At 41.3% G+C, this 144,179-nt stretch overlaps 4 protein-coding genes across 6 annotated transcripts in view; 1 reads left to right on the top strand and 3 right to left on the bottom strand.

Moving 5' to 3' along the window:
- Positions 1-45,454, top strand: part of akt3a (AKT serine/threonine kinase 3a) — a 50,921-nt gene extending 5,467 nt beyond the window's left edge. For both annotated transcript variants that reach the window (XM_085427627.1, XM_085427626.1), the window contains exons 2-14: positions 3,209-3,645; positions 25,544-25,669; positions 28,976-29,087; positions 32,561-32,705; positions 33,407-33,538; positions 33,746-33,811; positions 34,584-34,652; positions 36,612-36,734; positions 37,358-37,486; positions 42,963-43,177; positions 43,789-43,876; positions 44,428-44,530; positions 45,134-45,454. In XM_085427627.1, the coding sequence (XP_085283753.1) occupies positions 3,600-3,645; positions 25,544-25,669; positions 28,976-29,087; positions 32,561-32,705; positions 33,407-33,538; positions 33,746-33,811; positions 34,584-34,652; positions 36,612-36,734; positions 37,358-37,486; positions 42,963-43,177; positions 43,789-43,876; positions 44,428-44,530; positions 45,134-45,219 (1,440 nt within the window). In that variant the 5' untranslated portion in view covers positions 3,209-3,599 and the 3' untranslated portion in view covers positions 45,220-45,454. The remainder of the gene's footprint in view (positions 1-3,208; positions 3,646-25,543; positions 25,670-28,975; positions 29,088-32,560; positions 32,706-33,406; positions 33,539-33,745; positions 33,812-34,583; positions 34,653-36,611; positions 36,735-37,357; positions 37,487-42,962; positions 43,178-43,788; positions 43,877-44,427; positions 44,531-45,133) is intronic.
- A 4,620-nt stretch (positions 45,455-50,074) lies between these two features.
- On the bottom strand, positions 50,075-101,600 carry sdccag8 (SHH signaling and ciliogenesis regulator sdccag8). Of its 2 annotated transcripts, none has more exons than XM_085427624.1 (18): positions 101,309-101,600; positions 100,180-100,341; positions 99,037-99,122; positions 98,485-98,583; positions 98,261-98,386; positions 97,727-97,819; positions 97,415-97,479; positions 96,510-96,710; positions 96,226-96,364; positions 95,748-95,900; positions 95,242-95,376; positions 94,217-94,333; positions 93,184-93,326; positions 72,341-72,468; positions 67,323-67,431; positions 65,812-65,943; positions 50,652-50,778; positions 50,075-50,360 (listed from the first exon to the last, which is right to left on the bottom strand). In XM_085427624.1, exons 1-18 carry the CDS (start codon positions 101,373-101,375, stop codon positions 50,322-50,324), a joined length of 2,121 nt encoding a protein of 706 aa, XP_085283750.1. In that variant the 5' UTR covers positions 101,376-101,600; the 3' UTR covers positions 50,075-50,321. The 2 variants fall into 2 exon arrangements, with proteins under 2 accessions (XP_085283750.1, XP_085283751.1); XM_085427625.1 differs by having other exon boundaries at positions 101,236-101,377.
- Positions 101,601-107,983: 6,383 nt separating this feature from the next.
- Positions 107,984-120,036, bottom strand: tnfaip3 (tumor necrosis factor, alpha-induced protein 3). Its single transcript, XM_085427816.1, has 9 exons — positions 119,736-120,036; positions 117,717-118,122; positions 113,553-113,743; positions 113,314-113,455; positions 112,728-112,898; positions 112,443-112,620; positions 111,261-112,258; positions 110,892-111,085; positions 107,984-110,769 (listed from the first exon to the last, which is right to left on the bottom strand). The coding sequence occupies exons 2-9, from the start codon at positions 118,021-118,023 to the stop codon at positions 110,494-110,496; spliced, it is 2,457 nt and encodes an 818-aa protein (XP_085283942.1). The 5' UTR covers positions 118,024-118,122; positions 119,736-120,036; the 3' UTR covers positions 107,984-110,493.
- Positions 120,037-130,954: 10,918 nt separating this feature from the next.
- On the bottom strand, positions 130,955-142,944 carry perp (p53 apoptosis effector related to pmp22). Its single transcript, XM_085427619.1, has 3 exons — positions 142,554-142,944; positions 136,105-136,242; positions 130,955-133,726 (listed from the first exon to the last, which is right to left on the bottom strand). The coding sequence occupies exons 1-3, from the start codon at positions 142,756-142,758 to the stop codon at positions 133,515-133,517; spliced, it is 555 nt and encodes a 184-aa protein (XP_085283745.1). The 5' UTR covers positions 142,759-142,944; the 3' UTR covers positions 130,955-133,514.
- Positions 142,945-144,179: the final 1,235 nt, after the last annotated feature.

The raw sequence follows: 144,179 nt of genomic DNA, 5'->3' as shown, positions 1-144,179 counted from the left end.
CTGGGGACAAAAAGCAATTTAAAGCTTTATTCTGGGGTGGAACTTACTGGTGATTATAGAGATGCAATTTATATGTCCCCGTAAATGAACTGACAATAAACTTAATTCAGATAATGCTTTATATCAATTGCCCAAATATGTGCTGAGAGGTGTTGTATAGTTACAACACCTTGTAAGTATAGTTCTTCTAGTTACATTGAGTTCAAAATCCCATACTGTGCTCTATGTACTCAATATCATGGTTCAACAAACTTAAGAGTGAATCTCAGTTGTTTTTATCCTTTTGGATGCACTTCTAAGCTTGTCTTAGTTAAGTCACTCTTTCAGAAATGCATTTCCATGGTAACACTACTTAAATTATGGATAGACAAATTAAAAATGGAAAAATTGTATATTTGCTTTAAATCCCAGTTTACTCGTCCATCAATATCACTACATTGCATTGTGGAGTATACATGCCAATGTAGTGTCTTGTGCTTGCAAACTATAATATTCCCTTCATATTGAGATTGCTCATATACTGAAAAAATATTTTAAATTTATATATTAAATTTTTTTACTAAGTAGTAAGTTTGTTTATTATTTTGAACGCACATTGTTTTCTATAGGTGTGGCAACTGATGCTCTTGGATACACTATCTCAAAATTATAGTGAGAACATCACTTCTGCAAAACAAAGTAAATAATAAAAACAGGGTTCTGCTGTTATGTAACACATATTCGTTGAATGCTGCCACTCGCTATGTGTCTGCCTCCACTGAGTCTTTTTCTCTTTTCTTAAAGTTTCTTTTCCTTATTTGTATTTTTTTTGTCTTTGTTGTTGCCTCTGAAATGAAAGGGCATGAAATAAATGTTGTCTGGCAGGTGCTTCCCCTGGCATGGTTGGTTCATCATTGCAGTACATGTCACCATAGCAACAGCCACCCTAGTGACAAGGGGTTGCCACTGTCTGGACATTCCTCTCCTCTCCTCACTTCAACTCTCCTCAACTCAACTCAGTCCAGGCTATGCTTCACAGATTAAGGTTGAAGCTAACCAAAGCTTTATTGAATAACAAGCTTAATCCAAAATTGTATAGTGTCTATAAAAAGAATGTTATCCCCTTGGATGTAATTACTAGGGCTGAAAGTCATTTATTTTTCTCTTCTAAAGTAGTGCCATTATGATAGTCTTTATGCCTCAGTTTCACAAATATCAACTGGATTTCAAGAACGAGGTCTCTTTCTGTTGAACAAAAGGACACAAAAGGAACCATCTGAATAAGTAATATTGTAAATTAAATGTTTGATTTTTGTCTTCTGTAACACAAGCACCTTATCTTATGGTGTGAATTTGATTGATTTTAATTTTTAGACATTTCAGAAATAGACATTTAAGAACTAGAAAAAAGTATGATGAATAAATTCCAAACATTAAAACTACAGCAAGAGATGTTCCCATAGGGTTAATATATTTGCCAACAAAATTAATAGGTTAGATGTGCTGGGGTAAAAAATTGACTATTTAACTAGTCTAAAAATAAGAGAGCACACACACTTTATGTGCATTTAAGTTGTTTGAAAACAAAAATGTATTTCTTTATAATCAGATAATCAAATCTTATTTCTAAGTTTGCTGAAATATGTGGCAATTCGACACTAAAGTGGCCGATGTTTACTGTGTTAGCGTAAGCACCCTACTTTCTTACAGGTTAGCATCCGTGCACCTTTGCAGAACACGGTTGAGTGGTCTTTGCCATTTTGCTCTGGCACAGCCTCTTACTGATTTAGATCAAAGTAGTGCAGAACCATGATGTGATATTTACAACTTCAGGGCAGGACAGTAGCCATCGTAGGTGGCTGCCTAAAATCTTAAAACCAACAGTTGGCTGGTGATGTACCTGTATAAAATGTGAATATGCTGACTAGAAACTCCAGTTTAATTGTATAGTTGATTAGTTGATTGATTAGTTGCTCACATACCTAATTACATTGTATTTGGATGGTAAAATATTAAACATCCTCAAATCCAAGGTCATTTTCAGGTATTATCAAAGGTGCAAAAATGTACATTATTGATTGTTTTCAATAATTAAACAAAATAACGGCATAAAACAGGTGCTATAATTTCTTAAATCCAAAGTGTTGAACAAAAAGTTATCATTTTGACATTTGAGACATATGACATGTTTGAAATGTGAAAGTAGATATCCTCCTGTTGATTAAATGAATCTCTGAGCTTTGATTACCAACAAACCTAAATGTGATGAACTAGTCTGCATTTGTTCATTTGCTCGCTGACTAGTCACGACTCTGCTGCTTCAAAATGTATTAAAAAAAAAGAAAGAAAAGAAAAATCCCTGTGTCACCTACTAGGGTGTGTGCGCATCTGTGGGTCTATTCCAGCATTCGCTCTGACGCTGCAGACCCCACAAGTGTCTGCAGCATTGCAGACAGTAGCTGATCTGAATACTGATTTCCAGCTAGATAGCATTGACTACTAGCCTAGCTCCCGTGGTGCTGATCTTCATTCAAGCTGAGCAGCGTAGTGTCGTTGCGGGGTTTTGTAATACAGTGTAGTAGGGTGCATCTGAGGTGAACGCAGCAGCTATGCAGAGAGACAAAGAGAGGGGAGGGAGAGCAGGAGTGAGACGACAGAGAGGTGCAGAGATTTGCAGAGAGAAAGGGAGCGTGAGAGCATCCCTAACTGCCGTTGTTGCTATTTATAACCAAGCCCTACTCCACAGTCCTGAGAAGCTCTCTCACCTCCCACATACGTTCAAATCAGCCCACACATACCCACACACACACACATTGAAAAAAATTATTTGATATACAGAAATACATTGAAGGCAGAGCGCTAGATTGGCTTATGTATGGTGCACAACCTGCTAACCAGGACAGACATATCTGTGAATGAATGAGTTCTTTAGCTCTGGGATTTTGGTTTGGCAGTCAGTGTCAGGTTTTTTTTTTTTTGGCTTCATTGACAGTTCTGTAATAATTCATCTTGTTTATCAGAGAGAGTGTTGCGTGGATAAAAAGAGGAACTGGGTGTATGATTGGGTGGAGAGAGAAGGAGAGGAAGCAGCCCTCCCAATAACTAGTTGTTTGTCTTGTCAGAAAAGGACTTATGAGAGGAAGAGGGGACCAGCAAGAGAGGAAGAAAAATAAACCCATCTCTACTTTTTTCTGTATTATTATTTTTCTCTCCTTTCACTTCCTTACAGGCTGAGTCACTGCTGGTGAGGAGGAAGGTCTGGAGAGGGAACGAGAGAGGAGGAGGTGGAGGAGGAGGGGGAGAAGAAGAAGAAGGAGAAGAAGTAGGGAGGGAGCTGAGGAGATAAGCCACAACAGGAAGCAAGTCGACACACACGTACAATATACATACACACCGCGTGTTTGTGTGTGTGTGTCTAAGAGAGAGGCTGCGCGAACGAGAGGGTGAACGGGAAAGGAAGGGAGGGAGAGTGACGCGGAGGCTGGGAGAGCCGGCCCCCCTCCTCTCCTCTCCTCCTCCTCTCCCTCTCTTTCTCTCCTCCTCTCCTCTCCTCCCCTCCTCCCTCTCTCTCTCTCAGTGGAGCAGGCGTGCAGCGGCATCAGACTCGGCGTGAAGGAACCATGAGCGATGTCACCATCGTTAGAGAGGGATGGCTCCAGAAACGGGGTAAGTACATCCAGTACCTCTCTTCTTCTTCTACACCCCTCCCCTGTGCTTCTGCCTCCTCTCTTCTTCTTTTCCTCTGCCTCTTTTCTAGACTGAGGGCCTGGCTGTGCCTTTCCACATGTGCTGGTGGGAGGATGTGAGTGTTGCGATTGTGTGTGTGTCTGTGTATGAGTGATAACATGGATGTCTGATTATGTAGTATGAGACTGTACATGAGTGTGTGTGTCTTTGTATATTATAAGCTTGCCTGGCTGTGTTTGCTAAGCCACTATATGCCCCTCTCAAGTTGTGACTGAAAGGACTGTGCATGGGTATGTGCTTAAATTTGTATGCACAAGTGTATATATGTGTGCACTTAACAACATCTACTGGGCTAGTGTGTAGTGTTCTTTTTCTGTTTTGTTTTTTTTGTTGTTGTTTTTTATGCCAGTGTCTCTGCTTGTCTGAAATCCAGTTAGTTCTGTCTCTCTGCGGTGTTATTGAAAACAGAAGTTTTAAGTTCATAGCGTGGTGTCATTGGGAGTCATATGATGTGGGGTTGAGGGGATAGTTGGGGTGGAGTCAGGGTGTGTGTGTGTGTGTGGTGGGGGGGTTCACTGACAGCACATCCTGTTTATAGCAAAATGAATGAGAAATGGGAAAATTTTGCAATAGCTGAAGAACATGTGGCAAAAAATAGTACTTCCCTGTCCTCAAACATTCACAGCTTATGCTCACTCAGTGGTAGTCACAACACAAAAGAAGGCATTTGTAGCAAGGCCAGACTGGGCAGAATTGGCCAAGAAAGTGCTATAGAGTAGCTCTGTGATGAATGCATCACTGACTGGTAGACACTTCAGGACTTTTTTTTTTGTTTTTCTCCTAAACCACAATTTCATGGGGTCGTGTGTCTGCCTGAGGGATACGACTAAGTGTATGTGAATGTCTTTTAGAAGGAGTGCTTCAGGGGTAGAACAAGGGGATTTCCAGTCTTTTAGGCCAATGAGCAGCATCCTCTTGACTGTGATGCTGTTTTAGGAATGTGTAACAGAAACTTTTGAACAGGAAGTGACATGGGTACATAACAGACAGCAGGTTTCTGGGTATTGTAGGCTCAGCCTACAGCACAGCAGGAGTATATGCTGCTCCTACTACATGGACTGGATTATCGCTCTCTCACTGTGTCAGACACTCAAAAACAATCTGTATTACGGTAGTAAAAAAGAGGGGCAAATCGTTGTCAATATACGCCAACATGCCAGTATGATTCTCAGACAGTCGTCTGTGCATATTAAGAGGAACACATCGCCCCCAGTCACGACGCAGCAATACTAGTGCTTGCAGTGAGAGGGAGAGAGAGATAGAGGTTAGGGAGGAAAGAAGGGGTGTTTGTTTGTGTCAGGAATATGAATGTTTGTCTGCATCATATGCTAAATCTTTCTCTGTGTTTGTGTGTGGAGTGAAGCAAGGTCAGGGTGCTGACTCACTGTCCAGGTCGTGATACAGCAGACACTGCAGTCTTAGTCATTAAACAGCTTTATGCTGAAATAAAATGGCAAGATAGGCCAATGCAGAAAGTTAAACTTCCACATACACAAAACTTTGTGCTAATATGATTGCATTCAGTTGTGCTCTCACTGTCTGGAAGAGCCTGTACTTTCTAACTCTTCTAACGTCTTTTTGTTTTGAACTGAGTGACAGTGACAATAGACACAGAGACTAAAACACTGAACCTCTGGAGTTTTAGAATCTCTCTGTATAAAGGAATGAGGCTCTTAAGTGCCTTTGAAAACCTCTAGTTAAAAAAATTGTAAAAACAGTTTTCCTGTTTTTGTTCTAGTCAGTATGAGAGCAATACCTAAATAACTGCTGGGTTTGTGTATAGTTTCTGCTTAGATGAGTACTGATGTGTTTGTCTTCCTGTTACTAATTCAGTCTTGTTTGTGTATTCCATAATTCAGGTTGTATTTTTGGTAATCTTGTAATTGATCATTTTAGTTTAATTTTATTCTCTCAGTTCAGGTCTACAGCAGCTGTTAAGTATGTAGTTCCAATATGGTAAAATCTTGCTATCAAAAACAACTTGATGTTAATTAGTTGGAAAAACTCTGCTTGCGTACAGAAATTTTCTTTTAATAATAAGCAGGTTGGTTGAATATTTTGGTTGTTGTTTTATTTGGTCTGATTGCTGATAGCTCAGGCTTGGTTCAGATATAAAAGAGCTTTATAAAGACTGTTGTTTGTACGTTTGCTGATGATATAACTGTTCTAAAGTTGTAGATATGTATGTCCATTGGATAAATAAAACGGACAGTTTTGTCTTCTTTTAATTTAACCAGATTAGCTAAAAGACAACTATGATAAGAAATGTCTGATTTTTATTTATTGTTTTATGCTACTCTTTCCTCTGCTTATAAATTAGAAATGATTGATTAGGAGAAAGCATTTACCCTTCAAAATATCAGTGACGGTCATGACTTCTTGCTCATGGACTTCAAAGGGACTATGTGTACCTGTGAGTTTATTTGACAAGTTGGTGTCTGTATACACTTATTTCTGTAGCTTATATCTGTATATGTATGCCCAACTGCACCAACCTCAGTCAACCTTTTTAACCTGTACTGTAACTATATCAGAGCTTCAGGATGCATCCTTACTTTCCGTATTGCCTTTCTACTTCAAACAATGAGACCAATTTGAAATACAAAGTGTTTCATAAACACTGAGTAAAAGATCCATAAGACATGAAAGAAATGCACAAGAGATCGCATAAAATAAAGCGTAATGAAATGTAAATGTAATAAAAGCATAAAGTTACGCAAAGTTAAGATGAATTATCTTTGTAATCTTGCAACCCAGAGATAAGCATCAAGAGCTTTACCTCTACAAAAACAGAGTGCACCATGTCCTTAGATGACCGAGCCTTTGAATGCTTACTCGCTCACTACCACAATGATGATTTCCTTCCTCCTTTCATTGAATCAGAGTGGGGAGTGCATTTGGCTGCATTATGTCTTTATCAATGGAAGTAAAAAAAAACAGTGGATTAATCCCGTAAGCTGCCACACAATGCGTCATAAAAGGAACAGATGGAGAAGTAAACCAAAATCATTATGGAATTAAAACAACTATAAATTTTAAAAATATTTAAATAAATTATTAATTTCTGAAAATAGGTGCAAGTGTAACCTTGGAAGGACACTGTATTGTGTTGATTATCTGTGGGTAACAATCAATATTTAAATGCCTAACAGAGCTGTTTTAGTTTAGCTTTAATATCTAAATCTTGAAGTATACCTGTCTTCTTTTCTGCCAAAGCTGGGACTTTACTTTCTGACAACCTATATGAGGCCACAGAGGTCACACAGTAGTTGTGGATAATGTTACCTCCATCAGCATCAACCCACACAGCAGTCAGCACAACAGATGGCTAGGAGGGAGGAGAAACACTGGAGGAGGGAGGACAGGGTGAAAAGCATTGTCTTTTCTTTGACACTTTGTCCCATGTGAAGTGCTCTTCCGTAAAGCTAATAATCTCAAAACTATATCAAAGTAGAGTTAGGCTTCTTGCAGACTTGTTTGATCATTATTTATCTCCCAAGAGATAGAGGAGCGATACAGGTTTTTTTTTTCAAACAACTTAGATTTATTTTTACATGAAACTTAAAGAATATAGATGCATTTAGAAAAAAATGTTTAAAGAAAATGCTATGAAAACTTACTGTTGAAGTCAGAAGGGAAACACAATATACTGCAAATATATGCTGCAATTTTTGCAAACAATATGTTTCCTTCTTTAAATTTCACTCAGCTTCATTTAAAAGTATAAATCTTGTATTTCTGCTAGGAATTAAAAATATAAAAAGGGCATCAGGCTAGTTCAGTTCAAATACCTCTTTGCATATCACTTCTATTCCCATAAGCTGTAAGAAACTAGAAATTATACTACAAATACACATCCATGTTTTCTCGAATGCAGTCATCTTAATAATATATGAATCATCACCACAGGAAGGAACACTTCTCTTTGTTCTTCCTCTCTGAGTTCAATAATTTTGTAGTGGAAATTATTGATTTCTTTGACTGCATAATGGAGGGAAAAATCAAGAGGTCAAACGAGGCTACAGGCTCGGACATATGGTCTCGATTGTGTATTGGTTATGATATTATATTATAAAAGGAATTGAATTACATTGCAGCAATTAAATTACATTGCAGCATCCTACACATTCACAAAAATGTTTGTTCTTCATAACTTCATTTGTATCTTTAGCTCTGCTCATGCTGCTCACGTTGCCTGTATCTTTCCATCGTTTGTTTGGAAATGACATAATACGGAACCCAGGAAGTAGCTGCATTAGATATTCAATGTGTCTCTTTATGAAAATCCATTTATCTGTCCCCAGTGAAGTGGCTTTCCTCAAAGCTACTGATCTCTAAACTATGTCAAAGTGGAGTGTGTCTTGTTACAGACGTGCTATGAAGTGGTCAGGATCAATAATTCTTTGTTGATAGAATCAAGGGGATGTTGTACATACTCGTCCTTGTGCAGTTTCACATTAGGCTTTTCACGCAACCTGTCTGCATCTCACCACTCTCTTATGAGACACTGAGCTGCAATAAGGAACAGCACACCTGTCCTTTCTGCACTCTTTCCTCTTGTACAGTCTCTTAAAATTAATCCCTCTGGGAACTGTACGTGCTATACTGTATACATTGGGCTGCTGTGGGGTTCATTGGGTGCAGTGCAGTGAGGCAGCCATCTTGGCTCAGTGAGTTCAGTGAGTTCAGTGATGCTGGAGGGAGGCTGGCTGGATCAGGTGGCAGTGCCAGATCTCTGATATCAATCACCAGCCGCTGCTGCCTCTGCTACTGTCTGCTGTGTCGCCTTTCTCTCTTCTCTTCTCTTCTCTTCTCTTCTCTTCTCTTCTCTCTCATTTCCATGTACCATTATTCATCCTCAACTTATTCTACAGGCCAATAGTAGACACACAGACAGTGAAGGCTTTGTTATGAATGGCATCCTCTTGCACATCCGGAGGAAGTGTACGCTCCAGTGTGGCTTTACAAACTGTCTCCATTGTCCTGAGAATGACTCACTCTACACTGCAGAGAATGGCAGACAGCCAGGCAGTCAGACAGACTGACAGCACAGTGCAGACAGACTAGTCTGCAGAGCCTACAGACGAACAGCAGAGAGACAGTTTGTGACAGGTAGAGCCAATATGGAACAGAGGAAGCCAACTTGTGAACTAAAAAGACCTGCAGCTAGCACGTGTGGACACAAAATGTAGATGGATAACATACACAGATAACTTTGTGTTTAGCTGGAATATATGTTTTTTGGTTTTTGGATTATGTCTGTGTTAGCGTTACACTGCCTCAGCATAACCACGGATAAATTTTGCGAGTTGTGAGCTCAATGGCCTGAAGCAATATAACTGTCAGCTCAGTAAGATCGGCTGAAGCATCCCTATAAAAGCCATGCACAAGGACACTCCTGGAGTAATGGATGGGTGTGTGAATGAATTAATGTAGAGTTAGGCAGTCTTGGATAAATGAATGAGTGAATCAATGAATGGAGTGCTGATCACTGCAGATGAACAGCTTGGACAGAGGAAGTGAGCGGGGAGTAAAGGAGGAGAGGTTGAATAATGGGATTAGTTTGCAGCTCAGGATCATCAATATGCTGACCTCAAACATTTGATCACACTGTGGGTGGATGCACATATATTCACACATGTACACTTCACAAGGTTATTGTTAGTTATTATTTATCACTACTCTGAAAATCATTGTCAGAATCCAAATTTTGCTTAATGCACCCTGCTTACATGCTATACATTATCACTCCTTTCACTTGATTAGTAATAAGTGTGATCAGAAGCACCCTCAGCTAAACATATTGTCTGTCATCTGCTGCTAATAATTAAACAAATTATACAGTTTGTTATCAATGTTAGAATTTAATACATATATAAATTAATAATTCATTTATATAAAAGGTGCTACTGTGTATATATAAGAATGTGACTCAAGCTTGTTAGACATTTTCATGGTCACGCAACACAAATCCAACAACTAACAGATGTTATATGATGGATTTCTTTAACAACATGGTTTATGCCACTTGCACCAGTAAGGCTATTGTTGAATATTGTTGCCAATGCTTGCTTCGTTTTTCAAATTTAGCCCAGACAATGTTTTTTTAAGGGAAAAAACCTTTATGTATCCTAGATTTCCTACACGCCTCAGGTTCCTCCACAAGTATTTTCCCTTGTTCCAAAGGGAGCCTGGAGATGTGTCTTTAGTTTAATAAGATCTGTTGACAGCAGCTGCACTGTCCTCACTTGACAAAGCAATTTGAGTTTAAGTGGAAACCAGAATCTATGTTTAAATGTGCTAACACAGATTAGACTAATAGGGTAGTGTGTGGTTTAACATCTTGAGGTTATTGAGAGCTGGTGGGAGCAGGCTTTGGGTTGATTAGAGAAGGCAGGTTACAGTGGGGGTTGGTTTGGCTGATTTGGGCCAACAGATTAGTTCCTAGTCGCTAGCAGCTAATGTAAGTGTTACAGTAGCTGACAGAAGTATTACCCCAGAGTGAGACTGTTTTGGCTTTTTATGTGGCCATTTTTTTTTTCTTTTCCAGTTTTGACAAAATTTTAATCCATAGCTTGATATGATATTAAAACTTCTGAAAAATAATAGTCTACTGTATTTAATAAAACCCTGTAATGAGACCTTGTACAGCTCCATTTCAAACTAGTTTTTCTCTCCAGTATCGAGTACTACAGATAATCAGATATACTGTCTGTTTGTGCCTTTTTAAATAATAGAACAGCACAGTCTGATCGTATGTCTTAGAACTGCTTTTCACACTGACAACAGGACGACACTAGCCAGGCTGTTGCTTACCACAGCTGACAAAATGATTACTGCTCCAGTAACAGTGTGTGTATTATTTAGTATGTCCATGCTGAAAATTTCCCTAGAAACTGTTTTTGGTGCCCAGTTTTTTCTCTGTGATGATTTTATTCTTGTATGATTTTTTTTTTCACATGCTGAAGTTTCAAATAAGATAAGGATGAATTAAGAAATGCTTTATCCCCTGTTTGGGGAAAAATGGATGTTGCAGTTGATTTGGGTGCAGCAAGAATAAATCAGGTGTATAACACAACAAAGGTGTTTTTAGCAGAACCAAAATGGTCGACAGTGGTGTACATCTGTTTGCTCAAAGCAACTGGACAGCATCCTTGATGCATTTCTCTTCAATTTGTAGCACAGAGCTCTTTGTTGCCTCATTTTTAAGTCCGAGCATGAGCTCCACAGAGCATCGTCTGTTACAGAAGCCAGGAAAGAGGTTTTTGTGGTTATTGGAGCCCCTTTTTAAAATTTTTATTCAGCATTTCTGAATCTGACTGATGGCTATTGGGTTGGTGACTTAATAGTTGAGCTGCATGTTGATGTTACAGTGATCATGGTTAAAGGGTCAGTCAGTCTATTTATAACTTCCCACCTGTAATCTGTCCCTGACGGGATTAACAGAGCCACTAGCTTCAGCCTGCTGTGCCACACAGACACGCTGAAAATGTCACACATGAATAAATACATGCATTAATAAAGGTATAAAGGTGTACAGTGCATGCAGACCAGAGAAAATGCATAAAATGTGACCATGTTTTTTTTTTTACTGCACGTGTACATGTTTGTTTGCATGCATTTTTCTTATTGGTATACACATGTTTCACAGAATCTTGGTTATTTGGCCTGACTAAAAACAGAAGAAGACGACACCAAACAGTGACAACATTTTTTCATCCTCCCTCAGACTCCTCCATCTATGGTTGCCAATCTCCAGTCATTAATTAGCTGTCCATGATAAAATTCCCCATTCCCAATCTGACACTAGTGTAGAGCAGTGGACAGCAGTGGTAATCATGTCAGCAAGGCTTGGCTCAATGTTCTGAGGGGGCTAAATGGCCCCCATATGGTCCACTGGCTGGGACCCGCTCTTCACCATGCTCTCATTAAACTACTGCTTAATATACCAAGGTAAAGAAACACACACACACACACACACACACACACACACACACACACACACACACACACACACACACACACAGACTAATGCATACTCTCAGCTGTAAGAAACAAATCAAGGCATTTGACAAGGGATTGGACACAAAGGGACAGGAGGACAAGGAGGTGGTGTTTGTTTCTGTGTTTGTGTGTACATGTGGTGTGTGTGTCTGTGTTTTGAGAGAGTGACGCTGTACAATTGTTGACTTGCCATCTGTCATCAAGCAAAGAATTCTGTCTGTGTGTGTGTGTGTGTGTGTGTGTGTGTGTGTGTGTGTGTGTGTGTGTGTTTGCATAGACAGGAAAGATGAGACAGAAAGGAAAGAAAGAAACAGTGAGTGAGGTGCAGATGTCTCACAGCATAGCGGCTGGAACATGAGGTTCAACAGCAGACTGCTGTATGAGAGGAGGTGGAGGGGGAGAACTGAGAAGAAAAGATGACGAACATCTGCCATATTCAGATATTGCTCCGTGGTTTGAGTGTTTCCACAAAATATTTTGAGCTGGAATAGGCCTGGGACATTGCCTGCTTATTAAGTAGTTTGCAGGACTAGACTGGCAAGTTCACAAATATTCTTAAGTATTTAACCAAAAATGCGATTTTATCTCCCTTCACCAACGTTTTGTTTCACTGGGCGTATGTCTTTGTTGGTGAAATACTCTGTGGAGAAACAGATGAGCCATTTGACACGGAGAGCAAACAGTTGAACAAGTTGGTGCAACTATAAACCTCAAGAAATATTTTAAAGTCAGATAAATCGTACTGCTTGTTAGCTGGTGTTCTTTGTCTGTATATTGGAGTTTTTCTATACTTAAGTCATCTATCATTTCCTCTTTACTGTTAGGAGAGTGACATATATAATGATTTGTTGCCTTCACTTTTTGATTGATCACTTGTTTGGAAGCTTTTTCTTTTGCAATTACAGTAGTTAGCTGTTACTGACTGGGAACTTTTCCCCATTGTAGTGAATGAATTTTAACATAACTGCGTGTGAAAACTTTGGTTTGATTTTAGTCTGGCATATGTATCTTTTAATCTTGTTTGTAATTTTCAGGAAGTGCAAGTAGCAGATTTAATACTTAATATGAATGTTTTGAGTTAAATGAAAATTAAAGGATTAATTTTCATTAGTAATTGGCTAAAACTGATTACAGTATAGATGACACACATATAGCCATCTTTGTTTCTTTTTAACTGTGTGAGAGGCCTAAGTGCCTGATGCTGGCCAGCTGAGGTGGACAAGTTGTCAAAAACAGCCTCTTAGACAGAAAGGCGTTACAAAATGACAAGCACCAGCTCCCAGGGACAGAGAGAAAAGTGTTTGCTGTAGTTAAAGTGATATACTGTCTGCCACCTCAAGGTGTTACAGACAGGCAAGCGGTCACTAATTGCAATCACACTGTGATTCGTTTCCCCAAAGTCTGTAATACTTCCTGAATTTACACTGCCAAATTTTAAATAAGCAATCCATCCATCCAGGCATCCATTCATTGATCAACCAGGTTGAGTCATGGGGGCAGCAGTCTAAGGAGAGATGCCCAGACCTCCCGAGGATGGGAATGCAGAGGTGAAGTAATTTCTTCAGCATCCTTGGCCTGCCTAGGGGTCTACATCTGGTTGGAGATGCCCAAACCATGTCCAACCAAAACTAGACGCCTAGTTTATTCTTGCCATTGTCATGAGCAGAACTTAGGGTGAGCCCCTACCAATGGAAGCTCATTCTGGTATCTGAGGTCTTGTGCTTTTTGTCTCTAACAGAATTATAGACAGCTTTACTTTGCTTTCACCCTTACCTGTGAAAGCACAAGTCTCTTGTTGTGGGCACAACTGGGGCGCCACTGTTTCCACAAGACCCTGAAAATATTTTTTTAAGGCTTACGCTCAAGTCTTTTATTGAACTGAGTTGTGGTGTCTTTATGAGACATCGGGAAGTTTTAGTTGCAGGTGAACCAAAACAAATATGATTTTCGTTCAGACGACGAGGAGTGAGTAATTGTGAGGGGAATTGAATAAGTGTTACATTTTAAAAGCTTTATGAACTGCAGTCTGTCACATCCCTCTATATCCATTATCCTTGAATTCAGATGTAAACAACTATATTACTTATGTACTTCATCACATAAAAAACTAAATAAAGTCTCTTTTCTCTGGTTATTTGTTGGCATCGCAATTTCTGAGTTGCAAGAACAAAATTTAGTGAGAAAATAATAAAAAGTGTGTGAATGAGCTGTGCTAAATATGCCCACAGTGAATTCACCGTAATAGACAGATGGGCACACACTAAGGCAGGTGGAGAGACAGACAGGTAAACAGGCAGGACGGAGAGGAGAGCAGAGAGCAGCAGTTAGTGAGGTGGAGAGCACTTACTGTCGGCCCTTCAGTGCAGCACATGAATGGACCCTTTGAATGAGGCGCGGCTGGGCTGGTGTGTGTTGGGGGCAGTACTGGTGCAGGGGAGGCGGTGCTCTTGACAATACTTGGGGTATAGTACTTGATTGTTTACTCTTGCCTGTGGGGCTGAGCTATTGTGCTCTAGTGTGTATGCGTGCATGAGTGTGTATTTGTGGTTGCAGAGTAGTGTGTATGTGTGGTGGTGTGTATAAAGTTTACAGGCATTCAAGGAGACAAACGGCACAGTGCTTCTCTGTTGATCTAGAAGAGTATAGGGGCTTCACAAATGATCAGAGAGGGGGTCTTATGTTGGCCACACAAACACTCACATGCACACATAATGCCAGCTGCCGCCCTTAGCCCCAGCCCAGTATTTCTGAATTAATAATACAGGGCCAGCCACTCTGGAATAATGGTGATTTACACACACACACATCCATGCACAAAGCTTTGCACCTGTTCACCACTGCTTAACTGGACAGGGTTGGGCTTCACCACCACACGCACACGCACACACACGCACATCCACACCCCCCTTGAGTCTGTTGTGGGCAATAGTTAGACAGCTGTGTCTATCTCCTGACCCTCCCCTTCTATTTCTGATGGCAAGCTATTCTCACTGAATGATTGGTCCAGTTGTGTTACTTTGTTCCCCTGATTGGATAGTTTTATATCCAATGAGGCAAAGAAACAGGATAATAATTTGAATATGAATGTCAGATTTAAATGGGGACCCTCAAAGCTATGCACTTCTAAGTGTTAATGCACAGTATGAATATAGCAAATACTGAATGGGGGGAATGCAACCCGTTGTAAAATTGTGAGCCCATACTGGTATTGTTTTTTTGTTTACTATTATTGTATTTTTATTTTTAGTATTCATATTTACATTTTTTCATATTTTATGTTCAGCACTTTGGTCAGTGCTAGCTGTTTTTAAAATGCTCTGTAAGTAAAGTTGACTTGGCTTGTTCCTCCTTTTGCTCCAGACTAACAAGTAAAATCTTTGTAACTTAGCTTTTTAAAACCTTAAACCGCTTCATCATTTTCAACATTTAACCAGATAAACAGAGAAATGTCAAGAAGGGACATTAGTGTATTGCAGCAGAACCAGACTAGTCATCAGGAAACCACTGATAACTTTGGTGTTGTTATGATGATTTTCATTTGTAAACAGGGCCTCTCAGGCATGAACTAACTGAAAGTAATAGTTGAGGGAAGTAAATTGCCTTTTTTGAAACAATTTAAAAATATATTTAGACCTGCTAAAGATTTAAATTATATTTATATTAAAAGCAAATGAGAAATATCTATACAGCATTTAATTACTGCATTAAATGTAATTAATCCAGGGTGCTAACACACAATGCCTCAAGGAGAGAAAAAGAGGAGCAATATACCAACAATCAGTACAATATGATTAGCCTGCTTATTGGCTGTGTGTGTGCCTTTCCTAATCTCATTGGATCCACCTCTTTCTGAACACAGGCAGCATGTCATTCCTAATGTTATCGGGTGTTTGAATGCAAAGGATTTTTTTTCTGGTTAGCTCAGATTGTATTTTTACCTTCTTGATGTGCGAGAAGACATACAAACACATCAGTCTTCGTGTTTTCAGTGACATGCTGCCTGGGTAGTTGTGCGTGTGGGGGTGGATGGTTATATATAAAAATGTATTTTGGCGGGGCAGACCATCTGACTGAGCTGTTTTGAATATTGTTGACAGAATTTACAGATTTAAACCTGGATTGTCCGGTTAATGATTCTATCAGCATCAATATTTGCATATCTTGCATATCTAAATCTTACTTATACATTGACAAACAAACTACGAATTTTAAAAAATGTAACAATTTTAGGGAAAGTCTGCAAAAAATAGTATATTTTTCTGATAAATAAAAAATGGTCATCTTATGTATTGATTTCCTGCTTTTGGCTGATGTTGGCCTATTGCAGATATATTAGTATTAACTTGTTTGTTTTTGTTTTGTACCTTCAAACTATGACAGTTTTCTGACTTACAGCCCCTCAAAGTAAATTGGTGTATTTGGATAGAAATACACCAACACTGCGACAGACTGGCGACCTGTCCAGGGTGTACCCCGCCTCTCGCCCTATGACAGCTGGGATAGGCTCCAGCGCCCCCCGCGACCCTGAAAAGGATAAGCGGAAGCGAATGGATGGATGGATGATAGAAATTTCAAACTTAACTTACCTTTGAGTCACGTAAAGTTTTAAGGACGGAAAAATGCATTTAAATTACTTTAAAAAATTTTTAGCATGAGTTTTTTCTGTTATCAACTTTAAATATCATTATCACAAGTTGCAGTAATTGGCATACATCAATTTAATGCCTCGAGAATATCTTGAGAGCAGGGGTTAAAGTGGGCTTGGACTGCCTGGATCAGTATTTTGGCACCTTCAGTTAATAAGCAATTAAATCTGATGGGTAGGTTAATGTAAATTGCTGTCAAATGAGTTAATTTTTTTATGTACTCCAGTCCCTAAAGGTCAGCATCAGTCAGGTTCAAGTAGAGATGTATTTTATTTGTAGCTGAAACTGTAAAAAGAAGCCTCTGTAATGTGTAAGGAGAAGAATTTGTACTGAACCAGGCTTCATTTACTGGACAGGAGGTCATTCTGGGCCCAGGTGTGTCTCATGCCCCTAATAATACCTCGTCACAGGACTGATTTCTGAAAACAGAAGAGCATAGAACATAAAGCTGGACAGATGGGGAATCGCAAAACACTTTGGATGTCACCATTAAGTCAAAACTCCTCACACATTCTAAAGTTCATAAGCTTCTGTGGGCATTTTTGTGTGCGTTACATATCTGTTCTCTGTCTTTTACAAAGCAAAGATTTGCTGTAGGGGTGGGTGACAGACCCTACACAATGCGGTCACATAATAAAACTAAAATTCAAAAATATTTTCTGCTTGGGATGTTTTAGCCTGGGTGCCTCTTAAAGCACTCCTTTTTTGTCATACGAGTTGGCACCATATACTTGGCCGCACAATATTTAACCACATCAGTAATTTCCATCCACTGTTTGCTGTTCCCGTTTTCCTGTTATATGGAGTCTAACTAGCATGTGCTCTAGCCATTGAATATTTGTTTACTTTTGGGCCATACATCACCTGCTGCTTATCTCCTTGCGTGCCTTCCTAGTAGGGCTGCCACGATTAGTCGACTAGTCACGATTACGTCGACTATCAAAATCGTTGACGACTGATTTAATAGTCGGCGCGTCGTTTGAAGCTTTGTAAGATCCAAAAGACGCAGAAATAAGTAGCAGGATTTAAGAGTGTAATAACGGACTGAAACAGAAGATGGCAGCACTGCATGTACAAGGATGCCAGCTGCCGTTAAACCCCGAAGAAGAAGAAGCTGTGTCCCAGAATTCATAGCGCGGCCCAGCTCAGTTTCCAACAATGGCGGCAGCTAGTTAGTTTTAATATTACTCTTATTATTCTTTCTGGGTCACAAAATAAACGTTTAACATATTTTCAGGCGAGAATGTAGCTGTGTAAACCTCAAATATCTGCTCAGTTTATCAAGACACCACATATTTTCAAAAGCGCTCCGACGTTTTCGGAGACGTCTGTTACCCACTAGCTCGATAGCTAGCCGGGGGCTAGGCTAACTAGAGCTGTGAGAGCACCGGACTCCCGGCAAATAGTTTTCAAACCCACCGCCGTCTTTCGCTCCTCAGGTTAAACGTGATATATAAGTCACTTAGATAACTTAAAAATGTTATTGTTTTGCCTTTTTTTTTTTTTTTTAGTATTTTATTTGTTCCTGAGTAAATCAGTTTGGCTGAGATTAAAGTTATAGTTTTTACACAGCTGATTATCAGAAGTGTGAGATGCTGTTATAGTTTAGATAGCAAGGAGTTTATTAAACTTCACCGAAACAATCTGCAAATTTCATTAAAATTTAATAAACTATCATCCTGTCTTTATTTTTAGTTAGCACAGACCTTAAACACTTAAAGCTGTAAGCTAATGATAGTTATATAAGAGCAGATGCTGCTGGTGCAATAAGCTGTACGTTTTACGTCCAATGGATGATGATCTGATTAGTCGACTAATCGCCAAAATAATCGGTGACTAGTCGACTATCAAAATAATCGTTTGTGGCAGCCCTACTTCCTAGCCTGGTTGAATTGTATGATGTGTGCATTTTGTTTTGGTTGTGGTAAAACAAGTTTGTTGTTTCCACCTTTACCACTATCGTTGGAGGGCGACATGCGGCTCTGGCTGTCGGACATGTCTGGACTGGTCTCATTGTTTCGTGCATTAGGGAATGTAAATGTTGTTGCTATAGCAATGATATCATGATATGACACTTTTTTTCTTATGACGTTAAAATGTATATCATATTGAAGCTGACTGAACTGGAGAAATGGTCAAACTGACATCAATTGACATACAAACACGGAACTGCCATCTTATATATATACTGTTCACACACACACACACACACACACACTAGCACACACACACTAGCACACACATTCACAACTGTGCTCTTAGGGGGATTAGAATGAGCGGCATCTTGGCTGAACCATGTTTGTCAGTCACTTTCCAGCACAGCAGCAGTGGCCACCATGCTTCAGGGAGCCACCACCATCTACTGGACTGTAGTGGTACTGCAGGAGAGGATATCATAAAAAGAGAAGAATTGTATTTTTTTAAGCAGAAGAAATAAATCGAGGGAAAAAAAAAAAGGTTCAATTCTGTAGTAATGTTTCCCCAAAAGAGATGTTGTATTCCTTGTATTGCAATTGAATGTGTATGCTGCCAGTGTGTATGTGTGTGTGCATGAGTCCATGAGTGTACCTCCTTCTGTACCAGCTGAGGGAGCAGAGGGGCACCAGTGCATGCTGCATGCATGTGTGAGTGTGTGTCTAAGTGCACCCAGCACAGCTTACCAGGAGGCTCTGGCTGTGTGCAGCTGGCTGGGTAAAATCTCCTTGGCCCCCAAGGGATGGACATACTCCCATGGGTTTACACTCAATCTGGTCACCCTGTGGTTGCCCTGCCCTGTCCCAGCTTTCTGTCACTGTCATAGCTTCAACCACACACACACTGAGCCTTGTCTCACTCTCACTCAGTATCTTGCTCAGTGTTTTCCCCTCACTCTTCACCATGACATCCTCTTCATCATTACACTGTTGTGGCTCCGTGTAGTAACGCCCCACAGACAGCGCTATAAGCTTCTACAATTACTCTAGCACTAAATGCTTAAACACAGCACAAGCAGGAAAAATGCCATCTCAGTTTTACAGGGAGCACGTAGCATAAGTTTTATGCTCTCACTGTATTTAAAGCAGTCATGCACACGCTGGTAATGAGACTAATGCACACTAAGTAGATTGGCTTTGAAGAGTCTGGACTCGCCTTAAGAAGTCTGAGCAGACTGGAGTTAGAATTGCTGGGGTTGAGGTCACGCATAGAGATATTTCCTAATAAATGCTCACATGGCTGATGGAGTAGACTCTCCAGATAATGCTAAAATTTTGCACTCTTTTGAACCAGTGAGACTGACAGTAAATGTCTTGTGCAGCTGCATATACTGGACAAACTCTCAGAAAGATATAGTCATATTGAAGCATCTTTCAGCACAGTTCTCCCAGTTCGCCGTATTCTCCGTGCTCTCTGTGCAGTCACTACACTGTTACCTTTCCTAACATCAGAAACCAGTTAGGTGTACCTCTTCGTCCTCCACACGATCTGTTAATGCCTTTTGTACCTGCTTTAGATTTGCAAATTAAAACTCCTTCACACAATGTCTTGTGATGTATATTGACTTTTGTCAATAAAGAGGTCAGCTAAAAGCCCACCTACCAGTTTGACTGTGTTCTGCTTTTGTTTCACAATGGTTCGTTAAACCCCTAAAAAACAGTAATTCCTGCCCACCTACTATAGCTCAACTGCATAATATTTTGGTTTTTCAATGCTTTTTAAACATGATAATTTTTTGCTTTAATGCACGTCCTTTCACATCCATGTTTAGTAAATGAAGTCTGATTAATAAAATGACCAAAAATAGCCAAGACAGTTGGAAAGCAGTTACCATATTTGCTTTTGTTTTTTTTGTTACAACCAATGTTATTAAACACTAAATCAAAATTTTTTTTAAAAAAAAATGTGGAAAAAAACGATTTACTAAAAGAAATAATAGATAAAACTAAAATAAAATAAAAATGCAGAGAAAATTCTTTAGTTTTAATTTTTAGCCTTTGCTGTTATGGTCACATTTTGTCAGCAGATTGTCCTGGTGCAGATGTTGAGTAACTGGAATGTCACAATAATAAATAAAAAGACTAATAAAAGCTCAACTAAATCTGCTCTGGAAACTAACAAACTAACTAGGATTGAAAGCAAACATTCAAGGCATAAAATACATGAAAAAACGAATTTAAAGAAATACAAAACAGCAGTAAATCTGATTGCAAGAAAACCCTGTTATATGGAAGTGAGTGTGTGGTGTTATGTGGCCAGACGTTTTTCTTTCTGCTGGTGAGCTGCTGTGTATGTGCTGGAACGTGGCAGAAATTTCCCTCCACCCTCATCCCCGCCTCTCCCTACCTCTATACACCACCACCCACCACCTCTCCAGCTCCCAGAGTGCCAGTCACACAGCCCCGTCTCTGCACCATCTGCATATCAGCTCTAGCCTCGGCCAAAGCATTAAATTAAATCCCTGTTTGGGTTGATTAACAAATGGCTGGTGAGCTCACATAGTTATGGACTTATTTATTTAATTGTCATCAAAGCTTTTCCTGATTTTCGTCTGTCGTGTTCTCAGCTAAAATGTGGTTAAATCAGGAGAGCAGAGGTATACCGATGTCCTTAAGGAGTCAGTGCGAAACAAAGAGATGGGGAGAAACTAAAGAAGTTTGTGCAAGTTTGTGTGTCTCATTCCTGTTTTGCTGGCTGAATTTCAGCCTCGTCATTTGTACCTGTCTCCCCATTTATTCTCTCTGCATTTCCCTCACTGATTCTCTCCTCTTTTTTCCTCCGCCCCGAAATGAATAGTTAATCAGTCCGCTAATTGAGTGACAGTTAGCGAGCGCATTGTTGTAATTGTCCAATCAGAAAGCTTGGAACGGACACAGTCACAGCTGATTCATCTCTGCTTCTTTCTGCTAAATCCACAAGCTGCAATTGGAGGAGGTGCCAACGAGATTTATTTCTCCTATAAGTCGGAAAAATTACTTTAAAAAAGTCTAGCTTGATTTTTATGTCATGTTGACCTTTGTGAGTCAGCGTTACACTTTTATTTAATATTTTCCTAATAGTTACAGAAAACGGAATAGAGAGGAATGTATGAATATGCAACCTCTCATTTCTAATTATATGGAAAAGAGCACTTTACATCTCCTGCTGAAGTCTATATTTTGTCGTCTTTTTGAAGCAATTTGAATACACTTCAGAATGGTGTATCCTATTCTCCTAAACATCTTCTGTTCCTTCGATCCTTCAGATCTCCCACGTTCTCCTGTTTTACTGATACCCTGTCGTTCTAACAAGAAACAAGAGACTCCTGTTGTTTTAAGCACTGTGTACTGTAGTATTTACTAATTGGCCTTAAGGGAAAAGTAAAGTTGTGCAGAAAACTAAATGAAACTGAAGTGAGGAGTCCGAGAGAGATGGTGTGGGAAGGAGACCGGCTGTTCTGTTTTCTCCAGCAGTCCAAGCTAGAGACATGTGGCTCCCCAGACAAGCTGTCCAGAGTGGGAGAGCTCGCTGGACTCATTACAGGCAGGGCCAAGACGGGATAGCTTGACAGAACAGCATTGGATCATACAGAGAATTGGATCGGTCAGAGCAGAATTGTTTTAGTCTGTGTGTGCGTGTATGTGCATGCGCGTGTGCTTGTGTTTGTTTGGAACGGCGTGTGCGGACAACTGTCCATCTCCTCTCTCTCCGTCTGTGCCACCCCTGGCTGCCCCCTCCCCCGCCCCCCAGTGGACATGTACACACAGAAAAACACACTCACAGACTCACACACTCACGTACACGCTGTCTAGGCCTGGCCAGAAGGATCGCTTAAATGTTTTCAGTTGTACTGGACAGCTGAGGGATGAAGTGGCCAACCACAGGCTTCCATTGGTTGGACACCTCATCTAGAAACTGACTCATAGAAATGACTGGACTTGGACCGGCAGGCCAGCCGTCGCTGCCAGTTTATAATAGTTTTATCAGTTTAACTTTCTCTTTATCTTCATCCTTTTTGACAGTCAATCCATCTCTTTTTCAATCCAGTTTGAAGTTAAGCAGAGTTTCTTTTTTCCAGATGATCAGTTTCCATTTTCATTCCTTTCTGAGCTCACAGCTGGAACGGATAAACCTCCAAAACTGCTAATTTCTGTCAACTTTCCACCATAGATCTTATATTCATTCATTTTTAATGTCTGATGCATATCTATAAGAGCTGAACACAGTTGCACAATAATAATTTACATGTGCACTGCCAAACTCAGTTTGTGTGATGTGTAGGAATGTCATTTTGATTCTTGATACCCATATTAAGATGTCATGGTATGAAAACCAAAAATGATTACCCTGTTTACTTAATCGTAAACCTCTCCAATAAAATGTATTTTTAGATCACTGACACAATGGTTTATCTAAAATATGAGCATTATATTTTATTGATACAGAAATCTTGGGAGGCTTGCTGAGTAGTTTAGTAACATTACTACAAGGTTGCATTAGGTTAGCTTCAGCAATAAAACAACATTACATACTAAATGTGCACAGAGGGACTAAATATTTTCAGTAGTACTGTAGAGTTTAGTTTTTATTGCAAACATTTTATGCTGTGGACCACAGATGATTTTACACTGCCTGCAGTACTATCAGGATGGCCGGGCCAAAAAGGACACCTGCAAAATATTGTACATACATTATATGAAAAACACAATTTTCCTGACATTTTCTCTTCTGTATAGTAATTCTGGCATTGGTGCTCCTGTGCATTTCATTGAAAAATAGATATCCTAAACCCTCCTTCAGTTTTTACACTGTGCAAAGCTATCCAATTGGATTGGACCTTTGGGTGGGCTCGTTCTGGCTTCCATAAAGATGGATCATGACATCTTCAATCTCTAAAAACACTGAACATCTGTATTTAGTTTAATTTTTACTTCATCTTCATCTTTTCAAAGTCCATCCATCTCTTTCTTAATCCACTTTTAAGTTACTTAGTTTCACTTTAAGTTTTTTTCAATCATTAATCATTAACTTCTGTCTACTGATTAATATCTAATGATTAAATCATAAAATATCATAAAGATATCTAACCTCGCAATTAAACTTTCAATAAATAGAGCATTAATACACTTTCTCTGATGCAAATCTAAAGGAGCTTATCTTAGCTACAGAAGAGAATATCTCATCATAATGTTTTCCAGACACGGTCTCCACAAGCACTGAACATTATAACCTTCAGTATTTATCACAGGGCTTTTATTGCCTTAGATAATTTTTTCTGGACTTTATAAAGCACACGTTGTTTAGAAAGTCTAGTGATTTTCCACTTACATTTATTCACAAAGTAGCAATGAAAGAAACATTCATTCCTGCTTCAGGGAACCAAAACCCACAGTATAACAAAATGCTGAATTGATTAACTGTGAACCTTATTAAATATTTATTATCTTTTTTTATGCCCGATTATCTATTATTGTTTGGTCAGAATAATGAGAGATTCTGGTTTTTTTTTTGCTTGTTTATAATCTACCCCCCTCTCCCCCCATATTTTTTGGAATGCTTTCTTTAATATTTTTTCTTTCATCTTCCTTATGCCTCTCTCCACCCCTCCCATTCAGCCCCTCTTGCAGCACTCTGTTTATCAGTAGCAAGTGATCCAAAGAATATGCTTTGTTTCTGAAAGAACAGGAGAAGGAAATAGGAAAGGAGGAGAGAGTGGGTGGATTTGTGAAAAAGAGAAAAATAGAGACTAGGAGAGAAGAGGAGAGGAGAGGTGTGATTTGGTAGCCCTGATGACGCACTGGCACCCACAAACATTTTATGTGTCTGTCTGTCTGTGTGTGGTGGTTCAGATCAGTTGCAATCACTCCCCTCTGCGCCACACACACGCACACACACACAAATACACACATGCACCTCTACCACCATCAGCGCCCAGAGGTACCGGCAGGGCCCGCAGTCGCATGGTTCCTTCAGTGGAGCAGGTGTTTTTCTGCGATGTGTTAACGAGCACGGCCTGCTGTCATTTCCGCTTTAAATGGATGTCGCAAATAGAACACACACACATATATAAGCTCTCCGTGTTCTCTTCTCCCAGCGAATTAGCTGAAACAAGGTGATCAAAACTGTTACTGAGCTTTGTATGTCAGCTGTGAGCATTTCTGCACATATTATGTGGAAAAGGTGTGTTAAAAGTGTGCGAAGTATGCACGTGTCAAACATTGGCTAGTTTATTTAAAGGGGCTGAGGTTTCAGCTGCTTAAAATGACAAACTGAGACGTTTACACAGCTTCCATCTCACCCTGTATGTGCACTCATTCTACTCGTCCAACTTTGTGTGAATCTGCACACGTGTGCACTTTAATCCATGTGTGTATCCATGCTGTTTTCCAGTAAGTGTTATCCGCCTCTGTGGTGTGGAAGTGCTTGACACTCATGTAATCCTGCAGCGGGTCATCTGATAAAGCTGTGGTGCCACCTTTGCGTCAGTCTGTGCCAGCCAGTTGGGTAAAACTCTGCCACCAGCTGCTCAGCAGATGTTTATATTTGTCTCTGCAGTCTAGGAAGGGTTATTCTCGATACGCAATCTTATCTGATGTAATCTTGTCTCATCTGATCTGTCTCTTCTTTCTTGTCTTCTAGTGACCAGTGGTTTTTGTAGATTTGTGTGCGTTGTGTGTCCGCGTGTGAGTATTTGGTAGAGGGGTCGTCACCTCAACACCTGCCCATGTATCAGCCAGATGATGTTTCTGGCATGGATCGTTTGAGTTCTGCGCTGGTAAACATGTTTTTGTCATTTTTTACATGATAATCCGATCTGAATCTGGCAAGCGCTGTGGGAGCCATAGAGATGCTGTGTGTAAGTGTGTGTTTGTGCAACACTGCAGAGTGTATATGTGTGTGTGTGTGTGTGTGTGTGTGTGTGTGTGTGTGTGTGACATCTTTTGGACAGATGAGAGTTGAGCAGACAGGCTCCTAACTGTCCAGGGAATAAAATCTGTATTTAAAATCCTTAGCATTATTATTGTTGCAGTTAATGCGACTGTCCATATATCATGATGATTATAGTAATCATCACAACCCCTGAATGAACTATTCCATCAGCATCACTCTTTCCTCTGAATCTGATCTGAATTTACCTGTGTGTGCACCAAGTATTTATTGAAGATATTTAACTCCTACATTTTCTTTCTTTTTGTGTTCATCTTTCTTTTCAGGTGAATACATAAAGAACTGGCGACCGCGGTACTTCCTGCTGAAGACAGACGGCTCTTTCATCGGCTACAAAGAGAAACCTCAGGATGCCGACCTGCCCTACCCCTTAAATAACTTCTCAGTAGCAAGTATGTTACCTACAACATATGCCATTATAGACTCTTGACACTGTGCTCTAAAATTTTGTGTACATGAATTTTTACACTGTATACAGACAGGAACATTAAAGGCAAGTGAGAAAATGATGATCCACAGATTTCTGTCAGAGGGATGCAGCTGCAGATTACATCTTTTTGTTTGACTCAACATTCAGTTGACCGATCATGTCAGCACCTTAAAGATATTGAAATGTTAAACTGTAAGCAGGGTATATGGGAAGACTAGTAGCCAGGAACCTGCATCTTTCCTCTACGTACATTACCAAAGTACCCTGCATACTTCTCTGGAGGCTCATAATTAAGTAATGATATGGTAACACCTCCTGTAATTTATCTGTGAAGGGAACATTTCAGTTCAATGAAGAATCTCTGCAGGTGGTACTGAGTCACAGTCTTGCTTTAGGACAACTCAGCACTTGATGAACTTTTAATAACCATCAGTATTGCCTCCAACTGCTTATAGGACAGAACTGAGTTTCTATTAACTAAAGAGGCACCTTTCTGTTTTTAAAAATATCAAATTTTCTCAAGTTAAGGTTACTTTATACTACACATAGATTAAAGACATTAAGTCTGGGAAATGAGAATAAAAGTGGACTTAGCTGGGCTTAGTGGAAATGCAGTAAAATACTTTTTCATGTAACGTTGATTAAAGATATCAGTCAGCTCATAGTAAAGTTTGAAAGTGCCTTATAGCAGATAAAATGAAAGACTGAAATGGAAGAAAACAAAATCATTACCATCTGTCCAAGTGAACATCAGTCTACAAGTGAGGGAGGCGAGTTGAGAAGACAGTTATATCTCTGTCAGTATTAAAGAATGCGTGTAATAAAAGTCCTCGAGAAGTAAGTTGTGCAACTAGGCAGGGATCTTGAACTGCCTGAGGGCACATGTGGAGGCAGTAAACCTGATTTTTTTGGGGGGGTACCACAAGGACTACCATTCAAGCTGAAATGAGATAAAGGAGCAGATAACCTTGTTTAATTTTGCAAAATGAACCAGATCATTTTGTTGTTTTATAAAAAATATAGTGTAACACACAGCAGCTGTCTGTTAATGAATAAATGAGTATGTATTATCTAGTTGTTTACTCTAGTTCATGTTTATACATAATCTGATTGTTACTATGATGGTGTTTGCCCTCTTGGCACAAGGCCTGATGCAGATGCCACCAAAATTATTAGCATCTATTTCCAATTAACACTGTATTGCTGCACAATATCTCAGATTTCAAAATAACATAAATGAGGCGAATATGTTTATTCTTTTAAATCAAATGGCACCTGCAGGGCATGTGAAATATCTGCAGAGAGGCAGAGAATATGTGTGAGACGAGAGCCAAAACAGAAAATATGATGTATGATAGAATACAAGCTGATACATCAGAGAAAATGATAAAAAATGGTACATCGAACAATGGAGGTGGAGAAAGAAAGATAGGAGTCCAGAAGGGAGGACAAGTACGGGGAATGAGCGATGGTAGCTGATCAGAGGTGGCAGAGGAGAGAGGAAGAACAGGGAAGGGCAGAGATGGAAGGATGATTAGGGTGGAGGAAGAGAAGGACGGAGGGACTGGGAGAGAGGAGGATCATCAGCACCAAACAGACAGGGAGGAGGAGACGAAGACAGGACTGGAGAAGGAGGAAAAAGGGGAGAGGAAAGAGTTTGTGAGGAGGACAAGCCAGGCCATACATCCGGCCCTGGCTGCTTGGCACAGCACTGGCATTGCCACATCTGTTGCCCAAAGCTGGGAGGCCAGGTGGTGTGTGTGTGTGTGACTGTGTGCGTGTATGTGTTTGTTTGTTTTTGCGTGGTTGTGCGTGTGTGTTTGCGTGCGTGAACAACAGAAGTGGTCAGATGGAACAGAGATGGTACAGGCCTGTTCCCTGCAGAGGGACTCATACATACAAGCCTTTCGCGCGCGCGCGCACACACTAACACTGCTACACAGTTTTCACAATTGCCTGCTGTGGCAAACAACCCAATTTCATTCAAACTTTACTTTTACGTGTGTGTATGTGTGTGTTTGTCTGTGTGTGGGTGTGAGTGTTTTTTGGCATCAACCATAGCATAACATTGTTTTCAGGCAACACTGCAGGCTGTATTCACAAGTCAGGTTGTAGCTTCTTTGTGTGTGTAGTTTTGTGTGTGTTTACATCGAAGCACTGTGGTCTTGTCATTAACCTTCCTGTCTATATTTAGGCAGAGCCATGACATGCTGTGCTGTGCCACAGTTAAACAGATAGCATTATAAGGAGGGGAAGGGAGAGATGAGCGAGGGAGAGAAGGTGAGCGGAGAATGACAGGAGACAAAAAGAGGACAGAGGGGAGGAGAAAACAGGAGAGAGAGAGATGGAGGGTCACATATGTAGAGCAAGTGGGGGAGACGAGAGGACAAAAGGTGACTCATTAGGCTCTTTTACATCAGTTCTCGTCTCCAAAAACCAGAGAGACTGCAAAGGGGCAATGAAGATGCATTCTTTCCCACAGCAAGCTCACAGCCCCATCTGGCTATGTGTGTATACGTTTCTGCTTTTGTGTACTGTAGTATGCTTTGCGCAGTAATGGACTGCTGTATTGCCTATTTTCATAGAAATGCGTCTGTTCTGATAGTCACCAGATGCGTATGTGGTGCACCACATAATATCCCTTGGCACAGTCATTGGTTGCTGAAGTTGCCGTTTTTTTTAAATCAACAAATTAAAATACAAAGTGCATGTTTTCTTAATGATAATGTTAAGGGTAATTTGTTACATGGCTTCTTTTTCTAGCTAAATGAATTCTAGTGTCACTGTGGCAAGGACTAGGCCTTTTTAACAGCAGAGGGCTTTAAGGGAAAAATACAGATGTTGCTAATAACAACTGCCTAGGCACAAGTGTAGAAAAAAAATACCCTGGCAAATCCAATGGCCGACATGCTATATGTGCATATTTTTAACTTGTCATAAGTCATAAGTAACTTTGACCTGAAGTCACTACATCTTAATTTATTTCTGGTAGAGTTAGAAGTGCTCTGACCTCATCTGAGTTTGTTTCTGCTTATTTGTTTTTCTGGAGTGCAAAGTGATTGCAGTCATCGTACAGTGAAGAAATCACTTTCCTCTGGGTGCCCATTTTCTTTCTTTTCTTTTCTTTTCTTTCTTTCTTTCTTTCTTTCTTTCTTTCTTTCTTTCTTTCTTTCTTTCTTTCTTTCTTTCTTTCTTTCTTTCTTTCTTTCTTTCTTTCTTTCTTTCTTTCTTTCTTTCTTTCTTTCTTTCTTTCTTTCTTTATTTTTAGAATGTCAGCTGATGAAGACAGAGAGGCCGAAGTCAAACACCTTCATCATACGCTGCCTCCAGTGGACCACGGTCATCGAGAGGACGTTCCATGTGGACTCCCCAGATGAGAGGTCAGTTTTCCTTTAGGCAACAATTCCTAAAGTGTTCAACAATCAGGGTTTGATCAGTGAGTATCTATATCTCTCTGAGAAATGAGTGCAGCATGCTGAATGGACATTTTGTAATCTAGTTAAGACTTATTAGTCAGAATACCAAAAAATGTCTATTCTCTGTTAATTCCACCAGTTTTGAGAAAATCTCCAGCACTGGCTGAAAACCCCAAACCATGACAGAGCCTCCACCATGTTTTATTGATGACTCTCACTGTTGTACATCTGTCTTCTGTACATATTGACAACAACTTGAATCAAAAATGTGAATGCCACAGATTTTCAATCCAGTTCATTTCCCTTCCTTAAGAATTTCTTCTTGATAGCTACGCTTGCACTGAGACCATTTTTGATGACACTTCAGTTAACAGTAGATGGATCACATATCATGAATGTCCTGGTGCATCGCTCAGGTTCTGTGTCAGGTCTTTGCTGGAACGCATGACTTTAAGACCCTGTTCATCCACTATAGATATGTTTTTGGGCATGCTACTGCCACTTGTGTTCTCCACTCCTCCAGTTTCCTTATATTTTTAATGATACTGCGCACCATGCTGAGATATTCCAAGTTTTTGGCTAATAGCTTCTTCAATCACCTCATTAGTGCAAAAATATTATTTTTTGCTTACCAAACTGTGTTATGTTTGTCTTTTCCTTAGATTCAACTAAAGAAATGAGAATAAATTATACACTTGTAAAAAAAGTTATTTAAAATTGCTTCCTTGATAAGCTGACTGTTATATGTAGACACGACAGTGGTTCATCTCTTGAGTTAGTTGCCTTTTTATCCTTGTAGGATGCATAGGTTAGTGTTTCAACAAACAAAAAACATTAAACTGAAAATGATCAGGTGGAGATACTGGACTAAAAATGAATGAAAACCAGCCAAAAAACCACTTTGAAAGCCCTTCAGAAACCCAGAGAACTATTGCTCAAGAGCACTTAAAAAGAAATTTAAAATTGCAAGAGAGTTTGGATCATTGCATGCAAAATATAAAGAAATGACAGGCTGATTTTTGCACAGTAATGTATTCTTTGTATTACATTCCATTTGGAATTGATTTACACTCTCTTCCCAGAAGAGACAGTTTGTTGCTTTCAGGGTCAGCTGTTGTTGCGGTGTTTTTCATGCCACAAGTCGGTGCTTGAATTTTTCTTGAGTATCGTGCCTCTTTCTCAATAACCTGTGGCTACCACCAGTCAAATTGACATCCACGACTGCTTGACGAAGCATTTTTTTTTCCATTAAGGGAAGCAAAAATAGCCAAATGAGTACAAATCATGTTGAAGTAAAATAAATGGAAAGTACATGGGTAAACGAATTATCAATGGCAGGGATACAGGATGTATGAAGAGGTCTGTACTGTATTGCTTTTGGTGGTGTGAGAGAGAAAGGAGAGGGTGAGAGAGACAGAGTGGAAAGGAGACCTTTCAAGTTGCGTTGGCATAAATTCTCCAGCTGCTCAGTTCCTTTCTGAGGAGCTGAGGTGTTTATCTCCAGAAAATGAACAGCTTTGCCCAGAAGACCACAGATGCTTCTGTGCATCCTTTGAGTTTGTGTGTGTGTGTGTGTGTGTGTGTGTGTGTGTGTGTGTGTGTGTGTGTGTGTGTGTGTTCTTCTTTTTATTTATTCATTTTTTTGGGGGTCTATGTGTGTGGGCTGCAGCTGTCTGTCTAACTTGGTGTTATATGTTGCTTTTATAGTAGTTTAGTCTCTAGATAATCAAATAAGCATTTGAGAGATAACATTAAACTAATAACTTTATATTGATGGAGGAAGAGGAAGTAGATGACTGTGAGCTCCAGATGTGCCTGTGCTTTGTTGTAGAAGTGTGCGCAAGATTTTTTGCGTTATTGAAGTGGGTTGGAAAAAAGTCTGCGTGTGGGAGTCTGTGCTGTTGTGTGTTACTGTATCTGTTGTACTGTACCCGTGCTGGCAGAGCTCCAGCTACCACAGCACCAACCCAGAGAGGGTGGCACGTGTTGGCGTGGTGCCCGACTGTAGGCAGGCCCATTATCTCTCATTAGTAAAAAAAAACACCCTCATTACACAAAAAAAAATACTCAAAATGAGAGAGCATTTATCTGCTGTCTGACCTTGAGAGAGTTCCCGTTGCTTTTCACGTAGCACACACACATTCGCACAATATGGATGCCACAAATTGAGTGCTCCACTGTTGTTGATAGAGTGTAACTTGAGTTTGCCCTTGTTTTGGAGTGTGTAGGGTATGCTAAGAAGTCTTTGCAGAAGAAAGAGATTCAGATCTTAAAAACACACTGCTCTGTTTAGGTTCAGATGAATATTCCTCCAGATCCCTCAAGGAAACATATGGGCGTCTAACTCAAAACAAAACAAAGCAGACAGAGGTGAATGTTTATGAGTCAAGCAGGTTTCATTATTATGATCTCCTCACGGCTTACTCTGGGTAAGTGTGTTTTCAAAGTGCATTCTCGTAAATCCAGATTTGCTTCTCCCGAGTCCAGGGGATTTCAGAATATTTGAGTATCATTTTTACTTCACCTCAGTTCAAGCTCTCTGGTGTTTTCTGCTAACATGTAACCCCTGCATGTGGCACAGGATTAACACTGTTTGAGTGAAGATCAGTGGCATAAAAAAAACTTCAAAGTACAAGTCATTTTGAACCATTTCATTCTTGAGGAAAACTTTCAAGTTGTGTGAACTTAAACTAATTTACAATTTTTTGGATACTGCTAAAATCACAGAATCTTCTCTTCTCTTCTCTTCTCTTCTCTTCTCTTCTCTTCTCTTCTCTTCTCTTCTCTTCTCTTCTCTTCTCTTCTCTTCTCAGGGCAGAGGGAAGCTAGACCCTCTGTCCTAACCATTATATTCATCATTGTTAAATACAGTTAATGCACCTTAACATCTTGATGCATGGCCATCCATGCTGCTATAGATTATAATCACACACACACGCACACACACACCTTCTCTGAACAGATGTTGAACATCACTGCTAATGGAAAGTCAATGGGGAGGAACAATGTTAGCAAACAACAAAGCATTGTTCCCTCTAATGCACTGGTGTGTATTTGCACACACTCATTCACCCCCTCGCCTCTCGCACATGCACACACACAGACTGGTAGGCATTAGTTCTGCTCTATGATCATTGCTCATTTGGTTGATTCTCTAGTTGACCGTGTTTCCACTCTGTTGAACAAATAGGTGTTTATGTTAATTGAAAACACTTTGATGCCTTTAAAAACCTGGTTAAATAAGTGCACTCAAATTTCTTTTTAATATTAGGACCAGTATAATGAATAACACCAATTTAATGTTTTTATACATGTGCTAGTTACAGGTGTGTGCTTAAGCATAGTAAACTGGACCTTTTTGGACAGTCAGTATATTAAGAAAGGTCTTAGTAAGGCTGCAAATGCTAACTTTACCTTTTTACATGCTTTGACTCCAGAGATGAATGGACAGAGGCAATTCAGATGGTGGCTGACAAGCTGCAGAGACAAGAGGAGGAAAGGATCCAGTGCAGCCCCACCTCCAACATCGACAACATGGTGGAGGAGGAGATGGACATCTCCACTACACACCACAAAAGAAAGGTAAAAACTACACTTGCACGTGCATGTATTTTATACCCAAGGTACAAAAAATATTCCAGCCGTTATGCTGTTTTATGTCAGCTCATAATTTTTTTCATGTTATAATACTCCAGCGAGTAAAATCAGTCCTGCTAAATATCTTCTGTGAAGGCACAAGTGATACTTGGGCACATTTCCTACTACATACATAAAAAAATAAATTTAACAATCTACCACTAGCTGCCTCCTCTGGCTCTGCTGTTTATTACACCCCACTCTGTAAAGGTTTTATGTAATAATGTTATGGTTCAATAAAAATCTGTTTTCAGTGTCTATCGTAGACCAAAGGGCTTGTTTTGACCTGACAGTCGCACTCGGCATGGTCATGAAGATGACTGGGAGTCATCTCACGGGTGCCATTAACATCACTCATGAATTTCATGGCATTTAGCCCAGTAGCAGTCAATAAATGTTGTTTTTGGCTGCTTGAATTTAGATATCATTTACATTGAGGAAGATTGCCACTTTTCTGTTACATGAAAAAAGGCTTCACAGAGAATCCTCATTGTATTGCTTAAAGGAGAAAAATATACTTATTTCAAAATATTCACAGCCCTACACTTCCAATGGGATTTTAATGTTTCTAAATGCCAGTAGATACTGCATCAGTTATTCAACTGAGGAACTCATGATATTGGCCTTCTCTTTTTTTCCTCTAATAGACAATGAGCGACTTCGACTACCTGAAGCTGCTGGGAAAGGGAACCTTTGGTAAAGTGATTCTTGTCCGGGAAAAGGCCAGCGGGAAATACTACGCCATGAAAATCCTTAAAAAAGAAGTCATTATAGCCAAGGTGAGTCTGGAAAATACATCAAGTATGTATTTTCAGTTGCGTCCATTAATTTGAATATTTTATCTTTTACTGTACTTTTGATTCTGGGTAATGTCAGATGTCAGTATCGGTTGTTTTTATTGTACTGCTGCAGCACTGTTCAGCTGTCCTCTTTCTTAGTGGTTTAAGTGGACTGATAATGGTTTTCATTGCATGTTGTCTGAACAGGATGAAGTGGCTCACACACTCACAGAGAGCAGAGTACTAAAAAACACCAGGCACCCCTTTCTAACTGTAAGTACCTCGTACACACTAAACACAACTGGTTTAAATTTATAGATCTTTACATATGGACCGTGTCCTGACATCTGTACACACACAGCTTATTGATCCTCCACATACCTGAGTCTTCTGAGGCCAGTTATGATTTAGAAGCCACATTGTTGTACTTTAACAGCTGCATCTGTTAGCTTTGATGTACACATTCACACATTAGCTGCTGCACACATATATGCATGTTCACACACAGACACACACACACACACACACACACACTATCGAAAGAGCAATTACACTTCACATCTGAGTTTAGCCCCGTCACACCTGCAGCCACAAAGAGACTTCAACCAACTGTTCTTTTGTTTAGCAGATTTCTCCCTCAAAAGAGAAAGTGAACACACAGACACACAGACACCTACTTGCTTTGAATAAACAAATAGAGGCATAAACAGTTTAAAGCTTAGGCCGATCACGTTGTGCTCCTCCTGCTGTTCTAGCTAGAACGGCAAGACTTCCTGCTGTGTATGAAATCGTTCACTCACCCACTTCACTGTTCACTGTACAGGGAGTGCATACGAAAACAGGCAGATTGTTTGTGTTTTTTAAGCCAAATGAAGAAGGAGCATTCCATATTACCTCTCCTGTACAACCAGTTAGGCCTGAAATGTTATATTACATATATATCCTGAGATTATTTTATTTTAATTAATGCAAGGCTGATGCTTTCAGTGCCTCGGTGAATGATTTCTTTTATATAAATTGTTTGTGTGTGTGGTTTTTGTTTCAGTCTCTAAAATACTCATTCCAGACTAAAGACCGCCTCTGTTTCGTCATGGAGTATGTGAATGGAGGAGAGGTAAGAGACACACACATTTGTGATGGATGTGCTGTGTGTGGTTTCTCATCTTTGTGTTACTACTTTAAAGAGCCGGTTAAACCACATTTCCACCACAATAACTGTCGGCGAGTTACTTTCTCACAGTAACTGTCTTATGGTATGTAAACAGATACATTCCTGGATCTGTTATCTTAATTTTCATTTCAGTTTTTATATATCAGGGTTGTTACAAGTGTTTTAAATCATATTTAATCACTCTCCAGATGCCAGTGTTCAGCCAAACTAAAAGAGACTGGATTTAAATTGTAAATTAGTTGTTTTTGTGATTATTATTATTTCAAAGACAATTTCCTAAACAGTTTTTTGGGTTCATAAATGTCTCACAGATGAATACAGAATATGTTGTAATTGTATGTGCAAAGCTGCAGCAGCAGTGCCGGGAATGATCGGTTGAACGTGCAAACACTGAAGAAGTGGCTAAAGTTTCGCTTTTGGATTGCTTTCTAACACGGTTAATTTTCCAACCAACTGGCCTCTCACTTGCCTTCTCGCCTCTCTTTTCTGTACTCTCCTTCTCCTGCGTGTGTCTATTTATGAACACACCTATGGGGAGGACACAGCCAGAATGACAGTCTGAGATGAAATGAGTTTGGATTCCCCCACTTTTCCATTTCTCAGATTTTTAATCGGGCCGTTTTTGCAATCTTGGTTCATTCCCTTAGTGTAACTGTCACCTGCTCCCCTCCCAGCTAGTTAAGCAGTTCAGCCAGCACCAGGCCTGAGCAGAACTCACACACACACAAACACACACACACTTACCCTGAGAACACAAGCACAGACACACACACAAAAGGCACACATACTTAGACAAACACACGCAGCAAATTTTTACCTCAACGGACAAATTGTGACCACACATGCCTCACACACACACCACACACACACACCGAACCCATTACAAACCTGCCACAGTCACAGCTGCCAGTACACTGATGAAGGCCCACCTGTCGTGTTACCCCCTCTCACCACAGCTTCAACACATACACACACACATGCACACACTTGCACACAAACAGACACCATTTGAGCAAGGTGGTCTGTGAGGATCACTCCAGTGGCCATTATGCAAACCTCCCTGAACAATTAATGGGGAGATATCTGCCCTTTGGCCTCATGGGTAATTTGTACGACTCGACTGTTGCGGCACAGCAGGCTGATGTCAGTTTGGTGCCACATGTGTAGCTGTGTGACAGTGAGAACTTGACAACTGACAGCGAAGGAGAAAGTAAGTGAGGAAGGGAATGTGAGGTGAGCCATTTAAAAGGAAGACAGGAGAGGTCAAACCACAGGAGGGGTTGTACTCTTTAAAGTATGAAAATAAGCCTTGTGCCAAAAACAGAGAACGGTGGATATGAGAATGGAGCAAATGAAGACGGAGGCTCAGGGGGCAAGGCCAGTTAGGCCACTAATGAGTACTGCACCGTAGGCAGTCGGGGGGCTGTTGGCGACAGCGGCAGTCGGCCTGTCTTTAACTAGACTGGTGTATTGATTAAACCCTTGATTTGGCCCCCATCGCCGAACTCCACGCCAGCACCGTGCCAACCTAGCCCAGAGGGTAACGTGGAAGAGGTATGCGTGTCTGTGTATGTGTAGTGAGAAGGGGGTGTGGGGGGGGCCACTAGATGAGGCGCCAGCTGCCGAGCGCCTCCACCCGCCGTCCTCTGAGACCCCCCCCACACACATGCACCCCTCACACACACACACGCGCACACACACCCCACTCACCCTCCCCTCCGCTATCTATCATCTCAATATGGTGCGGGCAGCCAGTTTGTGTTGTGCTAATTTCCTCCAATAAATCAGTAATTATTGCTGTGCCGTCCCTGCTGTCTCTCCCCCTTCTCTCTCCCCCGCCCTCTCTCTGTTCTCTCCCTCTCACCCGCTCTTCCCTTCTCGTCCTTCCTCCTTTTCCCGCAGCTGTTTTTCCATTTGTCCAGAGAACGGGTGTTCTCAGAGGAGCGCACGCGCTTCTACGGCGCAGAGATTGTTTCGGCTCTCGACTACCTGCATTCAGCCAAGATTGTGTACCGGGACCTCAAGGTAAACAGAAACAGGGAGGAAAAGCAGGCTGGGGGCATGGAAGAGAGTGATCAGATATTTTAGGGAAAACTTCTTTTGTTTTTGCCCCCCTCCCACCTCTTGTGTTTCGGTGTCCCTCCCCGTCCAGGAGAAGACAAGTGGCTCAGGATGTGTAGTAATTAAAGAGACGGACAGGGACAAACTCACACAGACATAAAGCAGCAAAGAATTGCAGGAGGCAGGGAGAGAGGGAAGGAGAGAGGTGCTGATGCCACAGAGGTAGAGAGGTAGATGGCTCCGTCTGAGTGCCTGCCTGGCAGCCTTGGCCCCAGCCCCACTCGCAGCAGCCAAGAAAACAGAAAGGAGAAAAAGCAGACAGAGAGTGAGAAAAACACTTCAGCCATTAAAATTAAAAGGTTGAGTGGCTCCACTACATGCCTGAAGTTTATTTCCCTTTTCAACTTGGTGTTTGTGTGTCTGAGTGTGTGTACTGCCACACTGTGGAGTAATACAATACAGCTTACTCGTCCCTCACTGCTTTCCTCTTCAAAGTGATAACAAGTTTGACTCCACAGTGCACAAAAAGTGTTCAGCCAGTTAATAAAGTGTCACATAATGACAAAGAGATTTTGATTTCCTTCCAGTTGGAAAACTTAATGCTGGATAAAGATGGCCATATCAAAATCACAGATTTTGGGCTCTGCAAGGAGGGCATCACTGATGCTGCTACCATGAAGACCTTCTGTGGTACACCAGAGTACCTTGCACCTGAGGTAATGTTTTTTTTTTTTTAAATGTGTGTATATACATTTATGTTTTTGTCATCAGAGGGTGAATGTGAGGTGCCTGCACTGCACTGCAATGCGGTAAATAAGCACACATCCTTGGTATTTTCACCTGGATGTATGCACATCTGTAATCTTGTACAGGAAAGGAGAAGCTTTTTTTCTTTGATCTTCACTAATTGATCACTCACGTGTGTACCCCACGTGTGAAATTTGAAGTGTAACATGATGTGTGGTGTCAGAGAATTTGATGCATTTGTTGCTTAACGTTTTCATTAAAATTCTGTTTTTATTTATAGATAAGAAGAAGAAGAGATGAGAAGCAGTTAAAGAAATTGCTAATATGTCACAGGGCACATTCCTGAGAGTTGTACTGTATAGTAGTTCTGGGCACCATGTAAAAACCATACACTGTCAGGACAATGTACGTGTAAGATATTTTTAGAGGTGCAGGATATAGAGCTCAGCCTGTTTCCACATGCGACATTGATTCAGTCATGAACATGTTAGGTGTTCAAAGGCCAAAAAGCAAAGGATTCAAACCACCAGATCCACGAAGGAGCGTCCACTTTTTAAACTGATTTATATAATTGATCAACAAGAGAAATCTCAGTGACTGTATGTTATGTTCCGTAAACTGAGCAGATTGACTTAGGCCTCGTAGTACATAAAAGCATCTGTGGCATCCACAGGCGGCCTATCCATTAGGCAGCTTTTCTGCAGTGCTCAGGGTTCCACCAGGAAGGCCCCTGTGAACTGTGAGACTCATGTTGCCCACTGCACAGTTTCTGTTTATCTAACAACAGCCCTGGCTGATTAATTTAACTACCGGAATTATTACTGAGCTTTGATAAATGGGTGCCTGCAGGGTAGGTTCATGAAGAACCTGTAGGAGCCACACATACAGTATCCTTTACTGCATTACAAAAATCCATTGTTAATAGCAAAATGTATTTCTAAGTATTGAAACACACTGAAAGAGAGGTCATTCTGTGTTTCGTTATCATGAATTATCTTATTGTTTCATTTATGTGTCTGGTTGAGGCGGAGCTAATGCGCTCAGTACACTTGAATCACAAAGTGATGATCCAGAGACTCTCTCCCGACCCGTTACCCATAACACTCATGAGGGTGTTAGGAGTCTTCTTATAGTGGAATTTATGTATGTACAGTTTCATTTGCAAATTTCACAGGCAAACAATTTCCATAATATCAGGGTGAACAGTAAATATGCAGTTTTTGCGTGCGAAGCAGGGTGTTGGTTGAATTGGAAAAGGGCAAAGCACGGTTCCTCTCACACACACACACAAAAACACACACAAACACACAGCGCTACGATCTTGTAATCATTTTTTTCAACCATCCGCTGTCCAGTCATCAGCTCTGCCTCACTCGAAGGCCAGCAGATCAACTGCAGAGAGTGTTGCACGACTGTGGGTGGTGGAAGCAGAGCGATGGTGATGTGGAGATGAAGGCAGGAGGGGAGAGGCATAGTATATATCCCACTCAAAAAAGTATGGAGGACAATTTGGCGCAGCATTTTGTGCTTTTTTTTTTTTTTAGTCCCTTCCTTTGCGTGCCAAAAGCTGATTGGAGGCTGTTGGTTATTTTTCACAGGATGTGCGTCTGTGTGTATTTATATGTGTGTGTGTGCGCGCGTGTGCGCTGTGTGTGTGTGTGTGTGTGATTGCAGTAGAAAGTGCAGGCTAAAGCGAGGCAGATGGCGGCAGATGGGCGAGGTTGGAGGAAGGTGCTCGGAAAAAACCTGGAAATCTACACCACCGCCGCCGCCACTCGCCCGCCCGCAAGCTCTGCTCGCCCGCCCGCGTGTAAAAATAACACAGTTTGCTCGGAGCCAAGTTACAGAGATGCAAAGTAGCCGGGATAAAAAAGAAAAAGGGGGGATGGGGGTTGAAGACAGAGGAAGATGAGAAGGGAGAGAAAATATTTCAGGGTTACAGGAGTGAAATTCAGACAGTTCCTGTGTTTGCCGTCAGTGAAAAGGGCAGATGAGAAGTGAATAAAGAGGGTTTCTGTCTGCTGCGTGCCTGAAGAACACACAAACAGATACTGCAGCAACGCAACGCTGAATAATTCTTCATCCAAACTCGTAAAGAATTAGATTGAAGTGTTATCATTTGTTTCAAGGGAAGTCAACAATTATAAAAAAGATTAATGTAAGATTAATAAAGAATAAGCAGTGTAAGATCCTCGCAAAGGGATGGAACGGGATCAGAGAAAACACATGGAGAGTGTTTTTTTTCCTTTTCTTTTTTGTGCGTTTGACACATTTCTTTGTGGCAAATTTGAAAGTGTTAAAGGGAATGGATTTGGGCCTTTTCCATTTATTTTTATGTGTTTGTTTTTATTTTGTTTGTATGTTGTATATGTTGGGTATTATTGCGACTCCTTTTCTATTGTAAATGTTTCACAAACATAGCGGCACAGTCAGCGTATTTCAAAATGTTAGCACAGTGACAGCACAAATTCATTTTCAAGTGATGACACTTTGGAGATGGAAGGCCTCTGTCTGATACCCACAATATGGGATAGTATGTTCACAGTATATGAACTGTGTATGTGGATGTGTGTTTGTGTTTCCTGCTGGGTATCTGGGCTGGTACAGCCTCAGGCTGTGTGTGCCCATCCCGTCCCATCTAGCCCTGTCCAGGCTGCCAAAGCCCTCATCCTGCGATCGGCAGCTAGCTGCCACATGGCTGCCACTATAGGGACCAGGACAGGACAGGACCTTCTCCATCACTGCTGCTTTAAATCACTCTCCTCTCCTCCTCCTCTTCTTCGCATCCTCTCCTCCTCTTCCTCACCTCCTTCTTTCCTCCTCTCCTCTCCTTCTTCTTTCCTCTCCTCTCCTCTCCTCTCCTCTCGATTTGTCCCATTTGTTTCTTCCTGTCTTGTCCTATTTATTTGCCCTGCCTCTTTTTAAATTATACACATAACCACACATGCCATAAACACACGCATACACACTCCAGTGCCTCCATGCCTCGGGCTGTGGGGCATCATTCTGGCTCTGTGTGGATTAATCTGCTCCCTGCCTGCAACCGAGCTGCCACCACTTTCTTTAGTCCCAGGACACACGGACACACCATTACACACACTGTTACAGACACTGACAACCACATACGTATACATGCCTAACTGGACACACTGATTAGTTTGCATTTCTGTACCTTTTTTGTACAAAGATGCAAAATCAACCTCGTAAGCTGCTCTGAATTTCATAAACGGTTCCGTGTGTGTGTGTGTGTGTGTGTGTGTGTGTGTGTGTGTGTGTGTGTGTGTGTGTCCTCGAGCTGCAGGAACTGAAACAACACCAAACATCTCACACTCAAAACTTTATGAATTTGATGAGGATGGATAAATATTCCATCTGCTGTGTGTGTGTGCGTGTGTGTGTCTTGCAGTCTCCCAGCAGTCTAAGCCAGTGTTATCCCTCCAGCCGTACCAGTCAGTAATATATTTGGAGCTGGCGGTGTGTTTCATTCCCCCAGCTCTTCTCTGCAGCTGCCAACTGGGTGACCAGCTTAATTCTCACCCAAACACACATTCACACATAAAATAGCACTCATAAGTCTCTTATTCACTTCCACGTACTGTACATGTTGACTTGCACACATTGAAGCAGTCCGCCTGCATCATTAGCAGTTTAGTGTCAAGTGCATGAGCTCAGTCAGTTAATGACCAGCTTTCCGTGGTATTGAACTGCTGTAGAAACTCACAGGCAGCTGTTTGGTGTGTTCTTCGTATTCTTCCTTTTTTTTTTCTTCCCTGCGTGGTGCACTGTGACATTTGAATTCAGCCGTCTTATCTAATTGTAGAGCTGGAAAGAAACTGCCAAGTAAAAATGTATTCAAAATAAGCATATTGCATATTTTCTGCCTGCCTTCACGGCATTTTAGGCTGTGGTTACTTTAAATGACAGCAACTCTGTTTAGGATTTAAAATGCAGAAATATGCTAAATAAAACTAGATTTTGCTTCCTCGAGTTTCCTCATACAGTTGATTATATCACATCCGTAACATTGAACTGATACATTTAGAGTGGTATGGTTTGATTTTAGACACTGTTTTCACCTTTTGACACTGCTAATAAGGCCTATGTGAACATCAAAGCACAATTTGCAATTAGTATGCATCAACGTTTTTTTGTTGTTGTTTTTTAAAGTTTATTAAAAGTTTTGATATGTGACCCTGTTTTCTGTTTAATATGAGTCAGTTATGTATTTATGACACCTGTCCTCCCAGCATCTGCCACACAATGTCTGGTGTTAGTTCAGAGTGGAGTATATGTTTTTAAATATTATGATATTATTAAATTCACTGTGTAATTGTTTCATGTCATTTTAAATAGTGGCAGTACAAACAGGCCTTTTGTGAACGTTTTAGTCTCTGTTAGCGTGTGCTCATGTCCACCCTGACTGGTCCATTATTAACAGTGAGTGAGATGTTGTTATTATTGGCGAGATGTACAACATATGCTGTTCTGGCTGCTCTCCAGCCCTGTCTGTTTGTCAGTCACACGCACATACACACACACACACGTGCAACACATGCACACACTTGTACTCATCATGTTAATAAGCTTATTATGTTAATGAGGGCCTCAACAGCACCTGAAATACCTCTCTTCTTGTTTCTGCCTCCTTCTCTTCTCCTTCTCCCTTCCAGAGGTTTGCAGAGCGGAACATGAGGGGATGAAAGAGAGGAAAGCGAGTGAGGGAAGGCATGATTAGAGGATGGAGAAGGCAGGATAAGACAGGATGGAGAGGATAGTGCAAGGAAGGCAGGAAGGGATGAAGAGTAGGAAGGCGGCCCAAACGCGAGATTTAGATATAAAAGTGACTTACTAAACAGTACAATTTTCCTTAAAACACACACAAATAGACATGAAACACAGCAGTTTACCATGCAGTACTTGTGCCACCCAGCTTGGAGGTTGGTGTGGCCCTGACTTGGACTGGAGGCTGTTCCTGCCTTTTCCATCCAGGGACATTCTTGTCTGTCACTGCCAGGAGAGCTTAGTGTGCCAGGGAGAGCTGGCAGCAACCGGGGGGGCATCTGGTAGGCCACGCCAACACGCTGACTTTCCTACTGTAACAGGAGCCTCTGAAGACCTGCCATCCCATAATATTTGCCTCTGTACGTGGCTGTGTATTGAGAGAGGTGGGGGCTGTCGTCTACACCTTAGTCCTTGATAACTGTGCAGCAACTTCTGTTCATCTCAGACAACTTTTTGGTTTTATTCATCCCTGGAGCCTAATGGCATATTGACTGTCCTTTGGTGCCGTTCCTCGCTCATCTGTTTATTCAATGGATACCTTAAGCAGTCAATATTGTCCAATAAAATAAATGCAGACGTTCACTAGAAAAAGCAGATGCCCAATAAAACTAATGGTCCCATTTTAAAAGACAGAAATTTCGTATCTTTGTGTTTGCTCCTCAGGTCCTGGAGGACAATGACTACGGTCGAGCGGTGGACTGGTGGGGTCTGGGTGTTGTGACGTACGAGATGATGTGCGGTCGCCTGCCTTTCTACAACCAAGACCACGAGAAGCTGTTTGAGCTCATCCTCATGGAGGACATCAAGTTCCCCCGCACTCTGTCAGCTGACGCAAAGTCCCTGCTGTCTGGCCTGCTCTTCAAAGATCCGAACAAACGGTGTGTGTCGAAGCTTTTTTTTTTTTTTTACTTTCACATGAAATCAAATTTATTCAGTAATGTGAAGCAGGACCTCTATTAGAAATACTATTTTGATGTCAAATAAATCTCTTTATTCGTATCACCATGTCAGCGAAATTTAAATTTTTACTTTGTATCGCCAATATGGCCCGGTACTGACTTAATACAAGATATTAACAGATCTGGTGAATTGACAACCACCGGCAAAAGTGGGAAAAGTTGGGAAGATGATTCATATTTGTGCCCTTTGTGTAAAGTTATTTTTCAGTTACTACCTTCAGACACACAGAGGAGACTAACTTTAGTTATTTTGCTATATAAACAAAAAACACCCACTACTTTTAGTGTACAGCCACTAATCATACAAATATAGAGATGTGCTGATTCTTACTGCTGTTTTAATGGGCAAAGCCTTTCATTCTGTAGATCACTGATTAGCCACCATTTGTCGATATAGCAGCAGTAAGACACGCCATATAGAAAATTGTAGAAATCTTTCTTACATTCTGTTCACGCTGTGCTGTTCATTTCTTACTGCGTTTGTCACTTCTGCTTCTAACAATCCTGTCTTCACCTGTCCTCTGCCCTAGGCTCGGAGGAGGGCCAGATGATGCTAAAGAAATAATGAGACACAGTTTTTTCTCTGGTATTGACTGGCAGGATGTCTACGATAAAAAGGTATAGTTTGCATGTCTAATTAAACATAATAGGACTGTAGAAAATAATGTATTCAACTTATTAAGACAGGCAGCTGTAAAGAGCACAGTGTTACAGAGATGTGTGACTTTGTATCCTGTGCATGTGTTTCTCATATAACACCATCAAGTGAGAGTCAGGTGGCATCACTTAAGCAGCTAAACAGGTGTCAAGCCTCCTCATTTGACTTTTTTTTAAAAAGTTGTTTTGTTCTGTTGCAGAGTTTAGTAGAGTCCAGTGATTCAAAAGCATAAAAGACCTCCTTGAAATTATTCAGTTGGTTTAACTACTATTTATAGGGTTTTATGGTAATGATGTAAAGACAAGACACTCTGGATCTGAGGCTCGGATGTTAACTATGAATAATAACTGTGGTGAAAGGAGGATTTTGGTGGATTTATTTCTTCTTCTTCCTGGCCTTTTTTTCCTGACTTTTAGTTACAGGAATTTTTATGTCTGTCAGTCTGGAACAACAACAACGCCCACTGCTGTTATTTACAATCTGATGTGATCTCTTCGCATCTCTGTCCCAGCTCGTTCCTCCGTTCAAGCCTCAGGTGACGTCGGAGACAGACACCAGATACTTTGATGAGGAGTTCACAGCTCAGACCATCACAATCACCCCACCAGAGAAATGTGAGTGTCTCGTGCCTCTTTCTTTTCCACACGCGCATATGAACAAATAAGTCAAGAACATAATTTGACTAAATCACAAATTTTGTTTTTTTACAAAGCTGCAGATATTGTCCTTGGACATAATGGTGAAATAAACAAACATGCATTCTCTGTTGTCGGGTGTTTAATACGTGTCAGGATTTCTGTAAAATGTTAGTGGTGAAATGACAGCGTTTACTCAAACAGATGACTGTTTCACACTGTGGAACAAACACCTTTGTCTGTTTATTCGAGTGTCTCTGTGTTAGTCCTCCGGCCACATGCAGCTCTTCTGGGCTTCTGGGATACAGATCGTGCTTTTAAAATCATTTAACGCTGTATTATACATGAACTGATGTGAGGTTCCACTTGTTTGTAGGTCACATGTTAGTAGAATGAAACTGGCACATCAGAAACTTACTTTTTAATTGTTTAACTCGACAGTAACAGAGAAGATGATCAGATGAGAGAGAGAAGTTGTATATTTCCTGATTGATGTCATGTATTAATACAAATGAACTGTGTTATATAGTAAATGCTTTAAAAATGACCTCTGAATCTATACTTTTCATATTTTTTTCTTAGTCGATGAGGATGGGATGGACTGTCTGGACAACGAGAGACGACCACACTTCCCGCAGTTCTCGTACTCTGCCAGCGGTCGGGAATGAACTGTCCATCACAGTGACATCATCACAGCTGGTCTCTGAGGCCATCACTGTGGGCGCAAAGAGACCCACAGCTTTGGACCAACCCAGAACAACCATGACTTGAAGGATTTTTGCCCTTTTCCTCTTCCTCGTTATCTGTTCTTCACCTCTCCAGTGTGCTTCTTTTCTCTCTCTCTTTTTTTTTTAAATTCTCTCCAATCCCTCCTTAGAAAAAACCTTCAGGCGAAATTACGGTCTAATCCTGCACTGCAACCCCAGGTGATCCGAACTGTGATGTGATCAGTTGTTATGTAATGACCCTTTAATGATGGGTGCACCTCCGGTGGCCTGCTGTGCTTTGACGTGTGTCGGGCCTGCCAAACTCTAAAAATGAACATCTCTGATGCACTTAGACAACAGCTGATGCATTTCTAAGGAGACGTTTTTGTGGCTTCTTTATCCGTGGGACGGAAACACTCAAATCATTCAAAACCCAAACTGCCATTACCAGTTGTATCTCAGGCTTTTGCAGACAGGTCAGATTTGAAATCCTCAGTTACATAATTCTGGGATTTATTGAGGCTGCCTGGCATCGAGGAAGCAGTTGTCACCAGTGAGCAGAATCCTACACACCTCATGTTGTCGAGCAGGATTTGACTCAGGTTTTGCTCAGTGCAAGTCATTATCATCGTTGCTGCTATTTCAACTACTACAACAACTATTACAGGTACCGCTGTTCCTACTGCTCTTATACTATTACTGCTACTACTAAAACCCGGTGCTACAATACTGGCTAAATGCTGCTGATCATTATACAAGCGCCAGCAAAACATGAACCACACTTATGCTTATACAGCTGCAGAACAGCTGCTGCTCCTGATGCACAGCTCTTACACATCAGCTCTGTAGATCAAACGCGTGTCGTGTGTGTCTGTGTGCGTGTTTAAGGTCCAGTTATGGGTTTGTGTTTTAAGATCGCATCTCAAAGCACAGCAGTTCAGAAGGATGTGACTCTCAACCCATGAGCTTTACTACATAACCTACAGTGCAGTGCAAGATGGTCGATGCATATATTACTGCAGAGGTGAAAACAGCTGGTTTGAATGTTTCCCCCCAATTTTTTTTTCTTTTTTAGTTTTCAGTCCCGCTGAGTTTAAATCTCTGAAAGGGAACACAAAAGCAAAACGGTACTTTTGTTTCGACGATGGAAAGCTTTACTGTGACGCATCGTTATAGCGGCTGTTGGATCCATGTGGCTGTACCTCTGTGTCTATGTGCAGGAAAGGGAACCTGAAGAAAGGAGCAGATTCAGCACAGAGCAAAAAAAAAAAAAAAAAAAGTCTGAGATGGCAGGGTGAGTGCAGCGATGAGAAAAAAAATCAGGAAAGATGTGAAATATTTATAATGTGATAAGGAGCCGTGAGGTAACAGGTATAAAAAGTATATATGTTTCGTGAGGAGGTACACGTCAACTGTTATGGGTTTACAAGAATCACAGCAATGGTTATAATATATATATATGTTTTATTTATTGTTCTACTCATCAGTTTTATATTTAACTTTTTCTATTGTTATTACATTATTCTAGAAAGAAATATATTGTTATTTCTTAGGGCTGAGAGGGAAAAAAAAGCACCTCAAGAAACAAAAATGGCTGAAGAATGTAGGAGGGAAAGCAGATAGCCTTCCTGCTCCATTTGTTTTTTTGTTTTAATGTTTTCGTGTTGTTTTGTGACCAAAATGTGACAGCCCAGAGGTGACAGGACATATTAAAGACAGACGACGAAAGTTTGGGAGAAACATCTAGGAATCTGCATAATTATCTCAATGAGATGTCAGATATGAAGACTAGTAGATGTTGCTCATATTTATTCTTATTACAGGTGTGTGTCGGTGATGGTTAAGGCACAGTCGGGTGAGAAAGACAAAGTGGAAGTTGAGCAGAAGGATAACAAGTGCAGCACAAAAGGCTGAATGCAAGGCTTTAGCTGTAAGTGTTTTGAGGAGAGGTGAGTTAGCACTCGGTTAAGAAATGTATGTTTGAAGGCGAGTCGTCGTGTTCCTGTCGGTTCTTTGGATGTTTAGAAGATCAAGTTTATTTAAAGATCAGGTCCTTACCACTAAACCATCCCCGCACTCTTCTGTCTATAACGCGCGCCGTCATTTCTCCCTTGTGGACTTTTCTTTGTTTCCAGTCGTCACGTTGTCGTATGTCTTCCAGTCTGACCAACAAGATTTGAAAGTCCCCTCAAAGTCACTGTCTTCAAATGGCCAGTAAGCCTTACGGTTTAGCTCAGAACAAGTCAAAGACGTTGACACCCAGCATTTCTGAGACAAAAATATATATATCGCCAGATGTGAGGTAATATATTTTTAAAATTTTAAAATAGCGACATGTTCATCTTGTGGGGGAGATGTCACCTTCAGTGTCAGGATGACGGATTAAAAGAGTACCAGGGGATGTGCTCTTATTAGCCGTGGAAAACTGTATTCCACTTTATTTATTTGAATGTTTTTTATCTTTATTGATGGATAACTTGAATTTATTTTCTATTTAATTTATTTAATGTTGTTTTGGCGTTTAGCAGTAAGGGGATGTAGCTGTGTTTCAACACTTTGTGCTAGAAATAAATGTCTCCTTTTTTTTTTTTTCCATTTTCAGATATACAACAAATTACCTGTTTTTCCGCTGCTCTGAAGTCCATATGCTTTACTGTTGCACATCCATTAAACCGCTACTAGGCGCTTTATGGCAGAAAGTATAAAAGGATGGCGCTGGCCTGCAAGCTGTAGTCCTCCTCTGTCCGCTTCACCAGTCCTGAGTCAAAGTGGCACTCAGAACTCTTATGAAAAATACTGCTCTGTGATCGATTGAGCCTGTCTGGCACGGCTGAAGCGAAATGAGTACAAATCCCACCCAGCTGGCACCCTCGACAGGCTCAAGCAAACGCTCCCCAAGTATTTGGAAGGATTTCAGCTTTGATTTGACCCAGGTCTGCGAGCGACTGAGGAGTTCTAGCTGCATGTGCACGCTTAACGCCAAAAATCATTAGAAACCAGAGTTCATAAAATATCGCTTTGTAGCTTCGGCCATAGCACTTTCAACACCCATCACTTTTTATATGACTCAGAGGAGTCTGGTTCAGCTTTGCTTTAAAGGAAGACTTTTAGCTTGTTTTTTATGTTTGTAAGGAAATGAGGATTTTTCAAAACACATCTCCCCCTCCATCTACAACCACTAGCTTTGATGTTGCTCTGATGTTGAGAGTTGGCGAGACTGGATGAAGTGTGTCGCATGCTGAGACGAGTTAGAGCGGCCTGTGAACTGGGCTCAGTTGGAATTTTTAGTAAATTGGTCAGTGTTTGTTTAAAAAAACAAATCCACTGATCAGCCGTGGCACTGATGTCCCAGATTCCTGCTCTGATTCGCAAAGTTTTTTTCAACAGTAAGCCGCCAACTCTCCCACACTCCATCCTCGATGGATACAGGTCCATGTAGTGACAGCAATGATATCAGAGTCTGACTGTGGGGTCAGAGATCCTAAAAAAAGAAGGGTTTCCTCTGACTTTTAATAGGGGGGAAGGTAACGCTTTGTAACACACTTACTCAGTGTGGAACAGCAAATCAGTCGTGGACACGTGGCTCAGTTCTTAAACTGAATGCAGAAATTCATCGTTCCTCACAGCTTTACTGGTGGCCTCAGCAGTTTGAGATTTGATGCTGCGCTGATGGTGTTCCCTCTTAAAGCTGCTGCTGTTTGTACACCTATCACACAACACATAAGACCCCACTCGTGTTTCAGACATATGTAAAATTCTTTCAAGAACTGACCTCTTCCATTGTTAATGAACCCATCAGCTCTAAATGGCAAACCGCTCTCCGCCAGGTGATCAGTAAACGGCTCGAGTGTTTGGAAGGTGAAAGTGTTCGACCTCGTGTCTGCGGCAGATTCCCCCTCCCCTCTCCTCTCCTCTCTCTGGTACTAGACCGCTATCATCACATTTAACATAAACAAGCATGAGATGCATTTATTTATAAACGGCAAACAAAAAAAAACAAAACAGCAAACATGTACAAATATTACACAGTATAACTGGGTTTTGATGCCATGTCCATCCACTGTAGCTTTACAGTTGCATGAGACATTTGCGGACAGCTTCCAGCTGTTCGGCAGAGTGGGCCGCGTTTTCCCAAGTCGCTGCGCGGCCGAGGTCGTCGCCGCTCTTGTCGAAGGCACAGAGATGGCGTAGACTCTGACACGGCATCGGGGAAACTCTGGAGAGCTTCACAGAAAAGCGGATCAAACTGCCTTTTTCTGTGCTCCGTGCAGATGCAGAGCTGCTGGCCAGTGAGCCCGCCACGATGTGAAAACAACAAATTACCATCAACATGAAGCTGGTTTTTTTACTCTGTACATCCTTAGTATTTTTACACATAAAATGTATATGATAGGGATGCACATTATTTTCCTTCTTACAGACAGCTTCAATAAAGCACTATGTCAATCTGCTGCCATCGTGTCGACTTTTTGTTCGCTTTGTGGAGTTTCAGCTCAGTCTAAACAGAGCAAAAAAAACAATGTTCACTAAAAACTCACAAAATGAGTGTTGGGGGTGCGCTTTGCACACATCATAACAAGCTTTAATACAAATCAAGTCTATGTCCAGTATGGCAGAGGTTTACAGAGGCACTTTATGCTCAAAGTTTCCCAGCAAATAAAATCCTGTAATGGAAGTAAAGTTTGGATTAGGATCTTTACAGTTTTTAATCCAGGACACTTCCTATTGGACATTGAGTTGTGCATCATGTTAGCATTTCTATATAAAGAAGTTGTACTTCAGAAAGCTCATTAGTGGACTGAGCTTTTATTTATTAAAATGGATGGGAGGGGAAAAAAAAAAAAAACATACTTTGAATACTCACTTGACCTATCAATCATAATTACACTCAGTCATGAGACAAAAAAATGCCACAAAAAACCCAGTTACATGAACACAATCCACATTAATACCGAATAGAGGACATAAATATCCTCTAAGTAAACAACAGTTTGTTTTCCTGTTGACAAACGAACAGAACATCGTGATCCACGGAGCGATGAAGGGAAACCGGCGAGACAGACTCATGTGGACAGAGTCTCAGTTCGTCTCGTGTTCGGCAGCTTGAAAGACAAACACACAACACATAGTGAGAAGTGTATGTGAACACACACAGAGGCGCGCACAAACACACCCTGTGATAATCACAGCAGAATACAGACATGTTTTTCAGCAAATCCAGAACCAGACAGAATCATTAGTCACGAAGGGACAAATGTCTTCTTACTGGTTTTTATTCTTGGTAAACTGACAACTCTTAGCGTGCTCCCAGAGAGAAAAGACACGACTACAAATTCATTTAGTATCAGAACAGTGAGTCACACACAATCACACACTCCTCTGTGTGTTCGTACCTCGATGCGTAGGCTCTGCATCTCCTCGCTCAGTGTGTTTCTCTCCTGCATCAGCTGGTTCTGTTTGGCCAGCAGCTCACACACCTGCTGGGCGCTGCTCTGACAGTGACGGTCCAACTGCTGCAGCCTGCAACGCACACGCACACACACACACACACACACACACACAATATTGACTGAAAGAGTGTGAGAAGAACGTACCCTCCTGGCTAATATAAAACCAAATGTTGTAAATATTGAAAGAGAGCTGGATCCACAAAGAGCTTTTAATATCACCGGACTTTGTTTTGATCAAGCAATCAACAGTGTTTACAGGGATACGAGTGCGGTTTAAGTTTTTCACTGTGAGTGCACATAGGGATGATGCAGTAGCTGAAATGTATCAAAGGACTGGATGCTGGCTAGATGTTTATATAATGACGGCTATTAAAAATTCCTCTTCCAGACAGTTTTTGAAAACTATAAAGTACGTTAAAAAAAAAAATGCTGACTTGAGGCATCGAGTCGATAAGCTTGGTGCATTAAGAGCTAATTTATATACAGAAGAAGTTTAGTCCAGTAGGCCGCATTATCAACCTATTGATAATTAATGAGGAAGAGTCAACAAAAAACAAACAAAAAACCACTCATCTTATGTGAAACTGGATGAAATCTTATTAAAACACTTATTCAGGGATACATTAGTGACACACTCGACCAAATATTTTTTATAAAATGAGTGACTAGTAACCAAAGGTACCAGTTCATGACTCAGCTGGTGTTTCTTATCAACAGAATCAGAGTGAAATAATTAATGAAGTTGCCGTGATGCCCGCAGGCCTCAAACTTTCGTTTTTATCTAACAGCAAACATCGTAACCTGACAGACAGCTCCCTAAAAGTGCAACCACACGTCAAGTCGACACAGCCCGCAACTATTCTGATTGGTCTGTTCAGTACTGCTGATTCCTCCTGTGAATTTAGTACGCAGAAGTCTACATCAGGCCTTACAGGCGTGTCACATTTTCCACCTCGTGGATATGCTGCACTGCAGATGTCTGCAACTGTAAACACTCCTTTGCAGAGACATTACAAGTCAACAGCTCTGCCTGCGGTCTTCAGAGCGATATAGCAGGAATGAGTGCTCGTTATTAACGGAGTATAATCCCTGCATGAGAGACCGAGGGACACCGTGTGCTCACAGGGCAGCAGCTTGTCACTCATACAATCCTTCATCATTTTTGCTGACTTTAATGACTTTATAAGAAAATAAGCTTCACATGGTGTTCAATAAGACTTCAAACTAGTGATGGAGCTCATATACTCCTCAGGACTGTGTTTTCTCAGGTCAAAGATCAAATGAGCCAACGGTAACTTTCCTTTACACTTCTAAACAAAGTGCGTTAGTACAAGAAGTCGCCCCCTGTGGGACACTGAGAGAAGAAGAAAAATGCTGTGACTTCATTTTTAGATTTTCAGACCTATAAGACACATGCATCGTTCCTACTGCTTGCTTTTTCAGGACTTCCAACATAGAGAGTGTTGTAGTATATCACTATATCACTATATCAAGATCATTACTATGGGCAACATACTGTCATACAGTTGTTTTTTTAAATTTAATGCTTTTTCACTCATAAATGATAATAATGAGAAAATTAACCCATAACTATAGATTGAGTTAGTGCAATAAAGTAAGATTTGATAACATGGGACAAAGTGATCAAAATACATGTTGACCATTCATTTGTTTTAGTCACTGTTTTCATCACTGCAGCGTACCATTAGCATCTCTGGATATTACATCTATCTAACGAGATCATTCAAAAGTAATTATTCTTTAAAAATTACTCGGATTTTCTTGGTTATATCATCAGTCTGTCATCCTGTAGCTGTCAAAAACAGTCAGTCTGGTGAGAAAGTTGTGTGTGTGCGTGTGCGCCGTTCTGAAGTTTTGATCTTTACTATGACATCCCAATTAGTGTGTCCCTCCCTCTGACACAGCCGCTCCTACAGACAATGAACTCTTTCACTGCACACTAGGATTAAACTCAGAGTGTGTGTGTGTGTTCCAGCTGGAGTTCAAGGATGTGTGAGAAATTGTGTGTGTCGAATGTGTGTTTGGGGGTGGTGGATGAATGTGTGTTGAGATATTTCCCACCAGCAGCCCATTATTTCACTCATTCATCCATCCATGCTCCCCTCAAATGCAGTGGTGAACTCATTCATTTACACACACACACACACACACACACACACACACACACACACACACACACACACACACACACACACACACACACAGATAATGAGAGCGATGTCACAGCACTGGAATGCACATTTACATATTTAACCAGCCATCTATAAAATTATACATATTTCTGTCTTCTATATGAGGAACTTTAGGATAATTTAGAGACTTTTGCACACATAAAACAATGCTTCAAAGTATTAAGTACAATTACTCGAGTACCACAACTTCAGATTACTCATGCTTTACTTATGTATTTTCATTTTTTTTAAATTTACTTCTGCTAGATTTCAAAAGGAAATGTATCATTTAGTCTGATATGTCTATTAAATAAAAATAGCCACTAGTTAATCCTCTATAATATGATGAAATATTAAAGATTAAACCAGTTCTCAATGAATAAAACACTTTTGTGGGAGGATTTATTTATTGTTTTCGTTTCTCTCCTGTGTAGGAACCCGACCTTTAGATTACAAACCACAGACTAGCACCACCTCAAGGAGCATTAGAAGTTATATACTGCTCACATATTGATATGCAGCTAATAAGAATAATCATAAATCCAGTATCTCAAATTCTTAAAATATTATTAAAGACCAGTATAAAAGAGATTTTAAATACAAAAATGTCCAAATTCCAAAAACTGTACACTTGTTTGGAGCTTCTTTACCACAGTTTACTGCTTCAGTGTATGTGGCATGGAGACGATCAGCTTAAAGCACTGCTGAGTGTTCCAGATTGCTCTGACAGTGTCTTCCATCCTTATTTTTGGATGAGGGATTTCTCATCTTCCTCTTGAAAACATCACATAGATTACTTAAGACTTGTGGTATTAAAACTTTATTTACTACTTACTTAGAGGGAGACAGGAGGAAAGATAAAATGGTTAATAAAGTTAAGAAAGTATCTGCTACACTTTTTGAATTTAAAAAACCAACATCGGTCTCTGCAGAGCTTCTCAGAGCTCATAAGCACCCTGTGAGGAATTTTAATTACTCTGATATGAATTATAAGCTAAAATTGTCGCTGTTTCAACAAGTTCATTAGAAAGCAATGATGTGGGGGGATACAGACAAGGAAGAGCGAAGAAGAGGAGGATGAAGAGGGCAGTGGCTCGGGGCAGAGAGAGACAGAGAGGGGGTAGCTGGGAGGGAGACAGATGCCCCTGCCCTGCTGGTCATGTTGGCAGTGGTAGTGCTGGCTGTGTGAGACAGACGGGGGAGGCGAACATCCCAACACTTCACACTGCTCTCCCCACCCACATGGTCCTCACTCTGCTCTGCAGGGTTTAATCCTTTTTTTTTGTCTGTCCTTCTTCATCATCCCTACCTTCCCTCTTTGAGCCTCCTCCTTCTCCTCCATCCTGTCTCAGGGCCCGCTGAGTGGTTTATCCCAGACCTGGAGGCTCTGTCCAGTCCTGGAGGCTGAGGGCGATGACTCCCCTCCCTGCCTGGTGTTCCTCCAGCCGGCTGCCAAGCTGTCCTGACCAACCACCCCCTCACTCCCTCCTCCCACTCTGCTCTACCTCCTACGCCTTCACACAGCACCACAGCAGGACATCGCCACGTCACCCAACAACACAACAAACACACACACAGAAGCAGCCCCACTGCGGTGAGCGAAGACACAAGGTACAAACACAACCAGTGCGGGGATGTCGGCCACACACACACACGCACATATACACACACACAGCGGAGCACCTAAAGGTCAGAAACAGAGCCTGTTGTTCTGAAGCTGTAAATGTTTGATGAGGGAAGTGTTGGGAATGTGTCGACTGAAGGCCTTTAGCTCCACACCACTAAACTAATCTGAGTCACGCTGGGAAAATGCCAGTCCTTATCCATTCATGCCCTCTGATATCGATACATGTAGATGCACCACTCCGAAAATCAAAGAGAATTTACGGGAGATTTTGTGGCGATGACTTGGCCCGCTTTGAAATCCACTCTATAATCCAACAGGGGTTTTACACTTTGTCTGCTAGTGGAGAAAAATGTGACACTGGAGTGAAAATGTATTCATTCATTGATTAAAGCTGGGAGGATATTTCTATGAAATGATCCACAACTTGTTCACAGAGGACATCCTACAACGGTAAACAAAACAAAACCTGACATATCTTAAAAATCCCATTTTATACCAACTTTAACTTAAACTTTATTACCCAAAATAAAATATTTCTAGTCCTACAGAGAGTTCTGTTGTTTGCATTCAGAAGTTTAACTTAATCAAATTTCTTTTTTCCACGCACAAACCACTACTCTTTAAAATCTGTATCTGAAAACTATCCCTCTTCAAAATGTGGATATTCTTTCAAATGTGAGTCTGAATCATTTAAATCCTCTCTTTAAATAAACATTGTGAAATGACAACATACTAAATGTTTAAACTGAGAAAATGTCTTTCTTTTTTAAAGAATGTGTGCTCTCTTTGAGTTTGATCCCTGTGACGTGTTGGATAAAGACTGGAAACGTTATTTAATTGGGAAAAAAAGTGGGAAAAACACCTGTTGGAATATCTTTAAAGTAATTAGGTTAATTGAAAACAGGTTTAGTAGCAAGGCTGGCCTACAAAACACATGCACTTGGAGACTCTATCTTATAAAAAGAATGTAAAAAGTCCGGATGGAGAGGGGAGTCACCATGTTTAAGGTGTAAGGTTTATCTAAAACGATTAAAAAAAATTGGGGGTGTACTACTAAAAGAGTCAGAGATTCTGGAGCAGAATGGGACGAAGTAGGGAGGAGGCCAAAAATCAGGCCTCCAGATAGCACTGCATTTGACAGCCGTGCAGTGGAAATCCGTGCATCGACTCAGGGACGCTTCTAAAAACTAGTCTAAATTAGCATATACTCACCAGCCACTTTAATAGTCCTACCTGTTGACGCAAGTATCTCATCAGCCAATCACATGGCAGCAACTAATTGCATTTAGGCATGTAGATGTGGTCAAGACAACTGCTGAAGTTTAACCCGAGCATCAGAATGGCGAATAAAGTTGATTTAGGTGACTTTGACCGTGGCGTGGTTGTTGGTCTGTATTTCAGAAACAGCTAATCTGCTGGGATTTTCCTCACAAAACCATCTCGACGAGAGGGATCATCCAACATATCAGCACAGAGATCAAAAACCAGCATCGGTGATTGAATGTGAGGCATTAGAGCAGATGGCACACTCAATTAGCACATTTTTGAAGTCGCCATTAATACAGACAAAGTTCTGGAATATTGACATCTTGTTCAGGAAAACTTTCTTATTTTAGCAAGATAACCACACGTATTACAGCAGAGCGGCTTTGCAGTAAAAGAGTCCAGGTGAAAAGAAAATGACCTCCCTGTAGTCCTGAACTGACCCCGGCTGAACTTTTAACTACAGGAACTAATCGTCTCAACTCCCACACACATGCAGTGTTTCTGAAAGAAGAGGTGATGCAACACAGCGGTCAACATATATATGTTTTTATTGCGTTGCTACCCATGAATTCAAAATGAGCTTTTACGTGCTGCATTTTCATTACTTTCAGTTTAAAACAGGCTTTAAATAGTTACATTACATTTTACACTTCCACAAAAGTAACTTTGTAGCTGTTTTTTGTCAACACACTGATCACCCATTCCTAAAGCATAACTGGGTCACTCTGGAGTTAATATATCCAAAACACAATTATTCTGAACAACATGGCAACAGCTGTACAAAATGTAAAATGCCAGCAGGCTTCTACACAACCCCCTGACGTGACGGTAAGTGAGCTAAGCAGGCAGCCAGTAAATCAGTCGGCCAGGTCGTGGCTCGAGATGTTTAAACCGGCTATAGGTGGTAAGCTGAAGGTTTATGTAATGCAGTAAGTGAAGGATTTGACCCCAGCACAGACATAAACAACCACAGACACAGTTTGTCTGCCCTCAGAGACGCCAACCTCTGACCTTACACAACACACTTTCTCTAATCCACTTCACCTCACCTTGAAACCCCGCCTCCTAGGGGGGATGTGTGTATATGCGTGTGTGTGTGTGATTAAGGTAGCGCTCCTTCCAGCAGCTAAAGCAGCAAATCCAATAACTGGTCTCTATCGACTGGCACACTCATTAATTAGGGCTTAAAACGGCATAATGCTCAGGCACTGTCCTACACTGAACACCCCCCCCCCAAACACACACACACACACACACACTGCTGGCTTGCTGGCTCAGTTCTGCACACTGCTTGGAATGGGTTTGGTTAGAAGGAAGCTTGGATTCACTGACCGACTGATGGGAGGACAGATAAACGGATGTTTGGGTGAAGGGGATCTGCAGCCGGTGAAAAACGAGGGCTGACAGTTTGTGGTGTCAGGTGAGGTGTCGGACTGAGCGGTGGTGGGGGCGAAGAGAAACCGAGGCTCCAAGCTCCAGCCGTCACCATCCCCTGCTGCCTGCTGATGGCCGGGCTGGCAGCTCAGTGACCGGGGTTAGAGAAGGAGAAGCTTCCCCGCTGACCTGGTAAAAGGACACCACCTGCTGGATCCAGCGCTTCACTGACACACACACACAACGCACACATCTACACTGAAATAATTCCCCTAAAATACCTGAAAACAGCTTCCAGAGCAGTCCTGGTACTAAGTGTGTATTCTGCTCTCCAGCAGACATGACAGAAGCAAGTTTTGCTGGGAGGCAGTTTGCAGTAATTTCCCCTGACAGCCCAATAATCAAACTCTGCTCACAATCTGCACCTCAAACCACAGCACTCTCTATTGACTGCTGCTAGTAAGGAGATTAATTACAACACACAAACACAGACACAGCTACCTCTCTCTGGTATACATCAGTCGTAGCCCACAGCTAGTGTCTAAACTCTGTTCTGTGTGTACGTGTTTGTCTGTGTTTGCATATTTATTTACAGGTGGGAGCATATGTCCTAAAGGCATGGTCCAAAGGGAAAGTGCTAACGTCACGTTAGAAAAACAGAGACACTGTAATAGATACAGAAGATCTGGAAGCGGCGTTCAGGTCTGTCACTCAGCAGCCCCTTATGAATGTGTGTGTGTTCCTATCACTAAACAAATCAGCCAGTGGAGCGTGCCACTTTAAGAAAATATTTATCACACAGTGCATAGATTATCAAAATTACTCGAAAACAAACCACAGAGTAAACTGACGCTATCCTGCATAAACTGGGTTGTGAGATCAGGTATTTTACTTTTTTTTTTTTTTTTTAATAAGAGTAAAAAAAAGGAAAATCTGTCAGCGATGGCGAACGTGGGCTGTAATTAAAGAGTACATTTCAAAAATCTGCAAACCAGAGAGATAAAAAACACATGCTCAAACATCACAAAAAACTAAAGAATTGGACTCAATGTTGCAAAAAATTAAATCTAAAGACAATGAAAGATCTCTGAACCTACGTGTGTGTGTGTGTGTGTGTGTGTGTGTGTGTGTGTGTGTGTGTGTGTGTGTGTGTGTGTGTGTGTGTGTGTGTGTGTGTGTGCAGCAGGCAGGGAGCCTAGGGGGGTGAAGAACGCAGGCAGACGGCCTTGGTTTGCCTGGTTACAACAACACTGCCAGGGGCATGAAGGCTGCAGCTGCCACACACACACACACAAACACACACGCACAACACAAAACCATATTTCGCCCAACCCCAGGCTTGCCCACCATCACCACCCTCACACCCCAGCGCTCCCGCTAAATCTTGGCTGGCACAAAACCGCACTCGAGAATATGTGCGTGTGCCTGAAGGCCATGCCCCTCGTCCTCTTCCACCAACCTGTCACGCCAGTTGTTGCTCTCGCTAACATGTGCATTTGACATGGGAACGCCATCGCTGACGCTGCGGGGTTTTGATCGGGATGAGCCCGACGTGCATTCCCTCACTGTCTTTTGATTTTCTTTGCTTTTTGTTTACGGCCACCTGGCAATTTCCAGAGACTTTATTCTGTAAAGGCACAGCGGATTTCACATGTGAGCGTCACGCTTGAAAGACACGCTAAGTCAGTCTTCATTTCCAGATCCACGACACAGAAGATCACTATCCCCTGAATAAACAGATAAAGAAATTACATATACTGGATATTAAAGAAGTATATTGTTTATGGGCAATTTCTAAAGCAGGATATAGTTGATATTTTTCTGTAATTTAGAATTGAAGAAATCCTAACAATCAAATCATTTGCAAAATCCTCTAAGTTCCAGTAATCTTTAAATATGTACATTCTAACTGGAGCGGCTTTGGTGCACCGCATTTCTGTCAAATTGTGAAGACAGAAATGGCGATTAAACAAATGTCGGGTGAATTGGCATCTAATCATCAAACTAAAAAAAATATCATCTGTGAAGCAGCCTCTGTTAAAACTGCTCTTTTCCCCCATTAGTTTCCAGCTCACAGCTGTTCCCCTGCAGTGCTGAGCACAGTGTGAAGATCAGGAGGGGAAGAAAAAAAAAAGTGTCTTAGATGTTACTAGCCCGCCAGATGTTCCATGAACAGTCACATGAAAGTTGCAACTCATCTGTCGCAGTCCTGCAAAACCAATATTCAGCACTTATTAAAGGAACAACATACACGAGGCAGCGATCCTATAGCTGTTCAGTTTTAATTCCTTTTACTTTGAGCACTGCACTGTGTACACATTTATATTCATGCACGCTGAATAACAGCGTGAATATAATAACCTAAAGTCTGTCAGGCCAGCTTCTTCTGAGAGCACGGCATGAAGTGAAAAATACTTTTCAGCATGTGATCACCAACATTAAATAATACTTTTCTTAAAAATGTTTCTTTTTTGTTGATTGAAATTTTTAATTTGGCTTCTCTTGTGTTTGTTACTACAAAGTCATGTTAACTAATCATGCTTTTATTGTGAAATCTTTATTTAACAGGTGCAAGAAAATGATTTTTACTGACATTTTTGTTTGAAAAAATGCATGCTTAAACCTTTATATGAGATTTAAAAACACTAAAACAGCATTTATATTATTACTGGTTTGTTTTTTTGTTTTTTTCAAATACAATTACTTGATATTACTGCTACATTTACATTGCATGCTGTGGTACTTTACAGTTTTTAGCTTTACATTAAAGTGAACATAAAGTTGAGAGTAAAAGAAATTAAACATCATGTCTGCTTCTTGCGCTGATTGCAACAAAAACCATAAATATCCAGCTTACATAAGTATTAAGTTATTATCAGTAAAATAAAATTTGAAAAGTGCTGTGCAAAAAATCTTAATTGCAGATTCTAAAGTGGGGCTAGTATTAGGCCGTCAGCTGTGCTGTACCCAATAAAACATCTGTAACAGACAAACTTGGCAAATCTGTCTTTTTTCGTCTTAAGACCTCCCAGTGCCATCACCTTCCGTATGATGTAATTTCATATTTTTAATATCAATTATTTTCCTTGATCATTTCAGGTGCTTTTTCTTTCATTCCTGTAAAGCGTCCCAGACAGCAGTTCACCAGCGTAAAATGAAAGGCTCCTGGCCAGTATTTATAATTAAAAATAAAATCTGGAAAGAGTTTAGGAAGGGATGTTAGAAATATATTCACGATCTGACGAAGCTGTAAACAGCTCTGAACGGGCACAGAAGTCATCTCTGCTTTCATTTCTGCATTAACAGAGGTGTCGGTGCTGCTGCAGGCTGGGAAATCATCTATTTAACGTCAGAGTTGTTTGCTGCCGTGAGGCCTCCTGACTGTTTTAGGCCGTGTGTTTGAGCTTTTGCTTTGCTGGCATTAAAGTGTTTCTGCTGATGTTACTTTTAACATTTTTTCTAAAGAAGGGGCAGGTGCTTCTGCTCGAGTTTTCTACTTGTAGTTTTATGAAGTAGTGTTAGAGTCACTGACTGGGGCTTGAGATGTGACGCTTTGCACAGTTAACGCTCCAGCTTGCAAGCCTCTGGCTACAGCCTGACATCTGAGCTGCAAATCTGTGCGTCTGTGTGTGTGTGTGTGTGTGTGTGACAGAGCTGTAAAGCCACCGTTTGACAATGCTCTTTCAGCAGGCCGCCCTGCAGTCGCTCCCGGCTGCGGGAGCCAGCTGGGCCATGCAGAGACAGAAACGATGAGAAAAGAAGAAGAGGAAGATGAAGGAGGAGGGAGACGACTGATCAGCGCCACCCAGAGGTAAGAACGCAAGTATGAGTGAGGAACGAAATGGAGGTAGTGTCTTAAAACGGTTAATACTTCCTCGTGTTTGCTTTTGTAAATATTTAAAATTTAAATTAAATATTTGAAATGTTTGGAAAGTAGCTGCTAACAAACCACATTCTGACTACCCAACTACCTACCTGTGATCAGTGCTTTATGATAAAAACCTGAAAGGCAAGGGGCTGCTGTTATGTGAAAAATAAAAATCCATTTTTAAAAAAATCTGTGAAGAAACAGCTATGTGTGATCAGTGAAAAAAAAGAAACGCATGTGAAATGTAAGGAGGTGATGTTAATATTAGCGCTCTGTGGAAGATGAATACGAGGCGTTAACGTCACTGAACCTCACACTGGGCCTTCTTTGTCTTTATCCTCACTTTCTCCACATCTCACTCTTTTTATCGTCCCCCTGTTTCTCTGTACCTCATAGATCACACACATAGTGGCAACTCATCACACACAGATGCACGCACACACAAATATCTGTGTGTGTGTGTGTGTGTGTGTGTACGCGCGAAGACACAGATGAGACAAATGAAAGCTGTCCTGTTTTCTTCTGCCCAGCCTCTGCCAACTTCATTTGCAAATGAAAAGTTTTGCGACGAGCGTCCTTTTGCTTCTGGGGCGGCATGGCAGCACACTGTGTGTTTGGGAGCGGGGGGATGAGGAGAGACGAGGGTTTGACAGAGGGTGTGTGTATGTGTGTGGCATGAGCCCAGATGAAGCAGCCCTCGCCTGAGGCTCGCTGTCCGCCCGCGGTAGCAGCAAGCCTGTTCCCTCTTCCCTGGCCCGCCGCGACCATTTGTTCCATTAACCAATCTCCTGGAGCCTCTGGTGCAAACGCACACGCTCATACACACGCATGCACTCACACACACATCCACAGGCATACATACTTCAACAACTGCTTGCACAGCTCATGCCACACATGGCCCTCCATCCTCCGCTCCATCCCTCCCTCCCTCTTCTGCTCTCCTCCAGACGCAAGCACCATCTTTCTCCGTGGAGGCCATATGGCCCAGTGAAGCCTGTGGATCTACAGACACATCTGCGTATATGTTGCTACTCTTCTTAAAGGACTGCACAGTGAGCTGCGCTCGTACACCTCTACAGCACTCGCGCACCGAGGCCTGACAAACACACTCCGCTGTCACGATGCGTGGTTAAGCAAGCGTTGGTGTTGTGCTGGTCCGTCGTACATGTGCGCGAGAGTCTATGTGCGTGACCTAAGTGTGTGCATGTGTAGTGATAATTGGTAAAACAGCCTGCCAACAGCTGTGGGGTGAGAAAAGGTTGCGTGGTGTTTAGTACGGAAAGCAGAGGGGAGGAGGAGAAGAGAGGAGAGGAGAAAAGTTGGAGCAGGAAAGGAAAGTAAAGTGAAAAGAGATAAGAAGAAGAGAAGGGGGAGGTAAGAGGAGACGGAGGGCAGAAGAGCCACAGCTGAAAAAATAATTAATATGAATAGAAAACTGGAGAAGTTACAGTTTAAAGTCACATTTCCCAACAAACATTACTCTGTTAGAAAAAGGTTATTTCATATATAGAGAGATCGACAGATATGTTTTCCTTTTTCTTGTTAAAGCTGCATTATTAAGAGAAATTTCCAACTAAAATGGACTAAAGTGGATTAAAGTTTCAGGGCCAGCTGTACGTGTACTCATGCAGCGTTTTCAGATTTTAATAATATCTTTGCTTTAAAAGAAATGCTCGTTTTTATTTATGTATTGATTTTAAATATTTTGGAATAACTAAGAAATGCATGATTTGCACTGAGAGTTTAATGTTTCTATTAACTAATTCATCTGCACTGCAAAATGTTCACTTTTGTCACAGTTATAGCAAAATCTTTTTTCTTCCGTTTATGCTTGTATTAAGTTGTTTTCACATAATACAAACTCACAAACATCACCTGCCCACTGACAAATGATCGGCTGTCACGAGTTAATAAAGGCTGATTTGTTGTTTGTATTTTTCAGACACAAAAGCATCTGAAAATGATCAAATACCAAAAATGTTAAATAAAATATTCTTGAAAACTAAAAAAAAACAACTATTTAAACCTAAAATCCCAAACTACATTATACACTAAACTAAATCAAAATGTTTTTAAAAAAGGCTGGTAAAAATGATAATAATCGCAGAGGCTTTAAATTCAACATTTGCATCTATGCATCTTCTCTAACTCGCTGCTGTCCTGCTCCATCTCTCCACCCTCCGCTCCATTCCTTCATTTCCAAGCAGAAAAAAGGAAAAAGAAGAAAGAAAAAAAAAGCAACAACACAGAAATAGTAAAATAAATAATTAAATGGTGCAGCAAAACATTGTGTGCTAAAACCCCTGTGTAGTTTGGCAATCAGCTTGCCCATGTAAAAATAAATCAAGCTGATTTTCCAAATGTTTTGTGCGTGGTGCGCTGTTGCCGCTCTTCGCAGCACAGATTGCAGGCCGATGGAGAGGCTGTGGGGAGGGGCGGGGCGCTGGATATTGAACCCACTTACACCAGCTTGTTAACACGTACACCTTAACCCCCGAGCGGCACGGCGGGGCGCCCACCGAACACTCAGGGCCTGTGGGGACCAGCGAACATATACCCGACATATAGACGTGCAAGCACACCGAAGATCACGACAACAAGTACAAGAAAAGAACTGATGACGTACTGGCTTAAACGCGCACAAACAAAACTGCATGCACACACACTCGGAAGCCACATCTCAAAGTTCGCGCCTGTCGCTAAACTTCCCAAACTCCAACAAATATTATTCTCTTATACTCTTATGATATACATTCTATAATGTTTACCTCAAAAAGAAGCACATATAGAGATAAAAAAAACAAGTTGTATCAGCATTGTGTATCATAAATGTTAATCACACCTCTCTACCTCATCTCTATGTTGCACCTTTTTAAAAAAAAAAAAAAAAAAAAGGCAGCTAAATGCCAAACCTACTCGTCAAACCAGTATAAACACACTCTCAAACAAACACACCTTCTACCGGCTGAAAAATAAAAACGCGGTCAGCCGGCTTAACAGTCGCTCCTGAAGTGACCTCTTGTAGGACTGAACTTGAGAGATTTTTAAATATCAGGAGGATTCATCAACAAACTAAGTGTCAAAGCAGAAAATAAAACTCAGTAAATGCCAAGAGTGATTATCGTGGTTCAGTTGGGAGAAGAGAGAAGTTAGGTGCCAACTTCCCAGCCAATCCACTTTTGGCAGCCACATTCCTGCTCTGCTAAACCTCCTGAGAACATGCAATAGCAACCAACACACACACGCACACACACATACACAAAATACCGCAGCAACATATGCACAGAAACGTACAGAATATTCATACTTCACACTCCTTGTCAACTTAAATAGCTTTTCTTTCTCTAAACCACACAAAGAGTCACACAGAACCAGGAGACAGCTGTGACTTGGTAAACTTTGTTTTTTTGGCAGCGTGTGACTATCGACAGGTTAACACCGGTGGGAGGTAGACAATATGTAGTGTCATGGATGGAGCAGGAGAAAAGGGTGAGCGTGATTGCAAGTGTGTGTGTGTTAAGAGGAAAAGTGGGGGGCACTGGGGTAGAGATCCTGCAGAGTGGGGCAACAACACCCACACACCCTCTCCCACATTGGCAGAGCCAAGCTGTATGCCAGGCGCCCCGTGGAGACGCACGCCAACTGGGCTCCGCACTTAAGGAGGAAGAGACCCCCGCATCATGCATACACATGTACAGATACTGTAGCATAAGCCAAAGATGGAGGCACTTTTAGCTGCAGCTTTCATAAGTAAAGAAACCCAACAAATCTTCATACAAATACAAATACTCAACTATTACACTATCAGATTTATTTTCTCTTAACTGACTCCTCAGTTCATCAGCTCACTCTGATCAGCTTCGTTCTTTTCTTAAAATGCACACTGCCATGTTTTTTTTTGACTTGAAGACTATTTATGGTTTCTAAATTCCTCCAAATCTCACTTTACTGTTCACTGCAGTGTAATTAAGAGTCTATTAGAGTGTGACAAGCGCACGGGAGCATCGTGTGTCAGCTCCCGCTGACAAGAGATCAACTTACCGCTGCTTATTATAGGTTTTAGTCACTGCCGAGACGCACAACTTCTCACGAATTACCCACTTGTTAACTTCATAACTCATCTGAGCCACAGAGGTGTGAAGAAGCACAGCTGTAAACGAGCAATTTGATAAACGAGTACCTAACGTCCTCGTTTTAAGACTTTTTTCCCTTTAACATGTGTCCATTATCTGTGTTGAGCTGTGAGAGACTTGCGTGTGAACGGGGCGAACAGTCGCAACCGCGTAGTTATACCGCTATAACTACTTTACTTTCCTCCTGTCTGTTATGTAAGAGAAAAGTTTCTGATCAGAAACTCTTGGTGTGTGCAGCCTCAGTACAGACAGCAGGAGAATAAAGCGCTGACACAAAAAACACTATGTCAACAAAAAATTAAAACAATTCTTATATAAAAATAAACATCAGATGTGCAGAAGATTCACTGGTGAGGGGACAGAATGTGAAGAAAACTGTGCTTCCTTTTTTAAAAGGCTCGCTTCCATCGCTGCAGAAATGTAAAGAAATGAACATTTAAACACTCGTGATTTAAACACTAGTGATTTCTATGTAATGTCACTGATGTTTACGGGACTCTTTCAATCAGATAAAATTCTTGACGGGGAGTTTACAAGACCAATGAACAAATTAAACAACCCCAAAAAGATGTCAGAAGATGTTTTGCCCTCTGCTGCACGGACAGTATGTGTAGCTGTGTAGTTATGTGTGTTATGCGCCCACCTGTCCTTCATGCGCTGGTGCATGCGACCGTGCTGGACACACTGTTCTTCCATATCCGAGCAGCGAGCTCTCAGATTCTTCACCGTTTCCTCCAAGTGTTGTTTCTCCAATGCCAGCTGTTCCAGCTCACTTCTGCATACACACACACATACACAGCTGCTATATTCACACTACCAACGTACGAAGCATTATACAACCAACAAACTGAATTCATCATCCACTTTTTTTTCTTTAATATATGACTTTTTAGTAAAGTATATCTGCGTAGTCCCAGAGAATGAAACAGCAGAGATAGCAGCAGAGTCTTTGTCAGTGTGTGCGCACATCTTACGAGAACGTATGTGTCATCAAATAAATGGCAGCGAGGTAGCTCAGTGGTTAGCATTGTTGCCTCACAACAGAGCTCACGCACCTGAGTACTTTTCTCTGGTGTCCAAAAACAGGCTAGGTTCATGATGCCTATGTTGATCCAGGAAATAGAAGTCTCAAAAGGCAAAACAACAAATAAATAGTGACTTCATTTACTACTCACCATTTTCCACTCTGCCTACCTAACATCAACAGTAGAGGTAACAGCAGGAAATGCAGGGATAAAAATAGAGGTAACGGGCTGCATGTCCAGACGTAGTGAGTGTCACTTTCACAACATTACATTGGCCAATCTGCAGCAGCACACTCGATAAAAGGTGCAGAGTCAGCAGGACTACCAAAAACAGATGATCATTTTTCTTTTCCATCTTCCTGCAACTGTCTCACTGTAACCTCACTTCGCCCGAGTGAGGCAGTCCAGCAGGACTTTAACCGCTACGTTGGGCTTAGACTCCAGGAACTCAAACAGCCCGAGGCACCAAACACACCACCACGCTGCTGCTAAACTACATAACGCACACATCCAGAAGATGTACACAATGAGCCTTCAGGCCAGTGTGTCTGCATGACTCTGTACCTACAAAAACTCTATACGTGTACCTGGTACTCACGTCCTTCCAAACAAACAAAATACACAGTGTACTTTGGTGTGTGTGTTGTGTGCATGTGTCCTGTGGTTGGTGAGGCCAGTGCGGTCTGGCAGGGCCAGATTGGAGGCTGTCATGTGACTAATGTGCAGCACAGCTCCAACAGCTGACAGGACACTGAGCCCAGGGTCACTGTCATACACACACACCCAGAAGACAATCACACACAGACACACACGCATTCAGCCCAGATGGAGAGCTGGGCAGGCCTGCTGTGACTACTGTAGCATCAGGTTAACAAGAAAACAGGTCAGACTGGAAAGCAGTATGTAGTATGTTGATGTGCTCTGTTCAAACAGCCTGGATAGATGATGCTTTGTGAAATGATGACATGGATGTCCAGCAGATAGAGGGAATAAACAACAGAGTGGCAGAGCAAACAACTGTTTCATGTAGAGAGAAAAAAGCCACTGAGCTAGGAAGCAAACGGCAAATTTAAAAAAAATCGAGGCATAACTGAGCGAATAAATGTTCAAACACAGAGGAAACACTCACCTGCTTTTTTCAGCCAGCTCTTCCAGTTTGGTCCCCAGGTTGCAGCACTCCTCCTTCAGCCTCCCAATGAGGGAATTCTGGGAACTCAGGAGACCATCCAACTCTCCAACTGTAATCAATGATGGGAAAGCTGGCAGTCACTTTAGGTTTAACCACCACAGGTGACGTTCCTCCAGAACAGGTGAAAGTCCTCACCTACCTACCTTTCTCTTGAAAAATTAAATGTTATTTATTTTGGATGCAAACATAGTTTAATGCCATCAGTGATTCTGTAGCTGACTGGCTTTAATGATGATATCAACACGTGCCAGCTAAACACAGAGAAGAATTAGACACCTTTTTCTGAATGATAAATTACACATAGGTTATAGAGATACAGATGTGTATTCAGGTCCTTTCAAAATAAATCTCCAATCTGACCAAAACAAAACTGAGCCTAACTAGACCATTTCCAATCTAATACTTAAACACAACTGAATAAGTTGCTCTGACAGTGTAGCAGCTGTTGTTTACCTAACAGCGGTTACACTCCCTTTAATTAACTGCTGCTATATGTAAAAAGGACAATCTCAGTAACAAGGACATGATGGTTACATTTTTAAGCTGTGGAGCCAAATCAAAAAAATTGACAGCATAATAAATGTTTTATGCGTATGCAGGTTTTAAACACAAGGAACAGCGAGGGGCTTAATTTGAAGATTGTATCTGTCAGTTTCACCTCTGAGAACATAAAATACTAAAGGTCAAAAAAAAGATTTGGGCGACTAGTTTTCACAGGTGAGGACGATATCTTAATGTCGTAATCATTAAGCTATCATCCAAGTATGTTTTTACTATAATGCCACAGCTCATAAAACTGAGCATGAGGAGAACATGAGGAGAGTAAAGCATCCATCCTTCAGTGGAATAAATTCAAGTACACCTGCATGCCCGCCTCAATATTATTGATATAATTAACAGACAGAGATCTGATTCCCAATCTGGAGAAATTATTGAAAGACATTTACAGAACCCTATAAAAGGCCTCCATATTTTGGAAAACCCTGAGATGCCCCTTTTATTCTAATTAGCAGTTTTGCATGCTCATGTCATTAAAAGTACAAAGGAAAACATAAAGAAGATTAAAATTATAATTAAATAAGTAAAAAAAAATGTGGGTCAGGGCCAGGGCTGTTCGATATAACGATATATATCGGATGACGATATAAAAACGTCTATCGTTTCATTTTACGCTATCGTTTGTTTCGTGGTGTCGCAAAATAAACTGTTTACAGCAATATTTTTTCATCCTTTTGATGGTCACTGTAGTGGCTATATTAATTAATGGCTATATCTTCTTTCTCTACGGACGGACAAGCGCCTGTTTTATGCGTTGTCATTAGCAACAACGACGGTAACACAATCCCGTGTCCGCTTGTTTATGTTTCACGTAAACCTTTCACAATAAAGCTCAAGATCCTGTTGAGACTTTTCAAAATAAACTGAATCACGTGAAAGAGCAGATTATTTACGGATGAGAATTAAAAAAGAGCTGCCAGGTGCTAAAAAATAAACCTTAGACTCCCTTAGACTCAAACGTTAGAACAGGCTTTTCCCCGCAGCACGCCGTGTAATAAATACTCACAAAGAAAACGGCGGCCTTTACAACTTATGTCTAAAAATGTATAGTTTCATGCATCGGTTAAAACACTCGACTTCAGGTACATGACGCGCAGCTGGAAACACTTCCCGCAAGTTGAGCTGCCCGAGATTCACAGAATTAATGTTACATTTTTGTGATTTATATCGTTATCGGACGATAGAATTCTTATATCGGGATATGAGATTTTGTTCATATCGCACAGCCCTAGTCAGGGCCAATAATATCAACAAAAAAAGATTCGAAGTGAGCTGTACTAAAGGACTCTGCACTAGAGGATGGTCACTGTGACTTGTAAACTGGAGTCATCATGTGAGATCTCATCATGTTTTAGAAAGAAAAATCAATGTTTAAATGGTGTGTCTATATGTGCTACTTGGTTCCTGTGCAGAATAAAAATTACACCGCGACTGACTAAATAAAATACAATAAACGAAACATATGTTGTTATGAAAAGTTAGTTAAAAGACATTTCCCAACTTCTGTGGGCACATAAAAAACCCCAAGTGGCCTCACGTCAGAGGATAACGTCTACCTTATGGACAGCACAGAACAATGAAACTAAAGTCACATATAGGTACATATGTCTCTTTGAATCTGCAAAAAATGCTTTAGTCAACAATCCTATTAAAATAAAAACTGTTCAATCGACCCAAATAAATGTACAGGAAAAAAAAGCAGCCATGCACAGAAGAGAGAATTTAAATATAAAGTGAGAAGGGTAAAACAAGGTGGAGAAAAAGAGCGGATAGTTGTTTGAAAGCGCTTTCTTTCTCCTTTCCACCCTTCCTGCCACCTCCTCATCCGCTCATGGGGGCCTCTTTCTGAACAATCCAACACTGGGCTTTCATCGTTCCTTTGAAATGGTCCACGTTCAGCTCTCCAGCATATGTCTGCTCTTTTAAAATAACAATGGCTGCCGGTTGGATTGAGGGAATGATCCACCTGCTCCGGCATTCTGTTACAGTCGACCAAAAACCAAAAAACACCAAGGACTCGCAGTCTTTGAAAAGTAACTCAGACTTTTTTCCTTTTCATACAGCAAATATTGTGGAGAAAATAAAGATCTCTGCAGACAGAAACTGGACTCTCCCCTTTAGACATCTTCGCTCTCTCCGAGCTACAGATTAGCTATTAAAACGGAAAGTTATACAAGTCTTGATTGGGAGAAATTTAAAGGGTAATGCTTAGGATGATGAGCACCTCATCCATTGACCGTGACTCCAAAGGAACCTCTAACCTATTTTATTCCACTGTCCACAGCTGCCTTCTTCAAATCACTACCACAGACAATGTAAGTCGAGCAGAAATTGGATGCTACTGAGCATTAAACTATTAAACTAAACTACACAAACTCACAGCCGTGCACACACACATACACTCTACAAAGTTTGGTCAGTGCTGGAAAAGTTGTATGAAGAATGCTAATTAGCTGAACAGGCTTTGAATGCGTCTGGCCATGCGTAGGCCAAAAAGAACCCTGGGACACAGAAACACAGCAGAACTGGCACTGGAAACAAACAGAGGAAAAATGAGGGAGGGAGGGAGGGATGGAGGGAAGAAGCGTGGCAGGGAGGGAGGGACAGAGAGAAACAAATATCTGATATCATCTAGAGGCTGCTCTGTACACATTTACTCAAAAAAGAAACATGAAAAAAAAATTCAGAAAAAAGAAAAAAAGGTGGGAGGGAGTGGAGAAGAAGTGAGAGAGGGGGGGAACGGATGGATGGAAGGACAAACGGATGGACAGAGAGGCGGGATTTGGAGAGCAAGAAAGCTAATTATCCAGCTCGTCTGTTGAGTTGCACGGGGAGAGGAAGTGATGCGAGCTACTAAAGGACGTCCACCCCTCTATCCCCTCCCCATCCACAGTTTCCTGCTGTGCTCTGATGTCAGCTCTCTTTAGACAACATGTGTGCTGTCGACACGCGCCAGCAAAAAAACTCTTTGTTTACCCCCCCACCTACACCACCACCACCCCTCCCTCTCTCTATACCCTCCATCTTTGTTCTGCGTACCAGCAGGCTCCCGGGTTGTTGAAGGGAACCACAGGTAAATAAAAAGATAGGGGAAGGGAGGGAGGGGAGGGAGAGTGGCTGAGGGTGGGTGGTGGGTTATTGGGGGGGGGGGGGGATATCCAGATGGTGCAACAGATGTGCTAGCAGCAGCAGCTCTGCTGTGCAGACAGACAGGGAGCTCTGAGCTGGGTCTCCCTGCTCTGCTCCCATCACCTTCCCTCTGCTCTGCCCCTCTTCTCTCTATTCTCCTCTTAAGGCTTCTGTTTGGCTCTTTCTGCTCTCTTCTGCACTTCTGAGGTCACTTCAGCCATGTTTTGTACAGTTCAGATGAATTGCTCTCCTCTCTGTGCCGTCATGGCGGGGACGAGGGGGCACAGAAAGAAGAAAGACACCCTTCAACTGGATGATGCAAGTTCAAGACCTTGTTTGAACAAAGATCCGCCATGCTGAATCGCCCTTGAGGAGGAGAGTGAAAATCATCCAGCTCAATGGATGTGAATGTGTAGCTGACCCTGGTCATCTCTGCCGTTTTGCCTCTTGTTGTTCTGGATATTTGACTCTAATTGCTCTGTCCCATTCAGTCCTGCTGCGTTCTGTAGTCTTGTTTGTCTCGACCGTACACCGACCTCTCCTCTGTGTTAGAACTGACGTGCCTGTGTACTGCGGGGTACTGCAGTAAACCTAGCTGCGACGCAAATCGGAGAACAGACGGCTGCGTAGCCATGTACAGTTTTAACAAGTGTGTGCAGGCCTTCGCTGAAAACTTTTTAAACGATGAACCTGCTCTATCAGCATCCACAAACTCGGATTTCTTTATTCACATGTTGTACATATAACATTTAAAGATTCATTAGATCCTGACACTGTCTTTTCTTTTCGGTCTCCCTACTCTGAAGCATAAAACAGAATAAGAAACATTACAAGATTCCTTCTGCTAATATTTTTTTTAAATGTTTTAAAAATTATAAATACAAATTGCATTAAAAAAACTGTTGTAAAACAGTTTGTTGTAAGCTTTATAATGTTCAATGGTTTTTACGTTACAATATAAATTGCTTTAAGAAGCTTTATCATGCTTTGCTCGTCCAAGTTTTCCAGAAAGCATTTAAACTGCGGCATCGAGCTGTGGTGCAGTCTGTAAGTATTACGACAGCATGACTCTGAACGACAGGTTCTGTGGTGACTAAAATGCCGATGGGGAAGAAAGGAGGGGCTTTTTCTTTTGAAGAACTGACCTGTCCTGATGTGAGCCAAAATGGCTGACTAAGTCAGAGAGGTGAAAAGAGGACATTGTGACCTACGCCACAAGTCAAAAGCACGAAGACAAACCCGTTGTCACTGCTGTGGATTGAAGCACTGACCTCTCTGCAGGTGTTCGGCTTCTGCTTGCTGCAGCATCACAGTTAGCTCTCGCTCCCTTTCCCGAGCTGAAAGAGTCACCGAGGCCATTTCCTCTTCGTGAGCCCGATCTGCACCCTCTCTGTCCTGTCTGAGGAGAAAAAACAAGAAGTTAAAGAAAAAGAAGAAGAATCAGTGAAAGAAAATGTGTTTTCACTATTTCTACACACTTTCTAGTTTCTGGCACATCATATAAAAGTGCACTGCAAAAAATACACGCACAGCGGCCCATTGGTAGAACCCTAAAGACTAGATGACAGTGTTCTGATTCCTCCATAGCTGCTGTGTACACATGCACAGCATCGCATGTGAAAAGGAAAATAATGTGAAAAGTCTCCACAGCCACTCGCTGACATTCTGTGGCATCTTACTCATCACACTCTGCGGGTGATGGTGCATGAAAAAGGTTTCACTCTGAAGCATTTCAAGCACAATCTTTGTTTTTAGGTAGGAATTTGTGTTTTGTGGCTAAAAACTGCAGAAATAATGGGTCTAATGTTTTACTCCTGCAACATAATGCAGACGACAATTTGTACACTTAGATCAAGTTCAAGTCTGTGCATTAACAGACATGTCAATCAGTGCATTTAAGTGGCTTCTGGTTACTAAGGAGATTAGTTTGTTGACACACCGAGAAACAAATTTCTTGCGTGCAATCTGCTCTGGAAGGAGTACGTTAAATAACTGCACTCAAACTGAGACGTGGAAACTAGGCGTTAAGTTAAATGTCAGATCATCTTCATTACTGTTGATGTTTCAGACTTCCCACGCGTCCAGTAACAAATGCACAAAGGCTTACGATGTAATCGGGGTCATTTATCAAGTGAATCCCAGCAACCTGACAAGAATCCACCAGGTCGTATCTGCAGCCGTTTCTATAAAAAGAAAACGTTATGCGTCTGTGTGTGTGTGTGAATGATGTCAGACAGGCTTTTTGCTAAAACCAAGGTGAGAGAGGGAGCAGGAGGAGAGCACATACTGTACAACATGAGAAAGAAAGGAAGGGCAGAAAGGACGATGACAGAAAAGACTTGGAGGGGGTCGAAGGGTAAATGTGTCAGGCCACTGTCAGCTTAGAGACCCCTGAGTGATACAGCAGCTGTCTCATTCACACAACACTCGAATAAACTGCCATCCCGCGCATTTTGATACAAGGTAAATCACTGTGATATATGCTACACTAATGCTGAGGACACACAACAGTGAGTCAGCTGATCTGTCATCTCTGTAAGTACGTGAAGGAGTCAAATAACTTTAAACTGCATTCAGATTTGTGTCAGTATCAGAATAGAATAGAACAGGTACGATTCAAGCTGAGGTGCTTCTGGCTTTGAACAGCGGCACATTTTGTTCCTGTCTGAACCAAACTTTCTATCTCAACTAAGTCCAAACGTACCCAAACAACAGAGAGACAGACAAAGAAGGAAAGAAAAGAAAAACTACAAAGAGCGGAAAAAAACGAACAAATAAACAGAACTCTTCCTGAAGTCCAAAGGCGCTAATGAAGAGAGAATTCTCCAGTTTAAGTGAAAACTTTTCTCCCCTACAGCGCTTGGCCTGCATCTCTAAAGTGACCGCGTCTGTCTGTTCCTTCGTGTGTGTGTGTGTTCTCCTGCTGTCCTGCTGTCTGGGGTGTGAAAGCGGGTGGCGGGTGTGCAGGGGACACAAGGAGACTGTGTGTGTCTGTACGCGTATGAGTGTGTGTGTGAGTGAATGAACCCCCGCTGGGCTTGAACAGCAGCCTGAGCCACCAAAGCGCACACCAGGGCTCAGCGGGAGATGGCGGGCAGGCGTTGCCAGCCATTTGGTCCTGCAAGAGGTTCCAGGGGGCCGTGTGTATTTGTGTATTTCTATGAGTGTGCGTTTGTGTGCGATTGGGATGGGGGGTGGTGGTGGAGGGGGCTCACACCAGACCTGTTTACCCACCAATTAGCATCAGACAGATCGCCAGAAAGTTCCAGCAGTCAGCAATAGAGTGGTGGTGAGGAAGAGGAGGGTGATAAAAACTGAGGAGAGGAAATCAAAAGACAGAGAGCTTCACATTTGGCATCTGCTTGGTCGTGCTGATTTACAGAACCAAACCTCAGAAGTACGACCTAGTTAAGGACAGAGAATTGAACAAACGGACTGGAAGCTTTCGTTCCTGGGTGAAGAAACCCCAAAGAAGTGCGCTGAGTTTAGGTTTCGGTTCGATAAGTTGGGTGCGAGCACTTGTATCTCTGTGACAAGAGCCTGAATGCCTCACCAAAGATCAAACTGGAGCTGCCAGATCAAACTTTTGCGGTTGTTTCTCCCCTGCGCCATTTTGTACCTCTAATCCAGTGCAACATGTTTACTTGCAAAATGCTGTCACAAAATGGCTGCTGTTGAGCACTATCAAATTAAAGCATAAAAAAGAGAAAGCGAAGGCGAGGTATCAGCGAAAAGCCAAGCCCTGGAGCAAGCATAAGGAGTGACGGGTAGAGCAGAGGCTGAATATGTGGGGCTGGAGCTGTAGAATTCTCCTTGGGCATTAATCTGCCTTCCAGTTAATTGGTGAATGGGCTCTGGGATGCTGCCTGTGGCAGGAACTCTTGTTTGGGCCTAGGAGGCAATAGACTGACTGTTCAGTTAGCAGATAGCTGGGCCTGTTTGTATATGCCTGGCCTGATGCACAGTAGGACAGCTTGATAAGTATGGCGAGAGCTGCATGGGCCAGGGGCCTAAGGTAGGCTGGAATGGCTCTGGGGCTGCGTCCAGGTACAGTGGCTGCTGGGTAAGTGGGAGGTGGCAGAGGCGGTGGCTGGCTGACTAGCTGGCTGGAGTGGTGAGGAAGAAGAGGGAGCCCAGTCCACACTGCCTGCTTAAGTGGGCACTATTCAAGCTGTTGCCCATTAGATGTGGGGTGCCAGGGCCTGACCAAGCGCGGAGTTTGCAGCACCCCATGGTGCAGCCGGCATCCCACGCCAGAACCACCAAATGCCGTGGTTTATCACAGAACGAGCACAAATTGGAGTCAGACGGTGGACTTGGAGGAATTGGAGACATTCGCCAACGCCAGACACAACTGACCGCTGTTCTGACTAAAGTAAAAACAGAATCAACTCTCCACTATATAACTCACATACATATACATGCATATTTAAAGCATAAAAATACGAACACACACACACACACACACACACACACGGAGATAATGGGGAAAACAATCATTTAGTTTATATTTTGCTGTAATTTCAAATCCTTAAAAAGCAGTCACAAGATTGATGAAGGAAAAACTGGAGCAACTTATTCAACGCACTGCGACGTAAAGAAAGTGTAAAATATTGACGTGTATCGTATATTAATTATCTACATAAAAACAAGCGATAAGCTAAAAAGAACAATTCCTCAAATGAATGAATATTCAGATTTATGCTCTGCAATAGTTATGTGGTGCAAAATAACAGGTGTGAAATTAACATACAGGTGAACAGACTGCGAACTGAGCCTATAGCAAAAAACATGTGAAGACGCAGGCTTTGTTTGCAACAAAAAGGACTGAATGTTGCAGGTACTGATGATCTCTGCAAAGAGTTGAAGAATCAAGACAAAGACAAATAATAGCATTTCTACTGCGCAGGTAAAATACCTACGAGAGCCCAGAACCAGAAGATGCTATCAATTATGGAATTAGCGGTTCAATGTAACATTTTAATTGAAGAATTACAGATTTACGTAATTCACATGTAACTAGGATGTCATTATAGAATAAACAATAAAACACACTGATTTCTGAATTGGATTTTTAAGCACCTATAACATTAATTAAAGGAAAATGTTGGCACACCCTGCCACTGATTCATCGAGTCTCTTTAACTCTTCTGGGTCCCTCCAATTATCATCTCTTTATGATGCAATCTCTCACAGGTCCTCAAAAGGCTTAACTGAGGTGGTCCTAACACCTTTTTTTTCTAATTTACAGCCTGTACAGTGACCCTTGGATAGGGAGCACTGCCATCTTTGAAGAGACCTCCCTCACCAGAATAGAAATGTTACATTTAGGAGATAGTTTCTTTCATTTTAAGGCCACAAATGAAGTCAAATCACCCTAGCAAAATACAGCATACCAGATCTAGGTCAGGTTTTTCCCTTTATTTTGCCTCTTATATGAACATAGCTATAAAAAACCCACAGTTAATTTCCACCCCATTTATCGAGTCAGTAAGATTTTACTGAAATAAACTCATAGTATACTATAAAATGACAACTGTTAATTATTTGCTCTCCAACTGCTCAAAACGGTGACACTCGTGATGATTCACTCTGGTGGAGGAATTCCAGTAGATACACGGTTATTTATGATAGACTGCATCAATCAGACTATATTAATATTCAACAGTTTGATACGCAAGACTACAAAGATGATTTCTGCTTATGTGCGAGTGCGATGTTTATGTGTGCGACAGAGAGACGGTGAGCGAGCGGCCTCGTGTAGGCCCGTCTAACTGGTAACTGCCAACAATCGATGAGCGCGATACAGAGAAAATAATGTGACATATTGAACATTTGCAGCGCTGTGTATCGGTGATGTCGCACACAATAAACATCTGAATTGTTCCGTGTGGCAGACCACGCAGAGTGTCACACGATTTCCTGTCACACGCACCTCAATGTGTTTTAGCACATTTTTATTAAACCTCTGGGTGATGCAAGTCAATCACTCTGCTCCCACATTTTTCCTTGCGGCACCCCTCCCTTCATCTTGCTGTCCGACTCCGTGAAGCAAGCACATCCAACACAGAGGCGGCCTGATGCAGCCTCACTGCTTCTTTACTCTGCACCCAGCCTTATTTATTTATATATATATATATATACACACATACATGTACATACATGTACATACACATACATGTACATACACATACATACACATACATGTACATACATGTACATACACATACACGTACATACACATACATGTACATACACATACATGTACATACACGTACATACACGTACATGTACATACACATACATATATATAGATATCCGTCCATCTATCTGTCCAGAGCATTCTCATCTCTGCTCCGATCCTTTTTTTTTCTCCCGTTCCCATCTCTCCCTCCTCCTTCCTCTTTTCCCTCCCACCCTTTTTTTCCTGTAACTAAACTGGCTGTGTCTCTCTCCATCTGCTGGTTCTTCCTTCAGCGGCCCTGCACCTGTTCACACCTCCTCTCCTGTTGGCCACCTCTTCTCTCTTCTCCCCTCTCTCTCTCCCCCCCCCCCCCTTTATCTCTCTCTTTTTCTCTTTCTCTCTCCCTCACTCCCTCTCTCTCCGCTCGGTGCGATGCTGCCAGGCCCATTCCTGGCTCAGTTAGCCTCTCTGTCATTCAATCCATCTGTCGGCAAGTCAACTTTGTTTACAGCGGGCGGCCCAAGCCTCTTTTCTTCTTCAAGGAACACTAAAGCCCCCCCGCCGACACCAAGGTCAGTGGTTAGCAAATCGTGCCCGAAAAGCAGAAAGCTGCAACTGTTAAAAGTAGCGCAAAAAAAATAAATAAAAAATTTATATACCCCCTCGCCTCCCAAACCGTAACACACATATGCAAAAGTATGCACAAAAAAAAGTGTGCAATTTCGCTCATCTGAAAAGCTGTTTAATCTCCCATGCATATGAATAAATGTATGCATATACACACAGACGGCTACAAATAGACACGACCCTGCAGAAACAAACATTTGCTGTTACAGCACACATTCCCTCAGAGAAAAAACCCAGCTCTAGATTGAAGCAATTAGTGGCTGATTGGCCTCTGTCATCATCTATCTGCTCACAAAACAGAGCGAGAGAAGTTTAAAAATCTTAATTGGCACAGATGACTGATGGTCTTAACACAAGAAAAGCGGCCTGGCAGCACAGGCATCTGTGATTTTTAAAAATAAACACACAGCATACGTACAATATGCTCTCATATTGACCCAATCCAGAAACCAAAGACCTAACGTCAGTGTCAAATCTGTGCCCCGCAGAAATAGTTGTGGGTAGCATATGTGGCAGTGCTCGAGGTCAAATCTATTTTAGCAGAAAAGGTAAACGACTGCTTAAAATTAATTATTTCAACCAGGCTACCTCTCATTAGGCATCTTTTAAAGTGTATGTCTAATATCTGTTGTGTGAATTTTATGGGACAAATATAATAAGAAAAGGTTCTGGTTAATTACCCAAATAAACAGAAAGAAATCTGTGATTACAACTGTCTTACTGTTAAATGCTTAACTTACATGCAATGCAACAAAAAAAAGAGAGAGAGAAAAGAGAGAGGAAAGAGTGAGAAAGGTACTTATACTATAAGTCCAAATCTTGTGTACTACAGCAAATTTATCTCTGCTGGCGTGAGCACCGTCTACCTGTGACGGAATTCACTTCTTACTGGAGACTTGCATGATGTTATTTAAAACACCCACCAGCCTTCACAGTGGGTCGTGTGCTTGGAGGTAACAGGCTCAAAGGACTATGCACCACCTTTCTCTCCTTATGCACCCAAATCATCGTCAGTGAATTCAATCATCTCCTTACTTTCATACCTCGTGTCTCTGACAACGTCTCTCCTCTCCCCTGGGCTTTATAATCAGATGTGTCTTTACCAAGTAGCAACCACTAGAGTTGCCAGAAACTGCAGTTCCCCTGGTGGCCACTTGAGGCTGCCTAAGAAAGTCGAACAAATTCCCAGAGCCCCCTCTTCTTAAAATACTTTACAGTTATTTTTTTTTTTCCTTTTTGAATTATTCAGAACGACTTTACAAGTTTAAATTTTCATACATTTTGCATCTGGAGTGGTTGCATTGATTAACTGTCCCGGCACAGGGAGCTGTAGCCGGGCAGGATTTGCTAGGCTTCACCTCTGCTAACTGGTATCACTGATTGCTGCTGATGCAATCCTTAATGCAATTATCTGACAAATAATACAGCTTGCTGTGTACAGACTATCCAAGAAGTTGTGCTTTGGTGAGTGAAAATTATTAGTACCTTATCATTAGTCATTACGTACTTAGTACTAATTAGCAGATGTTTGTCGGTACATTGCACCTGTTCAGTTTATTAATACAGCTTGCAAAACAAGCTTCCAACTTGTCCAGATATGGTTTTATGGTAAAAAAAATAAAAAATAAAATAAAATAAAACTAATTAAATAAATAATGTGCTGCCAAAGACAGCAAATCTTGAGGCTTCAGAATACAGAAATCAGAAAACTATGCGTGATGTCACAGTCTATGGTCTCAACTAGATCACTTTGTTTGTCAGGATCAGGTCAAGGCGTCTTTAACCTGGCTCGCACGGCACTTTGTTTGGAACGAGCAGCACATCAACATACACTGCAGGGAAATTATATTAATTCACTTGAAATGTAGCTGCAAGTGCCAATGAAGAGGCCTAGCAGTTACAGAGTTGTCACCATGGAGAGTTGATTGGATCATGTTAAAAGTATGGCTGTAAGTACCAATAGCAAAAAGCTTTTTCACTCATTAAAATGGCCAAAGTGGTCAAATAATGCAATTTTTTATATTACCTCAGGAAGGGGAGAAATCGTCCTTCTTCATGTTTTTTCTGCTAGTTCTGCTGCTGGTGTCATGTATAGACACCAAAGTGGACAGCACTCCTTCATGGGCTTCTCCTATTAGTGCTTATAGCCACACTGATCACATTTCTTATTTTGTTTTGGGGTTTTATCAGCTTTGCCTGATTTGATCTCTCAGATCTAGCTTGCAGGAGTAGATCCTTCTGTCTTCTCCCAGTATATAATTATTATTACTTTCCTATGCCGTCTGAACTCTTTGACACTCTCCCCTTTCAGTATTTGTCCTGCTGTATCTTCCATCTCCACTTAGCTGCTACCTTGCTCCAATCTTATCTTTCATCCTTCTGTTCCTTACTGCTCTTTGTGATCAACTCCCAGTACAATCTGCTGAGGGCAGCACTGGCCCACTACCTATGTGGCACCGGTTGGCACTGCTGTGTCCACCCAGGGTAACAGAGAGAAGCTGATGGAACGAAGGCAAAAGAAGGGGAAAAAAACTGAACAAAAAGCAGCTATGCAGGAAAAAAAGAGGATGAAACGACAAAAGGATAGATCAATCAGGTAAAAGAGAATGAGAGAGGTAAAAGAGAAATGGGGGGGGGGGGGGGGGGGGGGGGCAGAGAGAGGTTCTGTCATGTTGGATGAAAGCTGGGCCTACTGGGTAGTGGGCACTGGGTAGCGCCACTGATCCTGCCACCCTCACAGCAGGGGTGTGCAAAGGCACAAAAGTTGAACAGATGACACGGTCACACGAAAACAACACACACTTTTAAACACAGATTTCAAAATCGACCTGCACTGGATCTTCAGCACAATCCTCTAAAACGTATAGAGCTACTGGTAAACCCTTCTCACCATACCTATTTAGAAAGATATGCAAAAGATGAGTACAGAATGAGGTGAAGGGTGGATGGTGGATGGATGGCAGGGGGCTGGTACTCCCTTTCGTTTTGTCCTCTAGCAGTAGTGTGTGTATGTAGGCCAGTGTCCCAGGGCACACTTGGCTGGGGTGGCAACAGTTGTAGCCGACAGATTTGCCTCCATCTTGCCTGAGGTCTCACAGTCAGCGATCTGTCTTTTCTATCCATTCTCAGCCTCGCCGGATGGATAGATTACAGTCCTGCTTAACAATCTTCATACTTACAGTAATGAGTGTGAATATTCTCTGGTGAATTTATAGCATCTACATTTTAACTGCGAAAGACATAAATAAGCTCCTGAGTTAAGAGTGAGAAGGACAGTATACCATGGCTGCACATTATCAGTTATCAGCCATAACATATAACATGTTTATATATAATACTTAGGTTGTGAATACTAGTGAGAAATGTGTGCACTGGCTGAGAACCTAACAAGAATGAGTTCTCTCTGTATTGCAATTCTGTAATGCTCAAACTACTGTGTTTCCCCACATAAACTATCCACACTTGCACCTAACTGGAAAACTGTTTTAAACCTACATGCATGATGAAAATAATAGTATTTAATCGTATAAAATCACTGCAGAATACAATCGCAGCACATGAAACACATGTTTAAGAGATCAGGGAGTACCTGGTAAGGCCAAAGCCATAAAGTCATATGTACTAATGCAGTAGTAATGCTGTTCTAAGAACCATCTTAGATCTATTACCTGATAGTCAGATGCCTCAAGTCTGGTAAATTTCCTTTAATGTTATCCACACTCAGGTAGAATAAAGGGAAAAGACTCATAAGCAGAGCATAAGAACCACCAATATAGAAGGAAGATACATTTATTAAGATCACGGGTGAAAACGAAATATGTTAGTGACTTTATGCATGATTTCAAAAGGCATTCAGACACTGACCTACTTCACGAAGTCAATAAACATCAACATAACAGACATGTTCCTGCTCAAGGGGTCACATTTTTATACGTATAGTGCCAATTCCATTAAAACTGTACAAAAATGGTTTCAGTATAAATTTGCTAGTATTTTAATAACTGTTTCATGGCAAATTAACATAACCTTTGAACAGTTAACCAAAGAAATACAGCAGTGACAGGAAGATCAAAGGAGACAGTTAAAAAAGCTAAAACGAAGACACAAACAAGTAGGTCTCAACAGATTGAGCGAGAGAGGCAGGAAGAGTGCAAGAGAGAGAGGCGAGGAGGCACGATGGCAGAGAGGGCACTCCGACAGCGAGGAGAGAAGAACACGGCAAGGTCTCGTCACCGGGCCAACGGGCCCACCACTGTCAACATCATGGCACTCTGTGGTACACACACAAACACACACACGCACACACGGCTGGCCGACGGCCCTCCCAGCTGCCCTATCCGTAACTGTCTGATTAGTTGTGCTAAGCAGCCCCTCCCCTGCCAACCATGGTGCCATCTGCTACCCAACAACATGGCCGCCGACCAGACAAGCACACACACACACAAACACACACACACAGAAACACACAGCGAGTCTCATACCTGGCACTGCACTGCTGCTGTCACACAGAGACACACACATCAAACTTCACAGACACAGGTGTAGCCCAAAGGTATCAACACATAACATTCACACACAGACGTGCACGCACGCTCGTCTAATTGCACGCTCGCAAACAAGTCAATACAGTTCACGAAACAAGAATACTCCAAGCATGTGCGCACACACAAGAATACATGCACACAGTTGCCTTAGAGGCAGAGTGCATTCATGTTCGTGGTGACAGTGGTTAGACACTCTTAATGCCAGGTAGAAAGAGTGATGCTGTGCTCAAGTGGTGTGTGTGTGTGTGTGTGTGTGCTCGCTGGCAGCGCTTGAAGGTTCATTATGGCCCCCGCCTCTCCTGAGCGACTGCAGCCCGCGTGGCGCCCCGGCCCTTTTATTCCGGGCCGTGATTGGACAAGGGCCTCCCGCCGAGTTGGTTTGCAGCAGTTTTGTCGCGCCCAGATTTCACTCGCTGCTCAAAGCGAGCCTCTGGCGGGACGCGGCATCTGCTGCCTCACCTTCCTCATTTACACTTCTCCGCCCTCGCACACACACACACAGAGTTCTGTTCACCGCCTTTCCAGACCTTGCTATCACGATGTACAACAGAGGGGAGAAAAAAATAGAACGACGTAGAGGTACAGAGGGAACGCAGCAGCGTGACGTGTTTAATAGAGTTTGGGGAACTTCATGTATAAGAGTCACAGCGGTTGGTCCAGAGTTTTGTCTGCCTAACCCTCTCGCTCTGTGTCTCTTTGCACCCATCTTCTGATTTCAGGGTCACAGAAAGGAGACTGTGGCCTTAAAATACACAATGTATGCTTCTCTCCTTGCCTGGCCTATATGGTTGCTTTTGTATTTCCCACACTACCAATTTGGTGCATTCCATCATTTCACAAGTGCCTTAAATGTCTCACATTTTTGCATCTCTAATACATCATCTCTTATGCCCTAACCAGACCTGGTCTAGTACCAAATATATATAAGTTTTCTGCAGAAAGCAATGCAGTGATGGCATGCATAACATAGCTACAAGAAACACAAGAAAGACTTCAATAAACAACTACACAATCAGAAAATATTAATCAGCCCTTTCACTTTTCTTTCTATTTGTGAAAATATAAAGTGATGCCAAAAGGCAGGAAAGATGTTAGTTCATGCAGTACAAAGTCTACCAAATCTTTTCTATTTACTGCAACTATTTGTTGGTTAAAGCAAGAATACATGGCAGATCAACAATGGTGTCTTCACCTCGCTGTTGGATATGCTCTGAATACATCAGTGAATATGCACCTCTGTATAGCCCCCACTAATGGAAGTGTTTTTCAAAGGCCTCTTAATAAGATTATTTCCAAACCTAAGGCTTTGTGTAAAGTGCCAACAGAAGCTTCAGCCTCATGGCTTACATAGTTAGGTTCATAAATATCTGGACTAGAGATGGCACGATACCACTTTTTTTATGTCCGATACCGATACCGATATCATAAATTTGGATATCGGCCGATACCGATATGAATCTGATATAGTGTGTTTTTTAATCAATAAAACTGTTTTTGTAATATCTTGCTGCATTTTGTATAAGTTCATACTCAAGTTTAAAAACAAACTAACACTAAAGCTATTCTGTTATACTTGTATGCAAAAAAATACAGTGCACCCAAAATATTTCATAGTTCAGCAATACTGATCAATCTAATAAACGTAAACCTACTCCATCCTCCCTATTCTGGTATTTTAAAGAGTAAGCAACCTAACTAATAGGGTTGCAAACTCCCAGCAAAACTAGCTTACTAGGGTGTATTAGACTTAATAGTTACTATATACAGTAATGAACTTCTATGCATTTTACATCAGATTAAAACTTTGGGTGTAAGATGCAGATAATTGTTTATTAAAAGCTAGATATTTTAAATGAGAATAAGAAAGAAAAGTATGTCTTTGTGCCCCCTTTTCCCTGTTCATGCCCTATGGCCCCCCTGGCTAAACTTTGCTAGATCCGCCCCTGCACAGTTACCAGCCGTCAGCTGCGTAGAAAAGGATTCTGGTGTAGAAAGTAATATTAAATAAATTCTAACAACAGATTATCAAGCTGTTGTTCAGCCGCTGGTTTCCTCTTTCTGGCGCGAAGTGGGCGATAAACAAACAAGAGAGATGGACTCGCGACAGAAAAGCCGATCAGCTGATCATTAATCAGTTTCATGATTTAAGTAGCAGCAGGAGAGGGAGGGGGAGAGAAGAGGCAGTCGCTCCATATATCGGGTGTTAAGCATAAAGCTGGAATGCTTTACAAACATTCAGAGATGAACTTACACACTTGCTTTACTTCTCTCTGGGATAACTTCCTCGGAGATAAAATGCCGGTTTGGTAGCAAGGCTCCAAATGCTCAACCAGACAGCTGACAGGTCTTGCAATGTTATAGGAATTTGTTTTATTTATGTATTAATCACATTATTTTATTGTACAATGCCTTGGTGCCACTGGATTTAAACATGTTCCACACTCATTCATTAAGACAAATGGTGGAGGGGTAGTAAGGAAGTTGGGGGAAGCAGACCACTCCACAAGAAGAGTCTTTTGTCTCTTCCAGAACTCTGGGAGGTAGCAAGGGAGTGTGAACCTTAATGTGTGAAACAGCTGTGCACTGCCTTTTGATATTTAACTGATATTTAACTAGGCTCAGGGAGACTCTGCTGACTGTCTCCCCGTGGTCATGCAGGCTCTCCACCAACTTGGTTTTCTGTTCTTTGTGTGTTTGGATTAAAGAATGTTAGCTACCGCTCACCGCTCGTCTGCAGGCTTTATTTAATGGAAAACTTCCACAACACACGCCACAGCCGCTCTATCGTGTGACGCATACTGCTCCGACGTGCTACAGTTAAGAGCCGAGTTATGCCATGTCGCAAGTTTTGTGAGCTGCTTTTGTGATATTTAATGGATCGGATTAAATTTTTTATTTCTCTCCGATATCCAATCCAGTAATTTAGGTCAGTATCGGACCGATACCGATACGTAATATCGGATCGGTCCATCTCTAATCAGAACAGAGACAACCTTTTTCCTAATTTTGGTTCTGTACATTACCACAAATTTTTTTAAATGAAACAACTCAGATGCAGTTGACTTTCAGCTTTGATTCAGTGGGTTGAACACAAAGACCTTTACTGCAGCAGCTTTCAGTTGCTGTTTGTTTGTGGGCCTAAGTTTAGTCTTCAGCAAATGAAATGCATGCTCAGTTGGGTTAAGACCAGGGGCCCGTTCTTCGTACGTCGCTTACTACATCCAAGATCAAATGACACATCCAAGATCAAATCATCGCGCTAACCGTGAGCTCGCTAATCCGGTTCCCCGAACACACCTGCTGTTGACGATTAGTACAGCTGGACGCAGTAATGTGACATCACTGGGTGTCGTAAAAGGGGCCACGCATCGATAGTAGAAACATTGATCGGCAACCCTCTGATTGGTCGGCGAAAATGTCGACGGAGCGCGCTCGGCTCGGTATTTTTCGGCAGCAGAGCAAGAACTCTTGAGTGAGGGATTTCAGGAGTTTCAGAGTTTAATCAGAACGCAAGGGAACACTGCAAAGGCTGCAAAAGCAAGGAGCGAGGGCTGGCAGGAAGTTGCTGACAAATTAAACTCGTAAGTAATTTAATAATAACAATAATAATGGAGTGGATTGATATAGCGCTTTTCAAGGCACCCAAAGCGCTTTACAATGCCACTATTCAGTCACTCTCACATTCACACACTGGTGGAGGCAGCTACAGTTGTAGCCACAGCTGCCCTGGGGCAGACTGACAGAAGCCAGGCTGCCATATCGCGCCATCGGCCCCTCTGGCCAACACCAGTAGGCGGTAGGGTAGATTTATTATATTACACTATATTATCCAATATTATATTACATTATATTATAATATGTTATATTTTATCCTCTTTCACATTAGAGCCACGACAGGACCCACTAGAACATGGGAACAGGTAAAAGTGAAATATAAGAATATCCTACAGAATGGTAATATTTATCACTTATATTGCTTTTAGTCTCTTGGAAAGAGACCCTGGAATAATCTGTTTGTTTATAACAGCAACCAAGAAAAGGGCAGAGGAAAAAAAGACAGGTGGTGGTCCTGCACCCCCTCGTCAACAAGTTGGTTAAGTGAATAATACCCTCACGGGAAAATCGATATCTCTCTATGAGCACACTGTCGCGCTGAGCTAAAGGATCCTGTCTATCCCGCAATATATGCTGAATTCTGAGGACTCTCCTTATCAATCTTGCACCTTCCGCAATGGGTGGCTCGCGTAAACGGACAGGACATGGCTGCGACAGGCTTCCCAAATCCACCTTCGCTTTTATAGCCGTGGTCTCTCATCTTGATTACACGAAGTAATTTACAATTGCTACTCTGAAATATGAATTAAATCTGTAATAATCACATACATGTAATAGAATGTTAATAGTACATTTCCCTTTTTTAGGAAATGACCTGTGTGAAATCAATAAATGGATCAGGTGCTGCATTGTCTTTAGTTACATTGATGTTATTTATTTATGGTGAAACAGTGGTGGAATATCGCTGTTGCTTTCGTATGATGACGCAGACATACCTGCGTGGCCGCGATCTAATCCTGTTTACATAAAGTAAACCTGCTCCCGAGCAGGTTTACGCTTACGGCTCTGTTGCTATGACAGCAAGTCCCGGATGAGCTTCGGGGAACCGACTGATCCAGGATCACGCGAAATCGTCAACAATCTAATCCGGCTAACCTACTTAGCGAGGTACGAAGAACGGGCCCCAGGTGACTGACTTGGCCATTCAAGAATAATCCACTTACTTGCCTTAATAAACTCCTGGATTGCTTTGGCTGTATGTTTTGGGTCATCATCCATCTGTATTATGAAACGTCATCCAACCAATTTGACTGCATTTACCTGGATTTGAGCAGACAGTATGTCTCTGAACACCTCCGAATTCACTCAGCTGCTTCTGTGCTGTGTCACAGCATCAATAAACACTAGTGTCCCAGTGCCACTGGCAGCCATGCACACCAAACCCATTGCACTGCCTCCGCCGTGTGTTACAGATGATGTGGTATGCTTTCGATCATGAGCTGTTCCACACCTTCTCCATAGTTTTTTCTTGTCATTATTCTGGTAGAGGTTGATCTGAAAACTGTGTTCAGTTATATTAGATGTTTTTCCAATCTAGCTTTTTTATTACGAAGACTTATGAGTGGCTTGCACCTTGCAGTGAATCCTCTGTATTTACTTTCATGCAGTCTTCTCTTTATGGTAGACTTTAATACGCCTACTTCCTGGAGAGTGTTGTTCACTTGGCTGGTTGTTCTTGGTTGTTCTCTTCACCATAGAAATGATTCTGCGATCATCCACCACTGTTGTCATCCATGGACGCCCAGGTCTTTTTGTTTTCACCAGTGCTTTCTTTCTTTCTCAGGATGTACTAAACCAGCGGTCCCCAACCTTTTTTGCGCCACGGGACAGGGACACCGAGTTAATGATAAAAACGATAACAAAATAACACTGAAAACCGATAAAAACCCTGAAAACCATACATTTCACACCTTCGCCTCAACTCCCGCGGCCCGGTACCAAACGACTCACGGACTGGTACCGGTCCAAGGCCCGTGGGTTGGGGACCGCTGTACCAAACTGTAGATTCTGCCACTCCTAATATTGTAGGAATTTCTCTGATGTGTTTTTTTTCCTGTTTTCCCAGTTTAAGAATGGCTTGTTCACCTGCATGGGAAGCTTCTTTGACCGCACGTTGTCTGTTCACAGCAAACTCTTCCACATGCAAGCACCACACTTGAAATCAACTCCAGGCTTTTTATCTGCTCAATTTAAAATGACATAATCAACGAATTGCCCACACGTGCCCATGAAACAACAGAGTCAATTGTCCTATTACTTTTGTTCTCTTTAAAACGAAGGTGGCACAGGTTAAGAGGCTGAAACTCCTAAACCCTCCATCCAATTTGAATGTGGACACCCTCAAATGAAAGCTTAGAGTCTACACATTATATCCATGTACATTATATAACTATAATTGTAATATGTTTTATCAAACAAATAAAACCAAACTAAACTTGCGTCAGTGTCCCAATATATATGGACCTAACTGTACAAAACTTAGTTCTCAATTCCACCTGCATGCTTATCCCTTGACTTGTGGGATAAGCATCATTTTATCATCATTTTGAAGAGGGATGTTTTAACCCAAACCAATATTTCTAGCTAATCCTAATCTAATACTTTTTAAGGGCCTAAACCTCACAAGCAAATGAAGGAGCAAGTTTAAGAGAATGGTAAAAATGGTAAATGGCCTGTATTTATATAGCGCTTTACTAGTCCCTAAAGACCCCAAAGCGCTTTACATATCCAGTCATCCACCCATTCACACAGACATTCACACACTGAAGAGAAGACAAGACATAGCGCCAAGCACAAAGGTCCTAATGGAAGACAAACTGTGGCCTCCTGGGTCATAAACATTTGACTCTTTCAAATAGGACTGTTAGCATGCAATACTGCTGCAGTGGGTGCACTTAGCACAACTGCCAAAGAACAGATCAGGACACGCTGATCCAAACCCAAAAGACCTTCCCCATCTCACAGCCCGCTCTGCATTATCCAGTATCAACCTTTGGAAACTGTGACCCCAAATGCATAAAGATGAACATTTGCTGATAGGATTTTTAACCAGATATTCACAGATAATCATCACTGCAGATTTTCTCATAAGAGGTTTATTCAGCCTCCTCGGCAAATTTGCTGCCAGGACAATTTCAACTGAAGACTCGTTCTTCAGGTGTTTGTCACATACAGGCACAGATTATATGGACCAGCATGTTCAGATATTTCCTGGCTGAAGACTCCACACAGAAGTTTTAGGTGGAAAAACTGAGCGCAAGTAAACTTATTCACAGAAGCAGTTTGAAGCTCCAGGTCCATCTACATCTCTAAGCAAGCACCCTAATGAACATGGATGCTTGATTTCATGGGGATAACAAAACCGGTGGAAGATCTGGAGCCTCAGACATTCATCTCGGCTCAAACACAATGCAGGCCCACAGGTCTCAACTAACCATGGATACACTAACGCATGCAAACACACATCTCAGTCCTATCTGGCATGTGTTGAAAGAGAAGTTATGCTGGGCAGTTTTCACTATGGCCTTTGGGATGTGTGATCACAACACGGGGAGAGATGAGGCCGGATGGAGACATGGAAAGAAGAAAAGAAAGAAAGTGAAGAAAGGCGGGAGCAAACAAACAAAACAAACTTAGTAAAGCCCTCTGCTGGGTTGGGGCCGGGACTGGAGAGTGTGTGTGCGCATGTGAGGCGATGTGAACAGAGTGGCGGGGATTAGGACAGATCCTGGGCTGTCCAACTCACAGCTGGCTGATGATCCAATCCTGGAGCACAGCGCAGCGCACCAGCCGCCATGGGACCCCCGGATGCGTGCTTGCATCTGTGTGTGAGCGCGTGTGTTTGCGTCTTTGTGTACAGGCATGTGGGTTAGACTGATGTGAATATCGGCGTGCACGTTTGCAAAGATGCCGTTGTACAAACAAATATGTGTGCGAGTGTGTGTGTCCATATTATATGTATGTGTTTATCAGGAAGGAAGGTAGGGCTATCAGAAATCAAACAGAAGCTGTCTGCGCTTCATGTCCCCCCTGTTTGAAGGCGAGCTGTGATCATTTGCGCCACGAGAGGTGGACCGAATGAAAGAGAGGAGCGAGCAAGTTGCAAAGAGAAAAATCAAAGAGCTGCCTTCGAAGGCTGGCCATATAAATGCCTTCCAGCCTTGCTACCGTGAATCTCACCCTCTCCTCTTACTCTCCAACAACACACACACACACACACACACCAACAAAAATACAGCCCAGTAAAGCTACAAAGACTCTTGGATGGCTCTGTAGCGAACAACAGCAGAGGGCATGACTATGAATGAAATACATGTAGCTCTGCATAACCCCTGAAGGCCCACAGATGGACAGAAAGAGAATGACACAGAGCTAGTGAAAGAGCAGAGAGACACAATCGCTTGAGGTTTATTTGTTTCATTTCGAAATGGCAAAAGAAAAAAGCGATGAGGACATGACAAGTAAAAGGGGGGGGGGGGGGGGGGAGAAAAAAACAAACATAATGCAGTGCTGAGGAGGGACAAAGGCTTTGACCAAACTTCAACAGGTGTGTACGATGCATGTATGCTACCATCTTTGCATGGATACATTTTTGTGCAGAGCCATTGCACTGCTAAGACTTGGTTTTTACCATCACAAATTTGATGAATCTTTAAGATGTGAGTGAAATATACCATTCTCTAAAGCAGTTAAATCAACAGAGATCCCATATCCATGTATGGATGTTAAGACTTTGCACACTTCTAAGAAAACTGCTTTTTGGAAACAGGCCTGCTGGACAGCTTTCTGTGTCCTCGGCAGACTTTTTCCTTCAGAGCTCAGAGTAATGATTAACCAAATATCAAAAGTAATGAGTTGAAACTGCTTTAAAGTGCATCTCAGACGGACAAACCTTTAGTCTGTACAGTCAAACGGTGTTCAACATTTACTGTAACAGCACAACAACTCGTGGTGGATTGATACCTCTGTGTTAGGAAACTGTAACTGCAGAAACATCTGAAAAACTACCATTTAAACTACGCCTTAACCTGACATGCACCTCCATGGAACTATAACTAGACGTCACATCGACCCAGCCTGCAGCTATTGTGATTGGCCTATTAGGTGTGTTCCTCCTGTGTGTGTTTCTAGCTATTTTTCACTGCAGTTTCTGAATGAATCAGAGAAAGAATAAGAATTATCATCTAAACATGAGAAATTACAATCATAGCCTTAATATTAGTACTTACAGATGTGGTCAAATTCTTGAGGGGAGACTGCCAAACTATTGGGAGTGGGAATGTACAAAAAAGGGGGAAAATCTCCCAGGATTTTTGGGTAGCACTGCATTTAAAACACTGAGCCACAACCACAAGATAATAAACACATTGCAGAAGGCCACTTGCATTGGTTACATTGTAGAATCAACAAAGATTTACAGCAGAAGTGGAAATCAACTGTCAGCCAGCTGCTATAAAAAGCAACTTTCAGCTGCTGCCTTATTCACGGGAGAGTCGTCATAGCAGGTAGCTCCACAGGTTTCATTGTGTCTCCTTTCAGCGTCAAACCAGGAATCTTTCAGCTGTCAGAAAAATGTGCAAACCACCGCACTATTATGGAACCATCCAAGCTTAAAACCAGGGGCGGTTATGGGTATTAATCATTTTTATACTCTTATACTCTTTTGCCTTTAAATGTGACTAAAGGTGTTACTGTGTGCAAAGACTTAAGACTTCTTCTCATCTAAAACTGTTTAAAAAAAAGAAGCAGCCATATTAAATCTCTATCAGAAGTGGTTTTCACTGCTAATGACCAAAATTGAATCTGAATGGCTACATGCTTAGCCAAGTCAACAGCTGTCAAACATCTAGTATGCAACTGAGGACAGATAAAACTATAAACTCTCTCATGCACATACAGGCGCACACATGGCAGTAAAATGGTTTCGTCCAGTAGCTCCTCTAGTACAGGTCAAAGTCATCATGTAGCCACATTAATATGCATGTCATTCTCCACAGCTGGCTGCAAAATGCACACACGTGTGCACGCACGCACACACGCTCATTACATCATCTTTTTAAAAAAAACAAAAAACACACAGCAGCCAGTCATGAAACCAGTGTGTAAATGCTGGCCAGCTGACAGACAAACACACTTAAACACAGATCAGAGCCAGAAGCAGCAGTGGACACACACACTTAAACCAGACACACATATACACACTTAGATTGCACAAACTTGCATCCCGCAGCCTCCAGCACCACGGGACACCGCCACCACATCTGTGCCCATCTCAAACACCTCGGCTTTGGGCAGCGGGGGTGAGAGAGTGCCCTGAGCGGCTGGCATTGGCTGGCGTGGCCTTGGCGGTGAATGGTGTGGAAGGAAAAAGCAGCCAGAGGATGACAGGAGGGACAGAGGGAAGAAAAAGACAAGATCGTAGTAAGAAAGGAAAGAAAGAATAACGTCAAAGGGAGGACGGCGATAGGATAACGTTACAGGGGAGATTAGTTTCAATTAAAGAGGAGACAGAAAGGCCAGATAAGGACAAAAGAGCAGGTGGCAGTAAATATGAATCTATGCCCAAATAGGTGGGATGAAATCATAAAGAATATCAGAGGTCTTGATATAGAGATGCTGGAAAAAGCAGGACAGAATGGTGCAAAAATAGATAGAAAGATAATGGAGGGGTGCCGGTAGTGCCCGTTGTGAGGACGGGTGCAGGGCACTGGCAGGTGGCACTGAGGCCAGGCTGTCCAGTGACCATCAGCCGCACTGTTGTGTGTGTGTGTGCGCCAGGGACAGAAGAAAGGCTCAGGCGCCATTTTGGCTCTGTTGGAGCTGTTGCTGGGTTGGGCACTGGCCTGGTGGCACAGAGTGGGCAGTGTGTGTGTGTTGTGTTGTGTTGCATTATGTTGTGGCATGCTTAACAGGATTAGAGGTGACCTAGTGAGGTCCAGTTGGTATCGGGACCATGGCACAGCGGCGCGCATGTGTGTTTATGTGTGTGTGGTTTGTATAATAGGATTAGCTGTTACCTGGTGCGGTACAGTTGGTGTGCTGATCTGAACTGGACTGGACTGGGCTGAGCTGGGCAGGAGCTGGACAGAGGGGAGCACTGTGTGTGTGTGAGTGTGGTGGCATGTATAATAGGATTAGGTACTACCTGGTGAGGTGCAGTTGGCGCTGGGCATTTGCCAGCTGTTCTGCTAGGCTCAGGGCTTCGGCCTGCCATTGGCTCCCATCCTTTTGGACCGCCTCCAGATGCTGCCGACAGCCAACCAGCTCTGAGCTCAGCCTTTCCACTTCCTGTCCCGCAGAGATGGAAGAAGAGAGGAGGTGAGGAAATCTTTCACAACAACCCACCCTGTGCCCTCAGATGAACAAAACATTAAAGCCTGGTTACAATAACATGTAAAAACTGAGCAGGACAAAAAAAGGACGTCAGGTTTGATCTTCTGAACCTCAAAATGGAAACACAGAATATCCTGCATTCATTATTTAAATTTAAAGGGACAGTTCACCCCAAAATCAATCAGAACCTTTAATGCCATTTAGTCATATAGATTGTTTTGGTGCGTCTTGTCCAGTTTTTGAGGTGTGTAGCAATGTCTGACTTCTTTATGGCATTTGCCTTGTGGTGCTCAAAGCACACGAAATACACTTAAAAGACATAAAATATATTTCTAGAAATCATGACAGAGTTATCCCAAACTACTACCAATACTTCCTCATGTAGAGTGGTGCATCTGTCAGCTTTCTTTTAGTAGCCAGGTCATGACTTCTGTAAAGAGAAGTTAATGCCAATGCCGTGGGGCTTTGAGCACCACAAGGAAAATGTCATTTAGCTGTATTATATTCAAAAGAAGGCTGTCATTTCTACAGTGGAAAGGTTCACACCAAAACAATCTCTATCACTTAATATCACTAAAGGCTGAAGGAAAAGTATGCAAATTTGATTTTGGTGTGAACTGTTCCTTTAACAGTTTGGATAATTGATGCTTGTGCAAATAACTTGAGAATAATTTGGAAAATTTGAGTTTTAATACTCATTTTGCTTGCTATGCTTCATTGCAGACCCTCAAAAAAAGAAAAATAAAGACTATTTATGAAACAATCAACTCTACAAAATACTGGGTCTGTAGCCGACTTAAACAAATATCAAATAAATCCTAACTAATCAATACATCGGCACATACCTGTGCTGCCTTTTCCATCCGTCTGCTGGTCTTGGCGTTGAGCTCTCTGAGCTCTCGTTCAGCCTCCTGTTTCTTCAGCGCGGCCTGGCTGAGCTGATATCTCAGATCCACACATACCTATAGATGAATAGTCCTCATTAAACAAAGGCGGTCTTTTAATTAACAAGTATGTCACATTCAATGCTTCATCATTTATTGATTTTCTTTTTATTATCCTATCATGTCCTTACTTTGAAAATCACCCATCTAAATCATCAGACTGTCTCGTTCCCAGGCTCAATGTTTTTACACTCGTGTATTTGACTAGTTTCACATTTCATCATCCCTAAAAGCACCTACTAATTCAGTCTTTCACCAAAAATATAAAAGCACTGTGATGTTTAATCTCCAATCCTCCCCTAGAAGGATTAAGAAACAAACACAAATAAGACGCATTTGAAAAGTTTTGAGAATCTCTTTGAATTATTAGAAAGATTTGAATCTGGCTGTTTGTTGTAAACTAAGTTTTATTTTTTTAAGATTTGTAAAATGATATGAGGGTTGAATTTTGTGTGAACCCACACACTTTGTTTGTCTTTTTCTGAAGTCTTTTTCAGCCTGTGGGTTGCCATGTGTCGATTGAGAGGAGCAGATTGCTGTTCGCTTTTTCTTTCGATTCACTTGGTTTATTTTTGTTTTTGTTTGTGTTCTTGAATTGTTCAAAATAAATACAAATATTAATGAAAGAAAAATATGCTCTTGCATTTACGTGTTCAAAAACTGAATATAAAGTTGGAATAGATTATCTTTTGCTGCCATCCAGTGGATTTAGAAATTAAATGCAAGCAGATAGTGAAGCATGTGGGTCCTTAAAATTAATAGTTCTACTTTTTTAAACAACAACAAAAGAGCTTTTTGCTTTTTCAATCCCACACTTCTAAAGACAAACGCTGGCTCATGCTTATTTGAAATGCTCATCATGCCATCAATAAGAAATAAGAAGACATACTGACACAAAGTTTTCTTGCGCAAACAGCATCCGATACCTTTGTGTTTTCTTGTTCCTGGCTGGTAAGTGTGCGGAGAGTGTCCTCCAGCTGACTGGTCAGTGAACTCTTGTCTCTGAGAGCTCTGTCTAGCTGTCCTTCCAACTCAGCGACACGCTGGGAAAGGCCAGACACCTGACAGACAAACACAGTACACCATTTCAGTGGCCATTTCACTGCAGCGTCACTCAGAATTCAAGTAAAATGTCCTGCAAATACAAACATTTTTTTTAGGGTATCATTACCGTACAAAACATAACAGACATAAACTCTAAGTACAAGAAATATACAATAGCTACTGCAAAAGCAAACAGCAATGATTCAATTTCCTACTTTTTACTACTTAATGTTTCATTAAAAGAGTATTTTTTTAAATTTGTCTGTTAATATAGTTATTTACAGTATTTTACAGGCAAATGAACAGACTCATTCTTCTGTAATCCACTTCTTCTGTGAATTTCCCAATTCTGCGACTAATAATCATGTACATGAAAAGTAAGACTAACTATATTCGTCAGCTCCTCTTTTTGTTTGCGGGCCTCTGCTCGGCCCTCCTCTCTGGCCTCAGCCAGTCTCTGCTGCAAACCGTGTGCGTCTCGGTCGAGCTGTTCTCTCTGTCGAGCCAGCTCCCTGGACAACTGCTCGCACTGCACCTCCACCTGCATGTGTACAAAAACAGAAGGGTTAACAGAGTAATAACCAGCTGTAAAGAAAACAAAAAATGATGTTGTGAGTCAACACCGAGGTTGAAGAACATATGAAAGCTGAATATGTCCTTAATTTCAAGGCAATGTTTGAGCACCCTCTAGTGGATGTATATGATAGTGGTATTCCCATAAGCTTGTACTGTATATGTATACAGTGTGTGTAGCTTATAAATAGGTAAATCTGAGCATTAACAAATGCAATGCATTCTAAATATTAACTGTATTAAGCAAAGATGGCGGTCAGCTGGAAAGTTGTGTGTGAGGATGTTTCTCTGACCCTAGCTTTCTGCAGGTTTGCTTCCTCCGCCATCTCCACAGCCTGTTTGACCTGGAGACAGGCTGACCACTCCCTCTGTTGTGTCTCTTGCTGACTGGCCCTCACAGCACGCAGAGCCACCAGTAACTCATCACGCTCTCTGAGAAAAATCAGACAAAAAGGAATTAAAAGCAGAATCTGGATGGTACACTTAACTAAGTCTAAACTAATGCTATGGTTTACGCAGTCAGTATGCTGCTGCTAACGTCTGATTGATTCTGCAGGAAGCATTTGTTACCACTGACTTTGTGAGCCTGTCAATAGCCTGGACATGCAGGTTTGTGTGAGTCCCAGCCAACACAGCTTCGTGCTGTGCACACTTCAGGCACAATCCTGCCACACGAGGAGCTCCATCAGCCTTCAGTGCATCTGCGGCCTGCTTCTCCCTGTGTCTCAGGCGAAGCTTCACCTCCTCGCACTCCTTCTGACTGACTGACAGATCCTTTCTGAAAATATCAGAGAAGGAAAAGTGTTCTAAAAAGAATTAAAGATAACTCATTTTTACAGACATAAGGTACATTTGCTAGGGTTAAAAATGACTAAGGTTTTGAAACGGAGGGGATCAGAGATGGGCTTGGTATAAAAATGTAGGTAAGCTATGACTTATTTTGACCAGCCTACAAGAAATGGACTTTTTACATTTTTCTCCAGTGAATTACCAGAAGACATAAAAAAAAATTCAGGTCAGAATGTTTCTGTGACACCGCGTCATTGACAGCAAATAATAGTTTGGTTATTGAAACTATATGTTGATGCTCAAAGTTGGTTATTGAAAAACTCATGCTGAACAAAAACGTTTTGTGTTTTGCACTGTGACACTGAGTGGGTGTCCACTTGATCTGGTTGCAGTTTTAAATAGAGCATAAATGTCTTTCTCAGCCCTGAACATTTTATGTTGAGCTCAAAAAAAAACAAGAAGACAATAACTTGAAAAAATGAGCATTTTGTTTTTAACCAACTCCTCTGCACTTTTAACTTGGAAAATATTTAGTACAAAATAAACATTTTTTCCAGGGTATCATTAAAATACTAAAGTGACTAAACAAAAAACAATCTGCAGACTCTGAGGGCGTCAGTGGGAGGAACTGACCTTTTCTTCAAGGAATGACCCAGATGAGTTTCTGCTCGTTTGATGCCGCAAAGAACTAACCTGAGAGAGATGACCTGGGCCTCCAAGCTTTCCATCTGGGCCTGGTAGATCACCTTCAGTTTTTCCTGATGAGCACAAACATCTGAATCTAACTGGATGAAATTTAATTTATTGCAACAGCTTCCTTTAAAAATGTACTAAAAAACAGAATTCATGTTTCTACTGTTAAAGTTTTATTGGAGGAAATTAGCAAAAAGACCAATCTTAAAATACAATCTGGGACCATTGTGCATTATTGTGACGCATAAAATCTGATGAACACTGAGGTAAAAGAGAACCGAACGGCAACCAGTAGAGACTCATCTTTCCTACCAGCTCATTTTTCCATGTGTTGTGTTCTTCTTTCTGTAGCACACTGTGGTCTCGAATGGAGGCTACGTGGCTGTTGTCGATGACTTCATTCATCTGAGGAAAAAAATTGGAACGGGTGACCAAATCTTTAATTTGAAAGATGCTTTTATGATGCTTAAATTCAGCCTGTTGAACTATAAAAACTTTGCTACGTTAACTTTATATTCTAGTGTCTCTCTACTGAAAGTGTCCAGAGAAAAATGACTAATGCAACAGTCACAATATAATAAGAAAACAGCGTTTGGAGACCATAGCATGACTACGATTAATGCAAGCCTCAAGCCTCAGTCGCTGTTGTCAAAGCTGGAGTGTCAAAGCTGCAAAGAAATGACCGTCCTATTTTTATTTAAGTGTGACTGAGCCATAAGGTAACCTCAGTCTTTTTTATTCCTCTCATTATTATGTTTGTACTATAGGTGCCTTCATTGTTACACGCATTACCATTTTCACACACACAAAAATCAAACCAATGATTTTCACACACGCACAAATTACCGTGGAGTTTCGGATCGTGTAATCTTTTAGGGATTCATCCACAGCTTCGGCTTTCAGTTCTGAACGTAACTTCTCATTTTCCACCACCACTACTCTGATCCGCTGTTTCATTCCCTGCAGCTCCTCCTGAAGTCACACAAACAGAGAAGCCGATTAACATCCGTTCACATTAGCACACTGGGAATGAAGGACGCGCCCACACACGTACATTTGTGCACACAGACCTTACAGAATTTAACCTCAGCTTCCAGATGTTGGATGTATTCTGAATTGTGAAATACAGGAACCAAATCCTGAAAGGCAGGTAAACTGGACATCCCCTCCTGCCATGCAAAAGGGAAAGAAGAGTAAAAAATAAAAGCCAAAACACAGAAGAGCCGCAAGTGAAGTCAGTTTTAATTCCATTTTATTTCAGTTTAGCTTTCATTTGTTTTCAAAGCGGCTTTGCACATTTCACTTTTAGCACATTTTTTTTTAATTTTACTTTTTTATTATTAGAAAGTGAGTCTGTGACAAATTTTAACAAATTTACAAGGCTTCCTGATGCTTGCTAGAATGACAAAAACTAAAACTGAGGGCCTTTCCTGTTTATTTTTAGTTTATTTCACTTAGTTTTCACACTTACTTTTAGTTTTTTCTTTCATTTTAGTGAACTATAAAACCATGGTACATTCAAGTATGGAGAATTGCTCCTAATCTGAGTATCAGTTCTGTAACAGGCCTTCGTCAGATCTAACGCATTTAAATGTTAAACCATGCACAACTGCTCATTCTACCTTGGATGGAGACTGTTTCTTGGAAGGGGAGACAGGTGTGGGAATTTCTCTGCCCTGCTTCAGCAGAAGGCTCTTCAGCTGATTAACTACAAAAGACATAAGAAATAAGTATGTACACAAACACATAAACACTTTATTTAAACTTTGTGTAAAAAGACTGAGAGGGGAAATCTCACGATACCCCACTGTAAGGGCTGAGTTTTATCACATAACCGACTTACAACTAATCAGAAACATTTCATCACTCATCCAAGTAACTTCTTCGGTCTCAGCTGACTGCACGTTTCCCAGCCTTATAAGCAGTACAAGTGCATAATTTAGCACCATTGTGGTTCTTTTTAGAGCAAACACCATCCCCACATACACAGCAGCTAGGGAAGCAAAAGAACGTCATATCAAAGAGCTCCTTATTAAAATGTGGTTATCACAGGTTGGTTAGTCAAAGATGGGAAGAATGCTATGAGCGATCCAGGAGAGAAGAAGGACAACTGCTGCCTAAGGAAACAATCTGATCTCTTATGTTTCGGGAGTATCAGAACAGCTGAGATGCATTTTTCTTTTTTCAAAACACCATGTCTCTGTGGTTTGAAACACCAAAAGATGATCCATCAAAAAGTGGTCCACCTCAATGATCGGGTGCCCCAGAACAGACACAGTAATACAGTACATGCAGCTGCCAAGACGACTGCAGTAAATTATACATTATCAGAGAACCCAAACAACCACTGGCAGACGGGACAACACAGAATATTCAGTTTGTCAAGCCAAGACTGCATGTAATTATACCTACAGGGTACTGCCCAATCTTTCAATGTTGAGGAAGTTTGCATCCCAGGCTGGTAGGAAGTAAAAAGAGAGGTGACCATTTTTTAACACTGGAGGAGGCCTAAGAGTACATCTTTCACAATCTTGCAATGCTTTAGCCACTCCTCACTGATCAGTGGTCATGACAGTTGGCATATTAACAATCACGGGACTGAGCTCATTGCACATTGTTAGTCAGTTGCGCCAATTTCTGTCATTATGCAACTATACTGTTTATAAGGTTGAGAAAGCCTGCAGTCTGCAGAAAAAGTTACTTGGTTGGTGTAAGGTCAGTTTACAAGTGAACAGAATCAACTTTCTATGTATTCAATCAGTCACCTGCTTCACTCTGTGACTTTTGGTTCCATGCAGCCTTGTCCTCTTCGGCCATGGTTGTATAATGGTCTTCATCACCACCTCTGACCTCCTCCACCTCATCTCCATCAGGGTCCAGCTGCAGCGGAGCACTGCTCAGATGCTGGATGCTTTGGTTGGCCCGCTCTGAATTCAGCATACACATAGATGCCAGTGTAACATAGTATATCATTTATTTGATGAAATGCACAGACAACCAAAGAAGTCATGTCTATACAGCAAACAAATACACCACCAGTGTTGTGTTCACGAAGGTAAGCAGGTGGCACTTGCACAAAAACTAAGCTGTACAATCTCAATTTCACCTATTTATTTTAGCCAATCAGAAGCCAAATAATGCAAAGCTTTTATTTTGCTTAGGGCAGGCAATGCATCCTAAAATGAAAGCTTTAGAGCAGTGGTGCCAATCATAAGGCCCGGGGTCCAGAATCGGCCCAGCAAAGGCTTCAAACTGGCCCACTAAATGGCTTTGGAAAGGAGAAGGAGAACAGAAATCTTGGACTTTTAATTGTATTTTCACAAGTTTTCATACTGATAAAGACCTCCTCCATGGTCATTCATACTACACCAAAGTAATTAAAATTTAGATTTCTGCAATTTTACACATTTAGTTCTTTGACTTTCAGCCCAAAGAGTCATGCTAACAAATCTCGGGGATTAAATATGTAGTTAAACTTCTGTACACTGGCAGAAAGGGCAGTTTCCCTGGTCCGGTTCACATGAGATCATGTCTCCTTTTTAGCTGCACTTTGAGCGCCTGGATTCAGAATCTGAAGCTTCATTTTATTGTCAGCTTGTGTTTTCTTTTGGTTTAAGATTGCATTGACACTTATGTTCTGTGAAGTGTCCTCATCTGCTGCCCCAGCAGCAACAGGTGGCAGTCATGTGCCTGTCACCTGTACTTTTCCACCAATAATAGTTCTTTTCGGTAACATACCTATAGAGATAATGCTCTATTGGGCTCTGGCGGCATAAATTTAATACACCAAGTCGGTTTCATCTTACTATGTGCTAACTAACCATCCAACGACGCTCTCTTGAGCTGCCCATTCAAACAGGTTAGCAAACGTAGCACGACAAAACATTAACATACGCCTCAGCTCCTTCTGCATGGAGCTTGGGTGCTCTGCTTCATCTTCATCCGAGTCTGTCGGTTTCATGGATGTTTAATCGTCGTTAAATCGCACTGTTAACTAAGGAAACATGCTAGGCTACGTACAACAATCAAAGCAACAACCATCACATCGAGCACGACGTAACGGTCGTCAAATCCCAATGGAGCTGTGCTTAGTTCATTAACCAGTATCGCCCGAGAACAGTTCCCTTTAAGTAGTGAATTTTAGATTTTACGTCACCGCCCCTGCGAGAAATCACATCAGCTTGTACCCTAAAAACAAAACGAGGCAACCATTAGCTTACGGGTCAGGCTTCCGTAAACACACGTAGCTGATGGGAATTGTAGTTGTTTTTTGTAGTCATGATACAAATGCGAGCGCTTAAAGACGAAACGTTTTTTGTTTTTTGTTTTTTTTAATTCCCTAAACCCAGTTGTGAGATTACAGAAATGTTTTAATCGACGCCAGTAGGCAACACTTAATGTTAAACTACCTTCCTTGGTATTTATAAACACCAAATACTCCATATTTTAAAGTAGTATACCTTTATTTCTTATTGTCCATTCATGTATTTTCTCAGTAATTATAGGGAGTTTTGTTTTAAATGGTTTGGTATCTTTATAGCACTTTCTTACTAGAAGCCTCATTCACACACATATTCATATAAGTTCCTTTTTTTCTACACCTAAGGACTTTTAACACAACATTGGCACACTCGCAATTTAGTGGATGCACTAGGGGTAACTTAGGGTTCACTATCTTGCCCAGGATACTGAATATGTAGACTGGAGGCTGAGACTCAAACCAGTTTACACATATGATATTCCAGTTGACAGACGACCGACTCTGTCTCCTGAACGACAACTGCCTCAGTTATGCAAACATTTTAGAGCTGTCTATCAGTGCAAAAATCCCTTATTGCTCTTTTAGAAAGAAATATAAACGTGACTAAGTATATGTTGTGATGTTAAGACAACTCCCTTGTTAGATGTCATAAAATAAAACGTTTAATCATCTCTGTGGGGGAAATTACTGCTGCAGTGGAGACTATGATGTAGATGAAAATATAAACAACCAAAATAGTTAAATGCAGTTTATTTTGTTCAGCTAAAATCACCTTAGGGAAAGTTAAGAGACCTGAAACGGCAAGGTTAATGACCTGCTGCATGGTGTTTTGCTGTGATCTGTAGCCCATCGGTTTCACTTCTTTTATCATTGGCATCTAGACAGTCCAGTGACGCACTGTTGAGCACTCCTACAAGCATACACATACTTACACACAATGATAGGATTAGAGATCCTAGATTAGAAAGATTAATAACTGTGAGACCGCCTGTTGGATTACTCAGAATTACTTTTATAACACAGGACTTTGGGTTATGAAACTGTGGAAATTTCACAGATGTACATCTGTAACACTTTTACTTCCTATATGAAAATAAGTAGCTTATGAAGGACTCTAATATAGCTGTAAACCAAAATGAGATCATTTTTAGATATCCTTTACTGCATTTGTCATGTATGAGGTAATTGGGGGTGAAATGTAACACAGCTATATCACATTAAGCATTTTAATAACAGGAAATGTAAATACAGCACATGTATGTGTTTGTTTTATATTTTTACTGGTAATCAAAACTTACTTGAATATTTACAGTAACATGTTTAAGTCTGTTCACGAATGACAGTCATGAGATGTGGCTGAAAGCACAGAGGAAATCTGAATGAGCAAATCTAGCTTTCAGTTAGAAACATTTATTTTAAGCTACCATTAATCAGGCTGGTTAGGACAAAGCACATTTATATGAAGGACAATTCTGATACTGACACCTCTCTGTATATACTGTGAATTTTACACCTGTGATATTTTATTGGTAACTTATTAATTTACTTTTAACCCTGGAGAACCCATGGGGTCAGATCCGACCCCATTGGTTTACTAGGGAAACCATGGGGTCAAATTTGACCCCATGGGTTCTCCAGGGTTAAATACCATACATAGTTAACAAATGAATGAGCAAACACTTTAAGTGTTCCCTTATCTGTGGCTTTTTTTTTCAGCTTATGAATGCCAAATAAACAGGGTTAGATCATACTTCATGTGGCATGTACAAATTGTACTTTATATACTACTTAAATAATAATTTTAATGGTTTATGTGAAGAGCCTGAGAATGGCATTGATAATCAGTCAAACAAACTGTGTTCTGAGTATTTCACCTCACTCTATAACCCGAATCTGAATCCCGCCTCAGTTTCCAGGAATTTTACAGTACTTGAGAGTTTTAAATGGGCCAAAAAAAAAAAACCTCAGTTGGTGGGTGTTTATGTGATACTGTTAGGGTGAATGGGCGTGTTTTGTTTGCTGCTGTTACAAAAGGGTCAGACAAAGGTAACCATGGATACACCCTCTTCCTATTGCACAACAGCAGATAACTTCCTGTCGAATGAGCTTCAGCTGTACTTTTGAGTTTTGCGACATGTCACTTTTCAAAAGAAGAGGCAGTGAGTCAGATTCATTCATGAACAGACATTGTGCAGCGATCTTGGTTTGACATTTTCATTCTTATTTTATTGATGACAGCTTAAACACAGAGTTTGGGCAGCTGTTTTTTTTCCTGTGTAAATCAGGGCGTTTTGCAGTCTTGCGAAATACCACAAACGTCAAGATGAAAACTTTTCTTGTATAATCCTTGTAGTTACATATTTGAGAGTTTGTAACGGCTTGATAAAGAGGCTACAACTAGAAGGTCACCAAACTTCCAAGTGCACCAAAGCTCCTCTTTCACTGCCTTTTTAAGGAAGTTCTGGTAATGACTCACCTTTTTCACTACTGCACAGAGTGCTACTGTAACCATTTCGTTCCACTATCTATATTGGATAGTTGTAGTTACAAGTTACTTGGCTGATTAGGATAATTTCGTTCTACAGGTATGATTACCTTATAAAAAAGTGGTGCTTTCTTATAGATTAATCTATCCACTGGTGGATAGATTAAAAAAGTACAAATTTGAATGCTTGTCTATTTTAGCACTGCGGGTTTTAGACACATAACCAGTGACCAGTTATTCGGAATGACATAAATTCACACCTCTTTAGCAGATGCCTCTGGTTCTGAAGAGCCATATCCCTGGTCTGCTCGTCTTACTGGTCCCAGCTACCTTAGGGCGAGAGGCAGGGTCCACCCTGGACAAGTCGCCAGACTGACACAGCAGGGCCTCGGCCAAATGGTGGAGTCAAACTCAGGACGTTCTTGCTATGAAGCAACACTGCTAACCACCATGCAGCCCTAAATTAATAAATGTAATGCCTTAAATAAAACTGAATTTAATTAAACTGAAGACGATGTTGTTGCTGCAGCATTAAAAGGTACACAACAGCACATTTTTGCCCCAGGCCTGTTAGGATGCCTGGGTCGTTGACCCAGGGTGTTTGAGTTTATGTTATTATTTATACTTTCTAGTTTTTGGTTTCTTTGAGTTCCGTCTTATGGCTTATGTCTCCCCTATCACCTGCATCCCCTTGTCTAGTTCGCGTCTGTGTATCCTAAGTGTTTGTGTCTGCCTTGTTCCCACGTCTCTGTTCCCTTTGTAGTGCCTGCATATGAGTCTGTGTCTTTGTTCAGTCTGTGTTATGTGTTTCCTGTTTTACTTTGAAAGTCCATGTCTGATGTTAATGTGTCTGGTTTTGCTTCCTCTTGTCTCGTTAGGCCTGATTTGCCCCAGCTGTGTTTCCCTTCTGTTACCCATTCCCTGATTGCTCCCTCTGTGTATTTAAGCCCAGTGTTTCTTTGTGTCCGTGTCGCGATCTACCGTTTATTTTGCTGTGTGTTTTGCCTGTCCACTGGTGTAAGTTTATTTTGAGTTTTTCTAGTTATGTCATGTTGCGTTCAGCATTAAAGCCTTTTTGAGTTCACGTCTGTCTCCGGAGTCTGCACCTTGGGTCCTATTCCTGACTGCACACAGCCTCACCTAACAAGGCCAACTTGACAGGTTAATCAAGCCTAGCAGACTGGAGCTGTATAGCATTTAGTCATGTGTTAGTCCTTATCTAAATAAGAATTTTAAGAATTTACTGGGTCTGGTATGTAACATTTGATTAATTTATGTATTTGTGTATGCACTTGCATACATTTTCCTAATTGCAAACTTGTTAATATACTTTTTGCCTAAGTCATCTCTCTGTCAGGATCAGCTATTCAATGAAGTCTGGCAATAAAAATGGGCTATTTGTAATCTGCAACTAAATTTGCTTCACTATATTTATTCATACTGCGTATGAATAGAAAGGTCTGCTGCACCACACTCATGAGAAACCTCAAGTGAAACACTTCTTGCCTGCTTGTCAGAACGGTTTTACAAGAGCGTTTGCATGTTGGGGTATTTCCAGGAAACCGCATCAGCCTACCAATCTCCCCACGCACAAACCTTGCAGTCCCACGTTTGTTAAATGTCACCTCAGCCCTACCATATATAAGTATTGCCAATTCCCCACCTGTAACTGCCATATCTCCCCTTACTCCAAATTCCCCCCTCCCACCGTGTGACCCACTCCTCCTGAGTAAACTGCGTTTTCTTTTGTGAGGGTGGGGGTTCCCTTTTTTCTTTTCTTTTCTTTTTTAGCACAAAAGCCTTACAATAACCTGGAAACAAGAATATAGTGACCAAAAAAGAAAAGAAAAAAAAAAGCACAGAAGGAAAAAACCTTATTGTTTGCGCTTCTTTTATGGAAATCTGCATAACTGACAAAAGAAAGAAGAACATCAAAGGCGGAAAGAAGAAGAAAAAAATCTAACCCAGTTAAGCATATGGGAAAATGGTGCAGTCTGCCACATCTAAACCAGGCCTCAGTAGTCATTTATCTGATGTTTTTGCAGCACCCACTATACTTCCTACACTGGAGATGGATTTGTTGCCAACAGAGTGCAAGTGCTTGTCTGCAGAAACAGCGTTAAGCAATATCCAGCTTAGTAAAGAGAAGCAATAAGAAGAAGGTTGAGCATCTGAGAACACAAGCAGACTCCATATGCAAGTGCATGCAGGCTAGAACACATTATAGTGTTTCATATACTGTATTCTCCTGCCCCCTCCTAACCAGCCACAAGAAAATAATAGAAAAAAATGCCGAACAAACCCATTTGTAATGTTACTAATAATAATTCGAGAATTATGTCTCTCTTTTCTTTTTTCTTTGCCTATTTTGACAACTGTTTATCCAACCCAGTTCAAGCTTGGTGAGTGTGTTGCTGGGGACTTGACTAAGTATGATGCCAAGTCTGACATCATTTGGATGAACACTTCCCATATTTTGGCTAAAAGTACTCTCTTACCACTGTTTCCCCTGTGTGGCTGCCGCCTGCTCCACTCTCTGTGTGTTGAGGCATATACATACACACAAGGCCATATTTAGCTATCTTTATAAGGACCTTCACTGATCATAACATCATAACTAAGGGCCCCAGGCTTTACCCTGACTCAATTATAATTTTAACACCGAAACAGTATTTAATGAAGTATAGGGAGTAAAAAGCAATAACTTTTGCATTGTTCTAGCTTCTTTCAGCTGCTCCATTATTCACAATAGGTCACCACAGTAGACCACAGTAGACGGACCTGCGCACTTTTACACCAGATGCCCTTCCTAACACAACCTTCACAGGAACTTGTGCTTCCTACTGGTCTGGAACTTTCACACATTAGGAAAAGCTGTTAACCACTATACAACATTACTCATTCGGGACAAAACTCTCCTCACAATGACAGCCTGACGTGCTTTTTTTTGCCTTTGATGTCGAGTTACTGATGACCTCAGTCACTCATGCATTGGTTGAATGAGCTGTTCTCGAAAAACCCACAATGTTCCCTTTCTGCAAAACCTCATTTTAAACTGGAACCATCATACACTTAAACATAAATGCAACAAGCTCATCTTTACAACTTTCTTTTCCAAACAGCAACTTAACCCAATGAAGTTTAAGTAAGCATAATCCCATCCATAACCCTAGCACTCCCCTATAATTGTATATTTTGGAGACTTTTTGGGGGGAAAACATAGATATTTTTGATGTATGTCACTTTGAATAAACGCTTTCTTTGTTTCCCAATTGAAAATATTTTGGAGAACAACTTAATAAATCAATAAACATATTCTAATTGCCTAGTTCTAGAGTTAGGGTCATCACCAATGATGTTTGTGGTGTTGTTTGCAAGCAGGTGATGCATTTGAGACTCATCAGTAAGTTGTAGCTTCAAAAGCTTATAATAAACTCTCCCCTGACAGCGATTGCACTTGTTGACATGGGGCTGCACGTTAATATGATTTTTATCAATATAATAAATGTTTGACGCCAATCCTCACGCAAATCAAATTCTACGGTTCCACCTGATGTCAAAATACATCCACACAAGTATATGCACACACACACACGCACACACACAGTAAGTACAGACCCAAGAAACACATCAGTCAGATTTCAGATTTCTTAATAAAAATAATTCATTTCAGGACGACATATAAATAATTATTGAATCACACAATACAGATATTTTGATATGAATAAATACTTAACAAATAAAACCAGGCTTTTTTCATACAATACCCTATTGTCAAAAAGTCACACAAAGAAACTTCCACACCATTTGCATGTTTTGTTACACCTTCTGCTCTTAAGTCGATGCTCTTCCTACTGTTGGAATGTCCCTACACAGGTCGGAGTACCATTCCTAAATGCCTCAGCAGCTTAGACAAGTCATGTGCAACTTATGTGATCTCCTCCCAGTCAAACTCAGTCAGAGCCCCTTGTTAAGAGGTTATGATGAGCTGAGCACTAATTGGCCTTGAAGTGATTAAGGTTTGTCTAGAGGTGATTAAAGCACACAGAGATCTACGTCCAGGCCGTCAACACGTGGGCTGGCCTGACAGCTTTAGATACAGTTGAATGAAAAGGCAGACCAAGAGCCTGGTTGTCTATGCTTTTCTAACTAGAGCCACAGATGGATATCTGCCCACAGCTAAAGTAAGAGGGGAAAGAGGTTCCAGTTATTACCAAATTTGAGTCTGATAAATGTTTCATGTTTGAGCTTATCTTTACAGACAGACATTTCTTCGTATCTGAATAAAAGATAAGTTCACGGAAAGATGGTGTCCATTAGGGGGTTTTCAGCATGAGAGATCTGGATTAGCTGAAGTCTGTGGTTGCGCAGAACAGGAGATGTCAATCTGTGGCACTCTGGTTAGTTTAGAATGGTCCAGGCTGGCCGTTTTTAAGGAGGTAACAACAACTGTTTGGCAATTGATGGCACGTTTTTTTGTTTTTTTTTCCTCTTTTGGCAGAAAAAAAAACAAATATATCAAAATACATTTGAAATTCAAAAAAAAAGAAAAGAAAAAAAGAGGAGGAATGTCAGTTTTTTGTGTACTCCAGACGCACACACGCGTACGTTTTATCTGTATGTGTGTATGTGTGTGTGTGTGTATTGAAGATGAGGCATCGGGTTGGAAGGTCCTACGGTATGGACTAAGATCCATGTTCACAAAAGCATTTTTTATAAGTGGGAGCACTGATCCATAATCACTGATCAGGCCCCTCTGGTCCATAAAATTTCAATCACTATGTAAAGGCAAAACTTATCGAGGATCAGCCCCAATACTGTGCTGCTGTACAAGCAGCACAAACACATTCAGATAGACAAGATTAGCCAAAGCAGGCAACAGGATTGCTCTCTGAAGTTTTGAAAGTGATGCCTTGGCACATCCAGGAGGGTGAAGCAGAGAGGAATGCATCTTTACAGGTTCATTTACCTACACATTACCTCAGGCTGGGGTGGGGACATACAATCTCACAAAGCTGTGTTTGCATGTGTGCGTGTGTATACAGTAGTAGGGTGGATAATTATCCAGACTTCGCCTGTCCTTGTAGTCTCAGTTCTCCTCACAGTTGCCAATCCCCTTTTAACAGGACTGACGATATTATGTTGGTGTATACATTGTGTAGATATGTGTGCGCATGTGTCTATGCGTTTCTAGGTGCTTAAGTGGTAAGTAAACAGGAAAACAACGTCCAAGGCAACAGATTTGTTTTGGAGAAAAAGGGAAATAAGAGGAAGGAAAGGAGGTTTTGAAAGAGAGTGAGTCCTGTCTCTACTGTGATCTCTGCCTTCTGTCCGCTGAAACCACCAGCATGTTGGCTACAATGGAGAGGCTTGTATTTCTGTACATGTAGCACCAAAACTAACAGGGGCCTGCCCTGTCTGTCCTGCACAGTTTATAATTTGTTTTTTTACTTTCCATATCAAGCAATTTACATCAGATATGTAACAGTAATAAGGTTAATTAGCCTCAAAATATAAACTAACCCTGCTATTGTCTGGCTAATGGAAGAAAATCAATATTTGACCATTTTTACAATATTGACTGCAAGAGAATCTTTTTGAGAAAAAAAAAATCTTTGTCTGGGTTGTGAGGACATAGATGAGTGATTTAGGAGATTTAAGCAAAACAGTGGTGAATGCCATTTAACTTAATTTCAAGCACTTTGCTTGCTTTCCTTTGGCCCAGTTTTGCACACTTCTGCTGACTATTTTCACAGAGATTTGCTGTTGGGCATGCCCAACTACTGCATCTCTCTTTCTTCAGAGCAAATGCTAGACAGACAGGCAGACAGATACACAGATGGGTTAAGACAGACAGACAGACGGGGGGTATAAATCCTTGGCTGTGGTCTAGAAAGCAATGTCAGATGCTTCTTGTTATGTCGACATACAATCATTTTGTCCGGCACGATTCACTACGTACCTCTAAATACATATTGTACACAAGAGTTAATTCAGTTGCTCTGACATGTAGCCAAACCTCTCACCGTGTAAGTGCGCAGGGCATGTCAGATGATAATAATTGCACAAAGAGGTATTCTGGAGGCCATGTCTACTGCGAAAACACACACACTCACCACCACCCCCACATACACACACTCTCTCTTCACATTCTACATGGGGGGTTTGATTTTCAGGCCATAAGGTAACTAGTTAGTCACTAGCAAGTTAGTTAGTTGGTTAGTTAGTATCAGAGGTGCATTGACTGGCATGGAGAGCCCACAGCAGGGCGGCGGCTCTAGCGTGCTAGCGATGTGTCATCATCGCTGTCGTGTGCATGGGCGCTAAATGTGGTCAGCCGCGGTAAATCTGTTTGAAGTGGTCACACTCGTTGCAGTAGCCCTGTTTCTCTTGGTTGGCGTAGTGGTCACAGCCTTGTGTCCGGCACCGCTGCTTCGACTTTTCTTTGGGCGCCTGCGCCCGTCTTCCTGGCTCTCTGCCCTGACCACGCGTGTGGCACTCTGGGCAGAGGTCTGTGCAACCCGGGGACACATTACTGCAGCCACTCCGCCGGCACTGAGTCTGGGTCTGGGATTGCTGCGAAGATCTGGGTTTTGCTGCTCGTTCACGCTTTTGTACAGAGAAAGAGCGAGAATGGAAAGAACTGTCAACAGGCGAAGAAGAAGAACACACGAAAAAAACAAGACATGTGAAGAACAGTGAGGAGTTATGAAGGTATGGCAGGTACCTACCAGAGGAGGGGACGTGCGATTTGCGACTTGGTTAAGTCTTGCACTTTGCTCTTTTACGTAGCACTTATCACAGTAGCCCTCCAGCATCACCTTGCCAACTGCACCACACCCAGGCCCACGACATCGTGAGGCATTCTGGAAGCCTGTCTCCAAACCATGCCGACTCTGGGCCGGGGCAGGAGGAGGAGTCAGGTCTGGAAGAAACAGTGGCCAACATAAGCAATGTGCCATATGACATTTGAATAACAACAAACAGAACAGTTAAATGAGATGTTTATTAAGACAGCTATACGGCTTTTATAATAAATTTTATATATACGAAAAGCGTGCAATGCAAGAAGTGTTTTCTAGTTTTGTTTTAGGACTTACGGTGATTTGTCTGATAGTCTACGTAGCAAATAGTGCAGAAACCCAGTTTCTCAGGTGTCCCAAAGAACTGGCAGCCAGATCTTTTACAAGGTCGGGCCACAGGGCCCTGCCAAGCTGATGTGTGCCCTGGAGTTAGAGTGAGGCATGGCCGCTCAGTGTCCCTGGCCTGGGTCCAAGCTGAAGATGAGGCTTCAGTCCTGGGATTGATCTGTTGTGGCTCTCCCCTTTCTGGAGCCTGCTGTCTCTGCATGCAGGGTGGACACAAGCCATTGAATATCCTAAACGCCTCCTTTCTGCACATGTTACATCGCTCTGTCTCGGTCTCACAGCCTCCCCACTGGTTCCAGCCGGAGCCCTGGGCTGGGTGGGGAACGACAGGCCCCCCATTGGTCCCTGGCAGTCCTGTAGCGGCCGTTCCAACTCCAGGGGGTCCATGGTTTTGCCTGGAGTTGAAGCAGCGCTCACAAAGTCCATCATGCTCCACACTTAGGGTGAAGAGGCAGCCGGGTGTCTTGCACTTCATTGCATGTGTTTCACTGTATAGGCTGAGGCTGGGGGCGGTGGGCGGGGCTGAGCGGGGACTGGATAACACTACTCCTCTCCCAGATGAAGAGCATGGGGGGCTGCTACTTCTGGCCCCTCTGGAGCTCACCTCAGTCTCTGATCCCCCTATGACTCCTACCCCACCTTGTAAACCTCCTTCCTTAGTCTGAATTACCCCTTCTATCCTCGCTCCTCCACCAGTAGTGGCCTGCCGCTTTTCAAAGCATTCATGGCAATGAGGCTGCGTGTCCACAGAGACATAGAAGGTGCATCGTGGTGTGGCACAGCGGATCTCAATAAGCGAGAGCTGGGAGACGGAGAAGGGTGGCGGACGCTGTGGCTGGGCGGCCCATGCCTGCTCCTTGTCCTCCTGCCAGCGCTGGTACTCATGGTTCACAAGCTGTAGGTAGTCCTCCATCAGGTTCATGTCTTCAGGAAGGTTTCCCTCATCCAGCCTTAGGACAGAGACATACAATGTGGTTCTTAACTGCATTTTATTACTTTTTTCCCTTTCAAATTCATAGTTAATAAAAGTAGTTTGGCTAAATTATCTTTGATAATCAGTCAAAAACAATTCTTATGCCATGAGCTGTTCAAGGCTGCATTTAACAATGGATGGAACTTATAATGCCCAAGTACCTTGCAGCTTTCATAATCTGTGTAATGTCATGGCCCAATCTGATAGGGATCTCTATCAGGTGCAGGTACTCTTTGAGGAGCCTCTCTTTCTGCTGCTGCTCCTTCTCCATCAGAAAATGAACTTTCAGTTCCTCAAAGCCATTCCGCCTCGGATTGATCAGCGGTACTGCTCGGATCTCTGGGAAATTCAGTTAAAGATACACAGAGCCAAATCCATGAACAGGGGTCCTGCTTTGTCCCTTTATCGTGCCAAATATATAACACCTATTTCTTTGTGATTTGTACCTGGACCACTGTCTTTGATGGTGATGAGGGGTGCAAAGTGCTGGGAGTCGTAGCCGAGCACTATTGGGTATTTGTAGCACTCTGTGGGTTGCCAGTGTAGAGGCAGATAAATCCCACCCACATTCAGAGGAGAGATGGAGGTGCCGGATTTCATACTCCTGACCACCTGGTCTGTTGAAAGAACAAAGATTTAAGAGTTTATAACTCTCTAACAAATGACAATGAACAACTTTTATAGAGCTGCACCCAATTCAAGTGGAATAAATGGAGCAATGTGCAGTCATTTTAGGATTTTAGATCCTGAAAAAGCAAGCTTTGCTCAAATATGACTGCAAACATGTTTCTGCATATTTATTTTTTTATATTTTGAAGTTGAGAAATCATCAGTAGTCATTTGAGATTCTTTATTAAGATAGACAGTAAGTGACACAGTGCATTAAGAAGACTTCAAAACAACCGAGAGCAAATGTTGAGGAATGGTGGTGATATATTATACATTACAAGATGTGCTCTTACAAAACCAGTGAGTCTTTGAGGGCTAACAAGGATAAATAAGCATAATTTGAGATGATAAAAAAGGGAGTACCTGCAATGACGATGATGGGTCTGCGGAGAATGTTGGAGAGGATGAAGATGTGGATGTCCTCCAAAGAATCAAACTGGAGGCCATTGCTACTGGAGACTGGCGATGCCATCTTCACAATCTTTTCCCACTCATCCTCCCAGTTCTGGAACAAATGCACACAATTAGGAAATAAACTTCTGCATGAGCACAGTTTTCTCAAAGCAAAGTAATGGAAAATGGATCTAGTTGAAAATTCATACCATGGTGGTGTATCGGAGTCCAGTTTGGGTGAACTCCTGAGATTGGAGCAGCTCTGCCTGGAAGCGAGCTTTGAAGACGCCCGTGTCAGTTTCTTTCAAAACACCATGGAGAGCTTTCCGAAGAACCAGGTCTGTGTCCTGAACACCCAGCATGTACTGAGAGGCTGCATGAAGCAAACAGTTCCCATCTCCTACAGACACACAAAGAGGAGGCAAGAAAACACATGTGTTTTTAGTACTATGGTTGGTTGATTTTGTACACAGGACACAAAGTTCTCCTTCTGTGAATAGGCACATGCACACGCACACATACAAAGCTATGCACATACAGCATAAAAAACAGGCAACTGCAATGTGTGTACACACACACACACACACACACACACACACACACACACACAAGTGTAACTAAAGTCTGGGGATTTCCAGGCCGCTGGGCTGGTCGTTAGTATCTGGTGTTTCGACTATTATATGACCCTTATACATCTAACAGTACACACGCCACAGACAAGGCTGATAAAAATGACCCGTAATTTCCCCGGAACATGTTTTTGAAAAACTGAATCTTTTTACAATCTAAATCTGTATAGAAAACCAGAATTCTCACATACATATATTTGTTTTTGCCAAACGTATGTGCCTTTATCACTGCAGCCAGTCAGTAGAATATAGGTAAAGACTTGGTTGCTGAAAAGACGAGTGTGTGAGAGCGTGAGCGGCTAAAAATCCTGGAATTTTATTTATTCTCCTTTGGCAGTACTGGGTCTTTTTCTCATTGTGAAACAGCAGAGCCCATATTTGTTAATGTGTGCAGCTCTGAAAAACCCTGTTGCCACACTAAACACAGGAATTTCCCTGTACTAACTTCTGTCTTTCATGCGAGTGCATGTGTGCATGCTCCCCTCCTATGATCCCAACTCATCAATGCTACTCAGCTGGTCCTGTACTTTCCACAAAGGCGTGACTTGGACCGGATGGAATGTTATCTTTTTAAATACTACAATCAACACCCAATGAATGCTGTGATTAATGAGCAGAGATAACATGGGTCCTCACATGCACAAGCATATACACATGAACTGTAATGTGTACTTCTTTTTTTTCCCTCCACAAACATTTACCTGGCAGTAACTTCATACACATAAAGCATCTGCACCCTTCTTTGTATAATACTGCTGTATTAAACAGGCATTTTCAAGATCTCTCCTCTATACAGGAAAAGTTTAAGTTTAAGTAGGTTTAAGAAACAGCTAGGAAAAAATTTCTAAAAAAAAAGGATCATAAAATGTTGTTTTGTTTTGATGCAAGTGTTAAATAGGCCAAAATCTGATCTCAGTGTAGCATTAATTGTTGTGTGGCTCAATTAATGCAATCTAAGCTATAGTTGTTTTCTTTCAACTGAAGGAACATCTCGCTGTATTTAAAGAGAGAAAAAAAAACACTTCTCCATTTCAGACCAGCTAGATGTTGTTCCATTTCAGTGCTCTTGCATCACTCAGCAAAAACATAAAATGCAAGGCTTTTTTAATAAAAAACACCAGACATATGTAGGCCCAAAGGTACACACAAATCCAAACAAATGTCCACACACGTAATCACTTCCTCTTGCATGAAAAAAAGTCATGATCACAAAGTGAGGTGCCTGAAAACTAAAGATGAAAGTGGTTCAGCAGCTCCCATCAGGTTATATATAGATACTTCCTCTGTGGCAAGCTGGGGAACTTCCTGAAAACATACCAGTGCAGAGCCAGACTTAAGTTGATTTGGTCACTGTCCAGGTGACAGCACAAGTTTGCAACAGTGTTCTTCCAGCAGGGCTGCACTTTCCCACACCTTGTCTGCAGGTTGTTGTGTGAGAATGGCCCAAGATTTGTGACTGTAAACAACTGCAGTAAATTATTACCAAACTAGAAAAACGCTCATAGATTATCCACTAAGGCCAATGTCCCATTTTACAGAAAGTGATATGGAAAATTTCACTGGCTCATCCTTTGCTCATGCGTCGCCTCCTCATCAAGTTTTTCCTTGTGTAGTCTTGCTTATAAAAACAAAGTGCACATACCACATACCCCAATCTAGGAGGAATAATGTGGATGCCCCAAAAGAAACCTAAAAGCTTTATTTGTAAGGCAGAACACTGCAGCAGTGTATGTGTCCTCCCAGTAACTTAACCATGAAGTTAGTGTATTGTAGCTGAACAAATCCTTCCTGATGGGGACACATGACAGACATGGGATACTGTTTGGGAAAACCCCACGGATGTGTCCGAGACATTCAAGACAGAAGAGAGACTGAATTCTAATAAAGCCTTGTTTTACTTGGAGGAAAAGTTGGATGTATCAGGAAAACGGATGTGGCCCTGTTATTTTAATTGAAGTGGAGTGGAAGTTTTATGAGTCTGGGTTTTTTTTGATGGTCAGTTATATTCTGTGGTCTTGCTTCGTAATTAAGCCGGGCTCGGGGAAATTGGTTATGGGGTTTGGATCTTTAGTGCATTTGCATAGACCAAATGAGATAAGGATTTTGGGTTCACTGGTAAATTCAGTTCTGAGATGATGTGGAGACAGATATCCGACAACGGCGCTGGACATCAGTGAACAGACTTCTTCTCTCTCACGTTTTCTTTCTGTATTTGTGTGTGTCTGCTGAGCTCCAGTGACTCAGCAGCAGTCAGTCAGCCTTGTGTGTGTGTGAGTGTGTGCGTGCGTGTTGTCCGTCCTCTGCTCAAAGTCACGTCTGGGTCCTTCAGAGTTAGACGCTCCGGCACTAAATTCTGTCTCCTCTTTATGACATCATCTTCGCAAACCAGGAAATTCCAGCCAGGTTACTGGCAGCAGAAGTCATCCATTTTGGTCATCAATTAAGGGGTCTTTGCAAGGGGGAATTATGTGCTGATGACAGTTACAGTAAGTCCTTCAGTGATTACTAACTTCAGAATTGGCAGGGACCCTTTCAAAGAGTTTCACTATTTAAAAAAAGTACTGTAGGACATAACACATCCAGCAAGTTCCTCAACCATCCAGTAATTATTCAAAGTAACTTCTGATATGTGACCAATGTAGGAATTTCTCACATGAGAAAGAAAGAAACTATTTCCTCTGGAAACTCACATGTTTAGCACAAAGCTGCAATTATGACTGATTTCCTCTTCCTCCTTCTGTTGTGAAGCTATAGCTGATGATTCCTCTCAAAAACCTTGCTCTCCATTAACTTTAAAATAGATCTGATGTACACAGCAGCTGTGTTTAAGCTACTGCAGTATAGATGGAAAAGGCCACCAGAGACACACACGTTTGCTTTAACAAGGTCTGATGAGCTCTAACGGATCATCACAAACACAAATCCATAAAGTCACATAAAGTCAGGCAGGTGGGGAATTTAAGGTAAAACGGTGTGTTTTTTGACATCCACTGACATTCACTAACACACACCTACACAGAAAAAGAGGGGGCATACCCCAAATGCAGCAAATGAAAAACTGTGGAAATAGTTGGGTCTGAAACATCACAGACAGTAAATAACAGTCCTGCATGTGACGCCAGAGAATTTCCCAGTACACAACTATGATCAGAAGTAATCAGGCCCGAGTCTACATGTTTGCCTGCCCTGGGATGTTCCCGTCTTACAACATTCACGTAACAGAAAACATGACTTAGCAGTGGGGTGCCTAAAGTCAAACACTAAGGTCGGCACAGTAAAACCAAGGGGGCTGCTAAATGAGTCTATGTGAAAGCGGAACTCACGTCCCTCGATTGTTGTCATTTACAGTAACCCTGCCTGTGAGTAATGACATCTCAGAATTTGCATATCAAATAGTCCTGACTCATAAGAGCTCACCATCTCTCTCACAGAAAATGAAACAAAAGCAAAACACATCCTGTGTTGAGCGCAATATGTTTTGCTTCTAAAATCAAGGAGAAATGGTTCAACATTAGCTCTGTGACCAATCTGCTGAATTGTTCTATTCGTGTTGAATATCACCTACTGCTCCAACAGCAGTTATTTACGGTGCCCTCTGCTATACAACCAATAATATAAAACATCTTTGAACATCAACAAAGCTTCGTGGAGCTTCATCCACTTACAAGACCACCACAGAAATCTGGTTTACTGTAGCCTCCATATTCCAGAACAGCTCCTCAACATCAGCATAATCGTTCTTACCATTGGTGCGTAAGGGCACCATCTTCTTCAACTCCCCACACCAGTTGAGCTTTTTCTCCTTCTCTAATGAGGCCTGCATGGCTCGGTCCAGGATGGCGGCCTGAACCACCTCCCTGAAGGCCTGGGGGAAGTGGTTCATGGCGATCATCTCCAGCGTGTACCGGTGCATACCCCGCAGGTGGTGCATGAGGCCACCGCTGGCAGCAGGCTTCACCACATCGTTAGGCACTCGCTGTCGGATCTTCACTGCCTTGAGCAGGTTGGAGACAAACAGGAATTTGGGGAGGAAGTTCTGACCCTGCGACATGGCGGATGGCTGGCCAGGTGAATGGAAGGAGGGGAGGAAGAGGAGCAAGGAGGAGAGGAGGAGGAGGCACCAACCACCGATGCCGGATCAACGTGGAAACTGGATGGAGAGAAGCGGAGAGGACATGTTATTTCACAGCAGGGATTTGTGGGAAATTTTCAGTGGAGAGTCCCCTTCCTAACAAATTAAGACTTAAGGCACAACTTAATTTACAGTTTGTTTGGGAAACTACCCATCACAAAGGATGATTCCAGTATGGAGGCTGTATGGTGCTTTTTCCTGGAGATTCTGCTGGGCCCAACTGAATAAAGTACACAAAGACCCCTTTGTATTCTTGTTTGTTCTTTTAATTCTCCTTTTTGTCTTGATGGTTTTTGAGAGTTTCCCTCAACAGGGCTTCCTAGTGTCCCACTGAGCTCAAAGACTTCCAACAATAAACGGGTGCTTTCCAGACCTTAACCGAAGGCCACCCAGGGCTTCCCAGGCTGATGGGAAGGTCACAAGGCCTCCTCCCTCAACAGCCTGCATAAAGTCTCCATTTAAAAGGCTGGGAATCATTAGAAAAAATATAGGCTTTCAGTACAGACACAAACACTGCTCTCAGTACAGGAGGAAGATAATCTAACCTGGGTTTACGTCACTCCCTGAAGTCATTTAAAAGACAAGCAGCTGCAGAATTATTTCCCCTAAATAAAGTAGTAGTAGTAGTATTTATTTATTGTCATTGTCAAGAACAATGAAATTGAAATAAAATACAACTTTAATTCAGCCACGTTTCCCAATTTGTTACAGTAATTTGAAAGCTAGGAAAATTAGGGAAACTTTTGGCAGTTTTTATACTTTAAGTATAAAGGTACTGAGGTTCAATGCACAACCTCTATACCCAATTTGAGTCAAGTTTGCTAAAGGGAAGGTTTTAAAGGACTATTTCCCCTCACATTTCAACGCAGTGAAGACGCATTAGCAGTTTAGAGGAAGTAGAAAGTAATGGTCAGCAAGTGGGCCTGGAGTTTTGCTGACTTTTAAACTTCCCACAACATCCTTCTATCAACCTCTCGCAAGCTGGCAGTCAGGTCGAAAGATACTGTTCGAGTCCACAAACACCTGAACAGCGAGCTTCTATTGGCCTCTGTGCCTTTACTACCCAAACAGCAGCAGGTGCAACAACAGACTAGGCCGTGCTAAAGGGCTAGTCAGTCACATGAGGGACCAGACAACAGACACCTGGATGTCAGGGAGCATGTTGACACGAATCATTAGCGTGGCGTGCTGTCACAGCGGGGCACACTTTAAGGCAGACAGACAGCAGCACCCGGGTGGACGCTGCGGTTTAGGATGGCTGGCTACACAAAAACACAATAACAGGAGACTTTGCTGACGTTAAAGGCTTACGTAATTCCAATGACAACTACCTTTGGAACAATGTAGCGTTCAATCGCGTCTAACAGCGCGGGTATCGATACACTGTAGCTTCGCCGATGCCACATTTGGCTGTTTAAATGTCCTGCTATCCGCTCGAGGGTGACGTCTTTGTAAACAATGGCTGTCAAAGCCACTGTCGTGAGCAGGCTTCAAGCTTCCTCCGTGTCCCCAGAAACACGACCATACATTACTCAAGGCCCAAACGTGGTCTTACCCACCAAGTCTCACCCAATTGCTAAGAAATGTGTGTCCACATGGGGAGGCACAAGGAGGGAAGGCTGGCGTCTTACCTGTGTAATATGTCGGGGTAATAACAAAAGCCTCCCGGATGCTCAGGCTAGTCCTCTCTCAGCCACTTCACTCAGCCTCACCGCAGCGGTCCTCGGCGCCATTCAACCTTCTCTTTCTTTCAGTATCAGATCTATTTTGGAGCCCTCGCAGCCTGCGAAGCCTTTCAAAAGAATACACACGTACGATAATGATAGTTTTTTTAAAACAAGGAAAAAGTCCAAGTCAAAGGGGATTTCCACACGGGGACTTTCCGTCCACCCATTTTCCTCTCTCTCTCTCTCTCTCTCTCTCTCTCTTACTCACTCACACACACACACACTCACACACACAACCGCTGTAGTTGCAGCTCATTGCCACCAGGGGGTCTTTACTATCTGTCTGACTCGATACTGAAAAGCATATCCCACCTACTGAGCACAAAGGAGCGTCACTGAGGGAGGGAGGCAGTTCGCGTCATACTCTATTTCATGAGACAGCCTTAAAAAATAAATCATTAACCTTCAGAATCAGCAAATGAGTAAGGAAAACGAAGCTCATTACCTGATTGTGAAATGGATTTGAGTTGTTGACTGCATGCACTGATATGTGCATTCATGGTCTGATGACTGTAGCTATTGAAACAATGATGCGATGGTGCTTTAATTGTTAGCAAATCATGTAAATATAATTACAGACTTTCAGGTTCTTGGGGATTCCTGTCTTGCTCAAAGATATTTAAGAAGCAGATGTGAGCTCTTTGCTAACCCGCTGGTTCATTCACTACATTAGTAAGTTAGCTCAATGTTCATGTAAAGTGAAGTTTTCTTTTATTTTGGCAAAAGTTTCTAGCTCTTCCCACCCAAATCACAAAACAAAAATTGGTTTCCTCTTAAAGGAAGCCTCTTAACCTCCATATGTCTCCACCTAATGGAAACGTAAACTGACACTTGGTTAAATTGTGCCTCTCATTTTCATGTGAGTTCAATACTAAACATCAACAGATGATCTTTGCTCTAGTCTACCAAGAAAAGTGTGCATCTTCCATCATCCAGCAACCCACCTGACTTTGGCTGTCAAGGCGGCTAAAGCATTACAACAGTCAAGTCACAAGTCTGTTGTGCACCTGTGGTTTGTTGTGGTTGACAAGTTTTATTATCTTGACTGAGCTTCTAGTATGTGGCAGAGCATGCTTAACTGTTTTACTGCGGTCTACCATTCAGAAGCTGCAACGGAAAAGTAGTCAGAGCTTTATGTTTTATTTCCAAGTGTAGCGTTTGCTTAAGTTATGCATGATGCTAACACATGCAACTTGCTGGAGTTGCATGTGTTAGCATTATGCACGCGAAAAAGAGGTGTGACACATTTAGATGACATAAAGAGACAAATATTTTTAGGCTTTGTGTGATGGGTGTGTTCCAACACAAATAAAGTTTCAGTTTAGCATTTAGGAGGAGGTGAAAATACAAAAGTTGGAAAAGCCCACATGCTGCAAGTTACAAAAGCAAAATTTTTAGATGGTTTGATTTCCTTAAGTCAATCAAAAACAAAACAAATTCAATTTGCAGTACTACTGGGACCAAAAAGTTAAAGAGCTACATATAACTTAGCATCGACTTACTATACAACACACTGGGGCCAGTATTTTTTATTTTTTATTAAAACATGCATACACCCCCTGATTTCTTTTTTGATTAACTTGTCAGTTTAACTTACCAAAGTCTTCTTGAATTAAAGGAAAACTGAAGTTGACTAAGTCATTAGACAGGAAGGAGCGGTAAGTTTATACTTCTCTCTAGTCCTTTTGAAGCATAAAATCAGAATTGCTTATATATATATATATATATATATATATATATATATATATATATATATATATATACATATATATATATATATACACACACACACAAGAAGGCCTATGACTCAATGCCCCACAGCTGGATACTGGAATGCCTAGAATTGTACAAGATCAATGGGACCCTAAGAGCCTTCATCAGGAACTCAATGGGGATGTGGCGTACAACACTAGAGGCCAACTCCAAGCCCATAGCACAAGTCACCATCAAGTGCGGGATCTACCAAGGAGATGCTCTGTCCCCACTGCTGTTCTGCATAGGCCTGAACCCCCTCAGTGAGATCATTAACAAGACTGGCTACGGATACCGACTACAGAACGGAGCAGTTGTCAGCCACCTCCTGTACATGGATGACATCAAGCTGTATGCCAAGAGTGAACGAGACATCGATTCACTGATCCACACTACCAGGCTATACAGCAATGACATTGGAATGTCGTTCGGACTGGAGAAGTGTAGTCGGATGGTAACAAAGAGAGGGAAGGTAGTCAGAACTGAGGGGATTGAACTACCAGAAGGCAACATTGCAGACATAGAGGACAGTTACAAGTACTTGGGGATCCCACAGGCGAATGGGAACCATGAAGAGGCCGCTAGAAAAGCTGCAACCACCAAGTACCTGCAGAGGGTCAGGCAAGTCCTGAGGAGTCAGCTGAATGGTAAGAACAAGATCCGGGCCATCAACACGTACGCCCTGCCCGTGATCAGGTACCCTGCTGGGGTAATAGGCTGGCCAAAGGAGGAGATAGAAGCCACTGACATAAAGACAAGAAAGCTCCTTACCATGCATGGAGGGTTTCACCCCAAATCCAGCACCCTGAGGCTGTACGCTAAGCGGAGGGAAGGGGGCCGGGGACTGGTGAGTGTCAGCACCACAGTCCAGGATGAGACAACGAACATCCAAGAATACATTAGGAAGATGGCCCCAACTGACCGAGTGCTCAGTGAATACCTCAGGCAGCAGAAACCCAAGAAAGAGGAGGGAGACGAGGAACCATCATGGAAGGACAGGCCCCTGCACGGTATGTACCACCGGCAGATAGAGGAGGTGGCTGATATCCAGAAATCCTACCAGTGGCTGGACAAAGCTGGACTGAAAGACAGCACAGAAGCACTAATCATGGCAGCACAAGAACAAGCTCTGAGCACAAGATCCATAGAGGCTGGGGTCTATCACACCAGGCAAGACCCCAGGTGCAGGCTGTGTAAAGATGCCCCAGAGACAATCCAGCACATAACAGCAGGGTGCAAGATGCTAGCAGGCAAGGCATACATGGAACGCCATAACCAAGTGGCCGGCATAGTGTACAGGAACATCTGTGCCGAGTATAACCTGGAAGTCCCGAGGTCAAAATGGGAGATGCCCCCAAGGGTGGTGGAGAATGACCGAGCTAAGATCCTGTGGGACTTCCAGATACAGACGGACAAAATGGTGGTGGCTAACCAACCGGACATAGTGGTGGTAGACAAACAGAAGAAGACGGCCGTAGTGATCGATGTAGCGGTTCCGAATGACAGCAATATCAGGAAAAAGGAACACGAGAAGCTGGAGAAATACCAAGGGCTCAGAGAAGAGCTCGAGAGGATGTGGAGGGTGAAGGTAACGGTGGTCCCCGTGGTAATCGGAGCACTAGGTGCGGTGACTCCCAAGCTAGGCGAGTGGCTCCAGCAGATCCCAGGAACAACATCGGAGATCTCTGTCCAGAAGAGCGCAGTCCTGGGAACAGCTAAGATACTGCGCAGGACCCTCAAGCTCCCAGGCCTCTTGCTGTGTTGCCGCACAGCAAGAAGGTCCTGAGTTCAATTCCACCATCAGGCCGGGGTCTTTCTGTGTGGAGTTTGCATGTTCTCCCCGTGTTTGCGTGGGTTCTCTCCGGGTACTCCGGCTTCCTCCCACCGTCCAAAGACATGCAGCTTGTGGGGATAGGTTAATTGATTAATCCAAATTGTCACTAGGTGTGAATGTGAGTGCGAATGGTTGTCTGGCCCTGTGTGTTGGCCCTGTGACAGACTGGCGACCTGTCCAGGGTGTACCCCGCCTTTCGCCCTATGACAGCTGGGATAGGCTCCAGCGCCCCCCGCGACCCTGAAAAGGATAAGCGGAAGCGAGTGGATGGATGGATGGATATATATATATATATATATATATATATATATATATATATATATATATATATATATAAATTAATATATTTGGGATTTTGTTTTGTTGTGTTTAAAAATATGGATTGTACATTCCTTCAATTGTTTGAAATAGGCATATCTATCTAAATTTGCAATGAAAAAACAGAAACTCACTAAGTGAGTGGGGTAAAGCAAATCAAAGAGTTTAATAAAGGAGCTGGCACTTTATTTGCAACTTTAATTCACACACACGCAGACGCAAATATGCACATGCACATTTAAACTGTGTCGTGTATTGCGCTGTCCTGGGCCACTTAAGATTAGATTAACATGCCATGACCCATTCTGTGATTCCCACCCCTAATTTCTAGTGTCATAAAATCGATAAATCAGAAAAAATAACCAAGTACAAATAGTATATTTTGCACGGCGTGCAAATACGAGTATTCGGTCCAAATCCCAGCTGTCATGGGCCGAGAAACAGAGCACAGTTACCACAGAACTGTCGCAAATTAATGTCGGTCTGTAAATTTGTTCTCAGTTAAGTGATAGATAATTTATAATGTCATCTTTTCAGTGTTGAATCAACCATTAGAAAGACCACAGAAACTTGGTTGTCATTAGGTTTCAAAAGAAGATTAATCCAGCCAGAGTCACAGTAACTGAAAGTAGCTTTAACAAGAATTTGGCATCCTAACAAACATGTTTATTATGTAAGGGCAGGATTCACGTAAATCTAGAGTAGGCCTGAAGCTGAGGTAAAACTTTATTCTATATTTTTCCCACTGTGGACAAATATCCACTTCACCGCTGTGAAAGAAGATAGTTCGTCTTAATCTTGCGGTTGTTATCCTGTGCTGATCCTCACTTTTTATTTCCTTTCTCCTACCTGTGGAAAGACTCCTACTGCTGTGTTGAGCTGCCCCAACAGTTGAAACTACATTTCAGTTTTCTACCTACTTGGGGAAAGAAACTTAAAAAACACCTGACAGCATTCACGAGGAATGAGCTCTGTGAATCAGTCTTACCTTTCGAAGTTTCAAGCTGTTGCCCTTGAGGTAATGCTTTGCACGCACCGGCTGTTAAAATGAACATCTATAAAGTCACTTTGACTGACCTCAAAAAGGCCTTTGATTGAGTAAGTGGGCACTTAAGAAAAACCCATCTAACTCTGGTCTGTTTTGACTGAATGCTGCTGAGGGGGCTATTGTAGATAAAGCTAAAAATTTCAGTTTCCAAACTTTTTAAAAGTTCCTTACTGAGTCACATGCTGGCTGAGTCATTGGCCGGAAGTCAATAATCAATACTAGCCGGCTGTGGAAGTGGTGAAAGCTAAGTAGCATAGTCATCAGCACATGGAAAACCCCAGAAGGGACAACTGGCCCACTCCGCTGTTTCAAATCACCAGTATGAGCAATCCTCTTTTAGTCACTGCCCCCACCACCGCCACCACTATTGTCTCATATCAATGCTGAACTTTTCCCTCATTAAATGACCTATATTAGACCAGCAGATGATACTGTAATAAAACCACCTGACCATTGTACTGCAGTCCACATTTCCTTATAACGTCTGGAAGGATTTATGTCTGTCAAGAAAAGGTCAAAGGATTCCACAGTAGTGCATACTTTTATAACTTTCTTCTCAAAACTGAATAGTTTTTCAGTTAAGTTACATTTTTGAGGATATGCTGCACACCATGCAGAGATGGGGCAAGTTTTTGGCTAATAGTTCTTTGGGAATCCCATTGTTGGTGCAAAAATAGAATTTTATGTCTGTCAAGCTGTGTTATTGTTAGCATTTTTTAAAAATATATAGAATAGGAACAAATGTGTTTTTGTGACAGGCTGCTAGTAGCAAAGTCCCAGGAGATGCATTTTATAATGGGGTCTTTGTTAAGTTGTCTGTTATGTGTAGACAGAACACTGCTTCATCCCTCTATAGTTGAATAATTCATAGGTCAGTGCTTAAAAAACAACAAAAACCCCAAATATTCTTTTCTTAAAATAGTCAGGTACAAGGACTGGACTGAAAATGAGTGAAAAAAGTGAAAAAGCAAAAAAACAAAACAAACAAAACAACAACAACAAATTAGAAACCCTTGGAAAGATCTGCAGAAAGTCTGGAGAGTTATTGCTTAAGACCACTTTTAAAACATTACACACAAGTTTAGCCTTTCCCTGGAAGCAAAATATAAAAATTCAGGGTGACTCAAGATTATTGCACAGTTTGTTTCCATTTCATTTATTTTGGACTTTTTTCTTCACCTCATTTATTTGTCAATATTTGCTTTAAATAATTAACACACAAGAGGCCTTTTAAAACAATTAAAGTAATAAATATAATAATAATTTAGATATGTACAATGCTTTTCAAAAAATCCAAGGACACAAATATGTTGCATTGATAAAATAAATTGAGATGAAAGTACTGGCAGTATGCAGTGCAGTAAGCTCTAACTGGATTGGCTGCAACAGTAAACTATTGCTTACAAATAAATGCATCAGCAACAATAACTTACTAAAAAAGTAGATGTCAGCTTGACACTTTTAGCCTCTACAGACATGATGGCTACTTACTTTTAATTGAGCAACTTCATCAATGCAGGACTTTTTTGCAGAGGTAAAGGTCTTGAATACATCCTACAATGTTGCCATCTTGAAACACCAAAGTTGAACAGCTTTTGAAAACCCATGAACATGCAGACAGAGGGGTCTGCAAAGATTTCACCCTTTCTTCAAATTAAAAAAACATAAAAATGATCAAATTCAAATAAATATTGCTAGTGTGCATTATATTCCTTGGCAGTCTATTGAAACCTTGCATATTAGGGGATTTTGTTGATGCTCTAAAGGAAGCAACAGTTGCTAACATGAAGTAGAAATCTGACTCACTGAGACTTTGATAGTAACCTTTACTTTAAAATGTGGCATCCACTTTTTGATCTTAGCTGGCAGCAAATCCGTGCTGCTGCTTACTTGCAATGCTTTTGTTGCATGCTGTATGTGCTTTGTTTTAAAGCTTGAGACATTTGCCAAAACAACAAAAACATGAGCTTTGCAAAATCTTAGTCAAGCCTAATAATGTTGGCATATACACCCTGCCCAGTCTCCTCATCTGTGTTAAAAGGCGGAGCACAAGTGGAATTGGGGATTTATGACAGGTATGTCGGATATGTACATCCTGCTGGTAAACCATTTACTTTACATTAATCTATCAGCCTCATTCTTACCCATATACATCCTCCAGAGTCAAACGTCTCTTGTGTTCTGACAGTGCGGCCAGTCCCTCAGAGTGACTTCTGAACCCGGATTGTTCCATCAGAGCCCCAAAAGCTTCGGAGCCCCATCCTGGTATGAGGTGGCAGAAGAGCGGGGAGAACCCTGGAGAGAACTGTGAAGAGGAACATCTCAATGTTCTTCTGACTCTTCTTCTCAGTGGAAAGCACCTCGGAGGCGGATCGAAACCAACCCCCACTAAAAAATTAGTATACACAGCTTTGTGTAGGGGTGAAGACTGACATTCACATTGTTTAATTGTGATATGTCCCCCTTTTTATGGGCCACTACTCCTAAGAAAGTAGTAAAAGTTGATGCTGACTGGTTCAGAGAAAGCAGTTGTGGATTGAACAGCTGGTTGATGACGCAGCCACGGAAGCTCTTGTGCTGATCAAGCCTGACCTCCAGTGGCAATTGTGTGGAAACACAAACTAAAGGGAACCAGTGAGCTACTAAAGCTGTACTGGTAACCTGTGGCAAAGAGTAATTGAGCATATTGGTTCAAGAATTGTACCACAATAAATCTTTGAAGTATTTACTGTTTTCTTTCTTTAATTTCTGCTTTTGCTCCACTACAATACAGAAGGAAATACAGCACATTTCACACCACAATTACTTACTAACGTCAGGGACTTTCCAGAGTCGTTGTAGAACATAAAATTAATATAAAAACTTGGATTTACATCATAAAGTTAGTAAATAGTATTTGAAAATCTAAATATTTTGTGACCCTGAAGAAGCTATAAAAATGGTTCTTCTGATGAGAGTGCATGGGAAACTGAGGGCTGAATTTTCTTTTCACCAAATGCACTTGACATTAGACAAACAACGTCTTCAAATGCTCAACATGAATTCATCCATATATTCCGGGTTGTGTGGATATTTGGACGTCAGTTCACACATCAAGCATTCATTTGTGTTATGTTCGATGCCTGCAATGTTTGTAAAGTAACTTAACATTTACATAGTCCATTATACAACATATGTTGTGATTTGTCAACTTCTGGGCACTTCAGCATGCTCACATTGATGGTGAACTGTTAGTAAGTTGGAGATAATAGTAGAAACATTACCTGATCTGAAGAGTCTCAATTTCTGCAGCTGTATTTGGATGGCAGGGTCAGAATTGGGCAGAAACAACATGAAAGCATGGATCCATCCTGCATTATTTAAACAATCAGCTCACATTTTTTGTGGTTTTGAAATGGTGTGGGCCTCTTAGTACCAATTAAGCATCATTTAAACATCACAGACTAAGTGAGTAATGTTGCTAACCATATCCAACCCTTTATGACTGCAGTGTATTCATCTCCAAAGAATAAAATAATCTCTGAAGGAAAACAGGGATCGACGTGAAGCGCACCTATTAAAGTGACCAGTGAGTGTATAACAGCATTAGAAGTAATGTACCGTTTAATGTACTGATATTGCTTTCATTTAATTTCTATAACAATATTTTTGCTACTTTCCTTGTGGAATCACTCGTTCTTAAACTTCAGGGCTTACAAAAACATGTTGACTTTTAATTTTAACTGATATGCTGAATTTAAAAAAAACAACTTTTACAGAGATAAAACCAGCAGCTGAGAAGTTTTTCACTGTTAGAATTTCCTGTTTATATGAACCACATTTCTATTCATTTCTATTCTCTGTTAATATCTCTATCTCATCACCAGCATGTTTATTCTGTAACTTCTCAGACCTGAGGGGGTCAGCATTGTGCAGATAAAGACAGCAGAAAATCGAGCACATAAATTACAAAGATGCGTTTAATGTGTTAAAGATATCATCTTACAGTGCTGCTTTTTCTTAGAGCTGCACTTTCGGGAGATTTTTACAGCAAAGAAAAGAAACAAAAGTCTCTTCGTCTCAAGTGAAAGTTGTTGATACTTTCTTGTTATGCACAACTGTTGAATAAATATTACTTCTTTTTGTCTTCATGCTCAATTATTCACGGAGACTGAAGAAGTCACTCCCACTGAAAAGGCTATGTCCACACAAACAGATTCAACTTTTTGGGATATCTTCATTTTGTGTTGTTGGTCAAACATGTCAAAAACATTTAAACATGATCCACCAACGAAAAAGGAATAACTGTGGAAGTACTCAGTAGTTTTATTAAGCACCTATTTTATATGTGTTTATATTGTAGATGTACTGTGTAGCAAAATACACTGCAAATACCCAAGTTTGACTATCATGAACTGTGGTGCTACATGAACAGAAAACAATGGTGCAGCAGATTTTCGCTCTGTGACGTGAAAAACAGAAACAACACAGAGGGAAAATAATTATAGTCCATGGTGTGGATTAAAAAGTTCCAGTGTGATACCATTTGTTTTCTCTTCCTGCTTCAGTGCTGTGTTACTTTCCCTTACGATCTCTACCTTTGTGTTGTCTTTCCCTTCCCCTACCTGTCTCTGTTCTTGCCACTCCCATTTTACAGAGAAACCAAACTTGCCACAACATGCTGAGCAAAGTCTAATTCCCAGTCAGGGAGGTGCTGGGTGTGTACACCAGAAATGTATGACTCACATCGTTGGATCTCTGAGCTGTTTATCACCAATGTGTGTCTCCACTTGTATGTGGTAACAAATGCTCTGTGTGTGACGATAAACTACGAGTGGCAAATTAATGTTATGCTGCCAATACCACTGAACAAAAACTCAGGTTGACATGCACATTTAACTTTAATTTGTAACTTTGAAGTTACCGATGAGAAACCCACCAGTCACTTTATTAGGTACACCTTGTAAGTACTTGGTTGAACACTCTTTTGGAGTTACAGAACTGCCTTCATTCTTTGTGGCACAGATTCAACAAGCTGCAGATTTGCTGGTGGCAAAGTGTTTGATTGTGTTGACTGTGATTAGTGACTGTGAGTACTGTGAACTCACTGTCATGCTGAAGAAACCAGTTTGAGATTACATAATCCTCCTGCGAGCAGCCATCATAAGATGGGTACACTGTAGTTAGAAAAGGATAGACATGGTCAGCAGCAATACTCGGGTAGGCTGTAGCATAAGGCTGTCCAAAGCGTGCCACTAACAGCCTGAGCCGTTGATATAAAGCAAGATAGATTCATGCTGTCATGTTGTTTGAGTCTCACCCTACTAACCAAATGCTACAGCAGAAATTAAGACTCATTTGTTTTTTCAGTCTTCTTTTGTCCAATTTTGCTGAGCATATGCAAATTATAAGCTCAGTTTCATGTTTTTAGGAGAAGTGGCACCCTGTGTGGTCTTCTGCTGCTCTAGCCCATCTGCTTCAAGGTTCAACTAAGAAATGTAGTAAATATGTTTTAAGGATGTTTTATTTTAATCAGTGTCACGCAGATGACTTTCAATTGTTTATTTCTTTTAAGTCCAAAGAGGTTTATAAGTACAGACCTTGCACAAGTGCTTTCACTATATTAAAAGTTAGGTTGACAATTTCATCTTAACTTAATAAAGGGAATAAAGAGAAATCCTTGTTTGTGCCCCTAACAGAATTCTGCCAAGTTGCGCTTCATTCTGTCATCCCCTGAATTAGAAATGTTACTGATGCCTTTATTCCATTACATCTTAGTAATTACAATTCATTGTTCGCTTGTCTTAAAGCTTCCTTGGAACATCTGCAGGTTGTTTAGACCAACTAATGTGAGGCTTATGACTAAATCCAATGACTCACAGGTCACACCTCTGCTAATTCAGCTGTGCTGGCTCCGTATTACCATCACAGTCCACTTTAAATTTATGGATTTAACTTCTCCATCAAGTGATCAGGACTCAATACTCAAAGAGTACTAAAGGAGCTCCCGCACCCTGGAGCGTTCACTTTCTTAGCCCAGCTCTGTTGACTGATCTATTATTGTGTTGTGATATTTATCTCAAAACTACAAATATTTCAATTTGACTTGTTTATGCACACAAACTTCACTTTATCATTTTGTCCATATGAGCAATACAAAAATAGTCACTGCATTTCAACAAACACTCAGAAAATCTTTCCAAAAAAACTCTTTATTGCATAAAAATACACACGCTACCAAAATTATTCAAACTACAGCAGAAAACCAGCTAGATTTCCAGTGAGACAGTCCCTATAGATCCATACAGTTACTAATGATATATAAAGCTGGAACTAAAAAGAAAAAAAAAAAAAAAACAAGAAAAAAACAGAGATCCATGCCTTGAGCAAAAACATGTTTTTGTTGCAATAGAGTTAGGAAGAGTAAACCTGCTCTCATTAAAAGGTATAAAATAACGGTTGTTATTTAGCAACAACTTTATACAATCTACATTTAATGCGAAACGCTTCAACTGGGTTGTGGCCAATAATCGAGAATCAATTACTAATAACTACTTCTTTGGAACTCTTTCTTTAATTGATTAGAAAAACTTCATCTTGCTTGGGCATGAAATTTGTCTCAACACGAACAGACTTGTCATAAGTCAGTAAAACCTGACTTACCAGTTGGATCGAACATTCAAGGATTCAGAAACAACACTGAAGAAGCTAAGGCACAAGTTGTCCACACAGTAAGTCAGATGATTGTACAACATTGTTTCTGTGTCTTATCAAACAAGAAAATGTCAGCCAAAGTGGCATCATGAGAACTTTTGGCGGCCTTTAGAAAATACACATTTGGTCATCTGTCAGCAATCTGCCAGTATTAAAAACACAGTAAACCTACTGAGTTCATCGCGAGTCCCTTTAAACAAAGATTTTGACCACCTAAAACAAAAATGTTACCACATTTAGATGTTCTAAAATAACTATGATGTGGACGGGGATATCAGTTGTTATCAAGTTCGATAAAGGTAAAAAAAAAATCTGGATACGAGTTGTTCTTTTTTGTTGTTTATGTTAAATTAATCATTGTGTTCAGTGGAAATTTCTTTATATTGTCTTCCAGTTTAGAGCGGCACGCAGAGAAGCAACATGCACTGGAAACCAGAAAACAAGAAAACAACTTTTTCCGGGATCACAGCAATCATCAAACTGCCGCCCTACTCGAGAAGTGTATCATTAGCCTTATTCATGATGGGGTATTGAAGGTGTTTTTGGCCGACAGAGGTGGAGAGGTGAGAAGTGACGCTAAGAAAAATCTCAAAGAATTTAAAGATTAAGTTCCTAAAATCAGGTGAAGATTGTCTCTGACATTGTTTGTAATAAAAATTACAAGAAACAAAACACATTTTTCCAAAGTGAAGCAGAAATTGCTTCACTTCACAACTGTGTCAGTGTTTCCTACACTGTTGTTCGCCAAATCTGATCGCAATTTAGGCCGTGATTTAATTAAGTTATTAGAGGCATAATAGAAGGTTTGTGTTATAAATAGGTTTTTTGTGACTTAAGGGGAAATTATGAGCCATTTCTCAGAATATTACTCCCTTCCTGCATATTTTTTAAAACATTTTTACTCTTACCTTCAATCGCTCTACTTAATTACACATCCAGACAAAACAGCACAGTGAACTCCCCCAGTTATATCCCTTTGGTAATATGGAAATTTAGAACAGAACTATGAAGACAAACAGCAAATGAATAAGAAAATGTATAAAAAGTTACAAACAGGAAAGTTGAACCACACAGACATTTTCTGTATAACTTGATTACATTCCAGAAGCAAAGTCTACTTCTTATCATCTATACACAGCAACATACAGAACAAAAGACACAGAAAAACTAATGATGGCACACAGGACAAATCCAAGAAATGATACTGAATGATTTGATATCCTGTGCAAAATATTTGACTCTGGATTGCTTATCAAGGAGATACAGACAAATCAGGCAAAAAAAAAAAAAGCTTTATACCTAACCTCCTTTAAGTTGAGTGCACTTAGGTGATCTTGCATTGACAATAAAGCACAGTCTCGTGGTCCATTTGTGAAATATTCACAAAATGTGAGCTATTTAGTTGACTATATGGTCATTATTTTATTTTTTTTATTTATTTAACTTTTCTATACCATCCTTTTAGGGACACATAAAAACATGTAGTAAATATAGTAGGTTAACCCAAGCGATACAGTTTTCCTAAATATAACCAGGAACTTGTGTAACCAAACATATAGAATTATAAAAAATATCAAATCAAAAATCAAAATGAAGTGTAAAATTAATGTTTGTCTGTTTCTTGGTCCTTTGATTGACGTTTGCAACTATTTCACAAAGTGATGTGAGACTGTGTTAGAGAGTTACAGTTATAAAAGTACAGGTAAATTGATAAGTGTGTTTTATATGACAAAAACAAAAAAATAACATCATGATTATTATTTCTTTCTTAATAAATCTAAAATAGAGATCTGTGTACTAAAGTAGATGCAGTTCCCAATTGCAGTCCACTCCCAGTAGGAATTACTTCTTGCCTATAACTTCACTCACAGATTGTAGAAGAGTGGTTTTCCCATTGCTGGACCATATTAAACTGAATAAGCCATTGGAAATCTTTGGTGAAACGGCACAGTGTAAAAATGTTCAGTGGCCAGTCCAGATGCAGCTCAGAGCGAAAAGTGGAAATGGCTATGACTGGGTGGGTCCCCAGGTTTTTTCCTTACTCAGAAGTATAGAGGTATTTGACCTTTGCCTGGCCGCTGAGTTCATCCTCATATCTCGGCAGGCAGCAGAAGAGGATGGCGCAGCCGATAGAGATGATGGTGGCGCCCCAGCCAAATCCGTAGGCCCAGGTGTAGTAATAGTTACCCTCAAAGATCAGCTCATTGAATTTGACTGGGTAGATGATCAGAGCGATGATTTGGATAATCGCTGCAGAGAGAGACAGACAAACAAGGCTTGGTGCACAGTGTGAGGTGATAATCTACACTAATAAATCAACTAATGCCAAACTGCCTAAACCAGCAATGGCTCAAACTAATTGTTTTTTTTTTTTTTTTTTACTTTACTAGAAATGTTGTCTAAAGTCATTGTTAATGGTCAAAAGCTAATTCAGAAATTAGGGTTTCAGGGCTTTAAATTACAACATGATGAGAACTACTTCTTTTCCTGGGATAATTAAGCAAAGTACATATTTAAGTTTTATTTAAAAACTGATATAAAGCTATGTGTTAACAACTGCAAAATGCCTCCGGGTTCACTCCACTAAATTAGATGGAAAATTAAACAATGCAATAATGATAACCTATTATTACATTTGATAATTTATGCAAGATCTCATTTTGGGGATAAATTGTTTAGAAGCTGATAAATGATCTATTGCATTTTTTATTAAGCAAGAAATAGAGGGAGATTTTATATAGCAGATTGGCCGAATAACTTACTCTCACAGACCAGTCAGTGGTAAGTAGAGTTCATTTTTACTGTATAAATAAAAACCTACTAATAAAAAATATATTTAAACCATAAACTAGATGAGCAGAGTTTTAAAACCATTACAGAAAACAAGGAAGTTGAACATACTTAGTCAGTCATGCAGTCAACACTACACTGATGGTAACAGCAGGGTGTGAAAAATACCTTCACAAGCTTGTGTAAGAGTTTCATCAGCATATCAACATCTGGGAGTTCGAGGTGAGTTTTGGCAGACCTGTCATTATTACCAGGGATTATTCATGAGAAAGGTGTGACTCTGACTCAGTTAGATCCACTTTCCCATGACAGATGACTATTAAAACAGCATTATTTTGCTTAGGAAAGGCAGGGAGTGAACATAAACTACTCTGTTTCAACACGCACTTTCACATTAATTGCAAAGGCAGGCCTGAATTTTTGAACACTGCATTAACATATTAAAGGGGACGGGCCCCACAGTTCATCTACTTGACTGAAGCAAGCTCTTTTATCTCACTTTCTGTTCCTAATAGGCCAAATTTCTTCAGAGTCGCTCGCCTCATAAAAAAAAAAAATGCTTTGAATGGCAGATGGGTTGGGCTCCTGTGCTCACAGCCAGAGCCAACCACAGTAGGAATGACCAAATTAGGGATATCCGCTCTCTTTGACATCATACGGACACAAGAGTAAAGACTTAACAAGTGAAGAAAATATAGTTTTGAAGGAATGCTTGCCAAAAATCATCAATATACTCTTCTTTTTCTATATTTCATAAATACACAGTTTAAATCAAACGTTCAAGTTTAGTTTGTTTTGTTTGATTTTTAACCACCACCTCTTTTTGTAAAACCCTCCACCAGACTGAAACTGAACTTCCTCATCCCACTATTTTGCACATTTTGTTCAAACACCCGACTTTATTTTAAAACTCCTGTATAATCAAAATCTCAGTTGCAGGCAACTGCAACCGACAAAGTGATGTATCCAATCCAATTCAACATATTTCTGTAAAATGCAGCTATAAAATAAACCCCGAATCTTGGATTTGATTCAATGTAGGATCATATCTTCAACAAGGAGCTGTGTGGGCTGAAACAGCAGCTGGGATGCCGTCGAATAAAAATAGGAAAATAGAGTTTTGAGGTGGCAGTCATTTCTGCTATCTTTTTGGTGACTATTACAGTGTAAAGCAACTTAAAATAAAAAAAAACACCCCACCACCTGTAACTGTGTCAGGGTCTTTCGTCTGTGAGGTGAGTCAGTCAGTCTGTCTGTCTGATAAACACACCAGCTGTTGCCACAGCAGCGTCACGCCTCAGGGGAAAAAGGCCTTTTCCTACGCTCACCCTCTTAACGCCAAAACACGCAGTCATTATCAGCGTCACTAGTTTTATTGTGTGATTGTATGCAACTCCCACATATTTCCCTTCCCTATTTTACAGTTTTGGTGTTGGTATAAAATAATATTTTCAGATTATTACTTTTTTTTAACCTATTTTGCATATTGCTTCTATTTGGGAAGCTGCTGTCTGAACATTTGCAAGCTTAAACATGTTATTTGAAGATTAAAGCATCATGTAATGGACCGATAAGACCGGAGGCATGTTTGGTATCAGTTTCAGAGATTCTAATCTGTGGTTGAGTGTTGCTCTTCGTGTAGTTAAAGTTAATTTCATTTACCAACAAAGAATATCTGAAACGGAGGATTATTTCTTCTTCTCAATACATATCGCCAGCCCCACCTGACTTTGTTTACAATATTTTTACTGTGTAGATGTGGAAGTAATTATACCTGCAGAAATTAGGTGTTTGTGTGGATGCAAGTTTTTGTGCATGTGTGTGTGTGTGTATCTTACCAACAACGATCAAGAATGCTGCAACAGCAACCATAAGACCAATGTTGATGTTACACATCGCCACAATGGCCAAAATGAAGGCGATGATGAGGATGATTAGACCAATGATCATTAGAGCAGCGACTGCCTGGGCCCAAGCTGGAACGAAACATAAGCAAAAACAATTGTGACACTCAAGAAGAAACAAAAGTCTGAAAAGTTCAGTTTTTTTAAAAGGAGTCTTTTTTTAAGATTTTCAAACCTGGTATATCAACAAGTGTTACAACAGTGTATGTCTTATACGCCACACAAGGTACAACTCCCATTTCCATTTTTAAGTTAATTTTCTTAAAAACAAAACAAAACAAAAGAAAATCTCTGAATATGTTCTGTTAAAAATGTTGGCACATGTTACCATTAAGCCCTCAGAGAAAACAGCTGCAGAAAGTTACAACTGTAAAGCTGCGCACAGACTTTCCAGTCTTAGTGGGAAGGTTTCGGCTGCTTTATGCCTCAACACAGCTTTGGTTTTTCTATTTATGGTTAATGTTCAGTAAAAAGATTCATGAAAATGAAGGAGGCAGCACTCTTTCTGCACTATTCATTCTAACTTTATTGTGCACCTCTGAAATCAAACCACCACCTTTTTGTAGAAGCTCAGGATTTGAAGCATTAACTGCTTACTGGGTCAAATTTTTATGCGTTAAAATTGTCCAAAAACAACAGTTTATGACAGCTCAGGATGCAGCTTGGTGGTAAATCCAAATCCCTCTCACTTTTGTTTGTGGAACTAAATGAATCATCTATTGTTCAATATGTCTACATGGTGTTTAGTTATTATTGCAGCTCCCCTCCCCAAGGCTGTGCTCACACAGATTGCAAAGTTACTAAGGTTCAAGCTGTGACAAATTTTGTTTTGCTCACACACACACACCACACCCTTAAAAGCACTGGAATTCTCTAAAACTCTGTAACGTCGGCAGACATGCCTCTGAACTTTAGCAGAGATGCAAACCTCCCAAAATGCAAATTTTTCAATCTTTTGGACAAAAACTGATATGAGTTGTTGGCCAAATACTCAGCGCACCACCAGCCTTTGAACAAATTATCATGTGACACTGCTGCTGTTTGCAAAGAAGCACCAAGAGGTGTTCATTGTATTGTGAATAGGTTTTACTTGCATCAAGGATTAAAAACAAAACTTCCTGAGAGTTTTAGGCTTTATGTAAGCTCGCCATGTGGATCAGCACAGCATTACACCCAATTTACTGATACTGGATAAGTTACACCCTAAATTATTCACAGTGTTTTGCCTGTGAATGTGTTCAGGTCATGGCCTACCTGCCTCAGCCCCAGGCAGCATCACATACACATCAGACTAGTCCAACTGGTTCAGCCTTCCATACCCATGTCAACATCAACCAAGCTTCAAGCTCACCAGTAACACAGTGTTCTGCTTTTCACCAAACTAGACTGGTTATCAACAGTTTGATGACTTCAGGCTTATTGTGAGATTCAGTCCAATAAACTTACTACAAGTATTTCTTCAAGAAGCAAAGCTCTCAAAATAAAACAAGTGAAACAAAGGAGACAGTCACAGAGAGACATGCTACTATTTCAGCTGTTTTACATGGTGTCTTGATTCATTATTGGTAGAAGAAAAAGCTTTTGAGTTTCTGAACTGATACTTTTTGCCATACGAGAATTAAAAACTGATATAAAAGCTCCTACACTTAACGATGACTGTTTAATTTAAAAATATTCATGGGTGTGTCCTTGTTTACTGGGTGAGCACTCGAAATGCGTGTCCCAATCACTCACACTTACTACTATCCAGCTGCTCAGCATCTGCTTTCCCCATTTAATCAAAACACAAAGACATTTGGCTGCCCTCCTACATTTTTACACTATCGCTACCCGCGTGCCTGAAACTGCCTCTAATTGCAAATTTACTAAAATGCCCTATTAGTATGATTATGAAAACATACACTGACTTTCCCATATTTGACAAATCTAAACCTTCAGATAATAAGGATAATTTAATAGCTTTTATTCTAAAAAGCTATTAGAATAAGGCTTTCACAGAGGCAGCTGGGATCGACAACACCCTGCGCTCTCCCTGAAAGAATTTTAATGGCACACTCTCTTAACCAGAAACTCCAGTGTTAGAAATGCAGTAAATCGTACTAAAATAGCTCCTTGGTTTTGTTTTTTTTACTTGCTGTTTGCGCATTTACATTTTTCACAGTTTGGGCTCAGCTAGAGAGCGGTGACAGTGAGTGGGCGATAAGCATTAAATCTCCAAATGCTGGTATTTAATTGAGGGCTAAAATGATTACAGCTACTCAATTTTATTTAGATTTCACCAACTGGCAACAATCGTCATCTCAAGACACTTAATATCGTTAAGAACACTTTCTGTCTATTATTGTAGGATCTTTACCTTAAAATATAAAGTGTCTTGAGGTGCTTTGAAGTATGAATCATCATGCCTGATACTTTTGATTGAAAATAAATCTGAAAATTACGCTCTGACGGATATTAAAGTGGCTTTTTTGTCATTACTCTCTCTGCACAACAAACTGGGAAGACAAGCAGCAGATTAATAGATAAAGAAAGCAGTGGTTAAGTATATCTTTTGCAGCTATCTTAATCTGTTACTAATAAATAAGATATACAGACTGGCATGTATCATACTTAATCCTTGGAATCACTGTATCACTGTGGCTCTAAGAGTGTGTGTGTGTGTGTGTGTGTGTGTTTTAAAACAATGTATAGTTAGTCAGTTCTGACTCAAAATGGGCTGCTGTAATTTGAAATATCACTCTTCCTCAAAGTGATGCAAAATTCTAATTTTGCCTTAATGCTGTGCTCCCCTAACTGCCCTAACACACTCATAAGGGCGTGACAAACTTCTTTTGTCTCAGCATACTATCATATCACCCAACCCTTTGCCATCATCCATAGTCAAGCCTGTAATTATGTGATTTGTTCAAGCACTCATACCAGAACACTGAAACTGCTTCTTCCTATTTAAAACTGCAGTTCCTGAGAATTCAGTCTCTTCAGCTTTACAGGCAGTTGGCCTAAACGCCCTGAGGGGGAGTTAGTTTGGTCTGCTTCCAATATTCACAACATCCTACAACTTACACACACAAACTGTGCTCTGGTTGTGTTTGTTTCCTTAGTTTTCAGAATATCCCTACAAGTATTTAAGCCAGAGAAACCGCGGGGCCAAAATGTACCCTTCATCTAGCCAGCAGCCTTCAGGCAGCTTTGTTCTGCTTCTTCTTCTTTGTGTAACAGCTTCAGCCCCGCTGAGACTAAAGGACACCAAAACAGTAGCAGAGAGCGGTTGAGGCAAATAAGGCTAGGTTCACACTGCAGGTCTTAATGCTCAATTCCGATTTTTTGATCAAATCCGTTTTTTTTGTCTGCTTGTTCACACTACAAATAAAATGCAACAATATTGTTTGACTGATGGCCCTTAATATAAAGACTTCGGACTTTACGTTTCCCAATTTTTGCTTTAAGTTATTTTGTTGTTAACATAATAATGTAAATAACCTAATAATTATCCCTATTGCTGTTTTAGAGAGGAGCAGTGCTTCAAAGGATAGTTGCAGATTTCTGTCAGAATCTGGAGATTATACAGTACAAATAAAATGTTCACGTTTCTCCAACGTTGTCTTCCCAACAGTTTCACTGACATCTGGCCAGGAAGCGTTCGCGATGTCTTCTCGGGCGCTTCTCCAGCGCTGATAATTGGCGTCTGTCTTGTGTCAATGACGTAAAAGACGGATTTAATGCGACATGACCGTTCAAACAGCAGTCGCTTTCTAAAACATCGGATATGTATCGGATTCAGTACCACATAAGTGACCCAGATCGGATTTGAAAATATTGGATTTGTGCCGTTCACACTGTCATACCGTGATCGGGTATGGGTCGCATAGGGACAAAAAAATAGGATTTGATGCGCTTTCGCCTGCAGTGTGAACGTAGCCTAACAAAACTATTTAGCCTGAAATATCAAAAGAGATCAGAAAAATGCCAGAAAAACACTGACAACATGCTAGAGCTATAATACTCTCTTAACAACCACACTGGCAATTGTTGTTGTTGTTGACTTTTTGGAGCTGCTGTCACACAGCCATGGATATTTACATTAAACAGTCATCTTAATTAGGGCTGCAGCAAGTGGTTATTCCCATTAACAATTATTTTCTCAACTGACTGTTACAGTGAGGTCATTAAATATAATAAAACATGACACCACAGTTTAGTAGACTGTATGTGTTTTGTGTAAATAATACAAAACTAACTTATTTAGTGACATACAGTAAAACTGAGGTGATCTGTTGAACTGCTGATTAATAAAGTGATCATTTTAACCATGTTTTAAACTAAAACACAGGTGTGCATGCAAAGTATGAAACACAAAAAAGTAATATCAACAGACATCTAAAAAATAAGGGGCATTTTCCTGTGAGTAAGGTTTTATGCCACTGAGTGCTAAAAGTACTTTTTTTTTAAAAATGTACATATTACACAAAAAATACCAGATCTTGCTTTGGGGCTGTGCTCCATGCTTAGATCTCTGGTTATGTTTTCTAGAAATGGCATTAAAGAGTGCAAGCAACTCCTAAAATAATTACCACTGTGAATGGCGAGTCTAATAAGTGATGCTACATGTATGCTTTGCAGACCCTAATTTGGAGCTGTGTGACATTAGGCTGACCTAGGTGACTTTCAAAGAGTCTGATAAGAACAACAATAGTGTCTCTGTTGGCCACAGCAGGCGTGGAGCAACACAAATAAAGCCTGAGTAGGAGAGACCGAGAATACAAGTCTGTTCTGTTCTCAGTTATTGTTCCACATACTGGGTCTCCTTGTGTGTCGGTGAGTTACGTTTCTGTGGCTGACAGTCTTTGCTGAAGAATAAACTCATCAACTGGTTCTCCCAAAATAGTCTGTGTGAAATTCTGCTTCTCTTTGGTTTGGGCTGGGAGAAGCTATTAAAGTATTCTAAATGTACCCGAGTTGTTTTTGTTTTTCCTGATATGGTTTTCGCTACCTGTGCAGATTCACAGAGTTCACAAAGTTCTTGTTCGTAAGGGTTTATTCAGGGTGCCCTTGAATCATTCTGATGAGTAAAAGTATTTTAATCCATTAAGTCATAGCAACAATGACCTCATCTGTCAACAGTTTGTCTTTATAGGTTTAATTTCTTTGTAAATCCATTTTTTTCAGGGGCTGTAATCAAAAGTGGACCTTCTGGTCACTAATAGTAAACCCTGAGGGGGGCTGTGCAATTAAACAACTACTACTTTTCAAGAAGAACTTATCTCTGTGGTTGTTATGCAACCACCACAGTTGTGGGAACATATTTCACATATGGGTTGCTATGGGGATAGCACTATGAGTTTCACTGCTTTGATAAAAAGAGGTTTATACATTATATGTACTGTAAAATGCACATTAGTTATTCGTGTGTTCTAATATGAAGATAACCTTTAAAATGACATCAACCAAGGATTCTATAACAAGGATGCCACAATTTACACAAACACCATCAAACAGCAGCTCTGCGCTGTCTTCTATGAAGGCCACATTTAGTAATTATCTTGATGATAAGAACATCAATATCTTAACAGTAAAAAAGCTCAGGCTTCACTTACTAACAGGCTTTTAGTCATCTTTGGTGCCTGTTGGTTGCACCCATTTCTGATACTTCAGAAGTATGTTTTCAAGATTCATGCTAATCCTGCCATTAATATTAATAATTAACATTATTAACCATAAAGGTGAAAAAAAAGGGGGGGGGGGGTGTTATGGTTACACTCCATATAAAAATTTACAATTTACTTATAAATATGTTTTCACAACCATAACCTAAGTGCGACTGCCCCCAGAAAAGAAAATTCTTCCTCCGCCAATGCCCAGGTTTCATACTGAACAGGATATTATGTGAGGAATCGTTTCTTTATTCATGATTCTTTTTGCTGCCGTTTATCTACGTTTGAATCGTTTTGCCTTCTTCGAACTAATGTTGTGACCCTTCACACAAACTAAAGAACAGAAAGCTATTTCAAGGAATGTTTCTCCTGGCGTGAAGACGTCAGCCTAGAAGGAAGGCACTCAGGACTTATTATCCAACAGCATTCAACCGCCTTTCTTTCAACTGCGTTTATTTAAGCTGGAGGTGATAAACGAGAAAAGAGTTAATGCTCGTGGAGACCAAAGTTCATTCCGCCTGCTTGCCTGACTGTTGCAGGCCTCCCTCCTCCCCTCAGCCTGGACTTCTTTAGCAGAGGTCAACACCCTGAAGTTACAATATGGGAATGTGGAATTTCGCACTGACTCGAGGTTTATTATTGGCTGCATTAAGGCATCCCATTCGCTCTTGTCGGATTATCTTTGAACAGCATATTGTGTATGGTTTATGTGTGAGGTAGACTGATACTTACAGAACTCCATGAGCGACTGGCACTGCCAGTTGTCTTTTAAGCCGCGGCACTGCTTCCACATACTGGCGTAGTGAGACTTGGCGTCCTCGTCCTCTACCCATCCCGATTGTGCGCAGATGGCGATAAGGTCAAAAATAATGGCGAAGAGCAGAAGCAGGGGAATGATCCACCTGCATCGAGGGTAGGCGATCCCACAGCGAAACATGACCGGCGATCAGCGAGCGGTGTACACGGAGAGGAAAGGCGAGCAAAGGAGCCGAAATCTGTCCGCTCAATGTCTTATGCGTCTTTGCGCAGTGACAGTGGGTGATGTGAGGATATAATATAAAAGCTCCAGCCCCACCCAAGAGTGAAACGTACCCGTCAGCCAGGTTAGGATCGTGAAGGGCTGGGCTTATTTGGATACAATAGCAAAGTATAGCCCAGCCCCACTCAGTGTGTCATATTACACACCCAACAACCGGCCTGTGACCGTTACTGTCTTAGCTCGAGTCCTGATCACAGAAAGGATTGCGTTTAACAGAAGATAGTTGAGCTGAATGCTGCAGAGATGTACTTTTCTTTTTCGGAATTCCAACAGGTAGTAATGGGTGATGTGCTGTGAGGCAGAAAATATAAAGAGAGAGTACAAAATAAATGTAATAAATGTAAAATGCCACAAGATGGCAGCCCAGCTAACCTTAATATTTTCTTTAAAGGTAAGGAGGTAAAAAAAACAACAACAACACACAGCGTTTGGCTGTATTTATTCTGTATGCCTTTATGATTTTTACATGGAACTGTCTATCTAATCAAAAATTAAATGTATGATTCCGTAACTTATTGAATCATCTTTAACGGCAATAACTGTATATGGAGGGATTTTGGTCCACTCAGGTCCCTGTTTGAGCCATGCTTTAATTGTGAGACAGATGGTCTCATATTTGACTCTAGAATACTTTGGTATAAAGTGAAGTTCATGGTCAACTTGACTGCAAAGTGCCCAGATCCTTTGGCTGTAAAACAAGTCCAAATCATCACCCTTTCATCATCGTGCTACAAATGAGGGGTTTTTTATGGGGCTTTGCTGTGTTTATGGGGTTTTAGGAAAACCTAAGCTGTGCTGCCAAGCTCATTTTAGATAGAATAGGCTTTTCTCCTGGCAACCCTTCCAAACAAAATAGTATAGCTGCTACTTACATCCTTAATTCTTATGGAAGCAGTAAGGGTGTATGTAGTTTTTCCAAAGGATTGCACAGAGTCCTGTGAAACCTTTATTCTTCAGATGAATGTAGGTATCTCCTAATAAAGAAGTAAATTAAAAAACATACTGTGATTGTAGATTACTATAATAAACTGTTAGACAACACTCAGTTGTCACCTTTGGAGAGCACATTGGACTTTTTTGGTCCAACACCTAATTACAGTTTGCTTGTTTGCTTTAGCACATTTCTCACAAGTTCTCAGTTCTGAAGATTTCTTTTGCAAATTAGAGCATGCTTATGCATTCAGAAAAAAACCCCACTTCTGCAAAAGCTGTAGCTCACTGGAAATACTTAATTCATGTGTCAAAATGTTTTTTGTTTTTTGTATTGATCAAAGAGTAATGACTACCAGAAATAGATAAATTAATATTTAGAGAGAGAG

Source organism: Rhamphochromis longiceps, linkage group LG13 (assembly GCF_057381845.1).
Source record: "Rhamphochromis longiceps isolate RC_006_pf linkage group LG13, R_longiceps_female_GT1.1, whole genome shotgun sequence".
Lineage (NCBI taxonomy): Eukaryota > Metazoa > Chordata > Actinopteri > Cichliformes > Cichlidae > Rhamphochromis > Rhamphochromis longiceps.
The sequence above is the reverse complement of the archived record's forward strand: the minus strand, read 5'-3'. Positions and strand labels throughout refer to the sequence as shown.

Excerpts from the sequence above, each read along its gene's own strand:
- sdccag8 (XM_085427624.1), bottom strand. The coding sequence starts at position 101,375 with ATGAAACCGACAGACTCGGATGAAGATGAAGCAGAGCACCCAAGCTCC. Across the intron at positions 97,820-98,260 it reads ACACGATCCGAAACTCCACG|ATGAATGAAGTCATCGACAA; the intron begins GTAATTTGTGCG and ends TTTTTTCCTCAG. Across the intron at positions 93,327-94,216 it reads GGATGGAAAAGGCAGCACAG|GAAGTGGAAAGGCTGAGCTC; the intron begins GTATGTGCCGAT and ends TCTGCGGGACAG.
- tnfaip3 (XM_085427816.1), bottom strand. The coding sequence starts at position 118,023 with ATGTCGCAGGGTCAGAACTTCCTCCCCAAATTCCTGTTTGTCTCCAAC. Across the intron at positions 113,456-113,552 it reads GACTCCGATACACCACCATG|AACTGGGAGGATGAGTGGGA; the intron begins GTATGAATTTTC and ends CATTTGTTCCAG. Across the intron at positions 112,621-112,727 it reads CATCAAAGACAGTGGTCCAG|AGATCCGAGCAGTACCGCTG; the intron begins GTACAAATCACA and ends TGAATTTCCCAG.
- perp (XM_085427619.1), bottom strand. The coding sequence starts at position 142,758 with ATGTTTCGCTGTGGGATCGCCTACCCTCGATGCAGGTGGATCATTCCC. Across the intron at positions 136,243-142,553 it reads CCAGTCGCTCATGGAGTTCT|CTTGGGCCCAGGCAGTCGCT; the intron begins GTAAGTATCAGT and ends GTTTCGTTCCAG. Across the intron at positions 133,727-136,104 it reads AGCATTCTTGATCGTTGTTG|CGATTATCCAAATCATCGCT; the intron begins GTAAGATACACA and ends CTCTCTCTGCAG.